This window comes from Scyliorhinus canicula, chromosome 1, assembly GCF_902713615.1.
Source record: "Scyliorhinus canicula chromosome 1, sScyCan1.1, whole genome shotgun sequence".
Lineage (NCBI taxonomy): Eukaryota > Metazoa > Chordata > Chondrichthyes > Carcharhiniformes > Scyliorhinidae > Scyliorhinus > Scyliorhinus canicula.
Window position 1 is genome coordinate 133,964,865 of NC_052146.1, and position 140,691 is coordinate 134,105,555.

Here is a 140,691-nt window from a genome sequence, read left to right on the forward strand (position 1 = left end):
GTGGACCCGCGGCCGGAAGTGCAGGGCCCCGTATCGGCAGCAGGAGCTGCGCATCGCATGCCGGGGCCCTGCTATCCCCCTTGAAGTCGAAGAATCACTCCGGACTTTTTGAAAATAGTCTGGAGTGATTCGCGCACGTTTTCCAGCAGGCGTGGAGACATAGCCCCATTTATGGAGAATCCTGACCATGGTGTCTACTTATCTAATATATGACAGAAGTACTATACAAGGGAAAATGTGAGACAATATTTGCCCATGGAACGCTATGTTGATATCATTCAACAAAATGTGTCGCTGAGAAATGGCTAAGAACAGACTTGGCTAGCATAAAAGAAATGTTAGAGTCAAGGGAGATCTTTAATATACGATAGGTTGACACAAGTCACCGATTTTCAGACCTTTTACAAAAAGAAATGCCTGCTCCAAGAAATTACTAAAGATATTGGAAGAGGGTATCTTATGTTTTAATTCCAAAATGGAAAACCATTTTTTTTTGCTTTGTAGTTATTGTAGGATCAATAATGTGTAAATACATTACTTTGTTTCCTTTAGTTTATTTTGAAAAAAATGTTGATTTTTTTTCAAAAGCTTTAATTTAAAAGAAAAAGAGGAGAATCTGTCAATACACCTGCAAATACATTGTTACGTCAATTGTGTTGTTAAAGACAAGTGAAAATCACAGGTGCACCTATAAATGGGAGACAGCTGTAACAATGGTGGGGGACGGGGGTGGAAGGTAGTGAGAGAGTCTCTCACTCTGTTGTGCTGCCTGAAGACTAAATCTGCTTAAGGGAAAGACTAGTTTTAGACTCATTCTTCCACCTTATACAATTATTGGAATTGACTTCTGTTGCTAATGGACCACTGTATGGAATGCACCAAACAAAAACTCTCTCAAGTCCAATATGTAAAATAACAAGAGATCTCTTACTAGAGAAAAGCTATTTTAGAATGTTTTTGATGATGTGATCAACTCAAGAAATTCAACATGCTGAAAGTAACTCCTACCCACTTACCTTTTTTTAAACCAAAATTAAATAATCCACTTGTATTTTGTGTTTTTTTATTCCCAGTTTAACCAGTTCTGGTCTTAGCCAATCAAAGCGAAACTGAGGGAATTTTGGAGGGTAACTTACACCAAATAATTTAACTGTTTCTTTTTTTAAAAAAATGTGCAAACTCCACAGGGACAGAGACCCAGGACCAGGATTCGAACCTGGGTCCTCAGCGCCACAGTCCCAGTGCTAATCACTGCACCACATACTGCTCCTATTTAACTGTTTCTTGATGTGCATGGCGATGCTCCTGGTTTGGAGTTTCTAAATAGGAAGAGCTACTGTATTTACATTTCTTGCTGCAAGTCATTAAAGGTTAATTTGATTCCATAAAATCGCATCTGCTCAGGGACTACGTTTCGAGGTAGCAAAGTCCTTATGATTCCAAGAATATGGAATGGAAAATATCTAAATAAAACATAATAAGAAGCAATGACATTTTCAGTAATGAAGGTCTGCTCACTCACAAGCGACACAGCTCGCAGTAAAGGCAGCATCTCAAATGATACATTAGAGCCCACCCAATTTATGATAGAAGCAAAAATTGAAACACAAAGGTGAGGATTAAATTTATTAAAAAGTTTAAGTTATGTTTTTTTCAATCAGTAGTGCTGTGTCAATCAAAGTAATACATGGAGACGTCAGTTGCATAAGAGAATGTACACTAGGAGGAAGAGTAGGGTGTGCCACTTCCACCACGAGTGGGTTGTACAGTCTTAGTCACCAGCAGGATAGTCAATGTCTCCGTTCTCCGTATTATCTATTTTGTTTATACGTGGGCAAAAAAATCATTGTAATCTGGTACTGTCACAAATATTAGTTAAAAGTTTTCTTGTCTTCAGTGTCGAAGTGCAAGTGCTTTGGTATACTTGGGTACATTATTTTGAACCATGAAAAATATATCTAAAGGCTGCAAAGATGACAATCTCTATTGTAAAAACTAAATCAAACTGTGATATATTAAATATTATCTCATTGGGCAACATATGGGAACCTGCAGTGCCTTGTTCACACCTTGGGTCATTTTTTCCGATGTTATTCTTCCAGCTGCATAAATGTCTTGAATATTTGACCAAGCACAGTTGCACCACACATGGATACATTTTATTGACAGCCACATGACTTTGCCACCATGTTCCGGTACTTTTTTAATATCACATTGTATTTCTCGTCAAAGTAGAGTACTGAAGTGGCACTGAGTTTGGTTGGTGCACAACATGGTTTTGGAACTGCTTCTGGCTTCAACAGATGAGCCTGTTGGGAAAATAAAATCTCTTAAATCGGTTTTCATCAGGTTTGTTTCCTCCCAATGCACAACTATCCAATTTTCTTCTCTCCTCCTGTTAGTTCTGTACATCAAAACTAACCTTCAGGTTCTGAACAGTGGGATGTTCATCAATGCTACTCTTTAGTCAGTACTTCAGAAAACTTGCTTGATCAATGCCTCAGATATTTCCCATTAATCCTATCATGCCTTGTCTGAAAGTGCCAAAATTCAATGCCCAGAAAAAAGTCAACTACGAAAATGCCTGAACTATACAGACAGAAAGTCACCCTTATCCCAGTCAATATTCAACAACTTCAGTATGAAAATTGGTTCCACAGAGTTGCTGCTCCTTTTTATGGTTGTTTCAGAAATCAAACTGAAGCAAATATGCTTCTTGTATCTGCTAGGTTTATCCAGTGCTCATCTCAGATCAGGAGGCATGGCTGGCAAGATTCAATCACCTACCAGAAGACCTCCCAGTTCCATGTCCTTTGCCTTCAATAGGAAAGCATGTCTGAATGATTCAGGGCTACACTGCTTGCAAGGTTGGCAGAAGGGTAGACCCACGTGACCATTTTGTGAATTGAATTTTATTGTAGGTTCCATGAACTTAAAATAACAATCCCAATTTTGTGATGGTATTGACAACAAAGCCATCAGCATTTGCTGCCATATCTGCACTCCAAGGGTTAAATTATATGGAGCGATTATACTAACCTAACAACAACGTTGGGAGTCTGTGCCAATGCTTTATCAATTACATTGTTATGATTTGTTAATGCTAATTACATTGTTAAGGGAAACAGGTGATGGGCATTTGAACATATATAAATTGGTGATCAATGGGACACTGGGTGGAGGTGGAAGGTTGATAATGAATAAAGTCAATAAACTTTCTCAGCACGGAAAGGTTCTGTGCCTCAGTTTTGACTTTACCAACGGGTGTAGGTCCTGTTAACAATTGCACATTGCACAGCAGAACACAGAAATCCAGAAGTTGTGTTCAGTGATTCTAAGGTTCTCTAGATTTCCAGGCTGCAATCAATGGGAAATTCATGAGTTAACAAGAACATCTAATCTTACACTGTTAGTCTCACTGTAAAGATCCTTGAAATATTCCAGCTTGGTGATTGGGATGTTTCTGGTTTTTTAAAAACAGCATTCTCAGTTCATAATTACTGCTAAACACCCTCACTTGCAATGTTCTTGATGCACGATCAATTACACAAAGATGAGAGTTGGATACAACTGAGACTTTATTGCTCTAAGATGTGTGGTCTCCCACAACAGCTGGCGAAATGGCTGCAGCATGGATGACACGCACATTTATACTCCGCCTACTGGGTGGAGCTAGCAGGCAGGGACTACCGATGTACCTGTAGTACAGGTCCCACCATACATCATCTAATATAGGTGCAACAGTGGTTTATCACAGTTCCCACTAGCAACCAGGAAGTTTCAACATAGCCCGAGCAAAAACTGACCCCTCTAAACGTCCCACACAAAAAAAAAGCAGAGATGATGCTTACAGGCCCTAAAAAGCGAAATTTATATTTGTGAAATGACATATTCCTCTTCATGATAAAATAATCTTTATTTCAGCTTCAACGTTAATCATTTTTTTAACCATCCGAAATGCAAAATTAGAAGTGAAGGATTCAGTTGTTTTTACTTCCTCTTTTGCTTCAATGTGATTGGCTATACTTTGCTGACATCATTGTTGCTGTAAGGCCGGAGATCCCCTTGGCCTGGTGCCAGATTTAAAGTGCCCTTGGGGAAAAGGAAAATCAGACTGCAGAGATCGCCAGATCTTTGTTGATATCTTTTCTCAAGGCCAGTGGTGAGCACTCCACGGACTGCAAAATCCAGGCCATTCATCCCACCCTACTGCCCCCATGACCGCAAACTGACAATCAAGGCAAAATGCATGGAAAAGCAGTGCAGTCTGATCCTGGTCAGGAAGACCCTTACCAATGTCTGAACAATTGCGTGGTTGGTTGCATTCATGTGGGAGTCGAGTGGAAATAAACATTCTCCGTCACAATAAAACGCTGCATAGCCCTCTGGTGCAATTATCCAGTCCTACAATGGTAAATAGAAAAAGTTAGTCCACACAGACCACCACAATGTCCCAACTCTTCAAACATGGCCAGATTATCTTCAATGAATAACATTTTGACAAAATCTTTATTCATTCCACAGCATCCAAATAAAATGGAATTCATACTCATCAGTGGAATGTAATCCAGGAGACCAGGATCTTGCCCAGCAGCGAGAAGCCAGAGAGCACCCGGTGTAAATTCCTTTTGGAAAGACTAGCCAGTCAGACAGGTAAATGGCCAGCAGATCAAGGCCCCCAGGGTGGAAATCCTGAGCCCCCCCCACCCCCACCACTCCCCGGCCTGCCAGCCAATCAAAGGACGGGAGCTCCTTAGTGCTGTCAGCATCACTGGGGAGCAGTGGTAGCTGCAGGCAATGCACCCACCAGAGGCCCAGGATAAATGAAAAGCCACATTTGAGTCAGGTAGGGATGGGGGTTGCGGGGTATGAGCTGCAGGAGAAGGGGAGAGGAAAATCGGAGGCAAAGTCCCAGGAGTGGCTTTCTGGGTGCTCCCCTTCCTGACACCAAGGACCTTGGTCAAGCACTGAGTGGCCTGACAACAAGGGATCTCCCCCAAGAGCCCGCAGGCAAACCCAATAGTGTTTCCTTTCAGGCTTCCCCTGTAGGGATTGCCCTGCTCACTAATGGTTGACTATCATTGGTGGTGGGATGAAGCTGTTAACTGGGCATTAATTGCCCACTTAAATGCCTTAATTGGTGTCATGGCGAGATGGTCATCCACAAGTCTTCCGGACCTAGGCCACCTTCTGGCCGGTTAAATGTCCCGCCACCTGCAAAATAGCCCAGGGGACATTAAATTCCACCCATTAGACTCTTGGAATTGACAGTGTCATTTCTGTATAACAGCTTAAACCCTAACAACATAAATAGAATTGACATTGAGGAGAAAGAGTTACCCTGATATACATCCCAACTCTTTATACACATTTGACCATTTGCTTTAGACTCTTGGCAGGTCCAAGAAAATGACTATTTGCCCTGGGCTGACCAGCTTTGAAACAAACATTGAAACAAACACTGGTCACATGTAACTCTATCATTGTAATATTAACTCTGAAATGCAAAATGTACGAACACACAAAAATGTAAGAATCAAGGTACAGGAAGTAATTTGAAAAGCAAATCAAATGTTGCTCTCTATTAAGGGAGATGGAGTATAAACGTTGGGATCTCTCTGTTGTATAGCTGGGCATTGGTGAGACCACACCTGGAATAGTGTACACAGATTTGGTCTCCTTACTTATACTTGCATTGGAAACAGTTCAGAGAAGGGTCAAGAGGCTGATTCTTGATTTGAAGGAGTTGTCTTGTGAGGAAATGTTGAGCAGGTTGAATCTGTATTGGGGATTAGAAGAATGAAAGGCTATCTTATTCAAACATAAAATTCGGAGTGGACTCGGCAGGGGAGATGCTGAGAGATTGTTTCTCTCGTGGAAGAATCTAGAACTAGGGGACACAGTTTACAAATAATGCATCTCCCATTTAAGATACCGATGAAGAGGAAATTCTTCTCTCAAAGGATCATTTGGAATTCTCTTCGCCAATGGAGGCTGGGTCACTGAATATATTCAAAGTCGGGTTGGACAGATTATTTGATTGACTAGGGTGTCATAGCTTCTGGGGGACAGGCAGGAAATTGAAGGCAAGGTCACAATTAGGTCAACATTAATCGTTTGGCAAAGCAGGCTTGATGGGCTGACTGGCTTATCCACGGAACCTGTACAGTATAGAAGGCCATTCGGCCCATTGTGTTTGTACTGGCTCTTCAAATGAGTAAATATCAAATCCCCTCTCAACCCTTTTTTCTTCAAGCAAAACAGTCCCAATTTTTCCAATCAATCTTCAAAACTGAAGCTCCTCATTCCAGGAAACAATCATTCACATGAATCATTTCTGCACTCTCTTGAATGCCTTCACATCTTTCATAAAGTGTCGTGCCCAGAACTGATTGCTGTACCCCATCTGAGACAAAATTGATTTCTTATATACTCTGAATTATCTCCTCTTTCACTGCAACCTGGGTAGTGCCTTCTTCCTTGGTAAAGACAGATGCAAAGTATTCGATTAAACCCTCAGCTACGCACTCTTCTCCCTTTTGGTCCTCGATCGGACACACTCCTTTTACTATATATATTCTTCAAGAAGACCTTGAGATTCCCTTTTATGTTAGCTGCCAGTCTCTTTTCATTTTCCCTTTTCTCTTATGCTTTTTCACCTCCCGATTTGGGGGAAGGGGCATGGTGGAACAGTGGTGAGCACTGCTGCCCCACAGCATCACGGACCCGGGTTCAATTCCAGTCTTGGATGACTACGTGGAGTTTGCACTTTCTCCCAGTGTCTGCATGGGTTTCCTCCAGGTGCTCAAGTTTCCTCCCACAGTCCAAAAATGTGAAGGTGAGGTGGATTGACCACCCTTAGTGTCCAGGGATGTACATGTTAGGTTATGGGGATAGGCCGAGGGACTGGACCTAGGTAGGGTGCTCTTTCAGAAGATCGGAGCTGACTGAATGGGCCAAATGATCTCCTTCTGCACTGCAGGAATTCTATGGTTCTCTGTACCTTCTATATTCAGACTGGTTCTCAATTCTCTCATCATCCAGGGAGCTCTAGATTGTTTGCCCATCTAGAAGGACAAGGGCAGCAGATACATGGGAACACCATGTTCCCATCCAAGCCATTCACCAGCCTGATTTGGAAATATATCGCCATTCCTTCACTGTCGCTGGGTCAAAATCCTGGGACTGGCTCCCTAACAGCACTGTGGGTGTACCTACACCACATGGACTGCAGCAGTTCAAGAAGGCAGCTCATCACCATCTTCTCAAGCACAATTAAGGATGAGTATATGGATGGTGGCTAAACCAATGATGCCCACCTCCCGTAAATGAATTAAAATAATTGGGTGCATTTTTCCAAATTTGTTAATGTTAGCAGTTTGGCAGTTTGAAAGAAAACCAGTGATATTTGGCAGATGCAAGATGGTTTAAGTTCATGTCAATAACAGGAATGCCAGGATTCAGAGGTTTTTGGAATAATCTGGTGATTCCAGCCGTTAGATAGTCGATGACTTTTTTAGCTAGTCTCTGCATTGAATTGTAGCAAAAATGTACTGATGCCCAATTCAAAACATATTTTTGGGGGTGCTCTAATAATAGTTGAAATGCTTGCATTGAACAATCTGGTTCAACTATATTTTCTTTTCAATAAAACCATAAAATGCAACAAAAAAACCTCGAAACACAGCTGTTAATGAAACAATCTGGATTCTCTGGTCGGCGATGCCAAAATCACGTTCGGCGATCGGCTGGAGAATCACAGTTCCCGACCAAATCTGGGGTGGCACCGCTTTCACGATGCTCTGCCCCCTCCAAAGCAGCGTACTCGTCGGGTACGCGCGTAACGTATCGACGGCCTCAGGAAATTTCCTGAGGCCCACCCCCCGATGCTCTGCTCCCGACCGGCCGAGTTCCTGATGGCGTGGGTCTTTCATGCTCTCATCCGTTGGGATCTCGCATGGCGGCTGTGGACTCAGTCCAGTGGCGCCAAAGTCGGGGTAGGGCTGATCTGCAAGCGGTGGCTCCGTGTCCCTTCACCCAAGCAAAATATATCTCCGGGCTATCAGGGAGGCAAAAGCCGGGACATCGGACTATCTCACCCCCTAGACTTCCAGATCTTCCGACAGCCCGAATATCGCCACCTCTGGACTCGGGTCCACCTCCCCCCACAGCAGCTCGGGCATTACATCCATGAACCCCTGCCAGAACCCCTTCAACCTTGGACAATTGCACGCACACTGCCCACATCTTTCCTCAACTTAGGGCAGCATGGTAGCATGGTGGTTAGCATAAATGCTTCACAGCTCCAGGGTCCCAGGTTCGATTCCCGGCTGGGTCACTGTCTGTGTGGAGTCTGCACGTCCTCCCCGTGTGCGCGTGGGTTTCCTCTGGGTGCTCCGGTTTCCTCCCACAGTCCAAAGATGTGCGGATTAGGTGGATTGGCCATGCTAAATTGCCCGTAGTGTCCTAAAAAAGTAAGGTTAAGGGGGGGGTTGTTGGGTTACGGGTATAGGGTGGATACGTGGGTTTGAGTAGGGTGATCATTGCTCGGCACAGCATTGAGGGCCGAAGGGCCCGCTCTGTGCTGTACTGTTCTATGTTCTCAAAGAACCTACTCATCCTTGCTACCGTCCTATACACCCTATGTATTACTTTAAACTGGATGAGGCTTAACCTCACATATGACAAGGATCTTTTGCAGGGCCTCTGCCCATGTCTCGGCCCCCTCCTCCCCTCCTAGTTTCTCTTCCCACTTGCGTTTTTTGTCCCCCACTACGGCCCCCTTCCAATCCATCAATTGCTTATAGACATCGGACACCTTCCCCTCCCCTATCTCGTCCCTCAACAGCACCTTGTCTTGCAACCCCAAGGGCGGCAGCCCAGGAAAGGACGGCACCTCTCTCCTTCCAAAATCCTGGACTATATGTATGTCCTTAATGTAAATTTAGAGTGTGATTCCCACCAGTTGATGGTTTGCGAGAGGCCTGAAGTCGTGGATTGCTGTTATTTCTGACTGTGCTTTCTGAATGACTGAAGTAGTGACGAATACTGATGTCCCTCATCAATGCCAGGAAACTCCACTCTTTTAAGTACTGTCACTTGGGTGTTCACGTTTTCTCAGGTGCAATTGAAATCTGTTTGACATGGTGTTGTGCAGTTGGGAAGAACGATGAGAGATTCTGGGATTTGCAGATATTGTGAGAAGCCATAGCCCATGCATTCTGATCGCCTCTGCAGACAGTCATGTTTATGGCATTTACTGAAGCAATATCAACCACTTGCAAAACATGAAAACTAAAATCAGTGGAGGGGCATAAACATTGTTGCCAAATATAAATTTGACAGAAGAGCACCCAGATATACATGATGGACAGATGCTATACACAAAAAGAAGTGGATGGATGGACTAATACTTATTTCTAAACCATGAAATATGCCCGATTGATATTAATGGAAGAAATGGCTGTTTAATTAAAAGTGATTGGTCATGTCAAAAATTTATGACCTACAGTATTTAATAAAAAGCAAATCGCTAAAGCAAATAAAAATAGCACCTTTTTGAAGTGACAGATCTACAGTAACCAATTCTCTCACAAGAATGGGGCAGCAGGGTAGCATGGTGGTTAGCATAAATGCTTCACAGCTCCAGGGTCCCAGGTTCGATTCCCGGCTGGGTCACTGTCTGTGTGGAGTCTGCACGTCCTCCCCCTGTCTGCGTGGGTTTCCTCCGGGTGCTCCGGTTTCCTCCCACAGTCCAAAGATGTGCGGGTTAGGTGGATTGGCCATGCTAAATTGCCCGTAGTGTCCTAATAAAAGTAAGGTTAAGGGGCGGGTTGTTGGGTTACGGGTATAGGGTGGATACGTGGGTTTGAGTAGGGTGATCATGGCTCGGCGCAACATTGAGGGCCGAAGGGCCTGTTCTGTGCTGTACTGTTCTATGTTCTATGTTCTAAGTGAGCATGTTAAAAACACCGACACGCACACACACACTCAAAACAAAAAGAGTCACCTTACCTGCCAACCAAGGTCTCGAAAGCTAACGTACAGATCATGCCTTTTGCATACTCGTCTGTGATCTCCAGAATTATGGGCTGCTTAATGTGCATAATTAAAAAGGAAAAGGTAAATCATATTGCGGTAAGTACCCTTCTTGCCTTTGAGATTAAATTAGCAATATGGAACAAGTGTCAGACCTTAGTGATGCCTCACAGGAAATTCTTTGCTTGGGTGGAGATGGAGTGCACTTTCATCCACGTAACGGGGGCATTGAGTAAGGACCCTGGGGTTGGTAATCCCACCCCCAAGTGCTGACGGTCAATTAGAGCCCGGCAGCTCTCCACTGCTGTCAAGAGTGCATCCATCAGGGGTTCAAGACCCATGAGGGTCCCCAAGTCAAAGGTGTTCGGGTGGGAAGGAAGGGGAAGGAAGCACGGACAGGGGCTTGGCTTTCTGGGCCCACCCCCTTCCCAATGCCAGATCTCTCAATCAGGCACTGAGTGAAAGCCTGCAAGAAAACATGATAGAGTTTGTTTTTTGGGCTCCTCTGCAGCGGGATGAGGCTGTTAAAAGATCAATTGCAACCGTTGCGAAGAGGTCTACTAACCTTCTAGTCCTGGACTTAAATCGGGCGGAGGTGAGATGTCAACGGGGCCCCCATCTAACACCCTCTCACCTGATTAAATGCCCCCACCTCCAGATCTGTCTCTGGGGGTGGGACAACACATTCTGTCCTATTTCTACCATTAAATTTCTCACAATGTGTTATTATTTAGAGTTGGCATTTAAAAATTTTTAATTTCCCTTTATAATTTATCCCTTCTCCAGGTATACTACTCTATCCTTACTCTGTCTCCCAGTATGCTGTGAAATCTTTAACCACCCCACATTACCTATCCACTTATCATTAATTCTAACCAAAATAAAGCCCTTTGAGGACTGTGACAACATCCCTGCATCAAAATCAAATTGTATTACAGCACATAAAATTTATTCTAACTCTATTTTCAAGGTACTGGGCAAATAATTATGTCTTTCATGACGTAAGGGGGAATTAAGACAATATATGTCACTGATTTCACTCAAATTTAGTCTGGACATAATCTTTACAATGTGTACATGTTCATTGTGTTACCTGACGTGCTAGGCAATCTGTCACAGGATTCCTGTAGTTGGTTATGCTTCTTACGACCCCTACGCGATTTTGTAGCTCGTGTTGTACGAATAGGTGCCTGACTTGCTCTGAAAAAGGTCACCATGAATGGCTGCTTTGATCGGGCCCCTCGCCGTCCAACTAGCCCAATGGAGTCAGGGTCTAGACTGCCTCCGGGAGCTTGACAGAAACAATTTGCAATCAGTAAATTAACCAGTTTTACATGAGTGCCGCATTAAATATAATTTGGATAGATTTTTATATAAAAGTAGTATTTCTTTATTACCTTATTTTATTTCTTTCACTCTCTATTAACGTAAGCTACACTCCAACGTGGCACATAGAATGAGCAAGCAGATTTCAAAGAACAAAGAAAAATACAGCACAGGAACAGGCCCTTCGGCCCTCCAAGCCCGTGGCAACCATGCTGCCCGTCTAAATTAAAATGTTCTACACTTCCTGGGTCCGTATCACTCTATTGCCATCCTTTTCTTATGTATTTGTCAAGATGCCCCTTAAATGACACTATTATCCCTGCTTCCACCATCTCCACCGGCAGAGAGTTCCGGGCACCCACTACCCTCTGTGTAAAACCTTGACTCGTACATCTCCTCTAACCCTTGTCCCTCGCACCTTAAACCTGTGCCCCCTAGTAATTGACCCCCCTACCCTGGGGAAAAGCCTGACTATCCACTCTGTCTATGCCCCTCATAATTTTGTAGACGTCTATCAGGTCGCCCCTCAACCTCCTTCGTTCGAGTGAGAACAAACCGAGTTTATTCAACCGCTCCTCATAGCTAATGCCCTCCATACCAGGCAACATCCTGGTAAATCTCTTCTGCACCCTCTCTAAAGCCTCCACATCCTTCTGGTAGTGTGGCGACCAGAATTAAACACTATACTCCAAGTGTGGCCTAACTAAGGTTCTATATAGCTGCAACATGACTTGCCAATTCTTATACTCAATGCCCCGGCCAATGAAAGCAAGAATGCCGTATGCCTTCTTGACTACCTTCTCCACCTGTGTTGCCCCTTTCAGTGACCTGTACACCAAGATCTCTCTGACTTTCAATACTCTTGAGGGTTCAATATTCACTGTATATTCCCTACCTGCATTAGACCTTCCAAAATGCATTACCTCACAGATTAAACTCCATCTGCCATCTCTCCGCCCAAGTCTCCAAACGTTCTAAATCCTGCTGTATCCTCTGACAGTCCTCATCGCTATCCGCAATTCCACCAACCTTTGTGTCGTCTGCAAACTTACTAATCAGACCAGTTACATTTTCTTCCAAATTATTTATACATACTACGAACAGCAAAGGTCCCAGCACTGATCCCTGTGGAACACCATTAGTCACAGCCCTCCAATTAGAAAAGCACCCTTCCATTGCTACTCTCTGCCTTTTATGACCTAGCCAGTTCTGTATCCACCTTGCCAGCTCACCCCTGATCCCGTGTGACTTCACCTTTTGTACCAGTCTACCATGAGGGACCTTGTCAAAGGCCTTACTGAAGTCCATATAGACAACATCCACTGCCCTACCTGCATCAATCATCTTTGTGGCCTCTTTGAAAAACTCTATTAAGTTAGTTAGACACGACCTCCCCTTCACAAAAGTGTGCTGCCTCTCGCTAATACGACCCCTTGCTTCCAAATGGGAGTAGATCCTGTCTCGAAGAATTCTCTCCAGTAATTTCCCTACCACTGATGTAAGACTCACCGGCCTGTAGTTCCCTGGATTATCCTTGCTACCCTTCTTAAACAAAGGATCAACATTGGCTATTCTCCAGTCCTCCGGGACATCACCTGAAGACAGTGAGGATCCAAAGATTTCTGTCAAGGCCTCAGCAATTTCCTCTCTTGCCTCCTTCAGTATTCTGGGGTAGATCCCATCCGGCCCTGGGGACTTATCTACCTTAATATTTTTCAAGACGCCCAACACCTTGTCTTTTTGGATCTCAATGTCACCCAGGCTATCTATACACCCTTCTCCAGACTCAACATCAACCAATTCCTTCTCTTTGGTGAATACTGATGCAAAGTATTCATTTAGTACCTCACCCATTTCCTCTGGCTCCACACATAGATTCCCTTGCTTTTCCTTCAGTGGGCCAACCCTTTCCCTGGCTACCCTCTTACTTTTTATGTATGTGTAAAAAGCCTTGGGATTTTAGCCAATGACTTTTCGTGACCCCTTTTAGCCCTCCTGACTCTTTGCTTACGTTCCTTCCTACTTTCCTTATATTCCACACAGGCTTCGTCTGTCCCCAGCCTTCTAGCCCTGACGAATGCCTCCTTTTTCTTTTTGACGAGGCCTACAATATCTCTTGTTATCCAAGATTCCCAAAATTTTCTGTGTTTATCCTTCTTCCACACAGGAACATGCCAGTCCTGAATTCCTTTCAACTGACATTTGAAAGCCTCCCACATGTCGATGTTGATTTACCCTCAAACATCCTTCCCCAATCTAAGTTCTTCAGTTCCCGCCTAATATTGTTATGATTAGCCTTTCCCCAATTTAGCACATTCACCCTAGTACCACTCTTATCCTTGTCCACCAGCACTTTAAAACTTACTGAATTGTGGTCACTGTTCCAAAAATGCTCCCCTACTGAAACTTCTACCACCTGGCCGGGCTCATTCCCCAATACCAGGTCCAGTACAGCCCCTTCCCTAGTTGGACTGTCAACATATTGTTTTAAGAAGCCCTCCTGGATGCTCCTTACAAACTCTGCCCCATCCAGGCCCCTAGCACTAAGTGAGTCCCAATCAATATTGGGGAAGTTGAAGTCTCCCATCACAACAACCCTGTTGCTTTTTCTCGTTTCCAAAATCTGTCTACTTATCTGCTCCTCTATCTCCCGCTGGCTGTTGAGAGGCCTGTAGTAAACCCCCAACATTGTGAATGCACCCTTCTTATTCCTGATCTCTACCCATATAGCCTCGCTGCCCTCTGAGGTGTCCTCCCGTAGTACAGCTGTGATATTCTCCCTAACCAGTAGCGCAACTCCGCCACCCCTTTTACATCCCCCTCTATCCCGCCTGAAACATCTAAATCCTGGAACGTTTAGCTGCCAATCCTGTCCTTCCCTCAACCAGGTCTCTGTAATGGCAACATCATAGTTCCAAGTACTATTCCAAGCTCTAAGTTCATCTGCCTTACCCATAATACTTCTTGCATTAAAACATATGCACTTCAGGCACCAGACCCGCTGTTTACAGCAACATCTCCCTGTCTGCTCTTCCTCAGAGCCATACTGGCCCTATTCCCTAGTTCTCCCTCAATGCTTTCACCTTCTGACCTATTGCTCCGGTACCCACCCCCCTGCCATACTAGTTTAAACCCTCCCGTGTGACACTAGCAAATTTCTTCCAGCTGTCTGTCTTAGTTAAGTAAGTAAAGTCACCATAGTCCCAGATGACCATTGGCTGCTTTCCCCTTTGAGGGGGAGAGCTGACTGGTGGCGATTTAACCTGAGGATCACCACAACTCAGGCGAGGGGCAACGTTGAGAAGGCAGGGCCTTCATGAATAACCTCAGCTGGTACAGGAATTGAACCCGCGCTATTGGCCTCGCTCTGCATCACAAACCAGCTGTCAAGCCAACTAAGCTAACCCAGCCACTCAAACCACAAGGAGGTGCACTGCTGTGGCTGTAAAATGGTTGGCGCAGTTTCCCTCCCTCACTGAACAGCATTTGCTCTCCACAATCTTCAATATTATAATTGATGCTCATGGCAGTTTCAGCATATAATTAGCTTCTGCAGAGTTAAGAATTTTCTGCTAACATATGGTCATAAAATATGTAAAATTGGGATTCATAGCACCAAAATAGGGCCATCTTCAAACTGTACCTTACAGCAGCAGGCTACGTTATTATGCTATTGGGTTGGAGTAGTTTCAGTAACTCCTGGTTAGCTGCGAATACTAACTGCACTGTAGCATATTTACAGTCGAGAACACTCCCTGCTTCTTTCCATCCTGTTATCTCCTAGAATCTCTCAGACCACATGAGTACATGTTGCTTCCTTCTATGACACCACAGACTGTTACAGTTAACCCTTTATGGGACTTAGTCGAGCAGACTCCGTTATATTGTGCAGGCTACAAAGTCCTGGTCTCAGCTGCACCTCCAGAAGAAACATCATCAATTCACTCAAATCTGGGAAGGAGGCCAAGAGGATCCATGTCACAGGACAACTGCAGTGTTCCTCCTTGTGGATAGTTTCAGAATTGCATTGACAACCACCAAACAGCAGTCTTCCTGCTCTTTCCATGGGCAAAATTTTCCCCTACCCGGCGGGGCAGAGTGGCGCCAACCACTCCAGTGTCGGGCCTCCCCAAAGGTGCGGAATCCTCCGCACCTTTAGGGGCTAGGCCCGCACCGGAGTTGCTCCCGCTCCGCCGAGCGGCGCCAACGGCCTTTGGCGCTATGCCGGCCGGCGTCGGGGGTGGCTGAAAGGCCATCGCCAGTCGGCGTGAGTCCGCGCATGCACCGGAGTGTCAGCGGCCGCTGACGTCACCACTGGCGCATGCGCGGTGGAGAGGGTCTCTTCCGCCTCCGCCATGGTGGAGGCCGTGGCGGTGGCGAAAGAAAAAGAGTGCCCCCACGGCACTGGCCTGCCTGCCGATCGGTGGGCCCCGATCGCCGGCCAGGCCTCCGTGGGGGCATCCCTCGGGGTCCGATCGCCCCCCCCCCCCCCCCCCCCCCGGACCCCGGGGGGCCCGCTCGCGCCGCCAATCCCACCGGCACAGAGGTGGTTTAAACTACGTCGGCAGGAGAGGTCTGACAGCGGCGGGACTTCGGCCCACCGCGGGCCGGAGAATCGCCGCGGGGGCCCCGCCGATCGGCACAGGGGGCACGCCGATTCCCGGGTGGCGGAGAATTCCGGCCACGGCGGGGGCGGGATTTACGCCGGCCTCGGGCGATTCCCCGACCCTGCGGGGGGTCGGAGAATTCCGCTCCATGTGTCAGATACTGAGTGACAAAGAGAGTGTGGAAAAACAAAGTCATGCCTTTTTAACAGTGACTTTGTAGCACTTATAAATTCAGCATCATTTCTTGGTGGTCCTTTTTGACTTCAAATGAATTAAATATAAAATCTTTGTCAGCGTAACAATGGCAAACTCATTGGCGGGGACTTTCTGGTGCCGTTCGAGTTGGGCGGGTTTGGTGACAGGAGGGGAAAATATTGCGAGAAGGCCAAAGTTGCATTTCTCATTGTCGCAATGATCCCCTCCCCCACCATCAGTGACAAGCTGCATTACCCAATGTTCAATGTCAGGAACCTCACTATAATAAATGGTCGTATAATTATCGGGCCCATATGGCAGCTTCATCTCCCACATCAAATAATCCATCCACGGCAGCATGATGCCAGAACGGTGCGAAGCATGATTGGTCTCCGAAGGCATGCAGCTGGCCAACAGTACTCCCAGGGGAGCTCATGGGAGTGCAGTGCTGAGGGGGGAAAAGAGGGTAGTTCCCGGGTGGTGCCAGAGGCGGTGCACCTGGGTGAGCTTGTTGCCTTGCTGTGCGCTGGGGCAGCCTTTAGAAATGGTGCCACAGGTCATCGAGTGTCTGAGTTGCTGGCGGGGCCGGCCAATCTGAGTCTTCTCCATCACAAATACATCGGGGAAGCCGTGACTTCAATTTGTTTTCCGGCAAAGTCCCACATTATACGGCAGAAAAAGCCACCATTGCAGTTGGCAGCTTCAACGCCACTTTCCCCGTGCGACATCGGCCTTTGCTGATATCGGAGAAAATCCCGGCCACATTGTTAAGTTCGTATCAGTGTACAGACTTAACCTTTGCTCCTCCCTCAAGCACTGGCCAAAACAAATAGGTCAGTGGCTCGGGATGAGTGGCTAAACCACAAAGCATAATCTTGTTTGGTTGTTTTGCTATTCATATATGCTGTAGTGATTTTAAAAATGGTGTGAAAGAAAGCTAAAACCTTTTTATTAAATTAGCACGGGGATATGCGGTTGACATCTCTGCTGATTTTTATTTGGCGTGCTTTTAGAACATACTTCGAAGAAGCCCAGTTGGAGATAATAACTGTTGAAAATAATCAAGACAAGGAGGCAGAACTGGGACTCACTGTTGCAGCCATGTTCCCACCCTTCAGTGCAGTGTGAATAGGCAGCTTTGGGAGTTAGTTCTCCCACATGCTCAGAGCTCTATTGCTAATGAGTCAAGAGAGATAATCTGGTGTAATTACATCTGCTAATACACCAGATGTATAGTTGGTTAAGGACTATGTGCATCCTGAAATTGCCTTACAAACCAGGACATTTTCATTTTGGAATAAATGAGGATTGAATCAATGACAGATTAAAACATTCACTTTAAATTAACATTTCCATTCTAGGAACGTTCTGGGATAAGAACCTATAATATAAAATTTAGAGGGGGAAGAGCTACCATGCCAGGGAAATTGTGTACGCCCGATACTCAATAATAACTATGCAATTGCAGAGCGTGTGTTATGAATAGGTGGCTTGGATCCTGCGTGTCACAGTTAAATACAATACCTTCCTCAGTCTCCACACAAAGGCGGAGGCCCAGATTATAACGAGGATTCATCAGCCAATCATTACTGGTTGCTGTGATATCAAACTCCAGCCACCCCTCTTCCGTGGGCCACACTTCTTGATTGTCCAATAGGAGGAGCTCTGGCTCTCTAGAAGTGAAAGAAAATGAAATAAAATCAATTTGGGCCAGCCATGTAGGATCTTAAATAATATCCTGATGTGACCTCATGAACAACACAACAGCTGGAATTCCCCGGTCGTTGCGATTCACTTTTCCTGTCGGAAGCACACCCCCGACCCACGGGATTTCCGGCTGTGTGGGGTGGTTACAATGGGAAATCCCATTGACAGGAAGACAGAATCCCACCGTCAGCAAAGGGGGCACGGGGAAAAGAAAAAGGGTGGCTGCTGGACCAGAGGATCCAGCCTAATCTTTACTTATACAACACCTTTAACATAATAAAACATCCTCAGGCACTTCACAGGAAACAGTATATAGAATGTGACACTGAGCCACACGAGACGATATAAAGTCAGAAAACCAGACATTCTGGGTAGGATTTTCCAGTCCCCTCGCGGTGAGTTTTCCGGCAGGGGAGGCAGCTCACCATCGGCTACCGGTGGGATCTTCCGGCCCTGACAACGTCTGTGGCATTTTGTCTGAATCACCTGTCCCATAGCCAGGGAAGGGTCACCCATCCCATCGCCAGGGAACCAACTGTGGGGGGGTCGCCTTTGGCAGGACTGGGAATCCCGCCTGCGGGTGGCTGGAAAATCCCGTCCTGTAGGTCACAACAAGTCCCTCAAAGGAGCAGAGTAAGGGGGGGGGGGGTTTCTAGAGCTCAGGTCCCAGGCATAACACATGATCTCTTCCATTTTTCTGAAAAAGCTTTCCTGAAAGCAAAGTGTATGTTGTTCTATCCAATTTCCTGTTGATTTAACAAACAGAGCACGTTAGAGAAAGGAAATTAAAATTTTCCACTTTGAAATTTTGAACTGTTGAATTTATTATTTTTCTTTCACACTTACACCATCTGTCCTTTTACTTAGGCTTACTTCAAAATTGAGAGCAAATAGTTATTCCGAATAGTGGAAATTTCAGTACAAATGCGCCATTACTAAAGTTTGGAAGGGGCTCCGAAATAAAATACATCATCTGTTAAGCTGGAGGTGGAAACCATTCAATGATTTCTCCACGGAGCATTGAAGGGTCAGTAGGGGGGGGGTATCCAGGACGCAACAACTTCCCCCCCCCCCCCCCCCATTCCTCTACAACTACCCAATCCTAGTAACCCTCTTGCATTAGCTCAGCCTCTGAGCAATCCATAAGGGACATTCTAGTTTTGTAAATCATTTAAATTACATCATCAATCAACACATTTCAAGTTAAAACAATATTTCATTTTACAATCCCCTGAGATATCTCTGCTCCTCTAATTCTGGCCTCTTGAGCATTTGAGATTTTACTTATTCCACTATAGGTGGCCACATTTTCAGTTGCCTACGGGAATTGAGAGAAATATAGAGGAGCTGGGCAGAGCAGGAGCATGGTTAACCAAACAAGTTAGGATAGAGAACAATAATGAATAAATTTGAAAGGGTAATTCACCAGGACAGTCCAAAACAGTAAATGTGAGGAGCTCATGGGCTTCTTTGCAACTAATATTGAAACCGTCTGTTTAGCTGCCTCTGCTGCTTCCTTCCCTTCCTGGAGCCCGCAGAGCCAAACTTCCCCAAAAGATCCCCCAACCTCCAGTCCTGAACTAGCTTCCTTCCTTCTTGGGCAGCAGGGTAGCATAGTGGTTAGCATAAATGCTTCACAGCTCCAGGGTCCCAGGTTCGATTCCCGGCTGGGTCACTGTCTGTGTGGAGTCTGCACGTCCTCCCCCTGTGTGCGTGGGTTTCCTCCGGGTGCTCCGGTTTCCTCCCACAGTCCAAAGATGTGCGGGTTAGGTGGATTGGCCATGCTAAATTGCCCGTAGTGTCCTAATAAAAGTAAGGTTAAGGGGGGGGGGGGTTGTTGGGTTATGGGTATAGGGTGGATACGTGGGTTTGAGTAGGGTGATCATGGCTCGGCACAACATTGAGGGCCGAAGGGCCTGTTCTGTGCTGTACTGTTCTATGTTCTATGTTCTAGTTTCTCGCCCATCACCCCTGATGACTGCTTCGAGCTCATCTTGTCCATGAGATCCAACTCCTGCTGCTTCAAATCTATTCCTGACAAACTCCTGAACAGCCAACTTCCCTTCCTGACCACCATGTTCTTATATTGTTAATAGTTCCTTCTCTTCACGTACTGTTCCCCACCCTTTCACATCTGCTCACTTCACTATCCTCCTTATAATATTCTCACTGACCCCACTGTTCATGCAAACAACTGCCCCATCTCCAACTATCTCTCCCTCTCCAAAGTCCTTCGACAAAGTCCTGGTCACATTCCAGATTTATATCCATCTTACCCACAACTCCATGTTCAAGCACCTCCAATCAGATTACCACTCCTACAACAGAACTGAAACAGCCCTTAATAAAGGTTAACTATCCCTCCTAAAGGTGATAAACTGTCCCCTTCCTAAAGGTGATAAACTGTCCCCTCCTAAAGGTGTTAGACTGTCCCCTCCTAAAGGTGATAAACTGTCCCTTCCTAAAGGTGATAGACTGTCCCCTCCTAAAGGTGATAGACTGTCCCCCTCCTAAAGGTGATAAACTGTCCCTTCCTAAAGGTGATAAACTGTCCCTTCCTAAAGGTGATAAACTGTCCCTTCCTAAAGGTGATAAACTGTCCCCTCCTAAAGATGATAAACTGTCCCTTCCTAAAGGTGATAAACTGTCCCTTCCTAAAGGTGATAGACTGTCCCCTCCTAAAGGTGATAAACTGTCCCCTCCTAAAGGTGATAAACTGTCCCTTCCTAAAGGTGATAGACTGTCCCCTCCTAAAGGTGATAAACTGTCCCCTCCTAAAGGTGATAAACTGTCCCTTCCTAAAGGTGATAAACTGTCCCCTCCTAAAGGTGATAAACTGTCCCCTCCTAAAGGTGATAAACTGTCCCCTCCTAAAGGTGATAGACTGTCCCTCCTAAAGGTGATAAACTGTCCCTTCTCAGCCTTATTGACCTGTCCGACACATTCCATGTGGTTGGTGACATAATTCAGCTCCAACATGCAGTTTGGTTGGGTTGATCTCATCCGGTTCCATTCTGACCTATCCATTCGAGCCAAGTGCCATTCTTATCTATCCATATGTATAATCTCCTACAATGTCTTCTGTTTCTGTCCTTAACTCCCAGGTCCACCAAGAATCTATCCACGACTTCCTCATCCCGTAACACCTTCAATACTTCAACATCTTCACTCGAAAACATAGGTTCCACATGTATGTTGACGACACCCAGCGCATTGTCAGCATCACCCCTCTTGACCTTTTCACTATCTCCCATCCCTGATATCCAATGAGAAGTAGTTTTCTCCAACTAAATATTGAGACAATTGGGATAATTTCTTTCAATCCCGACCACTAACTTACTTTCTAAGCCAGCTGATCCACCCTTTGCAGCTTTGACGTCTTTTTTAGAACTGCGGTGAGCTTCAGACTGCCTATTGATTCCATCACCAAGACTGCTTACTTGCATGTCACCTGTCTTCTATCCTTGCCTCAGATTACCTGCTGCTGAAACCATCAGCCATGCTTTTGTTACCTCTGGACTTGACCATTTCAATGGTCTCCCATTTTCTACCCTCCATAAACCTGCACTCATCCAAAACTATGTTGCCCATATCCTAACTCACACCAGATTCCTGCTGACTTGCATTGGCTCCCAGTCTGGCAACACTTGCATTTTACAGTCCTCATCCTTGTTTTCAAATGCCTCCATGGATTTCCCCCTCCCTATCTCCAATATTTCCTTCAGCATCCTCCAACCATCCAAAATCTTTGCATTCCTTCAATTCTGGCCTCTTGCGCAGCTCTAATTTTAATCTTTCCACCATTGGCAGCGGGGGCTTTAAGATCAGGAATCCTCTCTCTAAACTTCTCTGCCGTTCTAGGTCTCTTTCCTGTTTTAAGACCTTTCTTAAAATCTACCTCTTCATCTGTTCTCCTTTCCAGCCAAGTGCCAAACCTTCTTTGGTAGCACGTCTGTGAAGTGCCTTGCGATGTTCAAGCCATCACATGAATGCAGATAGCTGTTATTGGAGGGGTGGAGTCAGTTAGCTCAGTTGGCTGGACGGCACATTTCTGATACGGAGTGACGGCAACAGTGTGGGTTCAATTCCTGTACTGGCTGAAGTTATTCATGAAGGTCCCACCTTCTCAACCTTGCTCCTCGCCGGAGCCGTGGTGCCCCTCAAGTTAAATCCAATCAGCTCTCAAAGGGGAGAGCAGCCTATGGTCCTCTGGGACTGTGGCAACGTTCATTTGAGGAGCAAATGGAAGCTGAGCACCTAATAGGATGCATGTGGTCACCATTAAGAAAGTCAAATTGAAAAGGCAATCCACCGGCTCCTTGAAAATTAAAGAAATGTTTGGAGATTAGAGTCACAGGCATGCTTTTGTGAGAGTTTTCTTGAATATTCTATTATGCTTTCAAAGCAGTATTTAGTCCTGAACATTACTTTATCAAATTATTTTGAGAAGGAGCTCTGAACAACCATGCAAGTGGGCAGAATTAACTAATGGATTCTGATTGCTGTTATTTGCAGGGCTCCAGGTTCAAGTACTGAAGTGATGAAGTGACAGAAAGCGCTGAGTGTGGCGCCTCAGATTAAAGCATACTTTATCACACGGCATAGATTGGCAAATGAATGGAATCTCTCATGTAGTTAACACAAGCTGTCAACTGAAGACTGAGATGAATCCAGCGATATTCCAGAGACACATTCAGTTACTATCTCAAGCTGAAGCTTTTCTGACCTTTAGTACGTGCAATTATGCAGGTTCAGGGTCATCCTGTTAACATTGGAGAATGTGTTTCATAAACCATACTTAGCAGCTACCAATGCTTTGGGGGGGGGGGGGGGGTGCTGGAGGTGAAGGGAGTCTAGGTTTCTCCTGCCTACCTTGATGTTTGATAATATTATTCACAGTTGTGAGCTAAAAATATTTTGTTAAAAAGAACTGACTCCCCCATGCACTCTACAACACCCAAAGCGGCTGCTCAGACTCCAGTTGTCATAACCTTGCCAAGTTTCTCCCAAGTAACAATCTCAAGCTCTAGTACTCCTGACTATCTCCTTCATTTCAACCCTGCCTCTGTTTCATCCTCAAACCTCCACAAACGCCTGCTCAGCAACTGACAATTCTTGGCATAACTGCCAGCCGTTTCCTCACAGCTATTTTTTAAAGGCACTGCATTTTTACGTCCAGCATATTTCATTGTGATAAACCGCAACCATGTAGTTTTTAGTTGTCCTTTCTAGATTGACCCCTTGAGGAGTGTAGCAACATTTTGTTGTGAACTAAAAATCTAACAAGGTTGCTGTTTTCTTTTCTGTGACTAATTCAAAAATTGGAATACTTTAATATTCAAACCTTATTCAGCAATTGGGACATACGTGTTGTCATCTGAACGTTTATCATTTTAAACCACGGATTGTGGGAGAGGGGATCATGTGATGTGAGCACAGGAGTGGCTGCAGTTTTGTGACCTCTGGCACTATCTACCTTCAAAATGTTTTTTATCCTTATGCGCATCTCATAATTACTTGCTTTCACTGCATGTGTCTTGTACTATGTCCCTGGAAGATTCTGGCTAGATTTTGGCGATGCGGTGCTTGTTAGATTGAGGCAGTCAGAGGTGGCAGAGGTGAGGCCCAGCTTGCGGTGGTGGTTTAGCTGGGGAACGGGTCTATGCCTTGGGGTTGCTATCGGCATCAAGATGTTGGCTGCCATTGTGAATGATGTTTTGGATGATTTGCTCCATCGCGCAGGCTGCTGGTGTTCATTTAGATAAACTGAGAAATGGTGGAAGCAGAGAAGAGATTTCTATTGCTCGATGGAGAAATCTCCTTGTTGAGGGCTCGCCTTTGGTCTCTGCAAATCCAGTTGCATGGTAGGTTGTTTATCCTGACTGATCTGGGGAGTTGGATCTGTGATGTACTTGTAGGATGCCCTGATTTATCTGACAAGAACACTTGTAGCTAAAACTATAAATGATTTATTAACATTAACTGTGGGTCAAATATATACAAACAACTGATGAATGACAGTATGAACATGCACAAGCAACTCTCCCCCTGCTCCCTAGTCAGTCTGAGGTAATCTGAGTCTAAAATTTACTTATATACTAATGAGACTCCTAGTGGCCCGTCAGTGAATTACAGCACAACCATGATATCACTACAGGTCCGGACGGGGTGTCCATGCACCTGGTGCTTTGAGGGGAGCAGGGAACAAGTTCCTAGCCGAATTTGAGAATTAGCTGCCATGCTTTCGCAATCTCAACTTGAAGGCTGGGCATTTGAGTTTGTTGGAGCACATTTTATATGGTTTCGGAGGCCTGGGGTCGTTCGTACAATCCAACCACTCAACTTGCATTGTCTCATCATCGATGCTTGTCGAGGGGAGTTTGAGGCAGCTGGACACGTTGGTTGATCGCTTCCCACAGGGGCTGAGGTTCCTTGCCTTGTGGACGCTGGGATGATGATATGGTGGAGGTGAAGGTACTTCGTTCGATGGAGGTTTGGAGGGATCCTGAATGTTGCTTGATGGTCCTGTCATGGATTTGGCCTTTCCAGACTCCACAGATGGTGCTATAATCCTGCAGTTCATCAATACTCCTGAACTTTATTCCCTTGGACTATGCTGCTGGTTTCATGTTATTGTCTTTTTTACTGACACGGGTGTACGATATGTAAGTAAGCACAGAGGCTGTGGTCACCTGTTATCCTGTTGTGGCAAAAACCATACTGAGTCGATGGGGGTGCCATGAAGTTTGTGCATAGTCTTGACTTTTTTTTCCTCTTAGTAGACTTCAGTAAGGCCTTTGACAAGGTCCCTCATGGCAAACTGGTACAAAAGATGAACTCACACGGGATCAGAGGTGAGCTGGCAAGATGGATACAGAACTGGCAAGGTCATAGAAGGCAGAGACTAGCAATGGAAGGGTGCATTTCTTTTTTTTATCAACATTTTATTGAGGTATTTATGGTTTTATAACAACAGAAGAAACAATGTGCATGCAAATATAAACATAGTGCAAAAGCCGTCTTCCTCCCTCACAGGTCCCACCTTTACTAACACCCTACTCTAAACTAAACTAAACTCCGACCCCCCCTCCCCGACCTCTTCTGCTGACGGTTAATTTTCTCCAAAGAAGTCGACGAACGGTTGCCACCTCCGGACAATCCTAACGTTGACCCTCTCAAGACGAGCTTGATTTTCTCCAGACAGAGAAAGCTAGCCATGCCAGTTAGCCAAGTCTCTGACTTTGGGGGCTTTGACTCCCTCCAAGCTAATAGTATCTGTCTCCGGGCTACCAGGGAAGCAAAGACCAGAACATCTGCCTCTTTCTCCTCCTGGATTCCCGGGTCTTCCGACACTCCGATAATCGCCACCACTGATGGGTTTGAGCCGGGGGGGATGGATAGTGTATACAGGAGGTGGAGGGAAGTGTGGCTGGTCAAGGTGAGGGATTTGTATTTGGAGGAAGGGTTCGCCAGTCTGGAGGAGCTAAGGGAGAGGGTAGAGCTGCCGAGGGGTAGTGAGTTCAGGTATCTACAGGTTAGGGACTTTGCACAAAAGGTCTGGAAGGGGTTCCCTAGATTGCCGGGATACACCCTGCTGGAGCGACTGCTGCTTCCGGATGTGGAAGGGGAGGGAAGAATTGGGGATATATACAAGTTGCTGGAGGAGCAGATGGCGAGCGGGTGGTGAAGATCAAGGAGAAATGGGAAGCGGAGTTGGGAATGGAGATCAATTGGAGAGTATGGAGTGAGGCACTGTGTAGGGTAAACGGGACCTCCTCTTGTGCAAGGATGAGCCTGATACAGTTTAAGGTGGTGCGCAGGGTGCATATGACTCGGGTGAGAATGAGTGGGTTCTTTCAGGGGGTAGCAGATGAGCGAGAGAGGTGTGGGCGGGGGCCAACGAATCATGCGGACATGTTTTGGGGTTGTGAAAAATTGGGAAGATTCTGGGAGGGAGCGTTCGCGGTCTTAGCCAGGATAGTGAAGGAGGGAGTGGACCCGGACCCTTTGGTGCCGATATTTGGGGTTTCAGAGAAGCCGGAGCTCATGGGGAGGAGGAAGGTCGATGTCGTGGCCTTCTCATCTCTGATTGCATGCGAAGAATTTTGCTGGTGGCGGTCGGCATCACCACCAGGGGTAGCAGCATGATTTGGTGATCTGTACGACTTCCTGCGGTTAGAGAAGATAAAGTATGAGTTAAGGGGCTCAGCAAGGGGAGTTTGAGAAAAGGTGGGGGATGTTTGTGACCGTGTTTGAGGAGCTGTTCATCGCAGGGAGGTGGGGAGGTGGGGGGCTGGGTGATGGGGATGGGGGGGGGGGGGGGGGGGGGGGGGGTGAAAAAGGAGGAAAATCTGTACAAACTGTATTGTTGATTGTTGGGAAGAATGTTTCCCCGGGTGTTTATTTGCTGTAGCCTACTTTGATATGTGTTTGAATAAAATGCGTTTTTAGAAAAAGCAAATCGCCACCTCTGGACTCGGTGCCACCCTTGTTTCCAACACCTTGGACATGACATCCGCAAACCCCTGCCAGAATCCACTAAGCTTTGGACATGTCCAGAACATATGGACATCGCTGGCCCTCCCACACACCTTATCTTCTACAGCAAAGAACCTGTTCACCCAGGCCACTGTCATGTGGGCCTGGTGAACGACCTTAAACTGTATCAGGCTGAGCCTGGCACATGATGTGGACGCATTGACTCTACTCAACGCGTCCGCCCAGAGACCATAAGACCATAAGACCATAAGACATAGGAGTGGAAGTAAGGCCATTCGGCCCATCGAGTCCACTCCACCATTCAATCATGGTTGATTTCAACTCCATTTACCCGCTCTCTCACCATAGCCCTTAATTCCTCGAGAAATCAAGAATTTATCAATTTCTGTCTTAAAGACACTCAATGTCCCGGCCTCCACCGCCCTCTGTGGCAATGAATTCCACAGACCTACCACTCTCTGGCTGAAGAAATTTCTCCTCATCTCTGTTCTAAAGTGACTCCCTTTTATTCTAAGGCTGTGCCCCCGCGTCCTAGTCTCCCCTGCTAATGGAAACAACTTCCCTACGTCCATCCTATCCAAGCCATTCATTATCTTGCACGTTTCTATTAGATCTCCCCTCAACCTCCTAAACTCCAATGAATATAATCCCACGATCCTCAGACGTTCATCGTATGTTAGGCCTACCATTCCTGGGATCATCCGTGTGAATCTCCGCTGGACCCGCTCCAGTGCCAGTATGTCCTTCCTGAGGTATGGGGCCCAAAATTGCTCACAGTATTCTAAATGGGGCCTAACTAGTGCTTTATAAAGCCTCAGAAGTACATCCCTGCTTTTATATTCCAAGCCTCTTGAGATAAATGACAACATTACATTTGCTTTCTTAATTACGGACTCAACCTGCAAGTTTACCTTTAGAGAATCCTGGACTAGGACTCCCAAGTCCCTTTGCACTTTAGCATTATGAATTTTGTCACCGTTTAGAAAATAGTCCATGCCTCTATTCTTTTTTCCAAAGTGCAAGACCTCGCACTTGCCCACGTTGAATTTCATCAGCCACTTCTTGGACCATTCTCCTAAACTGTCTAAATCTTTCTGCAGCCTCCCCACCTCCTCAATACTACCTGCCCCTCCACCTATCTTTGTATCATCGGCAAACTTGGCCAGAATGCCCCCAGTCCCGTCATCTAGATCGTTAATATATAAAGAGAACAGCTGTGGCCCCAACACTGAACCCTGCGGGACACCACTTGTCACCGGTTGCCATTCCGAAAAAGAACCTTTTATCCCAACTCTCTGCCTTCTGTCTGACAGCCAATCGTCAATCCATGTTAGTACCTTGCCTCGAATACCATGGGCCCTTATTTTACTCAGCAGTCTCCCGTGAGGCACCTTGTCAAAGGCCTTTTGGAAGTCAAGATAGATAACATCCATTGGCTCTCCTTGGTCTAACCTATTTGTTATCTCTTCAAAGAACTCTAACAGGTTTGTCAGGCACGACCTCCCCTTACTAAATCCATGCTGACTTGTCCTAATCCGACCCTGCACTTCCAAGAATTTAGAAATCTCATCCTTAACGATGGATTCTAGAATTTTGCCAACAACCGAGGTTAGGCTAATTGGCCTATAATTTTCCATCTTTTTTCTTGTTCCCTTCTTGAACAGGGGGGTTACAACAGCGATTTTCCAATCCTCTGGGACTTTCCCTGATTCCAGTGACTTTTGAAAGATCATAACTAACGCCTCCACTATTTCTTCAGCTATCTCCTTTAGAACTCTAGGATGTATCCCATCTGGGCCCGGAGATTTATCAATTTTCAGACCTTTTAGTTTCTCTAGCATCTTCTCCTTTGTGATGGCAACCATATTCAACTCTGCCCCCTGACTTTCCTGAATTGTTGGGATATTACTCATGTCTTCTACTGTGAAGACTGATGCAAAGTACTTATTAAGTTCCTCAGCTATTTCCTTGTCTCCCATCACTAGATTACCAGCGTCATTTTGGAGCGGCCCAATGTCTACTTTTGCCTCCCGTTTGTTTTTAATGTATTTAAAGAAACTTTTACTATCATTCCTAATGTTACTGGCTAGCCTACCTTCATATTTGATCCTCTCCTTCCTTATTTCTCTCTTTGTTATCCTCTGTTTGTTTTTGTAGCCTTCCCAATCTTCTGACTTCCCACTACTCTTTGCCACATTATAGGCTCTCTCTTTTGCCTTGATGCATTCCCTGACTTCCTTTGTCAGCCATGGCTGCCTAATCCTCCCTCTGATAACCTTTCTTTTCTTTGGGATGAACCTCTGCACTGTGTCCTCAATTACTCCCAGAAACTCCTGCCATTGCTGTTCTACTGTCTTTCCCACTAGGCTCTGCTTCCAGTCGATTTTCGTCAGTTCCTCCCTCATGCGCCTGTAATTACCTTTATTTAACTGTAAAACCTTTACATCTGATTCTACCTTCTTTCTTTCAAATTGCAGACTGAATTCTACCATATTATGATCACTGCTTCCTAAGTGTTCCCTTACTTTAAGGCCTTTTATCAATTCTGGCTCATTACATAACACTAAGTCCAGAATAGCCTGTTCCCTCGTGGGCTCCATCACAAGCTGTTCCAAAAAGCCATCCTGTAAACATTCAATGAATTCCCTTTCTTTGGGTCCACTGGTAACATTATTTACCCAGTCCACCTGCATATTGAAGTCCCCCATGATCACTGTGACCTTGCCTTTCTGACATGCCCTTTCTATTTCGTGGTGCATTTTGTGCCCCTGGTCCTGACCACTGTCAGGAGGCCTGTACATAACTCCCATTATGGTTTTTTTGCCTTTGTGGTTCCTCAACTCTACCCACACAGACTCCACATCGTCTGACCCTATGTCGTTTAGTGCTATTGATTTAATTTCATTTCTAATTACCAAGGCAACCCCGCCCCCTCTACCCACCTCTCTGTCTTTTCGATAGGTTGTAAATCCCTGGATGTTTAACTGCCAGTCCTGCACCCCCTGCAACCACGTCTCTGTGATGCCTACCACATCATACCTGCCAGTCACAATCTGGGCCACAAGCTCATCTACCTTGTTCCGTACACTGCGGGCATTTAAATATAGCACCTTTAATTCCCTATTGACTGTCCCTTTTTGTTTTCTTAGTGTGGTGGACCTTGGTTTACTGAGCCTTTCCATACACTGTGTCATATTTTGTGAGATGGGGACTATCGTAACCTCTCCTGAGCTCTGTCTTTTCGTGATTTTTTGTAATCCTAAGCAGCTACGCTTCCCACTGATTCCTTCACCTCTTGGTTCCCTGACTTTCCCTTCCCCCCCAATCTCTAGTTTAAAGTCCTATTGACCACCCTATTTACTCTTTTCGCCAGAACACTGGTCCCAGCTCGGTTCAGGTGGAGACCATCCCAACGGTATAGGTCCCCCCGTCCCAAAACTGATGCCAGTGTCCCATGAAAAGGAACCCCTCTTTCCCACACCACTCTTTCAGCCACGTGTTAACTTCCCTTATTCTTGCCTCCCTATGCCAATTTGCACGTGGCTCGGGCAGTAATCCGGAGATTATGACCCTTGAGGACCTGTTTTTTAATTTGAATCCTAACTCTTTATAATCTCTAAACAGGTCCTCTTTCCTAGACTTGCCTAAGTTGTTGGTACCGACATGGACCACAACAACTGGATCCTCCCCCTCCCTCTCCAATATCCTTTCAAGCCGGTCAGAGATGTCCCGCACCCTAGCACCGGGCAGGCAACATACCATGCGGGACCCTCGATCCTGCTCACAAAGGATACTATCTATCCCTCTGATAATAGAATCCCCTACAACTACAACTTGCCTATTTACTTCCTCCCCTTGAATGGCCTGCTGAACCATGGTGCCTTGGTCAGCTGACTCATCCTTCCTGCAGCCCTGTTCGCCATCCACACAGGGAGCAAGTGCCTCGTACCTGTTGGACAGGGTCAAGGGCTGAGGCTCCTGAGTTCCTGACTGCTGGTTCCCTTTACCTGCCTGACTTGCAGTCACACCCTGCTGTCCCTGGCCACTGGCAGGATTTAAACTATTTACTCTGACAGGTGTGACTGCCTCCTGAAACAAAGTGTCCAGGTAAGCCTCCCCCTCCCGGATGTGCCTCAGTGTGTGAAGCTCAGACTCCAGCTCATCAACTCTGAGCCGGAGTTCTTCGAGCAGCCAACACTTACTGCAGATGTGGTCGCTGCAGCTCGCAATGGGATCTGCCAGCTCCCACATCAAGCAGCGTAAGCACATCACCTGACCAGCCATCTCTAATTAATTAATTTGTTTAATTTAAGTTTACGAGTTTTAAATTTGGGGCAGATTGGTTATCAACCAATCAGATCACAGCTTCCCTCTGACGTCACTTTTGAAAAAAAAAGTGGAAAACAGGAAGTTACCGTTAGGTCTGTATACTCACCCAGAGACTGCTCCTCCTCCTCTGAACGGCTCCCGAAACTAGGCCTCGATCCCCGGGTTAAAGTGAGTTTTTATACTCACCCAGAGACTGCTCCTCCTCCTCTGAACGGCTCCCGAAACTAGGCCTCGATCCCCGGGTTAAAGTGAGTTTTTAATACTCACCCAGAGATTGCTCCTCCTCCTCTGAACGGCTCCCGAAACTAGGCCTCGATCCCCGGGTTAAAGTGAGTTTTTATACTCACCCAGAGACTGCTCCTCCTCCTCTGAACGGCTGAAACTAGGCCAACGGACAGAACTTTTTTTTTGGTTAGAGGAGGAGGATGGGTGGGAGACACTACGTAAGTAGTGTTTCGGGTAAAGCTGTCACTCGAGAACAGCCCCTTCACAAACCACCTTCAACTTACGCTGACCGCACTGCACGTATGCAAATGTCCCCGGAACAGCCAATCAGAAGCTCTGCTCTGCTGCCCTCTGCTACCATCCTCTATCTCTTCTCCTAACTCCTCTTCCCATTTGTGTTTCAGCTCCTCGGTCTGCGTCTCCTCTGACCCCATGAGTTCCTTGTAAATGTCAGAAACCCTCCCTTCCCACCCACAATCTGGAAACTACCCTGTCCTGTATTCCCCTTGGTGGTAGGAGTAGGCAGGTTGGGAAGTCCCGCACCTGCAGGTACCTAAACTCATTCCCTCTCGTCAATTCAAATTTCTCCTCCAACTCCCTCAGGCTGGAAAAGCTCCCCTCTATAAACATATCTCCCATCCTCTCAATCCCTGCTCTCTGCCATCTCCGGAACCCTCCATCCAGCCTCCCCGGGGCAAGCCGGTTGTTATTGCAGATTAGAGACCAGACCGATAACCCCTCCGCTCCCACATGTCTCCTCCATTGCCCCCAGACTCTATGGGCTGCCACCACCACGGGGCTGGTGGAGTACCATGCCGGCGGGAACTGCAGAAGCGCCTGTCGTGTTAGGTACACTGGTCTAACACTGGCTGCAACTGGATGCAGCTTAGATCAGAAAGATACTCCAGACCTTGAAGTTAGTTCAATCAGGTTTATTGAACTAATAGCACAGTTAGCACAGTTCTCTGTGAGTTCGATTCTCTGCTAACTTAAGTGTGGTTACTCTGTCTGACTGAACCAGACTAGCTCTTAGCCACGTGGTGGAGGTGTGAGATTGCAACAACACCCTTGACTGACTCTCTAGATGTTCATCAGTGGAACGAGGCGGAGTGTGAGTGCCTCGTGTCTTTTATAGTCAGATCCCACCCCTGAGTGTCCTGCCTGCTTATTGGTCATTTCCTGTACTCTGTGTCCATTAGCTGCTTGTCTGCATATCAATGTGTGTGTCTGCATATGATTACATCTCCCCTTTTTTTAATGTTTGGATGACATATGTGAACGTATTTACAAGATAGGCCAATATTAACATTTATACATGCAGTGGATGTGAAAACAGCTGTCTAAGGTGAGAACACAGAACATAGCAAACAGAACAAATGTTCAGAAGTCCAGTCTCTGGCTTGCATCTGATCCTGGTCGACTGCCGGAGAGGTGGTGGTGGGGACGACAGCGCCTTGATGGGCGGGATTGAAGCCTGACTGGTGGCCTCATGAGTCGAGGTATCAGGAGGTGGCAAAACAACAGAAGGAAACGGAGAAGAATGTGGTTGCGGGCAGGCAACTTTGCGCAGTGCCCGTCTGTTTCGCCGCACAACAGAACCATCAGCCAGACGCACAACATATGGGCGGGGGGCAGCCTGTCGAACAATGATAGCTTGAGCAGACTAGCCACCATCAGGGATCTTGACCCGAACAGTGTCTGATGGGGATAACACGGGCAAATCGGTGGCATGAGCATCATAGCCCTGTTTTTGCCGGTCTCGGAGCTGCTGCCCCTTCTGCAGCACCGGGAGGTGATCAAGGTTGGGCAAGTGTATGGCTGGAAGTGTCGTCCGCAGGTCCCTGTTCATCAGGAGTTGAGCCGGCGACATGCCAGTGGACAGTGGGGTCGCTCTGTACGCAAGCAGCGCAAGGTGAATGTCAGACGCAGAACCGCCTTGCAGATGAGCTGCTTCACTATGTGCATCCCTTTCTCAACTTTTCCGTTTGACTGCGGATAGTGTGGGCTGGAAGTGACGTGTTTGAACTGATATGACTGGGCAAACAGAGACCATTCATGGCTGTTGAAGTACAGGCCATTGTCACTCATGACAGTGAGTGGGATACCCTGCAGAACGTCTCTTTACAGACCTTGATAACGGTCTGAGATGGGAGGTCTGAGATCTTGATTAACACGTAATCACGACTATTTGCATGAAAGAAGTCGATGCCAACCTTGGACCACAGAGAGGTTTTGATTTCATGCTGCTTAAGTGTCTCATTACTCTGCGCTGGCTGGAAGCGTTGACAGGTTTCACAGTTAAGGACCATGTTCGCAACGTCCTGGCTGATCCCAGGCCAGTAGACAGCCTGCCTGGCTCTGTGTTTGCACTTTTCCACACCCAGGTGGCCCTCATGGATTTGACAGAGCGCCAAACTCTGGAGACTGTGTGGAATTACAATCCGGTACAATTTGAGGAGGATACCATCAACCACCGTCAGGTCATCCTTTACATTGAAAAATTGAGGGCATTGCCCTTTTTGCCAGCCATTGGCTAGGTGTTGCATAACATGCTGCATGAGGGGGGTCTTTGGCTGTCTTCTCACGGATACGAATCACCTTCCAATCAGATGCCGGGAGGTGCTAGAACACAGCTGCACCTGTGACTCAACCTGTGATTCAATGTGCCGGATTATGTTCGGTGGTGCACTAGACATGGTGATGGAGCGGGACAGTGTATCGGCAATGATGAGTTCATTGCCAGGCGTGTAGACCAGGTCAAAGTCGTACATTCTGTGTTTGAGGAAGATGCGCTGCAACGGAGGTGTCATGTCATTAAGGTGCTTGTGGACAATGTGGACCAGGGGCCTGTGATCCGTCTCGACTGTGAATGTCGGCAGGTCGTAGACATAGTCGTGAAACTTGAGAATGCCAGTGAGAAGACCCAGGCATTCCTTCTCGATTTATGCATACCTTTGTTTGGCGGGCGTCGTTGCCCTTGATGCATAGGCAACCTGTGCCCAGGAGGAAGTGTCATCGCGTTGCAGCAGGGCTGCACCGATGCCATCCTGGCTCGCATCTGTCGAGATTTTTGTTTCCCTGTCTGGGTCGAAAAATGCCAATATGGCTGCAGTGGTGAGCTTGGCTTTCAGCTCCAACCACTCTGCCTGATTGGCCGCCTTCCACTCGAAGGCAGTGGACTTCTTCACGAGTTTTCCTAGGGCCGTGGTGTGTGAGGCAATGTTTGGGATGAACTTGCCCAGAAAATTGACCATGCCCAGGAAGCGTAATACCGCCTTCTTGTCTTCAGGGACCTTCATGGCTTCGATGGCCTTGACCTTGTCTGTGCCCGGGCGCACGCCCTGCTGAGAGATCTGGTCTCCTAGGAACTTGAGTGTCGACATGCCAAAGCAACATTTGGCCCTGTTCAGCTTCAGGCCATTGGCATGGACACGGCGGAATACCTGCTGGAGACGGGAAACGTGCTCTTTAGGGGTCGTGGACCATATGATGACGTCGCCCATGTACACACGAACCCCTCCATCATCTGCTTCATGATGCGATGAAATATCTCCGATGCCAAGACGATGCCGAATGGCATACAGTTATAGCAGTACCTGCCAAACAGTGTGTTGAAGGTGCAGAGCCTTCTGCTGGACTCATCCAGCTGGATTTGCCAGAATCCATGTGACACATCTAACTTCATGAAAATCCGTGCATGTGTCATCTGACTGCTAAGTTCCTCCCCCTTCGGGATGGGGGTAGTATTCATGCATTATACTCTGGCTGAGATCCTTGGGATCAATGCAGATGCGCAGCTCTCCAGAGGGTTTTTTTAACCACTACCATCGAGCTGACCCAGTCAGTCAGTTCGGTTACCCTGGAAATGATCCCCTGCTGCTGCAGCTCCTTGAGCTGTTCCTTCAGGCGCTCCTTCAGCGGAGCCAGGACCCGGCGTGGTGCATGGACCACTGGCTTGGCATCAGGTCGCAGTAGGATCTTGTACCGATATGGCAAAGTGCCCATCCCGTCAAATACATCTGGATCCTGAGTGGGGATGTCGTCAATGCCAGCTTGAAGATCCACGTTGGAGGATGTTGTTGAATAAACCCGCTGCACCAGGGTTTAGCTTTTTGCAGGCATGCGCACCCAGTAGGGATGCCCTGTGCAGCTTGACAATTTCAAACTTTAGCCGTGCATGGGTACTCCGGTTGGAGATGAGTAGATGGCAGGACCCCAGTGCCGTGATGGCATTACCCTTATAGTCCAGGAGCTGGCAGGCTGTTGGAAGGACCTTGGGGGGCTTCTTTATGCATTTGATATCTTCCTGTGAGAGGAGGTTGGCAGAAGCACCTGTGTCCAGCTTGAACTGGATGGAGCAGCGGTTGACCTGCATCACCGCAAACCATTCGTCCTCCGAATCCACAGTGAGGCTGGACTGAATGCGAGATGAGTTAAGTGTGGCATGTTCACATGTGGTAATTATGCCCACTCGGTAGGCGGACTCCAGGCACTCGTCCTTTGGATCTGTTGTACTGCCAGGATCAGAATCCTGTGATCGTCTTTGCACATTCTGGACGCGCCATCGTCGGAATTGGGAGGGCTGGCCTCTGACTGGTGGTGCAGACCTGCACAAGGCTGCGTAGTGTCCAGGCTTTCTGCACTTCAAACATCGCCTGCTTCTTGCAGGGCAGTGTCCCTTTAAGTGGGCGTTGCCACAGTTTGGGCACGCCATGACGCGGTGTACGTCGTCGCACATGCGCAGTGCGGTCGGCAGACATCTGCACCTGCGCAGTGTGGGTGTCGGCCGCTTCGTTATCCCATTCGCAACGCGCATGCGTGGGGCTCCGGGAAAAGCGCACAAGATGGCCGCTGTCTTCAATGCTGAGGCGCTGCATCCGGGAGATGGCCTGCACATTGTCTGCCTCGTGGGAGGCAAGTTTCTCATTTTCAGCCGATTTGTACTGGGCATAGCGATTTTTGGCGTGCTCATGCACTGTACATGTTTCAATCGCGACTGGCAGGGTCATATGCTTGATTTTTAAGAGCTGCTCTCTCAGAGGATCAGAGTAAACTCCAAACACGATTTGGTCTCTGATCATGGAGTCAGCAATATCACCAAAGTTGCAGGACAGCGCTAGCAGGTGGAGGCTAGTTAAGAAGGCATTGAAAGATTCATCTTTACCTTGAAGACGTTGTTTGAATATGTAGCGCCTGAAGATTTCATTGGTGTGCACTTCACAGTGACTGTCAAACTTGTCCAGGTTGGTCTGAAACTTTGTCTTGTCCTGGCCTTCGGTGAAGTTAAACGAGTTGAAGAGTTCGATGGCTTGATCACCCCCTGTTGAGAGGAGAAGCGCGATCTTTCTTGCATCAGGCGCACCCTCAAGGTCTGAGGCTTCGATGTACAGCAGAAACATTTGCTTGAATATCCGCCAGTTGGCACTGAGATTGACAGAGGTCCAGAGCTGGTGAGGAGCCTGAATCTTCTCCATGGTGCCGGGATACATTTGCTGGTCGTCACGGAATGGACTAAGGTAAGCCACCTTAAATTAGTAGTGTCCTGGTATCATGTCGTGTTAGGTACACTGGTTTAACACTGGCTGCAACTGGATGAGGCTTAGATCAGAAAGATGCTCTAGACCTTGAAGTTAGTTCAATCAGGTTTGTTGAACTAATAGCACAGTTAGCACAATTCTCTGTGAGTTCAACTCTCTGCTAACTGAAGTGTGGTTACTCTGTCTGACTGAACCAGACTGGCTCTTAGCCACGTGCTGGAGGTGTGAGATTGTAACAACACCCTTGACTGACCCTCTAGACGTTCATCAGCGGAACGAGGCGGAGTGTGAGTGCCTCGTGTCTTTTATAGTCAGATCCCACCCGAGTGTCCTGCCTGCTTATTGGTCATGTCCTGTTCTCTGTGTCCATTAGCTGCTTGTCTGTACATCATTATGTGTGTGTCTGCATATCATTACATCTCCGTTACCAATGCTTCCAAACTAGTGCCCTTGCATGATGCCGCCTCCACTCGCTCCCACACTGACCCTCCTCCAACCATGGCTGTATTCACCGCCCAATAATAATTACTAAAGTTTGGCAGCGCCAGCCTGCACCCCCCCCCCCCCCCCCCCCCCTCCACCCGGCTCTGCTCCAGCATCCCCTTTTTTTACTCGCGGGGTCTTACCCACCCATACAAAGCCAGTGATCACCTTATTGATACGTTTAAAGAAGGACCGCGGAATAAAGATGGGGAGACACTGAAACACAAACAGGAATCTCAGGAGGACTGTCATTTTCACTGTCTGCACCCTGCCAGCTAGTGACAATGGGAGTGCTTCCCACCTTCGGAAATTGTCCTTCATTTGGTCTACTAGTCGGGTCAGATTTAACTTGTGTAGCCGTCCCCATTCCCGCGCCACCTGGATGCCTAGGTACCCTACCATCCTAAATGGCAGCTCCCCCAATCGCCTCTCCTGCCCCCTTGCCTGGATCGCAAACATCTCACTTTTCCCCATATTCAGTTAGAACCCAAAAACTGGCCAAATTCCCCCAGAATTCTCATAATATCTTCCATCCCTTCAAGTGGGACCGAAACATATTGGAGCAGTCGTCTGCATAAAGCAAGACTCTGTGTTCCAATCCCCCCCTGGACCAGCCCCTTGAGGCTCTCAGCGCAATTGCCAGCGCCTCTATGGCCAGCGCAAACAGCAGTGGGGAGAGGGGGAATCCCTGTCTTGCCCCCCCGGTGCAGCCTGAAATAGTTCGATGTTGACCTGTTCGTCCACACACTTGCCACAGGAGCCTGATACAGCAACCTGACCCAGTCAATGAAGCCCCGCCCAAATCCAAACCGCCCCAGTACCTCGCACAGATATTCCCATTCCACCCGATCAAAAGCTTTCTCTGCGTACATTGCGACCACTACCTCCACATCACTACCTCCACGTCCCTACCTTCTGGGGGCATCATGATCACATTTAGCAACCTTCTTACGTTGGCCGCCAACTGCCTACCTTTAACGAATCTCGTCTGGTCCTCCCCAATCACGCTGGAACGCATTCTTCAATCCTAGAGGACAAGGTTTTGGCTTACAGTTTGGCGTCTACTTTTAGTAGGGAGATCAGCCTGTAGGATCCGCATAGCTCCGGGTCCTTGTCCTGCTTCAGGATCAATGAGATAGTGGCCTGTGACATCGTCGGGGGAAGCACCCCACGCTCCCTTGCCTCATTGAATGTCGTCATCAACAGCGGCCCCAATATCCCAGAGAACTTTTTTAAAAACTCCACTGGGTACCCATCCGGCCCCGGGGCTTTACTTGACTGCATGGCCTTTAGCCCCTCTGCTATTTCCTCCAACCCGATTGGGGCCCTCAGCCCTTCTACCAACCCCCCCGTTCACCTTCGGGAACTTCAGCCTTTCTAAAAATTGCCTCATCCCCTCTGCCCCAGCTGGGGGTTCCGACTCATACAACCTGCTGTAAAACTCCTTAAACGCCTTATTAACCCCAGCTGAATCACCGACCAGGTTCTCATCCCCGCCCTTTACTTTCCCTATCTCCCTGGCTGCCTCCCTCTTTCTGAGCTGCTGCGTGAGTATTCTGCTGGCCTTCTCTCCGTATTCATAAATCGACCCCCTCACCTTCCTCAGCTGCTCCATCGCCTTCCCTATAGATAACAAGCCAAACTCTGCCTGTAGCCTCTGTCGCTCCCTTAGAAGCCCTGCCTCTGGGATCTCTGCATACCTCCTGTTGACCAGCAGTATCTCCTTTATCAGTCGGTCCGTCTCTGCTCTGTCTACCTTCTCCCTGTGGGCCCGTATCGAGATCAGCTCCCCTCTAACCACCGCCTTCAATGCCTCCCAGACCACCGCTGCTGAAACTTCCCCCGTGTCGTTGACTTCCAGGTAGTTCTGAATACATTTCCTCAGCTGCCCGCATACCTCTTCGTTAGCTCGGAGACCCATGTCTAACCTCCAGTGCGGGCGCTGGTTACTGTCTTTACTAACCTGCAGGTCAACCCAGTGCGGAGCCTCGTCTGAGATTGTGATCGCCGAGTACCCCGTGTCCACCACCCCTGTCAGTAAGGCCCTGCTCAGAATAAAAAAGTTAATTCGGGAGTACATTTTATACACACGTGAGTAGAAGGAGAACTCCTTCACTCTCGGCCGCCCAAATCTCCATGGGACCCCCATCCATGGCATCAGACATTCTCCCACCTATTGTTCCCTCCCCCTTGCTCGGACACACCTATGTAAAAGAAAGACAATCCCAACACAATTGCCCGAAAAACCCCCCAAGAAAAACAAAGAAAAAATCAGCAGAAGATCCAGCACGTAACATTCATACCTTCATCCCCCATCAGTGAAAATGCAAACTTTAACTCAGACAGCTCTGCAACAGGCCCCAGATCAATACAGAAGGCATTACAAATAATGTCCGAAAACAAGAAACTTTTTTTTTTGTTGAGCGCTGCAGCAAAGTTCAAAGACCTCAGTCCGCCACCAGCCCTTTCCTCCTAGCGAAGTCCATCGCTTCCTCGGTAGCGTCAATGCGTCCTGAGTAGAGTCAACGCGTCCACAACATGTGCCAGGCTCAGCCTGATACAATTTAAGGTTGTTCACCGGGCTCACATGACAGTGGCCCGGCTGAGCAGATTCTTTGGGGTGGAGGACAGGTGTGCAAAATGTGCGGGAGGACCGGCGAACCATGTCCACATGTTTTGGACATGTCCAAAGCTGAGGGGATTTTGGCAGGGGTTTGCAGATGTCCTGTCAATGGTGTTTAAAACAAGGGTGGCGCGGAGTCCAGAGGTGGCGATTTTCGGGGTGTCAGAAGACCCGGGAATCCAGGAGGAGAAAGAGGCAGACGTTCTGGCCTTTGCTTCCCTGGTAGCCCGGAGACGGATACTATCAGCTTGGAAGGACCCAAAGCCCCTGAAGTCGGAGACCTGGCTATCGGATTTGGCTAGCTTTCTATGTTTGGAGAAAATCAAGTTCGCCTTGAGAGGGTCACTGTTAGTGTTCACCCGGAGGTGGCAACCGTTCGTCGATTTCTATGCGGGAAATTAATCGTCAGCAGACGGGGGGAGGGGAGTAGTTTAGATTAGAGTAGGGGGTCAACAAGGATGGGGCCTGTACGAGAGGTAAATGGCTTTTGCACTATGTTTATGGTTTCATGTATATTGTTTATTTTGTTGTTGTTACCATACCAAAAATTCCTCAATAAAATGTTTATTAAAATAAAAGATTTGGACTTGGACCGAGGGCCAGTTTAGCTCACTTGGCTGGACAGCTGGTTCGTGATGCAGAGCAAGGCCAGCAGTGTGAGTTCAATTCCTGTGCCGGCTGAGGTTATTCATGAAGGCCTCGCCTTCTCAACCTAGCCCCTCGCCTAATGACAAATTTAATTGGCTCACTGTCATAGGGTTGGGCGGGGGGGGAGGTGTTGTTTTGGGTAAGTGAGCAAATATTTGCTGACACAAAATCCCTCACCACACCAAGCTATTCAAATTCTGGCAGACGTGGTGCGGGAAGCAATTGAACAGAGAACAGCTGATTTCATCCATTGTCACAGCCTGCGGGAAGTGATATTGTGTGTGGGAGTCCAGCTTGAGAGTGGAAATTTAAAAAAAAATCAAATGAATGTTGATTTTCCAGTCTTAACTAATGCATTATCATCCATAGGTTTTCTACTCTTACAAATACTCCTCTGGCATGACCCCCATCAGTGCTATTGGCTTACGTTTATCCCTCCCTTTTGAGATAGACACCGCCATACTAAACAGTGAATTAGACAGCAACCTGAAAAAAAAAACAGCCTGAAAACTCATCCAGGCGTTAAAGGGCCCTGGGCCTTGAACTCTTCACTGTCTGCCTGTCAGACCAACTCTCAGCACGAATGACTAGACTGCCTCACTTAGAATCCTTTGATCCCATGATTTTATCTCTGCTGCTTACTCTACCCAGGAAATGTTATTTTCAATAAACGTTTTGTCGGGTCTCATGAGGGGAGGTAACGACTTACTGATTAACGGTTATACAAAGAAACAAAAATGCAAATAACAGCTCTGATGAAGAGTCCCACCCAAAATGTTAATCAAGCTTTTTCTTTCAGATGCTTGCCATGTACTTCTAGCTTTCGATGCCTTTATTTTTGAAAAATGAGCTATGCTCACATCACTTAAACATTAGCATGCTACTGACCAATTTTTCCTCCCAGTTGTTTTGCTAAATATATATTCAGTTTTGACTTTGTATCAGCTTTGTTGACCTCTGGAACCAACTGCTTAGACAAGCATAATACGAGATTAGATTGGCATCCTTCACTTGGACTCCTTGGCTATGATTATGTATCTCTTTCTTTGCTTACTATCTAGGCCCAATGCCTCATGTCCTGTCACTCTATTGCTCTGTATTCCCCCTGCACCAATCTAACCAATAGGCCATCAGCACAGCTATTGTCTTGGGAGCATTAGGGTTAAATCAATGATAAGGGTAAAATGTATTAGTAGAGTAATAGTTTTGGCGAAATTAATAGGATTGAAGGCGGATAAATCTCCAGGCCCTGATAATCTTCATCCCAGAGTAATTAAGGCAGTGGCCCTAGAAATAGTAGATCCATTGGTGATCATTTTCTTTGGACTCTGGAATGGTTCCTACAGATTGGAGGGTAGCTAATATAAGCCCGCTATTCAGAAAGGGAGGTAGAGAGAAAACGGAACTATAGACCTGTGAGCCGAACGTCATTGGTAGGGAGGTTGTTGGAGACCATTATCAAGGATTTCATGGCATAGTATTTAGTAAGCAGCGGTATAATCAGACAAAGCCATCATGGATTCATGAAAGGGAAATCATGATTGACAAATCTACTGGAATTCTTTGAAGAGGTAACTAGTAGAGTTAACCAGGGAGAACTGGTGGATGTGGTTTATTTAGACTTTCAGAAGGCTTTCAACAAGGTCTTATCTAGCAGATTACTATGTAAAAAGTTAAAGCGCATGGGATTGCGGGTAGTATCTTGAGATGAATAGAAAGTTGGTTAGCAGACAGGAAGCAAAGAGTTATAATAAATAGGTCTTTTTCTGATTGGCAGGCAGTGACTACAGTGCTAGGACCCACATTATATATTAATGATTTGGACAAAGGAACTAAATATTTTATCTCCAAATTTGCAGAGGATACAAAGTTGGGTGGGTGGGTGAGCTGTGAGGAGGATGCAAGGGTGCTTCAGTGTGATTTGGACAGGCTGAATGAGTGGGCACATGCATACTAGATGCAGTATAATGTGGATAAATGTGAGGTTATCCACTTCGGGTAGGAAAAATAGGAAGGGCGATTATTGTTTGAATGAGTGTACTTTGAGAGAGGTGGATACTCAGCGAGACCTTGGCTGTCCTCATACATCAGTCACTGAAAGTAAGTGCACAGGTACAGCAGGTAGTAAAGAAGGCAAATGGTATGTTGAGAGGATTTGAGTATGGAATGGATTGGAATGTTTTACTGCAATTGTATAGGGAATTGGTGAGGTCACACCTGGAGTATTGTGTGCAGTTTTGGTGTCCTGATCTGAGGAAGGATGTTCTTGCCATGGAGGAAGTGAAGCAAAGGTTTACGAGGCTGATGCCTGGGATGGCGGGGCTGTCATATCAGGAGAGACCAAATTGGTTAGGATTAAAGTAATTGGAGTTTAGAAGAGTGAGAGGGAATCTCATGGAAACGTATAAAATTCTAACAGGATTAGACACGGTAGATTCAGAAAAAATGTTCCCGATGGTGGGGGAGTCCAGAACTAGGGGTCATAGTTTGAGGATAAGGACTAAAGCTTTTAGGCCTGAAATGAGGAGAAATTTCTTCACTGAGTGGAGAATCTGTGGAATTCACTACTACAGAAAGTAGTTGAGGCCAAAGCGTTCTGAGATTTCAAGAAGGAATTAGATATAGCTCTTTGGGCTTAAGGGATCAAGAGATATGGGGGGGGAGGCCGGATCAGGGTACTGAATATGATGATCAGTCGTGATCATAATGAATGGTGGAGGGAGCAGGCTCAAAGGGCCGAATGGCCTCCTCCTGCTTCTATTTTGTATGTTTATTTCTATGTATGCGTGGGGCAGCACGGTAGCATGGTGGTTAGCATAAATGCTTCACAGCTCCAGGGTCCCAGGTTCGGTTCCCGGTTGGGTCACTGTCTGTGCAGAGTCTGCACGTCCTCCCCGTGTGTGCGTGGGTTTCCTCCGGGTGCTCCGGTTTCCTCCCACAGTCCAAAGATGTGCGGGTTAGGTGGATTGGCCATGCTAAATTGCCCGTAGTGTACTTTAAAAAAAAGTAAGGTTAAGGGGGGAGGGTTGTTGGGTTACGGGTATAGGGTGGATACGTGGGTTTGAGTAGGGTGATCATTGCTCGGCACAACATCGAGGGCCGAAGGGCCTGTTCTGTGCTGTACTGTTCTATGTTCTATGTTCTATGTATGTTACTTTGCAAAACTTATTCACTGAAATATGCTCTGAAATGGGAGAGCCCGGTGGCTTAGCTTGTCTGTGCAATGGGTTCTGCAGCAGAAAAGTCCCAGGTTCAATCCCCGGCATGTTTGGAGTTAGCTGATCTAAGATTGGGCCGATATCAGGTGTCATAGTCCACTTTGCAAACCCTGGGTTGGGAAGAGATATATTGGCTTCAGTTCCCATTCCTCATCGTGCTCTGGAGCAAGGGCAGCACGGTAGCATGGTGGTTAGCATAAATGCTTCACAGCTCCAGGGTCCCAGGTTCGGTTCCCGGCTGGGTCACTGTCTGTGCGGAGTCTGCACGTCCTCCCCGTGTGTGCGTGGGTTTCCTCCGGGTGCTCCGGTTTCCTCCCACAGTCCAAAGATGTGCAGGTTAGGTGGATTGGCCATGCTAAATTGCTCGTAGTGTCCTAAAAAGTAAGGTTAGGGGGGGGGGGGGGTTGTTAGGTTACAGGTATAGGGTGGATACGTGGGTTTGAGTAGGGTGATCATTGCTCGGCACAACATCGAGGGCCGAAGGGCCTGTTCTGTGCTGTACTGTTCTATGAATTTGTTATGTGCGCGGATGTCAGATGATTTCAAGATCAGACTCAACCGTGATGCTCACTGTGAAGAGCCCACTCACACCGAGGGTAATTTTGGGATTTGTGTGATGGTGTACCTCAGCTGGCGGTGAATCGGCAACCTGTTTTACATCTGTCTGGATTTTATTTCCATTTCCAGGAAAGGTATGAAATACGCTGGCAGTTCATAATCACTTGAGTTACACACGGTTACGCTTGCTCATTGTCTGGATGTACGCAGGAGTAGTGGGAGTAACTGTAGAATGTACTTCAGCAGTGGCCAATGCCCTCAGGATGGGGGCAAAACTCCTTGCTAAAGAATTTTGTGAACAAGTTATCACAGAATGTAACATTCACTAGCTGCGAGTTTGCGGGCACAATTAATCCCTTGGTTATAAACCACAGGTTATAGGACTGCATAAAGATCGTATAATAAGCACTAACCTGTCCTGGGACACCTGCAACACTTGGTAAATTGTGATGTGGAGGGTCATGTTTCCATGGAAATTGTAATTTGCTCCTTTGTAAATCCGAAACTCTGCTGCAGTGACGATTTCACCTTGAGGAATCTGTGTTAAATCAAACTTAAATTCTTTCCACTGTGCCTTATGGTGAAAAACATCTTCATTGTGCTCCACTGTCAAAACAACAACAAAAAGAGTCATTGTTTAAATGTGTACATTTCCCAATCCTTTACCAATGCTACTCTATAATTGGATACTATATGTAATGGGAGAGCCTTCAGCTGGGTTCCAACTCCTGCCTGAAATCGGAAACTCTCCAGTTTTTGTCCTGCACCAGTATGAAATACCAGTCTGGAGCTTCATCGTTTGATTTATTGCATATTCCTACAAGAGAGAGCGAGAGATTGCTGATCTTTGGTACAGAAATGCCTTTGCTATCCACACAGTGTTAACTTGCTGAATAAATTTGAACTCCATACAATTGACACAGCACAGCGATTAAAGTGTTTTTAAGTGTGAAATGAAGACTAGGTTTTAAAGGGAACAAGCCACTTGCTTGGCAAAATCTTTCCCTCTAAACACATTTTCCTATTAAGAGCTTTTTAATGTGGAATATAACGTTGGTGAATGCCGTTGATTTATTACTGTCATTCCTGGTACATTATTCAGTTTTTCAGTACCCTTTTGACTCTTGGCAGCAGGAATTCACTATAACTGGAGATTGTAGCATGGCAGGAGAAGTGAGAACTCTGTAACAAAAGATTAAAACTCTTTTTTGAAACCAAATGAATATTTAATGTATCTTTTTTCAAATACATATTTTTATTAACTTTTTCAATTTTTAAAAACATAATTTGCATTACACATATTTAACTACCATTTAACAAACCCTCCCTCAATCCGAAAACAATTCATCGACTAATTAACTACCCCTCCCTTTAGCTGCTGACTGAGGCTAATTCCTTAAAGTGAGATACGAATGGATGCCACCCCTTATGAAACCCCTCCTCGTTCCCTCTTAAACTAAATTTAGCCTTGTCTAGGCTCAGAAACTCCATTAAATCTCCCAGCCGTACGGAGGCACAGGATGGAGAAACTGACCTCCAACCCAATAGGATGTTCCTTCTCGCCCCCAGTGAGGCGAAGGCTAAGACATCTGCCTCTGCCCCTGTCTGGAGCATCGGCATGTCCGATACCCCCAAAATGGCTCCCAGGGGATTGGGTTCAAAGTTCAACTGTAACGCTGTTGACATGGTGCTAAATAAGTTGCCCCAGAACCTCCTCAGTTTTAGGCACAACCAAAACATGTGCATATGATTGGCTGGCCCCTTCCTGCACCTTTCACAAATGTCCTCCACCCCTTTGAACAGGCGACTCATTCTTAACCTCATTAAATGTGTCCTGTAAACTGTCTATATATATGTTTCTGGAACCCACCTCTTCATTCACCTGAGGAAGGAGCTGTGCTCCGAAAGCCAGTGATTCGAAACAAACCTGTTGGACTTTAACCTGGTGGTGTTAGACTTCTTACTGTATTCGTGCCAACCTCGTGCAGGAGGTCGATGCATTTACCCTTCGTAAAATTTCACACTACAGCCCTTCCTCTAACATCTCTCCCATTCCTCCTCCCATTAGATTCAAATTAATAGGCGCTTTGACCATCATTTTGCACAATATGAACAACAATATCCTCACCTTGCATTGATTTTATTTTTTTTCATATAAAGCTAAGGGAGGTTAGTGGTTTCACAAACCAGAACGAAATGCAGAGACATAATTATAGGAATGTTCAGCTTTCAAAAATAAACTCCTAAAGAGAAGGAATTAATTAGAGGGCAAAAAAAACAGGGCGTGTTTCAAAAATAAAAAAGTTACTGAAGATTTTGCGTTTTCCAAAACCACGTGTCCCATTCTGAAACAGTTGGGACATTTTAAACCTTGGTCTTACTCCAAAGCAAGATGATGCGAGAGGCAGAAGCAGGAATCCTCCATCCAGGATGATTTTCTGAACTTTCTTTGATGTGACTGTTTGTGCTTCTGCTTCCCAGTCATTGGAATGTAATAAAGCTTTCACCGAGTTCCATTGATAAAGCCAATTGAAAAAAAATCGAGGAATTTCAAGCGTAAATTACATCCAGTGCAAATTGAGTTGCCATGATCGTGTACGATGGCTTAAAACACACTGCGGGTGAAATCTCCCTGGCTCACAGAACTGGCCATACCCGACCAAATTGATCAGCAAGACACATTTCTGCCAAATGCACCTGTTTGCTTTGAAAACGTTCTTAACAAGTAAACTTTTCATTTGTAAGCACCTTATTAAAATCTACTCAACATTAACAAATTAATTTGAGAAAGTGACAAGTGTAGATTATTGAAATTGGCAATTAAAATTAAAGTAAGTTGTTTTAGGTATTTCAGATTAGGCTACAAGTAGTGAACTACCCAGTCTTATTAAAAATGTATGTTTTTATCTGATAAACTAATTTTTAGCTTTCTTAATAAAATAGCACCAGGTTAGGACTCAAATGTATCAAAGTGCGTGTTTTAACGCAATGGGAAAAATAAACAATGAGAGATTCTAAAATGCTGCCTGATTGTGCTGTTTCTGGTGAGAGTTCATGATTGTGACTACACAAATGAGTTTGAGTGGAAACTCAGTCACCTGAGTGAACACAACTAGAAGTTCAATGCTATCCAGAACAGAGTGGTTCGCTTGGACTCTGCCACTCTTTTGCAACAGGCACAATTTTGGCCTGCAATGGCACACAATCTATGGGATGCACTGCAACAACTCACCAAGGTCACTTATATAGCACCTCCTTCCCCTTAGATCTTTACCACAATGTCGAAAAATATGCAATAATGTTGTGGGACTACCATTGCGTTCCCCTCCATAACCCACACTTAACTGGAGTTGGATCTTTATGGCTGTACCTCTGATGTTGCTAGATCAATATCCTGCAATTTCCTATTTAACATCATTGTGAGGACACCATCAACACTGGGTTAAGGAGGAGGTCCTCAGGGAAAACAAGCACTGGTAGTAAATAATAATAATTTTTATAATCTTTATTAGTGTCCCAAGTAGACACTGCAATGAAGTTACTGTGAAAATCCCCTAGTTGCCACACTCCGGTGCCTGGTGGGTACAGGGGGAGAATTCAGAATGTCCAGTTCACCTAACAAGCACGCCTTTCGGGACTTGCGGGAGGAAACTGGAGCACCCGGAGGAAACTCACGCAGATACGGGGAGAATGTGCAGACTCCGCACAGATAGTGACCCAAGCTGGGAATCTAACCCGGGTCTCTGGAGCTGCGAAGCAACAGTGCTAACCACTGTGCTACCGTGCCGTCCTCTGTGACCTTGCCAGTCTCTTGCAATATCTTTTAAGCAGTTATTTTTCTGCTTGATGAAGACTGGCCATTCAGAGCACCTGTTTTCTTGCAGCGTGTGCCTGGCACAAGATGCACTGTAATAATTCACAGCAGCAGGTGCAGTGAGAGGGACAGCAAGGCAGCATTTAACCAATTATGACTTCAAGAAGTCCCAGCAAAACTGGAGTCAACGGGAATGAAGAGGGAAAACTCTCCACTGGTTGGAGTCATACCTGGCACAAAGGAAGATGGTTGTGGTGCTTGGAGCTCAATCACCTCAGCTCCAGGACATTACTGCAGCTGTTCCTCAGGGTAGTGTCCTCGGTCCAACCATCATTAGCTGCTTCATCAATGACCTTTCTTCCATCAAAAAGGCCGGTAGTGGTGATGTTCACCAACGATTGCACGAAGTTCAGCACCATTCACAACTCCTCAGATAATGAAGCAGTCCATGTGCAAATGCAGCAAGATCTGGACAATATCCAGGCTTGGGCCGACAAGTGGCAAGTAACATTCACAAGTGCCAGGCAATGACCATCTGTCCCGACTCCCCAAAGCCTGTCCACCATCTACAAAGAGCAAGTCAGGAGTATGAAGGAATACTCTCCACTTGCCTGGATGAATGCACCTTTAACAACACTCAAGGAACTTGACATCATCTAGGACAAAGCAGCCCACTCGATTGGCACCTCATCCACAAACCATTCACTCCCTCCAACACCAATGCACAGTGGCAGCACGATGCACTGCAGGAACTCACCAAGGCTACTTAGACAGCACCTTCTAAACCACAGCCGCTATCCTCTCGAAGGACCAGGGCAGCAGACACATGAGACATCTGGAAGTTCCCCTCCAAGTCACTCACTATCCTGACTTTGAAATATACCATGTTCCTTCACTGTCACTAGGCCAAGATCCTGAACTCCCTCCCTAAAAGCACTGTTCCTCCACCACATAGACTACAGTGGTTCAAGAGGGGAGCTCACCACCACCCTCTCATGGGTGGGCAATAAAAGCTGGCCTATATCCATATTCCATGAATGAATTAAAAACTTACCAGGCCTCCTTCAACAGTTCCTTTCACGCTCACGACCTCGTATCACCTAGAAAGTCACGGGCAGCAGCCCCGTAAGAACACCACCACCTGCCATTTTCCTTCCGAGTCTCTGACTTGGAATTACATCCTTCACTGTCACTCGGTCAAAAACCTGGAACTCCCTGCCCGACAGACTGTGGGTGTACCTACAACAGTTGGACTGCAGCAGTTCAAGAAGGCGGCTCACCAACACCTTCTTGAGAACAATTGAGGTGGCCAACAAATGTTGGTTTTGCCAGGGACGTTCACATCCCAGAGTAAATATCCACTCTGTAAAATGTGGCAGCCATAAACTGTATCTGTTGTGTCCCAGCAGAATGTATTTTTGGAATCCTCTTTATTCAGAGGCGCAATTTAACAAAAAAAAGAGTCTACTCTGGGAGGGAATTGAGCAATCGTTCCCAGACCCCGCTATTTAAGAGCACTGGGTTTTTTTTGGCCCCCCAGCGTGGCAAGCCCCGCTGAGGCCGCACTTAGCCGCATACCCTGTACGGGAGGAGCTCATTAGTGCATAGCGCAGGATGAGATTGGGGTGCCATTTTTAAATGGCTCCTCACCCTGATGTGGCCCCTAGTCCTCACCCCCCCCTCCAACTCCTGCACCCCACCACATATGGGCAGGGCACCCCGGGCCTGATCCCTGGTATGGGCAAAATGCCAGCCTGGCACCTTGCCACTGCCAGCCTGGCACCAGGTGAGCAATAGAAGGCTAAGAGGGGAGTTGAGGTGAAGCCTGTTTACTCAGTGGGTGGTGGGAGCCTGGAACTTACTACGTAAAAGGGTGGTAGAGTCAGAAACCTTCATAAGATTTCAGAAGTATTTGGATGTTCACTTGCGCTGCCGTAACCCCTATGGCGATGTGTCAAGTGCTGGAAAATGAGATTAGTGCAGTCAGATTTCTGTTGACTAGCATGGACATAATGGGCCAAATGGACTCCTGTGCTGTAAAAGTCCATGAATCTATGTATGTAACATATGGTGGATAACTGCATTGGGAACTTTATCATCTTTTCCCCAGAACAAAATTATTTAGATGTCTAAGTAAATCAAATAATCCAAATCTTTACACTCAGCTTGCTGAGACATTACAAGGGTAGCAGATAGCACTTTGAAACAATATTGAGTGGCTGCATTTGAAAACAAATGGATGACATATTTCTCAGAATTCTAGAATTGTCACAGCACAGGAGGCCGTTTGACACTAGCTCTCCAAATGAGCAATTCAGAAATGTCATTTCCCCTGCCCTTTCCTGGATGGTGTTCCTTGGCTGGGATTCTCTGAGCCTCTGTGCCGCAATCGCACTCAGCATGGGGGTGGAGAATGGGGCGTCTGACCCGCGATTGTGTCCGATGCCTTCCTGCGATTCTCCAGGGACCGGAGAATTGCCGGCAATCACGCAAGTGGTCGACGTGGCGCCAGTCGGGGCCCACTGAAAGAGGCCCCGCCGCGATTCTCCGCCGACAACTGGCCAAGTTCCTGCCGGAGTGGTTCACTTATGGTTCCACCGGCGGGCACTCGGAGCGGTGGCTGCGGGTTTCCATCACGGTGGGGGGGGGGCCTCCAGGACGGCCAGGATCGCGATCGCGGGCCATCGATCGCCGTGCGTGCACAATCTGGGGGGCGCCCATATTGTTGTGGCCGGCCCGCTGTGTGGGTCCGCCATGTTGCGTGGGGCAGGCGGGGACCGGCGGCCGGAAGTGCAGGGCCTCGTATCAGCAGCCGGAGCTGCGTGGACTATTCTGGGGCCCTGCTAGCCCCCTTCAAGATGGAGAATCACTCCAGACTTTCTTCAGGAAAGTCCGGAGTGATTCGCCCCCCTTTTCTCTCTGGCGTTTGGACATAGCCCCATTAGCAGACAAATCCACCCCTTGTTTTTGATTGATGTATTAGCTGTTCCTAGATCGCTAGATAAATCAGCACAATTAAGTAAACAGACCCTGATTATATTAGCGAATATTAAAATGTAACCCTCAGATTTCAAGTGCGATATGCTATATGTAAATATTTAACCAAAAAGAATGGCTTTGCATACTATCGCAGGCTATAACTAGGCATTGTGCTGCACATCTGTAAGGGCCCTTCCTGTTGATTCCCTTATTTCCCATTTCTTTAACTTTGTGACTATCAGGGCAGCATGGTGGTGCAGTGTGTTAGCCCTGCTGCCTCACAGCGCCGAGGTCCCAGGTTTCATCCCGGTTCTGCGTCACTGTCCATGTGGAGTTTGCACATTCTCCCCGTGTTTGTGTGGGTTTCTCCCCCACAACCCAAAGATGTGCAGGGTAGGTTGGATTGGCTACGCTAAATTGCCCCTTAATTGGAAAAAATGAATTGCGTATTCTAAATTTAAAAAAAGAAAAAAAAAACTTTGTGATTGTAATTTTGATCCATGGATATTTAATGGATATATATCTTTAAGTCGAGCAGAGGAAATGAGGAACTCAAAAGTCACAAAATGGTACTATACTATGGAGGTTTAGCTTCTGAACAGGAAAAAAATTAGACTTTTTTGACACTCAAGGGATCGGAGAGATTCAGTTTGATTACTTGGCTCTTGACCAATGAATTGGCAATAGGTCGTATTCTGCCTGACAACAGACTGTGATTGGGTCATAACCGAGTGGGATGGTTTACAGAGGACGCGTGAAGTGAGAGTTAGATCCTGGATGTTAAGAGGAGAGTGTCTGACTGTCTCTCTCCCTCTCTGTACAGAAATACTGCCTATCTGCTGTTTTGCTGAACCTGCAGAGATGTTTTTGAGATCAGGATGAATCGACAGTGAAAACCATTACAGACTGAAAGCAAAAACCTTAAACTGAAAGCCTGGACTGAAGAAGGGTGTACTGAAAGACATCCATCTGAAATAAAGACTGTTATCCTTTTACTTTCATCATTATTTTACACCCCTCTTTTCCCTCTGTGTTTGTTTGTCTTGTGTGTGTGTGTATGCGCGTGTGTGTGTGTGTGTGTGTGTGTGTACATATATATATATATATATATATGGGGTGAGCTAAGGGGGGGGATTAGAAATTAAATAGTTAATCAGTTGTATTTGCTGCATAGAACATAGAACAGTACAGCACAGAACAGGCCCTTCGGCCCTCAATGTTGTGCCGAGCCATGATCACCCTACTCAAACCTACGTATCCACCCTATACCCGTAACCCAACAACCCCCCCCCTTAACCTTACTTTTTATTAGGACACTACGGGCAATTTAGCATGGCCAATCCACCTAACCCGCACATCTTTGGACTGTGGGAGGAAACCGGAGCACCCGGAGGAAACCCACGCACACAGGGGGAGGACGTGCAGACTCCACACAGACAGTGACCCAGCCAGGAATCGAACCTGGGACCCTGGAGCTGTGAAGCATTTATGCTAACCACCATGCTACCCTGCTGCCCCCATGCTACCCTGCTGCCTATTGCTGTTGCCTGCAGCTATTGTTATTAATAAAAGTTGTGTTAAAATTTACTAACCTGGTAACTGTAGTTATTGGGCAGCCAAAGACCAAAGACTTTGGATATTTTCTAAGAATTATCTGTTCAGTTCAATTGTGTTGTGACTCAGGGTCAAATGGTGCTGGAATTGACCGCGCACTCGCCCAGGGGGTCGTAACAATTAATACTCAACACTGTAGGCCGAAATAATTAAAATAATGGAATGAATACATGATGAAATTAGATTGTGTATATATGCATTGTTCAAAACGCCTAACAAAATCCTCATACTTGTACCTGTGCATGACGATTGAAATCACAGCACAATGACAGTATTAAGATTTGTTTGTGGAGAGATTAGTATGTTCCTCAGATTTTAATTCTTTTTCTACATCCGGCAGTTTGCTCTAAAGGAGGGGGAGCCACTGTTTCTTTCCTGAAAGCCTTTCGAACGTGAGTGCAGCAGCTGAATTGGAGACGGAAATGGAAGTGAATATTTCTCAAGCCTCAGCCGCATGGTGAAAAGCTGAATCACAAAAGGGTGGCTTGGCAGAAACTGCAAGAGTCTATACATCACTGTTCGCTGATTGATTTTATCCAAACAGTATTATATTTTTAGAAACTTGTCAGAAGGTGAGAATAAATAGCAAGTTAAAACCGGCAGAGCCAGGAATGCTGGTTTACTGCACTTTGGACAGAGTTTACAGTCTCTCAGCCTCAGCGAGAGAAAAACACATAAACATTCCTAGCACAAAGGTATTTCCTGATTATGGAAATATTCTTGGAGAACAAAATGTTTTGGCACCCCAAGGACCCAGTGGATAAAAGCACAAGATACTTTATCTTGAAGTAAGCCATTTGGCTCATCTTAATTCACCTATCCAGAATTCTGCACAGAAACAGACCAATCAGCTCAATTGGACAATGCCCATGTTATGATGCTGCATGACCCTCTCCCAATCTATTGATCTCTCCCACCCTGTCATTTGTCCCTCAGTTAGCTGGAGGATATACTCATTAACACTATTTACTGTCCTGTGCTCTTCTCCCATTTGCATCATGAAATATTCGCATCTCTTCCCTGGCATTCTCTTATTATTGCTACCTCCCCCACCTGAAAGCGGGCAGAGATAATGGGCGGGATTCTCCGCTCCCGGGAAAAATCGGGAGGGCCGTCATGAACTCGGCCGTGTTTCACGACGGCCTTGGTGGCCGTTCCTCACCCCCTATTCTCCCCTCCCGGTGGGGCTAGGAGCAGCGCTCTGTAACTCTCGGCCGCGGGGGCGTCGCACCAAGAATGACGTGTCCGGTACGCCTAATGACGTCAGCCACGCATGCGCAGGTTGGCCGGCTCCAACCTGCGCATGTGCGGCTGACGTCATGACGCTGACGGCACGAACCTGCGCATGCGCGGTGGCCGTCTTTCCCCTCAGCCGCCCCACAAGATGTGGCGGCTTGATCTTGCGGGGCGGCGGAGGGGAAATAGTGCGTCCGATTTGGACGCCGGCCCGGCGATCGGTGGGCACCGATCGCGGGCCTGTCCCCTCCCGAGCACAGTTGTGGTGCTCTTTCCTTGCTAGGCCACCTACAAGCCCCAAACGGGCTTCTCTCTCCCGTTTCACGACGGCAGCGACCAGGTGTGTTTGCCGCTGTCGTGAAATAGCCGCGAACGACAGGCTGCTCAGCCCATCCGGGTTGGAGAATCGGCATTCGTCGTGAAAAATGGCGAGCGGTGATCCTTCCAAGTTTTGGGGGGGGGGGGGGGGAAGATTCGCGGGGTCGCCAGGGGTGGCATGAAATTTGTCGGGGGGCCCTCCTGCGATTCTCCCACCCGGCGTGGGGAGCAGAGAATCGCGCCCACAGTCTTCACCCATTTGTTTGTCTGTAAAATAATATATCTCAAAATTGAATGGACAGATTTCAACAAAACATGGTCCACAGGTAGGGTATGGCCCAAGGAAGAAATAAATTAATTATTGGTGAAGATGAGGATCTAGATCTGGATCTTGGAACTTTTTTATGGATCGTTAACACTGGGAGATGGGGCCAATTAAAAGAATGTTGCACATTGTTTGATTGTTTTTAAACAATATATCAAAACAATTAATGGATGGATTTCAACAAAATTTAATATACCGAAAGGAAATGGTCCAAGGAATTTTCTGGCCATTCCCACCAGCGGGATCTTCCACCTGCCATTGGCGAACCCCGGCACAGGTTTCCGGTGGTGGGGAGTGCAAACAATAGGAAACCAATGGCTGGCCACCTCCACCACCACCAAACATGTGGTGGAGGGTGCAGAAAATCCCACCCTTGCTCTCGTGTGGCTGGTGTCTAATTTTGCTTTATAACAGTTCTGTGAAGCATCAGGGGATGTTTTATTATGTTACAGGTACAAAGTAAGTACTATTTGCTGTTGCTTTTGATATATTTGGGTTCCATGCCATGCAAAAGCTCATAATTCTGTGATCTTTTACTTTGTACTCTATGTTCTGCGCATGTCGGGGTCAGTTACAAGTACCACCTGAAAATGAGCAACGTTTCTCATGCGTTACCCTCCACAATGATCACCCTTTCACACTGACCTCAATGGACAGGAGAATAAAGCAGGGAATATAGGAAGTGACCTTCCTATCATGGCATTACACCCCACTCGGGCTGAAAGTTTTGCCCGGTTTGTGCACAGGGTTTGCTTGCTGGCAGTCAATTCAACCACTTCAAGCCCACATTAGTTGGGGGGAGCATGCAGAAGTCTGTCGGCTATCTGCCATTGCACTATTGACACATTAATGCCACAATCCACAAAGGGAATGGGCCACTGGGTGAGGCACAGGATTAGAGTGCCTGACACCAGTGGAACTGAAACCTTGAAGAAATCTGTGTCTTCAGGAGCAGATCCGTGAAAACAGAACAAAAAAGTTTTACCAGAGAGAGAAAGAGAAAAATACTGAAATTTAAAACAGCAACGTTTCATAAAACACCCAGTGAACACCCATACATTTCAGTTGAACAAGCTAAAGAGCACAAAGAGGGCAGGGTGCTTGCAGTTATACCTCAAGATTGTTCCTGGCAAGTGAAATATCTCAGGCTCAGTCCATTCATAACTATCAAGACACACTGCTCGTGAGTGAATGGAACAATAATATTTGCCATCTGCGTGACAGCCTCTTCTCTCCAGGGACCGTGATAAAATGCTCACCACATTAAAAGAAACTAACTTACAATTACATTGCTTTTCATCCATATTTACTTAAAGTATCTTCTGGAATCATCTAATCAGAAGTGCATGACAATCACGCACAGGGATGGGTTGCTGCCCCAGTGGAAAAACCCTGGCGAAAAACAGCTTCAATCAAGTACTTCCTTTGCTCACACTAGGTTTTAAGCTGGAGACTAATTATAATCAAAAGCAGGAATAAACACAGACCAAATATAAATATGCAAGGATCATTATCTGCAAGTCTAGCAGTTGATTTGAAGGAGCTGTTTGCCATTGGATAGACCTTCTGCAATCAAGGCAGCTTTGGAGCAGGCAACCCAATGTTTGCTTTTGACCAATGTTGGAACTTAAAAACAGACATCAGGAGGAGAATTTCAGGTGGCGTATTCTCCCTGATGCTACCAGGTCTGCCTGCAGAGGGCAGAGCATATTATCATATTGCCAATGGGCACTGGGATATAGCTCAGCAGCTTCGAGCTAGGCCAATATTGGGCCATGTGACATAATATACACACACCGGCCCTGGGCTCCATAAATAGAGGCATAGAATACAAAAGCAAGGACAACACAATGAAACCTTTATTAAGCACTGTTTCGGCTTCTGCTGGAATATTGTGTTCAGCTCTGGGCACTGCTTTTTGGGAAAGACGATGAAAGCTTTAGAGAGGCATAAAAGATTTACAAGAATGGCTCCATGGATCAGTCCCTTCATTTGCAAGGATAGATTAGAGAAACGTGGGCTGTTCACCTTGGAGAAGGTTGATTATTAGCGATGTTCAGAATCATGCGGGGACCCATACAGAATAGATGGAGTGAAACTGTTCCCATTTTTGGAAGTAAGTGGCCAAAGGACCCATGGTGACATGAGGAAAAGGTGTTTTACGCAGTGGGTGGTTAGGGTCTGGAATGCACTGCCAGAAAACGGTGGAGACAGATTCAATCATGGCTTACAGAAGGAAACTGGATAAGCGCCTGAAGAGAACAATCATTACAGGTTAAGGAAGGTTGTGGGAGTGCTGTGGACTAGCAGTCGCTGAGTAACTCCTGCAGAAAGCTGGCACAAACACAATGGACCTTCTTCCCTACATGATTCTATGTCGAGGCTGATCTAACTGACAGGAGGGTGGGAGTGAGGTGGAGGGGCCTGGAATGGAAAGGACCCACAGATCTTTTGTATCCTGGCCTCACAAAAATAGTATTTTAAAAACCAACTGTTTTTAATGCCTCTTAATCCAAGCAGAATGTCAATGACACACTCTGCCTGCTGTGTTCAGTTGTTCGGTGTTTGATTGTGTGCATCTGTTGACTTGTTCTTTGTTCTACTAGCAGAGCCTGTGGGCATGGAAACTGGTGGTTGTTGACATTTCAAAAAGGCTTTCGTAATAAAGTTCTGATCACGTGGGCAGAATTCTCAGTCCTCAGTGGCTGTCTTGCTCTTGGGTTGGAAAGGCTACAAGACTCTGACTCTGAGGAAGAGGACCCGTTGTATCTTCTGCCCATCAGGCAGCTTAATGGACAGTGGTGAGCCTTCCTCCAGACCAAGGACACCAGAAGGCGACTTCCCAGCCTCCAAGAGCTGCTGGCCAATCGGAGGAGAGCAGCTCTTGCACCAGGCAATGCCATTGGGGGGGGGGGGGGGGGGGATGTGGCTGCTGTTGGAACAACACTTCCTGCAGACACAGAATCACAAAGTCAGCCAGGAGAAAGGAAAGTACTTTTGGGGGGGGCTGCTGTCTTGTGAGTTGGGGGCTTGTGAGACGAGGGAGCAGGCAGCTATCAGCTGCCAAGACACTGCCTAATGTCCACACTCCGTTCATGTGGGTCCTCAAGTCAGAGACTTGTTGCCTTTCCAATGAGTGCATATTGATGGACCGTGACCCACCCACCCCCACAGCTCCAGCTGACATGCAGCCTGCACAGTTTCACAAGGTGTGCAGGCAACATGTTGGCTGGCTCGCCTGGAGCTGGGAAGATTGCAGCAGAGGCACAAAGAGGCCCTTAAGTGGTCATTAGTTGACCACTTAAGGGATTCAAGTGAAGGTGGGGCAGAAAGGTCAACCATGGGCCTCCCCGCGAAGATATAACCAGTGGAGGCTGGGAAATGTTGGGTATCAGTCCTGATGTCAATCCGCCAAATTCTCAGGCCCACTCACTCCTCCGACAGGAGCAGAAAGTTCCGGATCAGAAACCGGTTGAAGGTCATCTCTGCACATCTCCAAGGCACTAAACACAATACTACCTAATTTTTCAATTTTCATGAATGCAGACCCCGCACAGTTAATGCCATTAACCTTGTGGACTGAATTGGTGTCAGGCTGGAAAGTGAGGGGGCTGGCAATATGGCAGGAGAAGGCGTCAGGAGGCAGCCTTCCTCCCACATTTTACCAGCGGTGGTAACCTCGGTGATGGAGCAGCCTGCAGACAATGACCAGAAGAGGTTCAATTAAGGATGGCACCCCCCCCCCCCAAACCATGCTCCCACCCCCACCCACGGACATCTGCCTCAAGTTCGCAGATTTACCAAATCCAAACTTGTTGGGGATGGAACAGGTGCAGGACTGAATTGGGATCGTAATTGGAGTTCTGCTGATGATGAAAGCCCAAAGACCATTAATTATTGATGCGACGCAACATATGAATTAAATCTAAAATGGATTTTAAAACGGATTGTTGTGTCTGGGTTTCACTTAAAATCATTCAGCAGCTCAAAAACTGTCTGACGGCAATGCATAAGGACTTGATATAGAGCTAGCTGTTTACAATTCCTATTGGTCAGGGAGTACAAAACATTTTCGAAAAGGAAGGAGGACAATCACTCAGAAAATAGAGTTCATGAATAGACTACCTTTTCTTTGACAGGAGAAAGTAAGGACATGAGGAAGTAATTTCAGTCTGAGTTAATTGACTTGTAGCAATCTGATAATTTTGTAAATCGGCCATCTCATAAAATAAACAACAATTTATATAGTGCATTTAATTAATAAAACATCTGGAGACACTTCACAGGAACATTACAAAACCAAATAAGACTCCGAGCCACAAAGTGATACATAGAACATACAGTGCAGAAGGAGGCCATTCGACCCATTGAGTCTGCAACGACCCACTTAAGCTCTCACTTCCACCCTATCTCCATAACCCAACAACCCCTCCTAACCTTTTTTTGTCACTAAGGGCAATTTAACATGGCCAATCCACCTAACCTGAACGTCTTTGGACTGTGGGAGGAAACCGGAGCACCTGGAGGAAACCCACGCACACACGGAGAGAACATGCAGACCCCGCACAGTCAGTGACCCAGCAGGGAATCAAACCTGGGACCCTGGCGCTGTGAAGCCACAGTGCTATCCACTTGTGCTACCGTGCTACCCTCACTTGTGCTACCGTGTTGCCCATATACGAGGTCAGATGGTGAACAGTTTGGTCAAGGATTTAGGTTTGAAGGAGTGTCTTAAAAGAGGTGAGGGAGGTAGAGATATGGAGAGGTGTAAGTAGGTATATTCCAGAGTTTAGGGCCTAGGCAACTGTAGACATGGCAACCAATGGCGGAGCAATTAAAATTGGGAATTCTCAAGAGTTCAGAACAAGAGGAGTGCAGATATCTCGGAAAGTTGTGGGCTGGAGGAGACTACAGATTTGATACAAACGAACACTATAAATTAATTGATTCCCGTCTTTAGGACTGGGAGGAAGCCAGATGGAAGGTTGGCAGCCTCATCATGTTAATGTTGGAAACACACCAGAGACTATACAGCCTGGTGAACCACAGAGTAAACTTGAATCAAGTTTATACAATCTCAAGCCCATCTAAATGCTCTTTTTAAAAATGTGCTCATAGGATATGAGTGTATCCATAATTGCTACCGAGAAGGTGGTGGTGAGCCGCCTCCTTGAACCATTGCAGTCCATGTGGTGTAGATACACCCACAGTTCTGTTAAGAAGGGAGTTCCAGGAATTTGACCCAGTGACAGTGAAGAAATTTCAAATATATTTCTAGGGCAGGATGGTGTGTGGCTCAGAGGGGAACTTGCATGTGTTTTGTCCCCATGCATCTGCTGCCTTTGGCCTCCTAGCTGGTTTGGAAGGTGCAGACGAAGGAGACTTGGTGAGTTGCTGCAGCGCATCTTGTAGTTGGCACATACTGCTGCCACTGTGTGCTGATGATGGAGAGTGAATACTTAAGGTGGTGGATGGGGTGTCGATCAAGCAGGATGTTTTGTCCTGGATGATGTTGAGCTTCTTGAGTGTTGTTGGAGCTGCACTCATCCAGGCAAGTGGAGAGTATTCTACTACACTCTGACTTGCTCTTTCTAAATGGCTTTGGGGGAGTCATTCAAAGTATACCTTGCTACACGTTTCACTGTTGCAAGATAAAGGAGTATAAAAATTTGTTTTGAGTGCTCGGGAGATTCAGGCTGTAACACCCACTGTATCCCAGCCCTGATATCCAGTTTCAGTGACCTGAGGAATTAATTGTCAAGTGTGGCATATAATGGGCAACCAAGGTACTTTGATGCTACTACCCAAGATGACTTTTACCTCAACATCGTTTTACTATCTATTTCTCTCTCCCCTCACAGACTACTTGTGAACAGATGCCTTCCTGTAACCATGTGGATTGGAAACATCCTCCATATTCATCATTACATAGGTTGGTTGAAGATTGAGGCATGTCACAGACCTGATGTAGTCCTAGAATGCCCAACTGTTGCTTTATTTATTGGGAATGCATTAATGCACGCCTCAGTGAGAGGTACCGATTCTGGAGAATGGAATCATAATTTTGTGCCCAAGAACCTTCAAAACGTCAACACTGCACAGGGTAAATGCAGTGTAAGGCCCAGATTTGAACTATGACATAGAGCCTCTCTGTGATGGCACAAATCCTGGAACTGCCCAGAAATCCTAAGTCCTGCCTCCGAAGATGGCATTTCCTATTTTCGTGGGGGCTGGACTGTGTTGGACAAAGGTTCGCACATGTGCATTTACAGAGGCAGTTGCCCATTTAAATCATCAGTTGCCTCCGCTGAAGTGGGATTTTGGTAGGTCAGGAGTGTGAAACCCAATTTGTGCACATCAGAGCAGGGAAGAGTTTATATGAACTTGGTGGATTCAATCATTAATCAAGGCACCCCTTTGGAAAGTTAAAGTACCCCTTTAGATATACCTCTGGGGCATCTTTGGGAAGATGTATGACACCTTTTTTGAAGGGTAAATCACCCTTTGTGATTGTTAAAAGTAAACATGATAATATATTAAAAGTGTATAAATTCATTGGAACATTTGAAGCTGTCTAGGATCTGTCAATGCAGTCAAGGAACATTCAAGTTATCAAAGACCTACCGAGTTGTCAAAGACCTGTCAAGCTGTCAAAAACTTGTCAAAGGATACTTGGTGAGTTGGTATGGAGGAACTAAGGGCAAAGGGCGGTGGGCAGTTGGCACTAATTTGCACCAAGTTGGCATGGGGGTATGAATGTCAACGGAAATGTAAGGAGTATGGGGGTATCAGGGGCTCTGGAGGGTACGTCGAGTGGCATGGTTTGGTATAGTGTGTCTGAGGGGCCATTTGGGTTGGGTGGGGGCATGATGTGGCATAGATTGGCATTGATGGGGCATAAGGAGTCTATGTTGGGGGGGGGGGGGGTAATGGCTGAAGGGCTCTTTTTTATTTTTATATTTTTTTAAGTAACTTGGTGCCGGAGCATAGAGGCAGGCCTTCCACCCAGGAGCCTCTGCACCCAGCAACCTCTGCAATGTTCTGAGAGAGGCTGGTCCAACTTCAAATCCAGCCTGCCACCCTGAAAGGAAAATCCCAATTGCAGATGGCCATTTTTAAAGGTCAGATTTGCAGATATCCCCAAACATTTTAACTGACACAACCGGCACCAATGAAACAGAAATATGAACAATGTTGCACCGCTATGTCTGGGTCAAGATATAATTTTCAAATCTGTCCCCTTCTGTAAATTGCCCCTTTTTCACTATTTGTCTGGGGAAGTATTTATTTTCTTACACTGTCCTGGCCACATTTTGGACAGGCCTGTGATTGCAGCCACTCAAACGCCTATTACTAAGATGATGTCTGTAATATGGTACTTCTGAATAGTTGGTCGCCCCACCCTATGCTGTATTCTGCACTCAGTAACAAGTAGCCTAATTTTATATCATACTCTGCCTGGCACATCATCAGAACTTGGGAATGAAGGGAAGAAAGTGACCATGACAGTGGAAAATTCAACTGAACCCTGACTCAAAGTATACGAACAGACAACATTAAATTAATTTCAAAGTAGTGGAGCTGATGAGCTAAATTTCTTGCAAAACACTTTTACTGATGTCACATTTTGCTGCGTTTCCTGGTTAGGATGTGATTAAAATGTTATTTTTGATAGTCTCCTAATGGAATGTATTGTGCTGCAATGAAACTTACACCTTTGTCACATGGATGATCTAATGCAATTATATAAAACCCCACTGTAATAAATTCAAGTTCCTGCCAAATAAAACAATATAGAAATGCATGCAGATAATTCAGCATCTGAAAAAGTGAAGTTAATATTTCAGGCATGACTGTTTAGCACCAAATACAAAAAGCTCTAGTCCTGACATTCCACAGGGTTTCTCCGAGCTTTCTGCCCCAACTTTGGCAGAAACCCCTCAAAACATCGAGGGAAACAATACAACCGGTTGAAAACAGCTGTGTTTCGCTGTACGATTCTGCTGGGTCCCCCACTGAATGTTACCGCAAAGCCAGGAGAGGAACTCCGCAGAATGTCAGGGCCCCTTGTCTTTACTTCATACAGCTAGAGTTAAAATGGAGGCTGTCCTTCCTCACTGGGATTCAAAATGGAGGGCCACAGGCAGTATGTCTTGGCAAAAGGAGTAAACACTAGCTTATTAAATATTGTGCTGATTTATTTTGGCTCATTAAGGCTGAAAATAAACTTGATTGGACAGTTTCATGCTTTGGTCTTGTAATGCACTATTTTCTACAATGACAGAAGAATGTGGTGTGGTCTTCCAGTCCTGAGTGATGGACTGCATCAAGGAACTCTATGTTGAACCCAAACATGTTATCTCATAAACCACAGTGAATAAGATACAAATTTCGATTTGCAGAGGAGCTCGCTCTGCTGAATTTGTAAAGGATGAAAATTGGGTGGCAGAGCGGGAACTTGATCAACTTCAAGAGGCTGTTGGCAACAGAGTGAGTCCAGGAAGTGGGGTATGTTCCGAGTGTCTCGCAGATGGGAAGGGGGTGGTTGGGGAGAGCCTAAGATCGCAGATGGACTTCACTTGCAGCTCCCAGAGGAGCAGCCATCTCCTCCTGGCCACAAAATAATTTTTACATTTTTTATTATACTTATGATTTTATCTTTGAGATCCTCAACTGGTTTCCCAGCAGCTTCACCTACTGAGGAAAACTGCAGCAGGTGCCTCATTCAGGAGCGGGTTAACATTTCATTGGGGTTTAAATGTGCTAAATGTCATCGGACCCCACTTTCCACTTATTAACGAGGGTCCTGCCTGATTTTAGCAGAAGCCTCAGCTGCCACCAAACCCAGCGCATTACAATCCCACATCAGCAGAGAGAGAGAGAGAATTCTATTTCAAAAGCCGCCCCACTCCTTCCCCGCGGATTTGGGAAGAGTTAAAGTCAATGCTTGTCAGGTTTGTAAATGTTCCATCCTTATCCTTTTGTCCCATTCTTTTATTTAATGTGGGATTGTGAACTACACAAACTAACATAATGGTTTACTGAACAGAAGGAAAAGCCAATGAAACGTTGTAAGTAAAGCTGGTACTGGTCCGCACTGGATTTGTACATCATAAAATGGGTAACTCTAATTCGGAGCAATACCGGTTAAGTTTTATTGGTTTTCCCTTCTGGGATGTTTAATGAACAATTGGGGTTGTGGGTGACTGCCTGTGTGGAGTTTGCACATGATTCTTAAAAGAGGAGTAGTTACCTGTACAGTGACGCACAAGGCAAATTTAATGCGTCAAATTATATGATCACAGCATAGGTGTGGTGAATGTAATTCACACTAATATATATGATACCATATTATTGTAAGCGCAGTTGCGTTGCCTGACCACGAGGGGGAGTAGCACTGGGAATGCAGAGGAGTTTGTACAGGGCTCCACCCTTGGCTCCGCCCACGGCTCCTCCCCCTGGACTGCTGTATAAAGATCGATGCCCAGAGCCAGCCGACCAGTTCATCCAGGGTTCATCGTGTTACAGGCTGGCTCTGTTGTAAGTAGATTAAAACCATTGTTCATATCTTAAAGCACGTGTCTCGTCAATTGATGGTCTCATCAATAGGTATCATTAGTGATCATTATAGTTACATACTACATATCGTTAAAGTTTCTTAAAATGGCAACTACAAGATAAAAACAAATAATTGAGAATTAGCCTCCTGGAATATGGTACTTGCTGCTGCTGCCCCATCAGGTGAATCTACTGGGATGCCAGAGAAGACCTTGAAAGACAATTTATATACAAAAAAATTTACAATGAGGCCAGAAGAAGACTGGTATATCAGTCCCAGCCCATACTTCAACTCACAGCTAATATACATGGCTTTCGCTGAGTTTTCAGGATGAGCGATGCAAAAGCTCTGTAAATGATTATTGTTTGGCTTTGGATTTTGGAAATGCAATCTTAGCTACGTGTACTGCCAGTACACTACCGGGCTTGCCATCATCATGTGACTCTGCCATGCGGAAAGCTGACGGTAGGCTGTCATTCTATTTAGTTCACTGAAACAAAACATAAATGAGAACTGCTGTCAAATTTATATAATCCCTACAGTGCAGGAGACCATACGGATAATCCAATCTGCACTGACTCTCTGAAAGAACCTCATCCTATTCCCATGACCCAGACACTCCACCTAACCTTTTGGATACTAAGGGGCAATTTAGGATGGCCAATCCACCTAGCATGCACATCCTTGGACTGTGGGAAGAAACCGGAGCACCCAGAGGAAACTCACGTAGACACAGGGAGAAAGTGCAAACTCCACACAGTCACCCAAAGCCGGAATTGAGCCCGGGTCCCTGGCACTGTGAGGCAGCAGTGCTAACCAATGTGCCACCGTGCTGCCCTAATAAGTTCCTATATGTGAAACAATCATTGTTACAAAGGTTCAGTTTGTTTCGGAGAGAAAGAGGGCAAAAACTATCATGAGGGTCTGTCGCATACAGGGTTAATGTGGAACTGAGTACACTACATCACACAGTGATGTAAGAAAGCACATTGCCCAGACCTAGAGCTCAGTGTGCTGTTGAGCAGAGACCGGGTTAAGTCATAGTCATAGTCAGGGAAAGCACTTCCTGAACCGCCCAGCAGAGTGATCTTGTCAGCACTGTGGCGCTAAAGACCCTGACAGGAGGGATTAGTGTTCTGTGACCACAACCCAGTGTTTCCACTGCAACAAACAGGGACACTTTGCACGTTGCTAAACTAAAAGTCAAAACCCAGCACCGCACAGAAACCCAAAGGTAATCCAGGAGGTCGAGATTGAAAACCCAGAAGAGCCATGCTTCTTCAGTGAGGTCAATGATTGTGTTCCTCATTCTGAAATGCAGATATTTTGTCAATGGCCATTTACCAAATTCTTAATTGGACTCGTGTGCCAGTGCGAATGTCCTGTCGGATGAGAAACCATGGCTCAAAGACCTCTGGCTTCAAAAGACGGACACTTCGCGGGACAGGAGGAATTTGGCTTCCAGTCATTGGCATGATCTTGGCACCAGTGGATTCTCTCCATCCTGACAAGGCATCCCCTCCAGAAGGCAGAGGATATGAAGCCAACATTAGCCAATCAGAGCTGCATGGGCCAAGCACTGGAACAATAAAGTGTATTCAGACTTAAATTTCAGTTTTGTTCTCTCTTCTTTCTTTATGGAACAGGTTAGTCACCACTCATTGTGGATCCCAGAAAACCCCCAGTGGTCAGACCAGCCTCCTGTCCATGACGTAACCATGGTGCCGGCAGGGGAAGTGGTACAAGAGAATGGTCAGCATTCTGAGAAGCCTCCACCTCCAACTGCAATAATGGTCGAGCTGGTCAACATAGAAAGTACTGAGCACACACTGCAGCTTCCAGCCAGTGTGCCAAGACCATAAGAGATCTTAGAACCTGGTAGCAGCCTCCCACCATCGACAGCAAAAAGCAGAGGTGAGCAGCGCTCTAACACTTTTTTCGCTACAGGATCGCTCTTCCTCAGCCAGAGGGAATTGATATGGCCTGCGCGCAGAAAGAAAAAAAAAAGAAATAAACAACACGGAGATGAGCTCAATGTTTGCTCCACCCCACAAGAAATAATTTAGTGTAGCAGCAACCGTTGATCCACGCAACAGCCAAACCAATGAAATGCATTCAGTGCGAAGGAATTTTTAAAAAGAATTAAAGCATATCCAGCAATGTCAGAGCCTACCACTCCTCCAAGATTAGAGCACAAGATATGGAATGGTTATAATCCTCCAGACTGCCTGAACCTGTAAATTAAATGACTCGAAGTGGGGAAGATCGGGTAGTGCTAATGTTGCAGCAGTAATAGCAACAATGAGGTAAAAACAATGTAAATGCATGAAGTAAATTAGTGTAACTCCATATATATTGGATAAAGACTTGTGGGGGACATGGTGAAGTGCAGTTTAAGGGTCTGCACATGCAGGGTTAATGTGGGATTGCAATCAGTATAACCCACACAGTGCTGTAAGTGGACACACACTCAGGTGAAGACCCAAGAATAGCTCCTAGCCTGTTCCCTTTACTGTAGATGTGTAAATAGTTCTACTTGTTAATAAACCCATTGAAGACTAAGAGACACTCTCCCAATAATATCTTCTGGACACACTTCCAAGATACGGCAAAATAATACAACCTTAGTAACATGCTCCTAGAGGCTTGTGTTCCTCGCCCATTGTAAATATTTTTAAGAGAAGCATAAACTTCAGTTTGATTGAAGAAAATCTTCAATAAGTAGAAAATGATATACATTAAAACTATAAATGATATTTGATGAACAGATTTAATCAACACAAGAGTGATGGAACACAGGAAGGTCAGCTAAACATGTGGAACGCTGGCACATGATGCTGTTGTGATTCGGCAAAGCACAGCACTGCGGAATTGTGAGACATGGTCTGATACCTATGACCCATTACTCACTCAGCAATCTCAGCATTGCATGGCAGGGGACTTTCAGTGCTGATCAAATCATTCCTCAAAACAAGGGATTAAAGCCAGAGAGAGAGAGAGAGAGAGAGAGACAGTTAGCCCAGATCTTGCTTCTCAGGAACTGGTTTCATTTAAAAAAATATATATTTTTATTCGCCATATTTTCAACATTTTCGCCATACAAAGAAAGAAAACAAATACAGAACAACTCCAACGATATAAAACCTAAAATATAGACTCATAGGGTGCGTTTATCCAGCCGCGTTGCGCTCAAGGGAGAGTACAGCGTGGCTGGGAAATGCTGGGTGAGGCCTGCAGCGAGATTCCCGACAGGCTTCGCGCCTCGTGAGATTCTACCGGAGTCCTGCGAGACGTCGGAGTCAGAACCCTCCCCCAAGTGGGCGGGACCGAATGACGCTCACGGAAGTAGATCGCAAACCTATTTACGACCTACCTGCACGGGATCCACCGGCCTCCCTCGATTCTCCGGCCTCCCCAGAGAGGCTGCAGCCAATCAGTGCTGATCCACACAAACGTAGACCAGGCGGAACAACACCCGGGTGGGTCTCCCGGGCCATCAGAGACCATTGTGTGGTCAGGGTAAGTGCAGGGTGGCTCTCTGGCCCTCCCCCTAGAACCCAGGCACCTTGCCACGGCCCAGCTGCCACTTTGGCACTGCCACCCTGCCAGTGCCAAGGTGCCTGAATGACATTGCCAAGGCAGAAGGAGCACTGCCTGGGTGCCTGGGTGGCAGTGCAAGGGTACCCGAGTGCCAAGGTGGCATTGCAAAGGGTCAGGGGTCAAGGGGGGCCATGCCCAAGAAATGAGGGTGGGGGGGGGTTTGAAGGGTGGGAGTGTGCATGGCAGGTAAGCAGGGGCTGCTGGGAGGTTGGAGTGTGATGAGTTGGGGCCCTGGAAGGGAGGGGGTTCTGTGAGGAGGCTTGGGGCCTGAAGTGGGAAATCCCAGGGACCCCATAGCGGGGTGTCCTCCTTGGGGGCTGTGTCCATGTGTGTGGGGGGTGACATTGCCCATGAGTGTGGGGGACCCACAAGCTCACTTAGAGATTGGTGCACCCTTTCAAAATGGCAGCCTGATCTCGGAGTTCAGCTCCCCAGTGCTAAGAAAGTGTGGTCTAAACCAGTGAGAAAATCCCCAGGGCCCAAAAAAGTGACGAAGTGGGGAACTCGCCAGTGGAGCCGATGGGAAAAACCCGCCACAAATTAAATCAGAAATTTTTGGGGGAGAATCGCGTCCATAGAACAAAAACAAAAACAAACCTCCCCTCAGCATTCAACGGCAACCAACTCCTGAAAGTGCATAATAAACAAACCCCAAGAATTGTAAAACCCCTCTTTTGCTGCTCCCCCCCCCCCCCCCCCACTTCAATTCAAACTTCACCTTCTCCAGGGTCAAAGATTCCAGCAGGTCCCCCTGCCATGCCGAGGCGCAGGGCGGAGAAGCTGACCTCCACCCCAACAGGACCCACCTACAAGTGATCAGCAAGGTGAAGGCTAAAACGTCTGCCCCGCATCCGCCTGCAACGCAGGCCGGTCCGACACCCCAAAAATGGCTTCCAGGGGACTAGGCTCCACATCCAGATGCACAACCCCTAAGTTGGTGCAAAATAGCTCCGGCCAAAACCTTTCCAGCTTCGGGCCGGACCAAAACATATGAACATGATTTGCGGAGCCCCTCCCACATCGCTCACAGACATCCTCCACCCCCTCAAACAGCCGGCTCGTCCTTGATTTTCTGAGGTGCACCCTATACACGATCTTTAATTATATCAGTCCCAACCTCGCGAATGAGGTTGAGGTGTTCGCCCCTCGTAGCACCTCACATTACAGACCCTGTTCCTTTGCCTCCGCCAGCTCTTTCTCCCATTTCACCTTAACCCCCTCTATGGACACACTATCCTCCTCCAGGATCCTCCCGTTAATCGCCGATACAACCCCCTTCTCCAGCCCACCCACCGACAGTACCGCCTCCAACAGCGAGGAGGCCTTGCTGTCGGGAAGGTAGGGGGAACCTTCCTTGCAAAATCTCAAACCTGCAGGTATCTAAACCCTTTCCCCTGTGCCAAACTGTACTTTTCTCCCAATTCCTCCAAGCTCGCAAACCATTCCCCAAGAAACAGATCCTTCATTTCCTTAATCCCCCTCTCTGAAACCTCACATCCATCCATCCCGGTTTGAGCCCATGATACCCCTTAATCGGCATCCCTCCCGACCCAGCCCCCAGTTTAAAATGTTGCCTAAACTGCCTCCAGATCTTTAAAGTGGCCACCACCACCGGACTCACCAAGTACTTACCCGGTGCCATTGGGAGCTGCGCCGTAGCCAGCGCTCACAACCCCCACTCAAACCCTCCACCATCTTAACCCATGGGACTCCCCCCCACCCACCCAACATCCCTCAACCCAATCCCGCAACTTATCCACATTCGCCGGCCAGTAATAGTACAGTAAGTTTGGAAGGTCTAGCCTCCCTGTCTGTCGTCCTCTTTGCAAGGCCACCTTCCTAATGCTGGGACCCCCCCCCCCCCCTCGGCAAATAAACGAGGAAATCAATTTGTCCACCCCTCTGAAGAAGGATTTTGGTAGAAAGACCACAGGCACTGAAATAGGAACACAAATCAGGGTGGCACATTCAATTTAACTGCCTACACTCGGGCCCGCCAATGATAGAGGAGGTTGTCTCACCTTGCCAAATTGGCCTTCACCCTCCCCACCAAACTGGTAAAATTATACCTACAGAGCCCACCCCAATCCCTCACCACCTGACTCCCAAGTACCTAAAGTACCCAGACAAAATGGCAGCACCCCCCCCCCCCCCCCCCCACTCCCAGCCGGGAGACCATAACAAAACTGGGGGCTTGTGGGATAAAAGTCTATCTTTCGTGATTGGGTTGGCTTCGTGAACTTATAGACAGTGAGGGATGAGCAATTTGTGTTTGCTTTTCAGGTGTGGCATTCAAGTTTAAAGAGGGTGTGTGTTGTAGACAATGGCTCTTTCAGGGGCTCAGAAGTTTCTGGGGGTGGAGAAGGTCACATGCAGTACCTTACATATGGAGTCTAAAAACAGGCTTTTAGAATTGGCAAAAACATTGCAGTTAACATTGCCTGACAAAGTACGGTAAGGCAAGGTCATTGTGGTGGCAGATGAGCATTTACAATTGCCTGAGATACAGTTAGAATCATTGGAAATGACAAAAATTCAATTACTGATAAAGCAGCTTGAACATGAAAAAGGATTAAAGCAACTTGATTTCAAACTGAGAGAAAAGGAGAGAGGAAAGGGAAAAAAGAAAGAATAGCCCTAGCAGAATAAAAAGCAAGAGAAAGGGAGGAACAAAAAGCACAAGAAATGAAAGCACAAGAAAACACAAGTACAGATCAGGGAAAAAGACAAAGAGAGAGCCTTTGAACTTCGGAAACTGGCCATAAAAAGTGAATGTCAGATAAAATTGTCGGCGGTAAAGGGAAAAGTATAGTCTGAGGATAGTGATGAGGACAGTGAGAAAGAGCAAGACCTTTGCAGTCAAAGGCTTGATGGGGATCTATTTAAATATGTCCAAGCATTGCCAAGGTTTGTTGAGAAGGATTCGGAAGCCTTTTTCATTTCATTTGAGAAGGTGGCTCAACAAATGAAATGGCCACAGGACATGTGGGTATTATTGATTCAAACAAAGTTGGTAGGTAGAGCTTGTGAAGTGTTTGCATCACTATCAGAGGAGGTGTCTGGGACGTATGAGGAGGTGAAAAAATCTATCATAGGTGCATATGAACTAGTGCCTGAAGCCTACAGTCAAAGGTTTAAAAATTTAAGGAAAGAACTTGGTCAAACATACATACAGTTTGAAAGGATCAAACAGAGTAATTTTGATAGGTGAATAAGGGCTTTGAAAATAGACCAAATGTATGAAGCTCTTAGAGAAATGATAATTTTGGAGGAGTTTAAAAATTCAATTCCTGATGTCGTGAGAACTCATGTGGAAGAGCAGAGGGTTAAAACTGCGAGATTAGCAGCAGAAATGATTATGAATTAGTTCATAAATCAAAGTTTGGTTTCCGATATCAGTTTCAGCCTTTGAGAAAACTGGAGAAGAGAGAAATACTCAGGTGGTAAAGGTAAAGGAGATCTAATGGGAGACAATAAGGAGAGTGTACCTCAGGTTAAAAAAGAAATCCAGGAGGGTGGAAGAGACATTAAAAGTTTCTTATCCTAACCGTGGGATAGAATAAGACACTGATTTGTATGCACAGGTTGGTTGGGTATGGTCTGTACCTTGCCCATTACGAACAGTGGTTGGGGCATGCTGTTCAATATGATCTGCCACCCTTTGAAACATAATGGTCTCCATACCTAGCATCACACAGGCACTGAGATCCATAAATCACATTACTCATTTGTGTGAAAGGCAGAACGTCTTTTTGGCTTGAAGGCATCAATCCAGTTAGTGGTGAATACCACTCATGTTCTTGCTGCATAGTAACGGCTAGCCTCACCTGTTGGTCAAATGTTTGAGACGTTAGACTTCCAGGTAATCGGAAGTAGATTGAGCACCTTTCAGGGCCAGAGGTTTAGCTGTCTGGAGGCAGTTCCACCCCCACCCCTAGCAGCAGACCTACTATCTAGCTCCCCACACAGACTTAGAGCATCCACCTGCCTGCCTAAGTGCAACAGGAGCAGCAGGTTGCCTGACCCCCCCCCCCCCCCCCCCCCCGGGCCTGGCTGCAAAGACAATTTTTCAAAGTTTAAAAAGGCAGAAGGGAGGGTGCCTCCATTTTGAAGCATCCTCTCTTCTATTTATCTGGTGTTGCAGCCTGCAGCTCCTTTCAAGTGGAGAACTGATTGACCCTCCAGCTTTGAGAGCCCACCCACTGTCCTTTATTGACCAAGCGCCTGATCTCTGGTCAGTAATTGGGGAAAATCTCAAAAGGTAAGAATTTTCCAGCTCCATCTGCCAGCGGGATGACCCGGCACCACTGATGCCAATGGACATTTGGCTGACACGCCACATCTGCCATGGGGGAACCCACCATGCCAACGCCAGAGAATGTCCACCTAAGTGACTGCTTCCCACACAGGGCAGACCTCAGAGTCCCATTTGGGCCTGATGCCAGGGTTCAGAAAGCCGCAAGGAGAATCCTACTCAATGTTGAAATCATGGTCAAATGATGCAGTGATGTGATTTTCATGCCAATTAGACCTTCAGCCATTCTTTCCTTAACCTGCTTACAATGGACATTGAGGGGCGGCCACTTGCTCCCCCACAACAAACTGAATATCAATTTTCTCACAAGGAGGACATCATTTCATGCTGCATGCATCACTCCCCATCATTGTGTCATCATGCCTGCCTGTACCTTTCTTGCCAGATTGTAAGACTGTAATTGGGTTTGATGCTGTGTAGCTTTTGTAACATTTGCCTTTACTACATAACTGGAAATATTTTTGCATATGAAACAGTAGCACTTGTTCAATTCGAGTTACTCAGCTGTATGTAGATTAGAACCCATGTTACAATAATTGCCAGTATTATCCCGTCATGGCAGGTGGCATGATGGCACGCTTTGAGAATTGTCTTTTCTGCATCTTAATGAACTGCTTTTGTTCTGTTTTTCCCCAGCCCTCCAGCTGCACTAACAGGAGGGACGTTCACACCTTCCCCGAGTAATACAACTGAGAAATGCTCATCGATCATTTGTAAAACGCCAGAGAAGCAGAAAACAGGCTGTGCCCATGTCACACCACAGCAGGCTCCCCAGTCTCAGCCTTTAGGCAATGTGCTGTGCAAAGGAAAAATATCCCCACAGGAAAAGACGACAAATCAGGAAGGATGTCTACTACATAATGCCACTTTCAAGCTGCACGACTTTAAGCAGCAACTTGAAAGATCCCGTGCAGGCTGGTCGAAACCAACCCCCTTTAGCCACTTCACTCAAAATGGGCAGCACGGTAGCATTGTGGATAGCACAATTGCTTCACAGCTCCAGGGTCCCAGGTTCGATTCCGGCTTGGGTCACTGTGCGGAGTCTGCATGTTCTCTCCGTGTGAGCGTGGGTTTCCTCCGGGTGCTCCGGTTTCCTCCCACAGTCCAAAGATGTGCAGGTTAGGTGGATTGGCCATGATAAATTGCCCTTAATGTCCAAAATTGCCCTTGGTGTTGAGTGGGGTTACTGGGTTATGGGGTTCGGGTGGAGGTGTTGACCTTGGATAGGGTGCTCTTTCCAGGAGGCGGTGCAGACTCGATGGGCCGAATGGCCTCCTTCTGCACTGTAAATTCTATGATAATGAAAATTTAAAGGACTGCACGCTTAAACGAATGAACCATGCATTATACCAAAAAAGAACAGAGGGCATGTTGTTCCTGTGCTTCTGAAAAAAACAATACAGGATTTTGTCAGAGGTCTGACTCCTTGTGCCACAAATTCTCATGGCACAGGGAAATCAAAAAAGAGCAGTATGACTTATAAAATTGCAAAAAGAACATGTATACTTCAAAACAAAATATGTTGCAACATTTGCTCCAAATGTGCAACGAACAGCAAGCAGAAAAGGGAATAAGAAAAGTGATATGCAGAGAAACCAGGGGCCAGATTCAAACAGGACCAGCAAGCGATAGTGGGAACGGGGCATGTCAAGAAGACAAGCCTCAAGGCTTTGAGCCTTAATGGGCGGAGCTTTTGCTATAAAGTAGATGAATTAATCACGCAAATAGATGTAACTGGTATGATGTATCTGGGATTACAGAAACATGGCTGCAAGGTGACCAGGGATGGGAATAGAACATTCAGGAGTATTCTGTATTTCAAAACGACAGACAAAAAGGAAAAGGCAGTGGAGTTACATTTCTGGTTAAAGAGGGGATTAATGCAATAGAGGGAACAGCTATTAGCTCCGACAATGTGGAATTGATATGGATAGAGTTGAGAAGCACTTGTTTAAGGTGTATTGAGTAATTAGCAGAGGTGGCAGGGTTGTTTTTTTTGTATGGGCGGGGTGCAAAACTGGAAAAGGGGGGGCAGGTGCCGAGGTGGCAGAGGGGTGAGTAAGAGGTGCTTGTTGGGGGAGCGCGCAGGGAGAGGTTTGTTTCCTGTTGCTGCAGTTGGCTTGTTTGTTTCTTGGTTATGTTTATATTGAAAATGCCTTCAATAAAATGTTTTTTTTTAAAAGAAAAGAGTTGAGAAACACCAAGGGACAATAAACCTTAGTGGATGTTGCATATAGACCCCCAAACTATCATGGTGATGTTGGGAATTGCATTAAACAGGACATTAGAGATGCATGTAATAAAGGAATATCTGTAATTATGGGTGACTTTAATCTAGATATAGATTGGACAAATCAAATTAGTCACAATACTGTAGAGGAGGAATTCTTGGAGTGTATGCGGGATGGTTTTCTGGATCAATATGCTGAGGAGCCAACTAGAGAATAGGCCATCTTAGACTGGGTACTGTGTAATGGGAAAGTATTCATTGGCAATCTAGTTGTGCGAGACCCCTTGGGGATGAGGACCATGTGTTGTTCCTCGTGTCTTAATAAAGCTCGTAGTCTCAAAGTTGGAGAAGATGCTTTATTGTGAATTCGTTCTCTCTTCAGAGCTTAACTTACGGCTACCTCAAATGCTGCCTGCTTGTGTGTCTGTGTCCTGCTACCAGTTCTGCCTTCCGTGAAGTGTGTCCTCACTTCCTGTCCCTGTGTATTTATAGCTCTCCCGTGCTCCCTCTAGTGCTTGCTCAGTTGTATTGCATCTACTCAGATCTACAGTCACCACAGACCATAATATATTAGAATTTTTCATCAAGATGGAGAGTGAAGTAGTTGATTCTGAGACTAGGGCCCTGCTTCTAAATAAAGGAAACTATGATGGTATCAGGCACAAGTTGGCTATGATGGATTGGGAAACATTACTTAAAAAGGATGACAGTGGATAGGCAATGGCAAACATTCAAGGAGCGTATGGAGGAACTGCAACAATCGTTTATTCCTGTCTGGCACAAAAGTAAAATGGGAAAGGTGGTCAAAAGATGGCTACAAGGGAAATTAGAGATAGTATTCAATCCGAGGAAGAAGCATAAAAATTGGCCAAGAAAAACAACGGAGGATTGGGAGCTGTTTAGAAATCAGCAAAGGAGGACTATGGGATGGATTAAGAAGGGGAAAATAGAGTACAAGAGTAAGCTGGCAGGGAACATAAAAACTGACTAGAGGTTTCTATAGGTACGTGAAGATAGAAAGATTGGTGAAGACAATAGGTCCCTTGCAATCAGAAACAGGGCAATTTATAATGGGGAACAAAGAAATGACTGACCTATGAAGTAGGTGCCTTTGTCTTCACAAAAAAGGATACAAACAACATACCAGAAATATTGGGGAACATAGGGTTTAGAGAGAGGGAGAAACTGAAGAACAGTATTAGTAGAGAAATGGTATTGGGGCAATTGATGGGATTGAAGGCCAATAAATCCCCAGGGCCTGATACTCTGCATCCCAGAGTGCTTAAGGAAGTGGCTCTAGAAATAGTGGAAGCATAATAATAATCTTTATTAGTATCACAAGTAGGCATATATTAACACTGTAATGAAGTTACTGTGAAAATCCCCTAGTTGCCACACTCCGGCGCCTGTTCAGGTATGCAGAGGGAGAATTCAGAATGTCCAATCCACCTGACAGCACGTCATTTTGGGAATTGTGGGACGAAACCAGGGCACCAGGAGGAAACCCACGCAGACATGGGGAGAACGTGCAGACTCTGCACGGACAGTGACTCAAGGTGGGAATCAAACTTTGGCCCCTGGTGCTGTGGTCATCTTCCAAGATTCTATAGAATCTGGAACAGTTCCTACAGATTGGAGGATAGCTAATGTAACTCTACTACTTAAAAAGGGAGGCAGAGAGAAAACAGGGAATTATAGAGCAGTAAGCTCAACGTCAGTCGTGGGGAAAATTCTAAAATCCACTATCAAGGATTTTATAGCAGCGCACTTGGAAAACAATGGCAGCATCGGACAGAGTCAGCATGGATTTATGAAAGGGAAATCATACTTGACAAACCTACTGGAATTCTTCAAGGATGTAACTGGTAGAGTTGATTTTTAAAAAAACTATTTTTATTCAGGATATTTTTATTACATCCATCCTTATACATTTCTCACTATAAACACCCCCTCCACCACACCACCTCACATGCCCCACTTTATAATTATTGTACAAAAATTATTGCTGATGTCTGCCAACTGAGAAAGAGATGAACAGCTTCCACCTCAAGTAGAACCCCCTCCTCCGCCCCACTAAAGGCAAACGTCATCTTCTCCAGATGTAAGAGTTCTGCCAGGTCATTCACCCACCCCACTGCCCATGGCGGCTCTGGATCCCACCACCCGGACAGGATCCTCCTCCAGCTATCAGAGAGGCAAAGACCAAGACGTCAGCCTCTCTCCCCTCGTGCATCCCAGATCTTCCGAATTCCCAATTATTTCCACCCATGGGCTTCAGGTCACCTTCACCCCTTAAAATCTCTGACATTGTTCCCGAAGAGTGCTCTCGGAACCACACCAATTTCAGGCAGGACTAAAACATGTGTGTGGTTCGCTAGCCCTCATAAACATCGCTCGCATCTGTCCTCCACCTCCAGAATAAAACCCACTCGTTCGCGTGTTTGTCATATGCACCACTTTGAACTGAATTAAACTCAATCTTGCACATGAGGAGGTCAGTTTATCCTACACAAGGACTCACTCCAGATCACCCCTCAAATGCACCACCCAGTTCCACTTCCTCTTTATCTCCATCGATGCCTTCTCCCTCTCTAGTAACTGCCCATGGATATTGAAGACCATGCCCTCTCCTATCTCAGCCTCAGACACAATCTTTTCTAAGGGGGTGGTAACCCAGAAATATGGCCAACTCCTTCCTCACAAAATTCCTAATTTGCAAGTTTAATTCCTAATTTCCTTGGCAACTGAAACTTCTCTACCAGTTCCCCAACTCTGCAAATTACCGTCCACGAACAAGTCCTTAAGCTTATCTATTCCCTTCCATTCCCAAACCTTGCATGTTGAATCCAACCCTGCCGTAATAAATCTATGATTTCCACAAATGTGACGCCCAAAACGACATACCCTTTAGCTTAAAATGTTGCCTAAACGGATTCCAAACTCTTAACGAAGCAACCACCATTAGGCCCGTAGAGTATTTCGCCGTGAAAACAGAAGCAGAGCCATCACCAGTGCCCTCAAACTTGTCCCCGTACACAAAGCCTCCTGCATCCGCCCCAAATCGATCCTTCCTCCATGACCCATTTTCGAAGCTTCTCCATATTTGTCGCCCAATAATAAATCAAATTCGTCAACGCCACCCCCCGATCGCCTTCCCTCTGCAAAAATGCTCACCGAATCCAAGGCACGTTTCCCACCCATATAAATGCCGAAATTATCCTATTTACCGTCCCCAAAAAAGACAGGAAAATTGGGAGATTCTGAAAAATAAATAAAACTTCAAGAGGGTCGTTATTTTCACGGGTTGGATCCGCCCTGCCAGCAATAGTGGGAAAGAACATTGCAATTCTTTCAATCCTCCTTCACCCCCTCTACCAAATTAGCCACATTCAACTTACATAACTGAGCCGAATTTGTATTCCCAGATCCCGGAATCTCATCCTAACCAGCTGAAATGGCAATCTCTCCAGGCTTGGACCTCGGAACTTACTAGAAACACCTTGCTTTTCCCAACATTTAACTTATACCCCACAAATAAGCCAAATTTAGACAGTATCTTCATAATCCTATTCATACTAGAAATTGGGTCCGTAACATATATCAGCAAGTCGTCCGCATACTCGATGCTTCACCGCCCCCCCCCCCCCCCCCCCCCGTTTCTATTCCCCTCCACTCCATCGATGCCCTAAGCGCCATCGCAAAAAGCAAGGGCTGAAGGCAAAGCGTGGCACATCAGGACTGGGAGACTGAGATCAGTGCTTGAAGCAGCCAGAACGGCTGGGCAGGGCCCAGAACACGAGGCAGGCAAAGGCAGCATGTAGAAGGGTTATCATATGTTGGTGGCTCCTGCTTGAGGCGGATATATATATTTTTCATTTTGGAAAATTTTAATGCCCGGCCCTGGGGGCAATTCATGAAGGCCTAAGAACCGGCAATGAAATGAAAGGTGTCCAAAAATCAGAGGAAGACAGCAGTAAGGAGGGGAGAGAATGAGAGCTCGCCGTCAAGCATGAGGACCAGCCCAGGGGCTGACATAGGGGCGGAGGCCGGGCCGCTGGGTGGAGCCGCACTGCTTACAGCAGAGAAGATGGCTGAGGTGGTATCTCTAGAGTGCGAAAAGCAGTTTGCAAAGCAGATGGAGGTGATGAGAAAGGAGATGGTGGTGGCACTGAAGGCGTTGGTAGAGGAGACAATTGCCCCGGTGAAAGTAGCTGTTGCAAAGGCACGGCTGAGGTGAGGGAACAGAGTGAGAAAATGAAGGGAGTGGAGCCATGTCGCGGCACAGAGATTAGTTCATCTCGATGGGAGATGAGCTGCAGAGGGTGGTTGAGGCCAATAAGGGGCTGCGAGCAAAGCTGGAGAATATGCAGAACCGCTCAAGACTGCAAAATTTAAGGATTGCGGGCCTGCCCAGGGGCCGACTGTAGCCACCTAAGATGGACACTGGGCTACAAAAATGGAGAACTGCTAAGGCTACAGGGAGAAAACAGTCTTAGCAAGGACAAGCAGTTTGCAGAAGGCTAATTAGCATTCTGCACGTACAGAAACCAGGTTATGGCCAGGTGCAGAATCTCGGCTAAAGGTGTAAATGGCAACAACGATTTGCATAGTAATGAGGTGATCTAGATCCAGGCCCACACAATAGAAACATTTAGGTTTGAATGGATACTTTGAGTAGACGCCCAGACGAAACGGCACCATAAGTATCCATCACAAAGCACCATAGAGACCGCCCCACCCATCGAGAAGCGACCCTCAGATTGGGGGGTTTGGAAAATATCGATTGGGAGAAGGCCCAATCGATATACAGCAGGTAGAGACCGCCCCGAAGAGGCACGGACTTTGGGGGGGACCTATAAAAGTAGACCCCGCACATGGTCCGGTCTGTTGTCTTGGCTCCGGCTCTCTGCTGTCTTCATCACTTTGCTGATACATCGCATCCTGACTCCAGTTCCATCACCAGCCGTTGAGCCACCAGCCATCGAACTGTAAGTGTCACCACGACGATCGCTACGTGAGCCAGACTTGCTAGACCCTGACGACCTTTAACACTCAGAGTTGCAGACCAAGAACGGGACGAAGGCCTCGCTCCCTGACCTTGCCTGTTCCTGTTTAGATAAGTATTTTAGTCGTTTAGTTTAGAAGTAACTTAGTCTCTTTAGCGTATGCATGTGTATTTATTATATTTGTTATAATAAATATCAATCGTTTGAACTTACTAATCGGTGTACAGATTTATTACTTTGAACCTGACCTTGATATACTTGTGAGGTGTCTAAATACGGCACCTGGCGACTCCGAGCATAATTACATACACAGAGCTGTAGTATTGTTAAGCACACGGCCTTTAAACGGAGGCGTGTTAATACACTCCAATAAAACGCGTAATACACTCAAGTAAAACGTGCAACAGGGCCGACAAAGTACTTTGCCAAGATGTTGGCAGAACTGTTGGGGGAAGGAGAAGAACCCTCTTGGTGTGAATTGGACCGAGCTCATCGGTCGCTGAGGCCGAAGCCTATGTTAAACGAGCCACCAAGGGCAATGATTATCTGTTTTCACAGATATCACATGAAGGAGAAGGTATTGAACTGGGCAAAGAAGGAGGGGGAGGTGCAATGGGCTGGTGCCAAGGTTCATATCTATCAGGACTTGATGGTGGAACTGGCAAAGCGGCGAGCGGCTTTCGGCCGGGTGAAGACGGCATTGTACAGCAGTGGAGTGCGGTTTGGGGTGGTGTATCCAGCAAAGCTAAGGGTGACTATAACTCCAGAGACTTGTATTTTGAGATGTTGGAGGCGGCAGAGGTATTTATGAAGGTAAAAGGATTGGGACGGAATTAAAGAGCAGGAGAATATATATATGTAACTTTGAATAATGTTCCTACTTCATGCTGTTATAAAGGTTAAATGTTTTTTGTTGTTGTTCTTTGTAACTTTGAATAACATTCCTACTTTATTCTGTTACAGAGTGATGCGACCATCAATTCACTCAGAGACACGAGTTGGAGTAAACTGTGGCTTTAATCTGCTTACAACTGAGCCTGCCTGCGACTATGCTGTACTGAAGGTGGACTCGCAGGACCGCAGCACTTTATACTTCCTGCTGGGGTGGAGCCAAGGGCGGAGCCCTGTACATGCTCCTCATCTCCCCCTGTGGGCAGAGCCGTGCAACGGCTCACAGATGGAGCCCACATGGACACAGTAATGTACAGTGTGAATTATAGTGGTTACACATTCACCATATAGAGGTTAAAGATATTTTGCTGCTGTTCTTTGTAGCGACGTTTTTTATGAAAAGTATATATTTGATTGTTTTTTTCTCCTGGGCGGGAGGGGAGGAAAGGCCTGAGCAGAAGCTCTCGCACTCGCTAAGTTAAGTCGGCTAGTGAGCTGAGGTGTTGAGGGGGGAGGGGCTGCAGACATTGAAACCTGATGAGCAGGTTTCGATGGGCCTAGGAGGTGAGAAAAGGGAGGGGAGGGGATCAACACAGGGTGGGGTCTCTTCGAGAGGGAGTGTAGGGGGCATGCTGGGGAGGGGATGGGGTTCGATGACAACAATGGTTAGGGACGGGTCAGGCTCAGTGGGTAGGGTCCAAAATTATGATGATGGTGAATAAGCAGGGACGGGGGTGGGTTTGGGGGGGGGGGGGGAGAAAGAGACCCCTGTCAGGATAGTTATGTGGACGTGTGGGGGTTGGGAGACCCAGTGAAGAGGTCAAGGGTGGCTTGTGCATTTGAAAAGTTTGAAAGCAGATGTGGCGATGTTCACTTGAGGGTGAAGGATCAGGGGAGGCTTAGAAAGGGCTGGGTTAGCCACGTGTTTCACTCGGGTTTTGATAGTAGGGCGCGGGGGGTTTGCGGTTCTGGAGATTAAAAGAGTGAGGTGCCAAATGGAGAAAGTTGTGGCAGATCAGGGAGGTAGATACGTAATAGTGACAGGGGCATTGGAAGGGAGGTCGGTGGCATTGGTAAGCGTGTATGGTCCCAACTGGGCTGATGCAGGGTTTGTAAAGAAGGTGTGTGGGACCATCCCCGACTTGGATTCACATGAATTGATAGTGGGTGGAGACTGGAATATGGAGCAGGAGCCAAATTTGGACAGGTCACGACCGCGATTGCTTACCCAGTCAGGGGAAGCGAAGGCATTGGCTGGGCTAATGGTGAAAATGGGAGGATTGGACCCTTGGATGTTCTTGCACCTGGGGGAGCGGGACTATTCTTCCTTCTCTTCAGTTCATAAGGCCTATTCGCGGATAGATTTGTTTTGTCGTGTTGGCCGGGGTCAAGGGGTCGGAATATTCGGCAATTGCGATATTGGACCATGCGCCACACTGGGTTGATATGGTGTTGGAGAAGGGAATAGTGCAGAGGCAGGGATGGAGATTGGATGTGGGGCTGTTGGGGGACCGAGTGTTTTGTGATAAGATTGGGAACGTGATTGAGGAATAGGTGCGGTTTAATTGTACGGGTGAAGTCTGCAGGCGGTGGTATGGGAAGCTTTGGAGGCAGTGGTGAGGGGGGAGGTGATATCGTTTAAGGCAAAGGTAGATAAGGAGGAGAGGGTGGAACGGCAAAGATTAATAGATGAGATGTTGGAAGTGGATAGGAGGTATGCAGAGGATGTGGGTCCAACACTGTTGGAAAAGAGGAAGGAGTTGCAGGCGAGTTTTGACCGACTGTCTACAAGGAAGGAGGTGCGCCAATTGAGGCGGGAGAGGGAAGCGGACTACGAGTATGGAGAGAAGGTGGGACGCATTCTGTCAGGTCAACTTCAGAGGAAGGCAGCGGTGAGGGAAATTGTTCAGGTGCGGGATAGGGCAGGGAGGTCGGTGGTGGCTCCAGGTCAGATTAATAAGGTGTTTGAGGAGTTTTACTAGAGATTGTATCGGTCGGAGCCACCTGGGGAGGGATCGGGGGGGGGGGGGTTCAGGAATTCCTGGATGGTTTGGAATACCCGAGGTTGGGGAGGGGGATAGAGCCATATTAGAGGGGGCGATAGCGGAGCAAGAGATAAAAGATGCGATTGGGAGGATGCAGTCGGGGAAGGTAGCAGGGCCAGATGGGTTTCTGGTGGAGTATTACAAGAAATTTAAACATAAGTTGTCGCCGCTGATTGTGGGGATGTTTGAGGAGGCGATAAGGAAGGGGGTGTTGCCATAGATTTTGGGGCAGGCATTGATCTCCCTGTTGCTCAAGAAGGATATGGATCCGACAGAATGTGGGTAGTGTAGGCCCATATCACTTTTGAATGTGAAAGCAAAGGTGTTAGCGAAGGTATTGGCGGATAGGTTGGAGGAGTGCCTCCTGAAGGTGATAGGGGAAATGTTTGTGGCATTGGACGTATGGAAGGCGTTTGATCGAGAAGAGTGGGGGTATTTGATGGCGATTCTGGAGCGGTTTCGGATTGGTCCACGATTTGTAGATTGGTTAATGGAGCCGAGGGCGAGTGCCCGCATGAATAACATTAATTTGGCTTATTTTGCTCTGCACCGTGGGACCTGGCAGGGATGCCCTATGTCCCCCCTGTTCGCGCTTGCGATTATGCCATTGGCCATCGCACTGAGGAGTTTGGGGTTGTGGAAAGGGATAGGGCATCCTTAGGGTATCTTTGTACAACTTGCTATTGTATGTATTGGAACCGAGTGTGTCGATGGGGGGCATATTGGAGTTGCTTCGAGTGTTTGGGTCTTTTTCGGGACATGAAATAAATTTCGATAAAAGGGAATATTTTGTGGTGTCTCGGCCAGGGTTGGGGGCAGGGGTGAGGGGGGGTGCGGCTATCATTCAGTAGGGCACGACTCACTTTAGATAGCTGAGGGTGCAGGTGGCACTGGTTTGGGGGGGGTGGGGTGCTCTGTAGGTACAACATGACTAGTTTGGTGGGGAGGGTGAAAGGTGGGATGGTCTCCCTCTGTCACTGGCAGGTCGGGTACAGGCAATTAAAATGAACGTATTGCCGCGATTCTTGTTTATTTTTCAGTGTCTGTCGATCTTCCTGTCAAAGGCATTTTTCAATGAGGTTGGAAAGAAGATTACCTCGTTGATATGGGGAGTAGGGGTGAAGGTGGCTCGGATTAGGAAGGTGTTGTTGCAGAGAGGACGTCAGTCAGGAACGTCGGGTCTTCCGAATTTACTATATTATTACAGGGCGGTGAACGCGGAGAAGGTGAGTAGCTGGGTTAGAGGGGGGGGACTCCCAATGGGTCAGGCTGGAGGACAGAGTGTTCAGGGGGTCAGGGCGGAGGGCATTGGCAACAGCACCGCTCCCGATGCCCCCGGGGAAATACTCAGGGAGTCCAGTAGTTGTCGCGACATTGAAAATCTGGAGGCAGTTGCGCCAACACTTTATGCTGGGGGCGGGGTCAAGGGAAATGCCAATTCGGGGGAATCACAGATTTGAGCCAAGGAAGTGGGATGGGAGTTTTCGGAGATGGAAGGAGAAGGGAGTCAGGACATTAAGGGATTTGTTTCCAGGGGGCCGGTTTGCAGTGTTGAAGGAGCTGGGGGTTAAATATGGGTTGTGGCAGGGGGAAATGTTTAGGTACATGCAGGCCCGTGATTTCGCCAAGAAGGAGATACAGAGCTTTCCGGTGGGGCCGGCCTCCACACGAGTGGAGGAGGTGCCGACGACAGGGTGAATGGAGAAGGGGGTGGTGTTGGCGTTTTATGGGGCGCTTCTGGGAGAAGAGAAGGCACCGCTGGAGGGGATTAAGACAAAGTGGGAGGAAGAGTTGGGAGAGAGCATGGAGGCGGGGTTGCATTGTGAGGTGCTCCGGAGGGTGAATGCCTCAACATCGTGCGCGAGGTTGGGCTGATACAGCTGAAGGTGATGTATAGGGTGCGCCTCACAAAGGGGTAGAGGATATTTGTGAACTTTGCCCCGGGGGGGGGGGGGGGGGGGGGGGGGGGGGGGCAGCAAACCACATTCATATGGCTTGCTCCTGTCCAAAGCTGCAAGGGTATTGGAGGGAGGTGTTCAGGGTAATTTCGAAGGTGGTACATCTGAGGCTTGAGCCGGGTCCTCTGGCGGTCATATTTGAGGTATCGGATCGGCTGGGGTTGGATGCGGGTGTGGAAGCAGATGTTTTAACCTTCGCCTCGCTGATCGCCCAAAGGTGGATGCTGTTGGGGTGGAGCTCAGTCTCTCCATTCTGTGCCCTGGGGTGGGGGAATCTGTTGGAGTTTTTAAACACTCGAGAAGGTGAAGTTTGAGTTGAGGGGAAGGATGGAAGGGTTCTACACTTCATGGGCTTTGTTTATTATGCACTTTCAAGAATTGGATTGCATCGAACATGGGAGGGGGGGGCAGGGGGCGGGAGGAAGTGTTGGGATGGGTGGGGCGGGTTAGACTGTGTATGTTGTTGGTGACTATTTATGGATGGATGGCGGATTCCTGACTCCTTTTCTTTGATGTTTATACTTAAAATGTTGAGGGTTGTTTGGGGATTGGTGGGAGGGAGGGATTGTTGGCCAGGGGATTGGCATTGTATTTGTTACCGTTGATTGTTCATTAGTGGTGTAAATTTTGGATGAAAATGTGAAAAAGGAGGAGAATAAAAATATAAAACAAATGCTTATTCACTAACTAGTAGAGTTCATGAAGGGTAGCCAGTAGATATAGTTTATTTGGACTTCAGTCCCACATAAGAGATTAGCGTGTAAAATTAAAGCACATGCGTTAGTGTATTGAGATGGATAGAAAACCGGCTGGCAGACTGGAAACAAAGAATAAGAATAAAATTGCCAATGGGTCTTAGGGGGTCGGCAGAGTGGCGGGGATTATGAGGGGACAGAGGGAGCATTAGGTTTTGCTCTATGCCGATGACACCTTGTTGTATATTTCGGATCTGTTGGAGAGGATGGGAAGGATTATGCGCCTGCTGAGGAGGGTTCTCGGAGTACAAACTGAATGTAAGGAAAAGCAAGGTTTTCCCGGTGAATGAGCTGGCACAGCGGGCTAATAAGGGGGATGCCATTTACAGTAGCGAGGGATAGGTTTAGGTATCTGGGGATTCAGGTAGCGAGAGAATGGACGGGGGCTCCATAAGTGGGACCTAACGAAGCTGGTGGAGGAGGCCAGGAAGGATCTTAAAAGATGGGATACACTGCATTTAACATTGGCTGGAAGGGTCCAAGTGGTGAAAATGAATATTCTGCAGAGGTTCTTGTTTATTTTTCAGGCTCTCATGATCTTTATACTAAAGACCTGTTTTCGGATAGTGGACATGATCATTTTGGATTTTGTATGGGTGGGGAAGGTGCCGAGGGTGGTGGGGACCCTGCTACAGAGGCAGAGGCAGCAGGGGGGCGGGGGTTGGTATTGCCGAACTTGCTTCATTATTATTGGGTGGCAAATGTGGACAAGATATGGCAGTGGTGGGAAAGAGAAGGGGTAGAGTGGGTTAGGATGGAGGCGGAATCTTGTAAATCTAGTTTGAGGGCTATGGTGATGGCATCGTTGCCCATGGCTCCGAGTAGGTATTCAGGGAGCCCAGTGGTGCAGTCCACAGTGAAGATATTAAATCAGTTGAGGAGGTATTTTAGGGTGGAAGGGATGTCAGTGTTGACTCCACTGTGCGAGAATCATGGGTTTGAGCCGGGGGGGAATGGATAGTGTATCCGGGAGGTGGAGGATAGTGGGGCTTGCCAAGGTGAGGGATCTATATTTGGAGGAAGGATTCGCCAGTCTGGAGGAGCTAAGGGAGAGGGTAGAGCTGCTGAGGGGTAGTGAGTTCAGTTATCTGCAGGTTAGGGACTCTGCGCAAAAGGACTGGAGGGGGTCCCTCGGTTGCCGGGATACACCCTACTGGAGCGACTGCTGCTTCCAGATGTGGAAGGGGAGGGAAGAATTGTGGATATATACAAGTAGCTATGGTAGCAGGGAGGCAAGCGGGTGGTGAAGATCAAGGAAAAATAGGAAGCGGAGTTGGGAGGGGAGATTAATTGGAGAGTATGGAGTGAGTCACTGCGTAGGGTAAACAAGACCTCCTCTAGTGCAAGGATGAGCCTGATACACTTTAAGGTGGTGCACAGGGTGCATATGACTCGGGCGAGAATGAGTGGGTTCTTTCAGGGGGTAGCAGATGAGTGTGAGAGGTGTGGGCGGGGGCCAGCGAATCACACGCACATGTTTTGGGGTTATGAAAAATCGGGAAGATTCTGGGCAGGAGTGTTCGCGGTCTTAGCCAGGATAGTGGAGCAGGAGGTGGACCCGGACCCTTTGGTGGTGATATTGGGGTTTCAGAGAAGCCGGAGCTCATGGAGAGGAGGGAGGCCGATGTCTTGGCCTTCGCCTCTCTGATTGCACGGCGGCGAATTCTGCTGGAGTGGCGGCTGGCATCGCTTCTCTGCAACTTCCTGCGGTTAGAGAAGATAAAGTCTGAGTAAAGGGGCTCAGCAGGGGAGCTTGAGAAAAGGTGGGGAATGTTTGAGACTGTGTTTGAGGAGCTGTTCGTCGCGGGGATGAAATAGGGAAAAAATCTGTACAGACTGTATAGTTGATTGCTGGGAAGAATGTTACCCGGGGTTTTTATTTGTTGTAACCAGTTTTGATACATGTTTGTAATAAAATACATTAAAAAAAAGAATAAGAATAAACGGGTCTTTTTCCAAATGGCAGGCAGTGACTGGTGGGGTATTGCAGGGATTGACACTGGACCCTAGCTATTCACAATATATATTAATGATTTAGATGAGGGAACTGAATGTAATATCTCCAAATTTGCAGATGACACAAAGTTGGGTTGGATGAGCTTTGAGGAGGATGCAGAGATTTGGGCCGGTTGAGCGAGTGGGCAAATGAATGACAGATGCAGTATAATGTGGATAAATGTGAGGTTATCCACTTTGGTAGCAAAAACGGGAAAGCAGATTATCTGAATGACCATAAATTAGGAGAGGGGAATGTGCAACAAGACCTGGGTGTCCTTGCACACTAGTCACAAGTGAAGGTAAGCATGCAGATCAGCAGGCGGTAAAGGTGGCAAATGTTAGTTTGGCCTTCAGAGCAAGAGGATTAGAATACAAGAGCAGGGTTGTCTTGCTCAAATTATACAGAACCTTGGTGAGGCCATACCGAGAATTTTATGTGCAATTTTGGTCTCCGTTTCTGAGGAAAGATATTCTTGCTGTGGAGGGAGTGCAGAGAAGGATTACTGGACTTATTCCTGGGACGGCAGGACTGACGTATGAGGAGAGATTGAACCGGTTAGGATTGCATTCGCTGGAGCTGGAGCTGGGATCTCATGGAAACCTATAAAATTCCAACAGGACTAGATAGGGTAGATGCAGGAAGGATGTTCCCGATGGCGGGGATGCCCTGAACCAGGATACAGAGGCTGAGGTTACAAGGTAGACCATTTAGGACTGAGATAAGGAGGATTTTTTTCACCCAGAGTGGTGTGAACCTGTGGAATTTGCTATCACAGGAAGTGGTTGAGGCCACAACATTGTATGTTTTCAAGAAGCAGTTAGATAGAGCACTAGGGGCGAAGAGGATCTACGGATATTGGGTGGGGGGGGGGAGAGATGGGTTTAGGCTATTGAGTTGGATGATTAGAGCAGGCTCGAAGGGCCCTTCCTGGTCCTATGTTGCTATGTTTCTATACTTGTGTCAGGTACATTCTTAGAGGCCTCCCAATCTGTCGGATTTCAGCCTTTTTTCTCTACCTCCAGTATTTTTAATACCTGATTATGAAAGCATTCAAAGAAAATTAAGAAGAAAATCATTTGAAATGCCCCCATCATTTATCTCCAGTGTTGCTTGTAGCAGTTCCCAATGGATTAACTTTGAATTTCTGGCTATTCTAGGACTATCCTGAAGTGTTGGCAGTCTTACATCACTGCTTTGGGAAAAGGCATTGGGGCAACTTGTGTAGGGGCTACAAGGATGTAGAATACAGTTTTGTTAAAATTTAAAGTTTTAAAGAAGTTTTTAAAGACTTTTCAAGAAATAATTTTTGACATCATAGAATTTACAATGCAGAAGGAGAGCATTCACCTCATCGAGTCTGCACTGGACCCTGGAAAAAGCATCCTATTTAAGCCCATGCCCCCACCCCATCCCAGTAACCCCACCTAACCTTTTGGACTGAAGGGGCAATTTAGCATGGTCAATCCACCTAACCCATACATCTTCCGACTGTGGGAGGAAACCGGAGCACCCGGAGGAAACCCACACAGATACGGGGAGAAAGTTCAAACTCCACACAGTCATCTGAGGCCGAAATTGAACCCGGGTCCCTGGTGCTGTGAGGCAGCAGTGCTAACCAGTGTGCTACCGTGCCACCCCACTTTTAAGCTTCTTTAAATATTGTTGAAAAATTTTGAAGTGTTTTGAATATTATTACCATATTTTAAAGTTGAGAGTTCCGCCATTGGAACTAATTGAGTCGCCTTTGTTTCCCTGCTTTGACTAGGAAGGAGGAGGATCAGTACGGAATTCAGGCTGAAAAGACACCATATGCTGCCTCCACTAAACAAAAGTTGAGTTATGCCAGCTGCCAGACAGCTGGAGGCGTATCTCACAGAGAGACCTTGAGCTGACAAAGAGCCAAGGCCACTTCAAAATGAACTCTCCTATAACAGTCCCTTTATTGACAATAAGTTCAGCTCAGTTCTTGGCTTATTCTAATCTTTTGCGGCTGCCGCTTGGAGATCATTCTGCTATTCCATTATACAGGCATTCTTCACCTTGCCCCAAATCATTCAACTCATATCTGTCAGTGACAGAAATATCTTACTGACAACAAACAGGAGACCCTTCCTACTTTGCTCGTACTCTTGTGCGCAGTTCTCAGGAGGCTGGCTGATGATGATTTGCTGAAACAGTTTTGGAAGATTGAGGTACTATAGCCCAGGTGGTCTTGTGTCATTGGGAATCTTCTCTTTAGCATGAATACACGCTGTGCATCAATATTATGAGAATTTCATGAATATTTTGAGGGAATATTGTGTTATTCTGTGAAGAAGGCTGTGTGTGTGTGTATGTGTGAGAGTGAGTGTCATTAATCCAATTATGCTGGGAAAAGTTATTCGAGACATGCTGTCTGGGAGGTTAAGGCATGAAAGGATAGCAGTGTTAGGTTTGTGCATTTGTAATGGATATTATAGTGGGTTTGAGGCGCGGGAATACAACATTTGCATTTTTAGATAAGCTGAGAGTTAGTTTGAATATCAAAGGGAAGCTGGAGGTGACTAGAAACATTTTTCATCTTACATAAGTTCCATGTGTAAACAGAAGAGGGTATATTGACCCAAAATAGAAACATGAAAAGTTTTATATTTGGAAGCATTTGAGTTTCAAAGTGGTGCAAGAACAATGGCACCAGAGATGAAAGGGCGGGGTGCATGGGGGTGGGAATGGTGGTATTTTAAGAGTTACTGTGGAGAACTTAGTGGTTGGCTGTGTGATGAAAACCTGCTGGGAAAAGCCCAGGGCCGGAAAATGATAGTTTGAATCAGCCATCCAGTAAAGCCACAAAGCTATTGGGCTGCAAAAAGCAATATTGTTTCTGAAGGTTTCGTGGATTTACACAGCAGAGTGAAGAGTTTTTTGCAGTAACTTCATTGTCGTGTTAATGTAAGCCTACATGCGACAATAAAGATTCTTCTTCTTCTTCAGGTCATGCGCTATGCCTCTATTAAAGCGACAGCAGTTTTGCCTTGGGCAATATTCCTGGATTTTTATAGTTAAACATTCAACAGGGAGTGTTACCTGGAAGATGCTGACTTGTCGATCTGATCAAGTTAGGAGTTTTTTTTTGGCAGGGGACGAATGTTTTGGAAGATTAGTTTTAACTGTATAACTGCATCTTGTGTGCTTAAGGTTTCTTTCCTTCTTGTTAATAAATCTTATTACTTTAATTTTTAAAATCCCAAAAGTATTACTCGATTCCTTGCTGCAAGATTTGTACATTTTCTTCTAATTTTCATAATACAAACAAAAGGTAGGTCAAGTTTACCCCTGGGTTTGGTTTTCTCAGCAATTAACATGTGCTGTGGTCATAACAATATATCAGAAAGGTTTCTGCCAAGAGGATCTTCTTCCATGTGCCCCTGTATTAAAGGTAACGTTGCCATAGTCCCAGATGACCATCGGCAGCTTTCCCCTTTTGAGGGGGAGAACTGACTGGATCACCACACCTCACGTGAGGAACAAGGTTGAGAAGATGGGCCTATTTCCAACTCACCTGAAGACTCAACAAAAACTGTGGGCCTACACCTTGAAGAAGCACGAGCCTCAGTCATTGCATTGAGCCAAATTGTATGGTCACATACACTGGGTGGAATCTTCCCATCTTTGAAAATATCCTTCCATTGGGAACAAATACGAGTCCCAGCCCCGTCCACCTGCACTACCCCTATGAAGCAGCCAACAAAGACCATGCCCCAAGGGCAGCAGGCATGCTTGGTGGGCGGGAGAGCCAATCAAGGAGCCCGAAGCACTGAGCAGTGGTCAGTAACTACACCGGGAGAGGTGGGTGCTGCCATTGTAGCTGGGAGGCTGCAAGGGCAGGAGGGGAAGCTCCTCCACAGGTTGGCCAGTGGACTCAACTGTGTCCCTCTAGAATCTGCGGCTCTTGGAGTTGAAGCGGAGGGGGTGGGTAGGAATTAAAGGCAGCTTCAAGTTACTTGCCTTTGGCCTCAGAGGGTGACTCGTCCACATCCACTAAGTTCTTGATGGTATCTCCAATTTTCCCTGAAGTGGACACTTAATTGCTAATTAGCCACCCACCAGTGCCTGGTGGGCAACCTCTGCTGGTCTCACCACACCTTCAGGAACAGCGCACAGAGGCAGGAATGCATTGGGGGAATCAATCCATTGTGGACCCATTCAGTTTCCCTCCTGGTTCCACCTTCAACCCTACATCCACCAATCTCATAGGATTCCTCCCTATCTACCTGCCTTGACCCTTTCAGCTGCTGTAGCGTCAATGGATTTTCCTCTACCAGGGATACTCTGCAAATAGAGGCACACATAGTACTTAAGGCCCAGAATGAATCAGTAAAGAAGTTGCAGTGAGGAAAATTAAGCAGGGTCATGTCCCTCTGAGACTGATGGGTTTAAAAGACTTCATTCATATAGTAGCTCTCATGACCTCAGGACATCCTAAAATATTTTACAGCCAATGAAATATTTCTGAAGTGCAGACATAGTTACAATGTATTCAGCAGTTAATTTTGCAAACAGCAAGCTACCCATAAACAGCAATGCAATACTGACTAGATATCTGCTTTTGCAATATTGGGTGAGGAATAAATATTGGCCAGGACCCTGGGGAGAACACCCCGACCTTTCTTAGAAATCGTGCCAGGGGATTTATCAAGAAAGGGTAGACAGGGTTGCAGTTTGATTTCTCATCCAAAAGTCACACCTCTGGCATTGCCGAACATAGTCAGTAGTGCACTGGGGTACAACATTACAGGGAATCACAGGCTGGCCGTAAAATTGAGGTTGACTTCTGACCCATAGCCTTAATTGGCCTTTTAATGACATTGACAGGCAAGTGTTTTGCCCTCAACTTTGCCTCCCCAAAATGGCTCATAGGTGGGATGGTGCTGGTAAAATACATACCCACTCACCTCAGTTCCTGCCCCCATTTCCAAGTGTAAATCCTGCCCCAAAACTCCAGTGAGACAATTCTAATGAGCCTTTGACAGTAAACCAGCCAAATGAGACAATCCCAGCCCACATGAACACAAAACAAATTCAAATGGGGAGACCATTTAACCCATCACATCTCATCCATATCATCCAATTGAATCAATGGGCTTCATTGCCAGCTGTCGATCAGGAAGCGGATTCCAAATGTGAGTTTTCCCTGACATTTTCCCAGCATTGTATTATTACTAGTTTAGCTCTATGCTCCTTTCCACTGATGTCTTAGCTTCCCTACTCTTTATGGTTATTCTATGGTTGTCCAGAGAGAGAATGCAATTTGCCAATATTGTGATTTTTCATAGATTACAACCTTATCATTAAAAGATAAATAACCAAAATAATATTTTACTCGATTTGATCGGTTTTTAAAACCCAAGTTCTTTATCTTCAAAGTTCTCATTTTGTTTACAAGGAGGACAATTACAAAAGTATAAAAGGAAAATTAACAAATACAAGAACATTTTTGAATGATTCAGTTAAAGGCAATTCATTTCAGCTCCATTTTCCCTCTGTGAGGACATTTAGATACAATATTATTCACAAGTAATATTTTTTAAATAGGCTTTCTATTAGCACTGGAAGACCACATTTTCCCTTTTGAAACTGCATGCCACAGTGCTGCCTAATATCAGCTCGTGTGTCCATTGGAACCCCTGGCACTTCTCAAAATGAAGCGGAGGCTATTTGAGGCTATTTAACTAAATTGAGAGAATGGATGAACTTGCGATACTTTTAAAATTTATTGTACTGAAATGGTCATAAAAAATGTACAGTACTGAAACAGTCATACACTCATGTAACTGCACAGCTACCTGTGTTGGAAAGATTAATCTGGTTTCTCGCCCATGAGGCCCATCTTGTAACCTCTCAACCTGTTGGTCACTTAAATGTTGAACACCCAATTCCCCTTTCCAGCTGAGGTTGTAAATGATTTCCACCCGTCTGCTACAGTTGTGTTTCCTCTTAAAGCTACCATCACACTCCTCTTCAAATAGTCATCTGTCATTGCAAACTCCCAGCCCATCTCCAACCTACCTTTTCCTTCCATAGACACCAAACTTGCCATTTCCACCAAAGTTTGCGTCCTCCTTTCCTCTAAATCCAACACTTCAAAATTTCCATCAATGATGATTGGAGGATTTTTGGAATATTGGCTTCTAAATTGGGACAAGTTAAGAGTTAAAAGCCTGGGGGTGTGATGTGTTTAAAAAGGATCTTGTTTTGCCTCACGTAAAGAGAACATAGAACTGTACAGCACAGTACAGGCCATTTGGCCCACAATGTTGTGTCGAACTAGTCTGAAACTAAGGTCAAATCAACCTACTCCCAATCATTCTAGTGCACTCCATATGCCTTTCCAATAATCGCTTGAAAGTTCCTAAAGTGTCCAACTCCACTACAATAGCTGGGAGTGCGTTCCACACCCTAACCACTCTATGAGTAAAGAACCTACCTCTGATATCCCTCCTATATCTTCCACCATGAACCTTATAGCTATGTTCCCTTGTAACAGCGACATCCACCCGAGGAAAAAGTCTCTGAACGTCCACTCTATCCCTGTCATCATCCTATACACCTCAATTAAGTCACCTCTCATCCTCCTTCGCTCCAATGAGAAAAGACCTAGCTCCCTCAACCTTTCCTCATAAGACCCATCCACCAATCCAGGCAGCATCCTGGTAAATTTCCTTTGAACCCTTTCCAATGCTTCCACATCCTTCCTATAATGAGGTGACCAGAACTGCACACAATACTCCAAATGTGGTCTAACTAAGGTCTTGTACAGTTGCAGCATAACCTCACGGCTCTTAAACTCAATCCCCCTGTTAATAAATGCTAACTCACTATAGGCTTTCTTCACTGATCTATCCACTTCGGTGGCAACTTTCCGAGATCTATGGACATGAACTCCAAGATCTCTCTGCTCCTCCACATTCTTCAGAACCCTACTGTTAACCATGTAATCCGTATTCAAATTTGTCCTATCAAAATGAATCACCTCGCACTTATCAGGGTTAAACTCCATCTGCCATTTTTCGGCGCATCGCTGCATCCTATCAATGTCTCTTTGCAACCTACAACAGCCCTCCACCTCATCCACTACTCCACCAATCTTGGTGTCATCAGCAAATTACTAACCAAACCTTCAACCCATCATCCAAGTCATTGATAAAAATCACAAATAGCAGAGGACCCAGCACTGATCCCTGTGGTACACCGCTGGTAACTGGTCTCCAGTCTGAAAATTTACTATCTACCACCACCCTCTGTCTTCTATGTGATAGCCAGTTACTGATCCAATCGGCTAAATTTCCCTCTATCCCACGCCTCCTTACTTTCTGACATCAACTGATCTACCTTCATCTATGTACTTAGTTACCTCCTCAATGAATACAATCAAACTTGTGAGGCAAGACTTACCCCTCACAAATCCGTGCTGACTATCCTGGATTAAACTGTATCTTTCCAAATGATCATAAATCCTATCCCTCAGGACCCTTTCCAATAATTTACCGAAGTGAGACTAACCGGCCTATAATTCCCAGGGTTATACCTATTCCCTTTCTTGAACAAGGGGACAACATTCGCCTCTCTCCAGTCTTCTGGCACTATTCCTGAAGACAGTGAGAACATAAAGATCAAAGCCAAAGGCTCTGCAATCTCATACCTCACCTAGGATATATCCCATCAGGCCCAGGGGACTTATCTATTATCTGAAAAGAAACAAATACAGGACTAAGAGAAAAGGGCAGGGGTGTTAGACAAACCAAGCTGTTCATGCTTTGAGTCAGCAAAGACATGATGGGCTGAATGGTCCACTTCTGTGACTATTCTATGAAAGGGACAAATGAAATGAGGGGACAAATGAAATGAGTGGAAGTAGTCAGCAATCTGTAAAGGGTGGCAGAGAGCGTTGGGAGTGGCAGAGGAGAGGATGAGGGAAATTGACAGGGAATGTGTGCTTCAGTCTAGGCTGTGGTTTGACTGGAGATGCCCCTGTGGAGTTAATGTACTTTTGTGGCCTGCCCAGAGAACTTGTTTTTTAGTTTGGGGAGTTGAGATCATTTCTGGGTGGACCCCAAAAGGCAGAAGGGCAGTGATTTTGGAGAAGCTTTGAGAGCGAGAAAGGAGTGGAGCTTTAATCTACCTGACTCTGAGTATTATTCTATGCCCTGATAATTTTAAGCTGGATTAAGAGCTGCATGTTTGTTTTCTTGTTGTTTAATGGGAAATTGTATAATTGTGTTAGTGCTCTAATATGCACGCCCACCATCTACCCAAGGTGTTGGGATCTACCCCTTTCGCCTCGGAGATCCCGGGTAAGTGCCATTCACTGCTGGTATCCACAAACAGGACCCAAATGGAACAGCACTCAAGAGGGTATCCCTAGGCATTGGAGACCCCCAGATACCTGCCCTCTGGGCAGGGTGGCACCCTGCACTGCTGGTACTACCCAGGTACCCTGGCACTGCCAGGCTGGCAGGGGCATTGCCAGGGTGCCAGGCGAGCACTGCCAAGTTCCAAACTGGCAATTTTCCCGTGCTGTGGGGGTACCAATGGGGGGGGGGGGGTGGATTCTGGGGGTGTGAGGCTTGGGGATACCATGCGGAGGGGGGTGGGGTGCCCTGAGGACCCCCTTATAGGTGAGTTGGGGCTTTGGGGGGGTTGGAGAACCACGTCAAGAGATTGGGATGCCATTTAAAAATGGTGTCCTGATCTTCTTCTGACCGAAAAGTTTTGGCGAGTGGAGATCATCAGTGTAGTAAATGGGACTAAGTGCAGCCTTGTCGGGGTGTTTGCCGCTAAGGTCCCGTATCTATCCGAATGGATGTTCAATTGCGTAGTGTTTCTCGGCGCTCCAAGAACTAGGAAACACCCAGCTAATCTCGCACGCTACAGGACTTTATTCTCATTTGACGCCCAAAGTTTTCTTTTAGAAATACCAAAGCCCACCCCTGGCAAGGGGCAACAACACGCTGACCGGGGGGGGGGGGGGGGGGGGGGGGGTCCCCCATGTGAGCGCACCCTGAACAAAAAGCAAACCACTACCTGATGGACCGCTTCAGGTGGGAGACCAGGGCCCAGCACGAAAGAACGAGAGTAGTGGAGAAGGGAGAGCAAGCAAGAGGAGTGCAGGGTAGGAGGGAGAAGCGAGCCAGTAACCCCCGAGAGGGGGGCCACCGCACTTGCAGGAAAGCTAGCGCCGGAGGCATGCAACAAGGCACAGCCGTGGCGCGTCCCCAACAGGGGGGATGGCACATGGTAGGAGAGACAAACAAGGCTAGAAAGAGAATAGCAACAGGGCTACAAAGTGCCACAACCAAGGGCTCGGAACAAGGAATCGCTGCAAGCACCCAGTACGGTCTCTGGGCGAAGTAGACTCCAGAATGCAGGGGACGCACGGTCGGGTGCCCCCTGGTCAAAGGGAAACCCCGGAGCGCAGGGACCGGACCGCATGGAGAGAGCAGCGACAGCGGCCATCCTGGACGGCCCCCTAACAAAGGGAAGCCCCAGGGTGCAGGGGTGCATCCACCAGGTAAGTATGGTTAATCCCACAGGAGTGAGAGGACAGAAGCCCCCCACCAGGATAGTCACCTGGAACGTAAGGGGACTCAACAGCCCAGTGAAAAGATCCAGAGTCCTCACCCACCGAAGAAACATGAGGGCCGACATAGTCTTCCTCCAAGAGTGAGCAGGACCGACTGTAAGAAAGGGCTGGGTGGGGCAGACCTACCATCCCTGCTATGGGACAAGGGCCAGGGGAGTGGCAATACTGATCAGCAAGAGGACGATGTTTAGGGCGACAAAGACAGTTACAGACCCAGGAGGATGGTACGTCATGATCAGCGGGGCCCTGGATGGTGCACCAGTAGTACTAGTTAATGTGTACGCGCCCAACTGGGACGACACGATCTTCATCAAAAAGACCATGGCAGAAATCCCCGACATAGCGATGCACCAACTAATCATGGTGGGGGGGGGAGGGGGACACAGATCAAGCTCCAAAACGGGGAAAACCTCAGGAATGGCAAGGGAACTTGGTCGCTTTATGGAACAGATGGGAGCGGTGAACTCCTGGAGGTTCATCCACCCAGGGGAGAAGCAGTTCTCCTTCTCCCCAGTACACAATGTATACAACAGAATTGACTGCTTTGTGGTGGGGAAAACGGTGCTTCCGGAGCTAGACAAAGTGGAATACTCCGCAATCGTGATATCCGACCATGCTCCACACTATATGGACATGAAGCTGGAGACGGACAGGGCCCAACCACCCCACATGGAGGTTGGACATTGCCCTACTAGCTGACAAGGCCTTCAGCGAAAGGATAGCGCGGGCCATAGCAGAGTACACGGAGAACAACCAGAACGGGGAGGTCTCACCCTCCATGTTCTGGGAAGCGCTAAAGGCCATAGTAAGAGGGGAAATTATGGCTTTCAAAGCGCAAAGAGATAGGGAGGAAAGGGCAGCTAGGCAGCAGCTGGTCGACTCCATACTGGAGGTAGACGGTAAATACTCCGAGGCCTCGACCATAGAGCCTGGTGAAGAGGAAAGAACTACAAAGGAACTTTGACCTGCTCTCCACCAGGAAAGCAGTGCACCAGTTCCGCCTGTGGGACCTATACGAACACAGAGACAAAGCCAGCCGCCTGTTGGCACACCAGCTGAGAAAGCAGGCAGCAGCCAGAGAAATTGCGCAAATCAGGGGTACCAGAGGCACATCAGAAACAGAACCAGAAAAGATCAACAAAACCTTCAAGGCCTTCTACCAAGGGCTGTACACCTCAGAGCCCCCAATGGGGAAGTCCGGGATGAAATGGTTCCTTAATGGACTGGACGTGCCAGTCGTGGGGGGGGGGGGGGGGGGGGGGGGGGGGGCAGAAAACGGGATCTGGAAGCACCACTAGCACTGGGAGAGATTATGGACAGTATCAGCTCCATGCAGACGGGGAAGGCACTGGGACCAGAGGGGTTCCCGGTGGACTTCTACAAAACATTTGCGACAGCGCTGGCCCCGCACCTGGGGAGATGTTCACAGACTCGCTGGCTAGGGGCACACTGCCACCCACGTTAGCACAGGCCTCAATCTCGCTGATACCTAAGAAAGATAAAAGACCCAATGGAATGTGGGTCTGCTGAACGCAGACGCCAAAATCATAGCGAAAGGCTAGAAGACTGTGTACCTGAGGTGGTCACAGAGGACCAGATGGGCTTTGTCAAAGGTAGACAGCTGACCGCGAACATCAGGCGCCTGCTGAACGTGATAATGACCCCCTCCGGGGAGAGAACACAAGAGGTGATCGTCTCCCTGGACGCAGAAAAGGCCTTCGACAGAGTCGAATGGAAACACCTCAGAGGTACTGGAGCGGCTCGCGCTTGGAACAGGGTTCACCTCCTGGGTAAAGCTCCTATACAACGCTCCCATGGCGAGCGTACGGACCAACAATACCAACTCCCAATACTTCCAAATGCACAGGTGCACCAGACAAGGATGCCCACTGTCCCCACTGCTATTCACCCTAGCGATCAAACCATTAGCAATTGTGCTCAGAGCAGCAAAAAGCTGGAGGGGTATTCGAAGGGGCAGCAGAGAGCAGAGTCTCACTCTATGCAGATGACCTGCTCCTCTACATTTCGTTCCCACAAAGCAGCATGGATGGAATCATTGCGCTCCTGAAAGAGTTTGGAGCCTTCTTGGGATACAAACTCAACATGAGCAAAAGTGAGATCTTCCCAGTACACCCACAAGTAGGGGGGCAGCACTAAAGGGGCTGCCGTTCAAACAAGCCCGACACAAATTCCACTACCTGGGGAACCAAATAGCCCATGACTGGAAAGGGATCCACAAATGGAACCTCACCAGTCTGACAGAGGAAGTAGAAATGGACCTGCAAAGATGGAACACACTCCCGCTCTCCCTCGCGGGGAGAATCCAGACGATCAAAATGAACGTACTGCCCAGGTACCTCTTTCTACTTAGATCTATCCCGATCTACATCCCCAAGGCCTTTTTCAAAGCACTGGACAAACTAATCGTATGGGGGGGGAGAATGCTAGGATCCCCAAAGAAGGGGGGGCTTACCCTCCCAAACCTGAAATTCAACCACTGGGCGGCGACGGCCGAGCGAATAAGGGGATGGATCAAGGAGCCAGAAGCCGAATGGGTGCACGCGGAAGAGGCCTCCTGCATGGGGACCTCCCTCCGGGCCCTCGCCACGGCAGCACTCCCATCCCCACCCAAAAAACACTCCAGCAGCTGACTGATGCCACCTTCAAAAAGTGGGGACAGGACGGAAGGACACTGACTGTTAGGGACCTATAGGCAGATGGCAGGATCGCAACACTGGACGAACTGACGGAGAAATTCCAGCTAGCCGGGGGAACGAGCTAAGGTACCTACAACTCAAAAGCTTCCTACAAAAGGAGACAAGGAGGTATCCACAACTGCCATGACAGATATTACTGGAAGAGTTACTGGATGCAAGCATACTAGATAAAGGGAACTGTAGCAATATGTATGACCGACTGGTAGAGAGGGCCGACACCGTACTGAACAAGAAAGAAATGGGAGGAGAGCCTGGGGATTGAAATAGCGTGGGGACTCTGGAGCGAAGCACTGCATAGGCTCAACTCCACCGCCACGTGCACAAGTCTCAACCTAACGTAGCTAAAAGTGGTACATAGAGCCCACTTAACCAGAACCCGAATGAGTAGGTTCTTCACGGAGATGGAGGGTAGATGTGAACGGTGCTAAGGAGGCCCGGCCAACCACGCCTACATGTTCTGGTCTTGCCCCAGACTTGTGGGTACTGGACAGCATTCTTCAACGCAATGTCCAAAGTGGTGGGGATGAGGGTGGAGCCATGCCCGAAAGTGGCGGTCTTCGGGGTATCAGACCTGCCAGATCTATTCCTGGGGAGAAGGGCAGACGCCCTTGCCTTTGCCACCCTGATCGCCCGCCATAGAATCCTGTTTGGCTGGCAGTCAGCAGCACCGCCCAGAGCTGCAGACTGGCTGTCCAACCCGGAAGGAGATATATCAGCCATGATCGATAGGCAGAGCAGACTCAATGGGGTGAATGGCCTAATTCTGCTCCTATATTTTATGGTTTTATGATCTTATCATAGAAACATTACAGCACAAAAGGAGGGCATTCGGCCCATCTAGTCCATGCTAGCTCTAGGACATCCAGATGCCCTTGCTAATCACACCTTACTTAACCCGGTCCATAGCCCTGCAGCTTAGAGAACTTAAGATGCAGATCCAGGTACCTTTTAAAAGTGTTTAGGGTCTCTGCCTCCACCAGCAACTTGGGCAGCAAATTCCAGATTCCCACTACCCTCTGCGTAAAAAGGTTTCCTCTCTACATCTTCTGCCACTTATTTTGAATCTATGTCCCCTGGTTCTAGATTCTCCACAAAGGGAAGCAATTTTATCCTGCCCACCCGATCTGTTCCCCTCATAATTTTATACACCTCAATCAAGTCACCTCTCAGCCTTCTTTTTTCCGAAGAAAATAACCCCAACCTATCCAATCTCTCCTCTTGGTCACACTTTTCTTGCCCTGACAACATTCTGTAAACCTCCTCTGCACACTATCGAGAGCAAAATCATTCTTCCTATAATGTGGCAACCAGAACTGCACACTATATTCCTGTTGTGGCCTCACCGGTGTTTTATACAATTCTAACATTATATCCTTACTTTTATATTCTATATCTGTGCCTAGTGAAGGAGAACATTCCATATGCTTTCTTAACAACCTTGTCTACTTGAACTACTGCCGTTAGGGGCCTGTGTACCTGTACGCCAAGATCTCTCACTTTATCCATCCCTCAGAGTATATTGCCATTTATTGTGTACTGCCTACAACTGTTCAATCTCCCTAAATGCATGAACTCACACTTCTCCATGTTAAATTCCATCTGCCACTTTATCGCCCATTCCACCAATCCATCTATATCGTTTTGAAGGTTATACCTATCCTCTGCACTGTCCACCACTTGGCCAATCTTTGTGTCATCTGCAAATTTCCCAATCATGCTCCCCATGTTCACATTCAAATCGTTAATATACAACACAAACAGTAAGGGTCCCAACACTGAGCCCTGTGGAACACCACTTGAAACAACTTACCAATTGCAGAGGTAGCCATCGATCTTTGTTCCCTGTTACAAGGCCAACTTTTTATCCAGTTTGCCACATTGCCCTGTATCACATGGGCTTTCACTTTCTTGACTAATCTGCCACTTGGGACTTTGTCAAATGCCTTGCTAAAATCCATGTACACCACATCCACGGCACTACCTTCATCAGCCCTCCTTGTCACTTTTTTAAAATAGAAATTTAGAGTACCCAATTCTTTTTTTATTTCAAATTAAGGGACAATTTAGCATGGCCAACTCACCTACCCTGCACATCATTGGAACGTGGGGGTGAGACCCATGCAAACACAGGGAGAATATGCAAACTCCACATTGAAGTGACCCAGTGCCGGGATTGAACCCGGGTCCTCAGCGTCGTGAGGCAGAAGTGATAACCACTGTGCTACCAGACCACCCTCTCCCTTCTTGTCACGTCCTCAAAGAATTTGATCAAATTTTTGAGGCAAGACCTGCCTTTAACAAATCCATGCTGCCTATCCCTGACTAGTCCATGCCTTTCTATTTGACAGTTAATCCTATCTCTCAGGATTGATTCTACTAATTTGCCCACCACTGACATAAGACTAACTGACCTATAATTGTTCGACATTTCCTTTGATCCCTTTTTAAACAATAGAACCACGTTTGCATTTCCCCAGTCCTCCGGAGCTTCCCCTGTGTCTAGTGTGGATTGGAAAATCATCCTCAGAGCATCTGCTATCTCCTCTCTGACCTTCTTCAGCAGCACCGGAAACAATCCATCTGGTCTTGGTGACTTATAACTTTCAAGGATTTCAATCCTTCCAGTCCTTCCTCTCTCTTTATGATTATCCCATCCAGTATCTCACAGTGTTCCCCCTGTACTACAATATCTGCATCATCCATTTCCTTTGTAAACAGGGAGACAAAATATTCATTTAAAACCCTTCCCACAGCCTCTGTATCTACAAACAAGTTCCCCTCTTCATCTTTGAGAGGTCCCACTTTTTCCTTAGCTAACCATTAATATTTTGATAAACATCTTTGGGTTTTCTATAACTGCACCTAAAACTTGTTTATGTTCAGACCATAGTCAAAAGGGTTTCAGAGAACTGTGTGGGACGTAGAATCACAGAATTATTGCAGCGAAGAGGCCTTTGTCCATGCTGGTACAAATCATCTAGTCGCACTCTGCTGCCTTTAGTTATCATGAGGTGGCATGGTTTAATGTGTTGCAATTGGAGTAGTCAGACAAGTACAAGATAGCGATGAGAATGTGAGATAGTCACAGAAATAAATAAGAATGAAACATTCTCATTTGTATTGAATAGTTTCCTGCAACTCTCAGTTTGAATCTCTCCAAACGGGCTTCCTTCCCAGTACACTTCTGAGACAGTCCTTAAAGTCACAAGTAACATCTTCTATAACGGTGCAACCATGGTACACTATTAGTCCTCGTCCATCTCAGCCGCTCTGGAGCTTTTCAGGAGGTCAATCATACAATGAATGTCCAAAGCCTCTCCTCCATCTTCCAGCCAAGGCACACATTCCTTCCCTTGGTTCCTCTTTCCACTATATAATCACAGCAAGTACATCTTCAGCAATGCCTTCTCTTCATGTTTCCCCCACCGTGACTGCTGGAGTTCTCAAGGCCCCCTGCACTTAGTAATTGACATGCTGCTTCCTGGCAACATCAGTCATAGACACAGGGTCTATTTGCCATTGATGGACATAGCGAATCAGTTCTAATTCTCAACACTTCAACTCCCTTTGCTTGTTTGACTGTTTGTTTGAAACCACCCTGCATGTGCTGCAATTTCTGTCAATTAGATACTGGAAGGCTCAAAGTTATTGGCATTTAACCCCCCCCCCCCCCCCCCCCCACAAATTCGGTATCCTCGCCAGTAAGTCTACCCCCTCCCTGATCACTGTCTAATTCTAAAACAGGCAGTTCAGATCATAGAATTTACAGTGCAGAAGGAGGCCATTTGGCCCATCGAGTCTGCACCGGCTCTTGGCAAGAGCACCCTACCCAAGGTTAACACCTCTCCCCTATCCCCATAACCCAGTAACCCCACCCAACACTAAGGGCAATTTTGGACACTAAGGGCAATTTATCATGGCCAATCCACCTAACCTGCACATCTTTGGACTGTGGGAGGAAACCGGAGCACCCGGAGGAAACCCACGCACACACGGGGAGGATGTGCAGACTCCGCACAGACAGTGACCCAAGCCGGAATCGAACCTGGGACCCTGGAGCTGTGAAGCAATTGTGCTAACCACAATGCTACCGTGCTGCCCCTTAGCGAACTAAGCATCCAAATTCATCCTGATCCGAGGTTGCAAACCCATGTACCCTCCAGCACAAAGACCGCCTAATTTCACCGTCAACATTGCCCGCTTGCTGACAACTTTCATAACTTCTCTGTACGAGGGAGCCTAAAAATAAATCAAGGGAAGGAACTTAATATAAATAAAATAATAATGATGGGACGGCATGGTAGCACAGTGGTTAGCACTGTTGCTTCACAGCTCCAGGGTCCCAGTTCGATTCGCAGCTTGGGTCACTGTGCGGAGTCTGTATGTTCTCCCCGTGTCTGGGTGGGTTTCCTCCGGGTGCTCTGGTTTCCTCCCACAGTCCAAAGACGTGCGGGTTAGGTGGATTGACCATGCTAAATTGCCCTTAGTGTCCAAAAAGGTTAGGCGGGGTTACTGGGTTTTGGGAAAGGGTGGAGGCGTGGGCTTAGGTAGGGTGCTCTTTCCAAGGGCCGGTGCAGACTCGATGGGCTGAATCCCCTCCTTCTGCTCTGTAAATTCTATGATTCTATGAAATAAACAGGACATAAGAGACAAATCTCCAAGACCTGATTATTTCCAATTTTCCAAAGCTTTCCATTTGGAATTGCACCTTCAGATTGGAAAATTGCAAATATCATTTTATTATTTAACAAGAGTGGGTGAGAGAATCAAGGTAAGTACAGAACGTCGGTTTAACAACAGTTGTGGGGAGGTTATTGAAATCTATCAGCAAATAAGTAAATTATTAAATTGCAGCAGATCAAATAAAATCAGAAGAATTTGTCATGTGTAGGTAATTTCTGATCGAACTGGATTTTCTGAGCAGGTCACTAGGATTTGTACAGATAATAATAATAATAATACTACTACAAGTAGGCTTCAATGAAGTTACTGTGAAAAGCCCCTAGTCACCACATTCTGGCACCTGTTCGGGGAGGCCGGTACGGGGAGTGTCTATGGATATCATCCATATGGGCTTCCAGCAGATATTTGACAAGGTTTCATACAAGGAGTGAAATCAGGAATCTCTTTTTCACATGAAGGGTAGAGGAAATCTGGGAATCTGTTCTCTCAAAAAGTGGTGGATTCTGGGCCAATCAAAATTTCCAAGATTCAGTTGAGCAAGATCCTGTCATGGATAGAAGATTGGCTGACTGGCAAAAAAGCAGAGAGTGGGGATAAAGGGGTCTTTTTCAGGATGACAGCCGGTGACTAGTGGTGTGCCTCAGGGGTCGGTGCTGGGACCACAACTTTTCACAATATACAATTAATGATCCGGAAGAAGGAACTGAAGGCAATGTTGCTAAGTTTGCAGATGATACAAAGATCTGTAGAGGGGCAGGTCCTATTGAGGAAGCAGGTGGGCTGCAGAAGGACTTGGACAAGCTAGGAGAGTGAGCAATGAAGCGGCAGATGGAATACAATGTGGAAAAGTGTGAGGTTATGCACTTTGGAAGGACAGATGGAGGCATAGACTATTTTCTAAATGGGAAGATGCTTTGGAAATCAGAAGCACAAAGGGACTTGGGAGTCCTTGTACATGATTCTCTTAAGGTTAACGTGCAGGTTCAGTCGGCAGTTAGGAAGGCAAATGCAATGTTAGCCTTCATGTCGAGAGGGATGACACAAGAGCAGGGATGTACTTCTGAGGCTGTACAGGGCTCTGGTCAAACCCCATGTGAAGTATTGTGAGCAGTTTTGGGCCCCGTATCCAAGGAAGGATGTGCTGGCCTTGGAAAGGGTCCAGAGGAGGTTCACAAGAATGATCCCTGGAATGAAGAGCTTGTCATATGAGGAACGGTTGGGGACTCTGGGTCTGTACTCGTTGGAGTTTCGAAGGATGAGGGGGGATCTTATTGAAACTTACAAGATACTTCAAGCCTGGATAGAGTGTATGTGAAGAGAATGTTTCCACTTGAAGGAAAAACTAGAAGCAGAGGACACAATCTCAGACTAAATGGACGATCCTTTAAAGCAGAGATGAGGAGGAATTTCTTCAGCCAGAGGGTGGTGAATCTGTGGAACTCTTTGCCTCAGATGGCTGTGGAGGTCAAATCACTGAGTGTCTTCAAAACAGAGATAGATAGGCTTTTGATCAATATGGAGATCAGGAGTTATGGGTAGAAGGCAAGAGAATAGGGATGAGAAAAATATCAGACATGATTGAATGGCGGAGCAGACTCGATGGGCCAAGTGGTCTAATTCTGCTCCTATGTCTTATGGTCTTATTAAAGGCACTATATAAATGCAGGTTGTAGGTTCAGAATGTGTCAAAATAATGATGAGGCCAGTGAGACGTGCCATTATTTGTATGTAAATAGTAGAGCAACCTCAAGCAAAGGGGCAGATATAGGGGGGGCAAGTCTCCCAACGGGAGTCTAAGTGCCGACACCGGAGTGAAAACCGAGTGTTTCACCCCGGGGTCGGAGCCCGCTCCCAGCCCCCTATTCTCCCGCCCCCAGGGGGCTAGGAGCGGTGTTGCGTTATTTACGCGCGCTGGGTCGTGGCTCCGTGTAAAAAGCGCGCCGCGTAAATGACTCGGCCGGCGCCACGTACATGACGTCACCCGCGCATGCGCGGTTGCTGTCCTCCCCGAGTGCGCCCCGCAAGAAGATGGCGGATGGATATTGCGGGGCGCCGGAGGAAAGGAGCACCGATCGCGGGCCAGGCCCCATCGGAGGCCCCCCCCCAGTGCAGTAACCACCCTCCCCCTCCCCACAGGCCGCCCCCCCCCCCAGCGTTCCCGCGCAGTTCCCGCTGGCAGCGACCAGGTGTGGACGGCGTCGGCTGGAACCTGTCGTGTTGGGGCGGCCATTCGGGCCGGAGAATCGGCACTCGCCTTTTGCAAATGGCGAGCAGCGATTCTCCGAGCAGCCAGCTGTGATTCTCGCCGCGCTGGTTTGGGGGTGTGGGGGGGGGGGGGGGGGTGTGGTGGGAGAATCGCGTGCAGGTCAGGTGCCGGGGTGGCGCCCTGGCGATTCTCCCACCCGGCGTGGGGCGGGGGGGGAGAATTCCGCCCTGAGTATATAGGGAATTTGGGCGGCACGGTAGCACAGTGTTAGCACTGTTGCTTCACAGCACTAGGGACCGGGGTTCGAATCCCTGCTTGGGTCACTGTCTGTGCGGAGTCTGTATGTTCTCCCCGAGTCTGCGTGGGTTTCCTCCGGGTTCCTCCCACAAATCCCAAAAGATATGCTTGTTAGGTAATTTGGGCATTCTGAATTCTCCCTCTGTGTACTCGAACAGGCGCCGGAGTGTGGTGACTGAGGGATTTTCACAGTAATTTCATTGCAATGTTAATGGAAGCCTACTTGTGACACTAATACAGATTATTAAACTCAAAAATCCAAAAGGTACCGTCTGAGTTGTGTCATTCTCCCATTCGTTTCACAAAAATCTCATCTCACTGTCCGCCTCACTATTAAAATGCATTGAAGGGCATGAAGTTGCCTTATTTTAAATGGTAGATCTGAACTAAACTCAGAATAATTCAAATAATTTACTTGTGTACTGCCAGTTAAACTGAGTAGCAATGAAAATTAACTATTACAAGCGAAAACACCCAGAGCTTCAGGGTTTAATTGTTGGGGGTATATTCTACTCTCTCTATTTTCTCTTCTTGTACCTGACATGGCAAGAAATTCACCCATTCTAATTTACACTTCCTTCTTTCTGCTCAGTTAATTTCACAATCCTTTAATCTAAATAGCTCAGGAAAAGCAGTTACTTTCTGTAATCGCTCAGGTGCCAGATGTCCTTTTCTCCTCACTGAAAACCGATTAGCTCGCACTTGCATCAAGTTGTCACACAAAAAAAGTTAGAAAATGAAACATCAGGGCAGCACGATGGCGCAGTGCTTAGCACTGCTGCCTCACGGCGCCGAGGATCCGGGTTCAATCCCGGCCCTGGGTCACTGTCCGTGTGGAGTTTGCACATTCTCCCCTCGTCTCCGTGTGTCTCACCCCCACAACCCAAAGATGTGCAGGGTAGGTGGATTGGCCACTCTAAGTTGCCTCTTAATTAGAAATGTTTTTAAAAAAGAAAATGAAACATTCAAGGACAAATTGAACTAATTTCAGATGCCATTAGATGGCAACAGCAAATTATGGCTCATTGTTGTGATGTGCCTTTAACATTCTGCCTGGTATCATGTCATAAAGATGGAAAAGTGCCATAAATAAAAACTTTCTTTGGGATGAGCCGTTATTTAGGACAACACTCCATGCTTTAGAATCTCAATATTTTCTGAAACTTTTAAGAAGAATATCGCAATACCTAAATTTATAAATCAGGCATTTTCCAGTGATTTATATGGCACCATAAATTCCTAACATATTCCCCCACAAAGAATTGCATCAAAAATACAGACCAGAAACAGGCCATTTGTCATCCTTCACAGTTAGGATGGTGTTAAAATTGTGCCTGGATTTTGTCCATTGTTGACAAAACCACAATCATTCAGCTTTCCTGGCCGAAGTTAATTATCCTGCAACTCCTACAAAGGTTCTTCATTTGGTGATGAGCTGCATTCAGTACCGGAGCAAATGACAAATATAAATCTTATATTAATCCAATACTTCTAAACTGATTTTACATCTCAGTTTTTAATATATATGTAATCTTTGGAAAGAGCCTATTGTTGGACCGAACTAACCATTTGATTCCCATATGATACAGTTATGTCATCTGGAAATCTATTCCATAAGGAATATATGAAATGCCCGGGATCAAAACCGTGATAATAAACATTTTTTTTCAATCTAATAAAATTGGAATCACAAACTCTAATAACCCAATTTTTAAAGAACAATGTAAAGACCTGCTGCCCAGTTACTGTTATTTGCCGTACTTAGAAAGGGACACATTGTGAAAAGGAAATTAACACAAGGCATGCAGGACCACTGTTGGCCTTTAATTTTAAAATATTTTATCATGCTCAAACCCATATATGAGAATTCACCACAGATCACCATAAAGTTGGCTATTACATGTGGGCTTACAGAGGTCCTTGTACTGTGGGAAGCATCACATATACAGTGTCAGCTGTACTTTATTGTCTACCTAAACTTACAACTTTTCTTCATTGACTAAATTCAGCAAATCTTTGTCAGGACCACAAATCTGCGCCACATTTCATTCCTGTTAAGTTTGCAGTTATGCTGTAGCTGCTATGAAGCCAGAGTACTGCGAGATTACTTCAACCAGCTGTTCTCACATTGTTTGCTGAAATGTACAGCACCATTGACAAACTGACTTCATGCCCAGGTTATACTACAAGCTGCTCACCAATTAGAAACCAAACTCTGTCGTGCAACTGGCCTATAACAAGTGCTGGCAGAGGATCATGTCCGCACTCAATCCATTAAAATTATGTAGACTGTAATGCACAAGACATTTTCTGTTCAAACTTACCTACATTAACAAAGCTCATAATGGTGTCTGCTTGAGTTAGAAAAGTCTCTTCCAGGGGTCTTTGAGTGCTCTGGAACACATGAAAAGGCAGCGAAGCCCCTGGCCACCTGTCTGACTCTTCATTGGCCACAGTGCGATAAAGATCCATCATGAAGACTGGGGCAGATGATGAGCGTTTGAAAGACAACAAAGGCTTGGGACGCCGAGGTAAGCCCAGAATAGACAAGATCTCTTTCTGCATTTCTCGCCTCTCCCTGCTGTTCAGCCTCCGATGAATAAAGCTTGAATGAGGCCGTTGCTTCATCAGGCTCCCATTAACTAAATCCAGAAACAGTCCCAATAAGCAGATCAGAAGAAAAACCTTCTTGTCACACCGCCGCATTCCAGCCATAACCAATAATTTCTGTTCTTTCGAATGATTATATCGATATGGATAGAAAAATTCAACACTTAAAGTATCAAAAATTCCTCCAAAATTCTTCAACATGCAACTAGATATTAAGGTTCCGAAGATTTAAAAAATCTGCTGCAATTAAAATATAAATTTAGTGAGGCTTTTAAAATGCTGCAAGTTTAGTGCAGTTTTTTGATAATCATGGTTACCAGTCACAGTTTAAATGATTCCATGAGTTTTAAATCCCTTCATAAAATATGACAGTTGAATTCAGTTGCAGACTTACACTTTCAGGCCCTGAGCCTCCAGAGTCTGTATTTATCGAGTCTCGAGCTGTTTAAATGACTCAGGCCAATTCCCTAGGGTTTGTTACTATCTGACTGGTTTGGCTGTTGTTGGATGATAGGTACAACCCCAGGCCATTCAAACACCACAGTATCCGCATACTCCAGACTTGAGCCATACCATCTATATATAGACTAATCACAGCATATTCACAGAATCCTGAGGTTATCCAGTGCCCAAATTCATGCGCCCAATGCAGCCTGTCATTTAAAATAAGCTTAACCCTTTCATTTGTTTTATTTTGTTTGTGCTTGTGTTTCATTTTAAGGTAGTTAATTTCCGAGTGTTTTTAAGCCGTGTTTTGGCTCGTTTGTAATTTGACAGTTTATTTTGCTTATGAGTTCTATAAAATTCAAACTAAACTTCATCTGTTTCACAGCAGCTCCAACTCAGAGAACCTGCAGATGAAAACATTAATCAACTGTGCAAAATTACAAGGTACTGGGAGAACTGTAAACATCAGTTACTGCTGCTCCAGAAACAGCTTCTTTCGACCTAAATATCTATTTGCACCAGTAAATAAGTTGGGACTTTTATACTCGTCTGCCTCTATCTTCTGGGATGTTTTTGCATATACGTGTGTTACTGTCCTTCAAGAGGACAAAAAGTTAACAGTGTCCAAGGGTTTGGGAAATGGAAAACATTAAAAGAAGAGAATGGTAACTCACGCATGGCACAGGTGGAAGACTAGGGGAGACCAGCACTTACGACACAGGTTGGAAATAATTGCCTGAATCTTTTCCCTGCCATGATTAACAACAGCAAAGAGAAAACCCTGCACGTCACTGACAACACAAACTCCCAGACACTGCAGAGATTGGAACTGAGATTGTTGATCAGACAGGATGGGTGAGGCAGGCATCAGAAATCCACTGGGTAGTCGTCCCCTGTCTCAGCTGCTTGCTCTGCTACAGATCTTCAATCATCCGTCTCATGTCAGCTCCATCCACTTCAGGATCAAACTAAGGAAAACAATAAAAGAACTTTGTGAAATAATGGGTTACAGTAGCTGCTAAAAAAAAGACAACATGCTAATAACTAATCCCTTAAGAGGAGGTAATCTGCAGAGCATAGCATAAATAAACTCGCTGCACTGATTTTGCTAAACATTATTGCAAGGTTTGTGTCTCAATTTAATAATGATGCAGATTATTTTCACTAAGATCATGCTGTGCCCCTCTACCTCTCTTTTATCCTTTAAGAAGCTCTCCTCTTTGACCAAACTTTGCTCATCTGTCCTAATAAATCGTCACGTAGTTTGTGTCAAAACTTTCTTGTAAAGCAACTTGGGGTATATTACTGCATTAAAAGGTGCAATTTAAATGCAAGTTGTTGTTGCGATATTGACCACCACAAGATGAAGATTATTTTCAATGTCCTTTGTTGTTGAAATGGAGGTTGTGTGTTATACTTAGCTTCCCCATTCCCACTCTTGCCACCCAATTTGCATCAAGGGCAGTAAATGCTGCAGCTTAAATATCCACTTTGGCACCAGAACCAAGTCTAGTTCGAGCTTCTCAAAAATGCCATTGGTAAAAATAGAAAGAACAGTTGCTTTGAACGGAGGCTTCATTATTGAGACAAAGGCATAAAACAGCAGTTGATGGAAATCTGAATTAAAAACAGAACGTGCTGTCGATATTCATTAGGTCTGACGGCATCTGTTGAAAGAGAATTAAAGTTCTGTCCGTACGGTTACAATTTTAACGAACGGTCATTGACCTGAAATGCTAACCCTTCATAAACGCAGCCAGTCCGACTGAATATTTCCAGCATTTTTTGTTTTTACTTCAATATTAAAATTTTAGTATAGATAGTCTCAGAAACTGGAATCACTAAATATATTGCTGCAGACTCCAGAGCTTGCAGCCAAATTAGCAGCTCGTTTACATCATGGATTTCTGTTGTTCAGTTTAATCTATTCCCCGGTGTATTGTACCCGTTTCAAAGCTCAGAATGGGAAGAAATGTTGACTTTGATGAAGCTGCCATAAATTGTATTTTTAAGATTCTCCAGGTTATACCAGTGCTTAAGTCACTTTCTTAATTGAGAGATGGCGGTGTAGCGGCAATGTTACTCGACTAGCAATTCCGGGACCGAGGCTTGTTCTTTGGGGACATGAAGTCCATCACTGCAGCTGGTGGAATTTAAATTAAATTAATAAAAAAATGAAATATAAAAAGCTAGGGTGACCATGAAACTATCAATGACAGTCATTAAAAACCCATCTGGCTCATTATTGTCCTTCAGGGAAGGAAATGTTTCATCCTTACACAATCTGCGACTCCAGCTCCACAGCAATGTGGTTGACTCGTAACCGCCCTCTGAAATGGCTCAGCAATTCCCTCAGTTCAAAGGGCAATTAGGGATGGCCAACAGATTCAGTCCTTGCCAGTGACACCCACATCCCATTAAAGAACAAAAACTAAGTGTGCACAGTGGCACATTGGTTAGCACTGCCGCATCGCAGTGCCAGGGACCGAGGTTTCATTCTGGCCTTGGGTGACTGTGTGGAGTTTGCATGTTCTCCCCGTGTCTGCGTGGATTTCCTCTGAGTGCTTCGGTTTCCTCCCACTGTCCAAAGATGTGCAGATTAGATGGATTGGCCATGATCAATTGCCCCTTAGTGTCCAAACGGTAGGTGATGTTACAGGGTTAAGGGGATTGGACAGGGGAATAGGCCGAGATGGGGTGCACTTTCGGTGGGTCGATGCAGATCCAATGGGCCAAATGGCCTCCTTCTGCACCTTAAATGCGGGAAAAAAATGGGAATGGTTAGGGATATTGGAACTAATTTTATAAAGATTGTGGCACTGTGTGCACCCATCAGTTGTCTTCTACTTCACCAGTCAAGACTTTGGAGGAAAAATTAGGTATGGCCACAATGGTTTAATTTTCCAGAACTTTGAGCATCTGAAATACACCAAACGCCTCATGGGTCTTGGAAGATATCTCAGGCTATCAACATTAATAAGTTAATAAGGTGGGTCGGAGCATCGCCGCTGACATGGCAAATTCCTGCCACACTGCTCCAACGCCGGGACGCAATTCTCCGGCGACAGGAGATTTGGCGGCAATCGCGCCTGCACATTCGACGCAGCGCCGGTCAGGGTCCGCTGAAAGAGGCCCTGCGGCGATTCTCTGCGGTCGATCGGTGGGAGCTCGGACCCGTGGTGCCATCCTAGGGGGGGGGGATCTGACTCTGGGGGAGCCTCCACACCCGCGATCGGGGGCAACCGATCGGCGGGTGCCCGTAATCTGGAGGGGGCCTACCTCCTTCCGCGTGGGCCCGCTGTAGGTCTCCGCCATGTCGCACGATGCTGGCGCGAAGAGGGCCACCACACGCATGCGCCGGCATGGAGATGGCTGCCGCGTGCATGCGCGGACCAATGCCGGCAGTGCAGGGCTGCCTTTTGGCGCCGGTGTAGCGTGCAGCACTCCGGTGCCGTGCTGGCCCCCTGAAGACCGCTGAATCGCTGGTCCAGGAGGCCCGTTGACGCCAATGTACACCACTCTGGTGTTTACCCTGGCATCAACACCTGGCTGGGATTTCAGAGAATCCCAGCCATTGGGGGCGATTCTCCAAAAGGGAGACTACGTTTGCGCTGTCGTAAACGCTGTCGTGTTTCACGATGGCGTGAAACGGGCATGGGGACAACCGGGCCAGCACGGCGCTGGAGCGGTTCACGCCGCTCCAGCCTCCCATCCCAGTGCCAAATGGGCGCCCCGCCAACCCGCGTCTGCGCGGGGGGACTTGTTCAGCGCACTGGCCCCTATGCAACATGGCGTGTGGGTTCAGGGGCCGGCCGCGCAACAAAGTAGGCCGGGGGTGGGGGTGGAAAGAGGCCAGCCCGCCAATCGGTGGGCTCCGGTTGCGGGCCAGACCGCATCGGAGGCCCCGCCCGGTGAAGGAGCACTTTTCCCCGCCCTACAGGCCGCCCACCGACCCTTCACGCAGAGTTCCCGCTGGCAGCGACCAGGGGTGAACGGCGCGGGCTGGACTCTGCCTCTTCCGCGAGAATCGGTGGCCCTGCCGATTCCACCGGCCAGCGGCTGATGCCGTGTCAAACACGCCGGCGCAAATGGCGCCGATTCTCCGCACCTCGGAGAATTCGCGCACCGGTGTTGGGGCGTCGCGGCGCAGTTGCAGCTTGGGGCTCGGAGAATCGCGCCCAATATGTTTGTGAAGTTAATTAAGATGTTGCTGAAATACACAAGTGTACTAAATACACAAGTGTCCCTGTTTCTTTTTGATTCTGTAACTCTTTTTGCACAACTAGATTGTGCCAAACAATTCTAATAAATCAATCATATTGGAGTGAAATAATATCTGTAGTTCTGGTTCCTAATCTTCTATTCTCAAGACTGGAACCTATCTTAGATAATCTTGGAGGAGAAAGAAGGGAAATGAGACAGAGAGAGAGACACACAGAGAAAGAGTGGCAAAGCAATGCTAGGATGGTCAAAATAGCAGTGAAATTTGATCCACCAGGAATCAATACAGGTGAGAAGCAAACCACTTCAGAAAAAAATTCCAGATGGAAATAGATGGTAATGTACAAAATAGTGGGCAAAAGAATGAATCAGGAGTGAGAAGAGTTTTACTCTCACTGTTGACAGCCTTTCAGTATCAGAACTTAGCTTTTCTCCTTTCTTATTGCAATTATTTAATTATCTGGCATTGAGAGACTGAACGTAATGGACTGAGATGGTGGACTATAGTTTGGGATGTTAGAATGAGGTGGCTACAGAAATCCAAAAACAAATACGATTTTATGTTCAATGCATTGGGAGCCAAGTGGCTGGTGATGAAAGGGTGATGGACAAGCATGATTTAGTGAGTGTGTGAACTAGAGGAATTTTAGATGAGTTGAATATAAATACATAGATACATAGAACATACAGTGCAGAAGGAGGCCATTCGGCCCATCGAGTCTGCACCAACCCACTTAAGCCCTCACTTCCACCCTATCCCCGTAACCTAATAACCCCACAACTCCACCTAGCCTTTTTTTTTGGACACTAAGGGCAATTTATCATGGCCTATCCACCTAACCTGCACGTCTTTGGACTGTGGGAGGAAACCGGAGCACCCGGAGAACGTGCAGACTCCAAACAGACAGTGACCCAGTGGGGAATCGAACCTGGGACCCTGGCGCTGTGAAGCCACAGTGCTATCCACTTGTGCTACCGTGCTGCCCTGGGCTTCTGCAAAAAAGAATGTTACAGAAGCTGATCCTCACAGTAACAAAGTAAGGGTTTCAATGGTGGTTGGGGTGAGGTAAACATTTAGACAATGTTGCAAAAACGGAAATAAAGCAGAGTCAATAACAGGGTTGGTCCATGAAAAACGTGGTTTAGGCCTAATAACCTAAATAATTCTGTTCCTAAAGATGCCTTATTCCTTCTTATAATTTATAATATGTAATTATATATATTTATAATTATATATAATAGGATATTAAATACTCAAGTTTGTTCTATTTTTGGATACAAAAGTTTGCAAAGTTTCTTGGATTTTGATGGTGACCATTTTAAAATGATTTCCCATCTGTGTATATGCGTGGGGAGTGGTAGATGCTTCCCCATCAGCTGAAAAGTGCTTTTAGATATCAAATTCATAAAAAATGGTATCTAATCTGCTGATTATAGGATACCATATGACCACTAAAAGAAGCCATGATCTTGACTCCTGATGACATCAAGGTTACTGAACAGATTTAATTCAACTACTTTAGTTCCATGTGGTCTTCATTCAAATATCCCAACATATGTTTTTGAAAATTGTTGACTGAACATTGAAGATAATTACAGATTCACGATGTCTGAGACTTTGAGTTTAAACTCTCTCTGAAGGTTCTGCATCACTTAAAGGGTCGATTGCTTGAAATTCTGGAACGCTTATTTCTTACATCATCTCCAGATTACTAACACAAAACCACAGGTACATTTATAAAATTCAACAAGCAGCCAGCCTTCTCATTCAGGGCACCAAATGCAAACTGATATGAGGGGGTTTCCCCTTACAACATGTTATCGGAATTCCAAGAGGGAATAACAGCATTAGTGGATGAGTTGTTGATTGGATACGATCTCTCTCACAGGAGAGAGCGGCTAGAACGAAAGCTAAAAGTATTGGTCAAGTTGAATTTGCAAATGAGGTTATTAATTATTCAGCTAACTGGGTATGGAAGGTGATTATCACAACTAGGATTTGAATTTACATAGTGCTTTTAATTCATGCATATGTCCAAAGGGGCTGGTTTAGCACAGTGGGCTAAATAGCTGGCTTGTAAAGCAGACCAAGGCAGGCCAGCAGCACGGTTTCAATTCCTGTACCATCTCCCCGAACAGGTGCTGGAATGTGGTGACTAGGGGCTTTTCGTAGTAACTTCATTTGAAGCCTACTTGTGACAATAAGCGATTTTAATTTCATTCATTTTCAAAGGAATGTAAACAGCTAAAGGAGGGGGTACTTGGCGTGGGGTGATGAAAAGTGTGATTTTAAGGAGGGTCATAAAGAAGAGAGGGATGGAGGGGCATCCTCATGGGTAGTTGCAAGTTATTTGGTATCGGTCAAACAATCAGGCCTCACCTCAGTGGTAATTCTGATTGGCTAAGTAAAATTTATTTGCTTTCAGTGCAGTTGAGGTGTATCCATGTTTCATAGCAAAAACACATTTTGTTTTTCAAGCGTTCCGCAGGACTTTTGCAGGATTGGTTTTGTGGCACTTTTACTACAGTTTGTTTACTGCTCCTCTCCGGAAGATAAAGAAATTTTACCTTTCTGCTTCCTAATTTTCCAGGTACTTTCGTCAAAGTTTATGGCACAAGAAACAGGAGCAGAAGGCACTACATCAACTCCATTTTCCGATCCTATTCCCAGATTCCTGGATTCTCTCAGCATGCAAAAATCTATCAGTCTCTCTGAGCCTCCACAACACTCTGGAGTATAGAATTTCAAAGGCTCACAACACTCTTGTGTGAAGACATTTCTCCTCACCACCATCCTAAATGGCCAATCTCATGATCCCTCATGATCCCGAGTTCTAGACTCTCCAACAAGGGGAATAGCCATCAGCAGGTACTCTGTTAAGTCTCTAAGAGTTTTCATGTTTCAAAATGAGAGAATGTGTGCTCATTCTGCTCAATTTCTCCTCAAAGGACAACCCTCCCATCCCAGGAAACAATCTTGTGAACTTTTGTTGCACCCTTCTGAGGCAAGTTTATCTTTCCTTAGGTAAGGAGATTAAAACTATACACAGTATGGCAGGTGTAAGATCTACTAATTAGACAGAAAAAGTATAACAGCTGGCATGGTGCGTTGATCTCAGTCGAAGTACGAGGAAAATCTTCTCTTGACCATTCTCCTCCTCCTCTAGGTCCATTTTCCTTCTGAGGAAGGCAGCTGCCCAATGAGCACAGTCATCGCACCAGTAACATCGCATCCCTCACAAGATATCCCCATATATACCCTTTATGGGGGGCTTGTAGTTTACCCATTGACAAGTACCTATTGAAACTATTCTGACCAATAGACACCAGACAGGTACTCATCACACCAGAATGTTCATCACCATGTCCAAGGTCAGATTTTTAGTTCACATCTTGCTAAGAGTCATACTTTGGTCTTTTCTGAACACTTGCATAGATAAGAGGCTCACAAGACACCAACCTGACACCTTAAGAATGCCAACACGTCAGCCTGAACGAAGACAGTTTAGAAAATCCTATAAAGGTTTTATATTGTGCAAAACATACCTGTCCATCCAAGAGCCCAATTGCTTACATTGTCATCTAATTTTTAAAAATATTTTTTTCCAATTAAGGAGACCTTTTAGCACGGTCAATCCATCTACCCTGTACATCTTTGGTTTGTTGGGGTGAGAAAATAGACACAGGGAAAATGTGCACAGGTCGAGATCAAACCTGGGACCTCGGCGGCGAGAGGCAGCAGTGCTAACCACTGTGTCACTGTGCGCCCCCACCCCCCCTTCCAGCTACCGATCCCAGTGCGAACTGTGCGCTGCGGGGTCCGCGCATGCTCATGGCGCCACCATGGACATGCGCAGTGGCGCCGGCGCGCGCATACGCAGTGGCCTCCTTCAACACGCCGGCCCCAACGCAACATGGCGCAGGGCTACAGGGGCCAGCGCATAGGAAAGGAGGCCCCCAGCCAGAGAGGCCGGGCAGCCAATCGGTGGGCCCCGATCACGAGCCAGGCCACATCGGAGGCCCCCCCTCCCCCCCCCCAGGGTCGGACACCCCCTCCCCCCCCACAGGCCTCCACCCGACCCTTCAACGCCGAGGTCCCGCCGGCCCTGAGCAGGTTAGAATGGCGCCAGCGGGACTTGTTTTTTCTTACGGCCGCTCGGCCCATCCAGGCTGGATAATCGTGGGGGGGGGGGCCGCGTAGAGCGGCCCACGACCAGCACCACGCCAACCACGGCGCGCGAATGGCGCTGATTCTCCGCTCTGCAGAGAATCGCGTGCCGCCGTCGGGCCGGCGTGGCCCGGTCGCGGGCAGCGCCGGCCCTAGGGTTGCTGGCGCCCCGGGCAAGCTGAACTTCGGCGCCCTTCGGGGGGGGGGGGCGGGGGGGGGTGCGGGGGGGTAGGGGGGGCGGGGCAGGGGGGGTGGGGGGGCGGGGCCGGGGGGCGAGGGGGGGCGTGGCCGAGGGGGGGCGGGGCCGGGGGGGGGGGGGTAGGGGGGCGGGGCCGGGGGGCGAGGGGGGGCGTGGCCGAGGGGGGGGCGGGGCCGCGGGGGGCCGAGCCTGAGGCGGGGGGGGAGGGGCCGGGGCCGAGCCCGAGGCGGGGGGGGGGGGGGCGGCGGGCCCGAGGTGGGGGGGGGCCGAGGCGGAGGCGGGGTGGGCAGGCCCGAGGCGAGGGGGGTGGGCGGGCCCGAGGCGAGGGGGGCGGGCCCGAGGCGCGGGGGCGAGGCCGAGGGTGGAGGGGGCCGCCCTGGGGGAGGGCGGCCACCGCGCATGCGCATTTGGCACCGACCCAACTGCGCATGCGCGGGACCCGAGTCTGGCGCCCCCTAGCACATGGCGCCCCGGGCGACTGCCCGAGTTGCCGGTGCCTTGGGCCGGCCCTGGTCGCGGGGAGTCTCCGGCCCGGCCCAGGACTAGGAGAATCCCGCCCCATTTACCTTCCTAATCGCTTGTTTTGTTTGTATGCAAACTTTGTGATTTGCTGACAAGAATCTACAAAACTTTATAAATGCTAATCTTGGATAACTGTCTGTTTGGAGTTTGGACATTCTCCCAGTGTATGTGTAGTTTCCTCTGGGTGCGGTGTGGGCCTAGGTAGGGTCCTCTTTCAGAGGGTTGGTACAGACTGAAGGGCCTCCTTCTGTACTGTTATGATTCTATTACTTCTATTACATGACCAATATTTACTGTGAGTTTTTCGAACAAAATTTAGATTTTACATTCTTCCTATGAAAGTCGATAATTTCACATTTCTACACTTTATATTCAATCTACAACCATCCCATTGACTTTAGCTGTCTGCACCCCTCTGTAGCCTCTTTCTGTCCTCACAGCTTACCTTCCCTCCTAGCTTTGACGCGTCAAAAAGTTAGGTACAAGTATATTACACTCACTGCCTTCATCCAAGTCATTGGTATAGATTACAAATAGCTAAGGTCCAAGCACTGATCCGTTTGGTACCTCCTGCCATCCTGAAAATGATTAATTTATTCCTACTCCCTATCTTATGTCTATCAACCAGTCATCAATCCATATCGATAGCCCAAGGCAAAGAGCCCAAATCTTAAATAGCAACCTCTTTTATGGCATTTTAGAAAATGCCTTCTGAAGATACAACTATTTCACACCGATTCTGCTAGTCACTCACTCAAATAATTTCGGCAGATTTGTCAAGCATGATTTTGCTTTCTTAAAACGAAGTTGACTATCGAATCAAGTGCTCTCTTTATCACATCCTTACTAATAGATCCTAGCATTTTCTCTCCTATTAATGTCAGGCTATCAGGCCAACAGTTCACTGTTTTCTCTTTCCTTTCTTGAACAGCAGGGTAACATTTCTACTTTTCAAAGCACGAGAACCATGCATCAAATTCTAATTGAATCCAAGTTGACCCGAAAATTCAAGGAGTCTAAAAGATCAAAACCAATCCATCCACCATCTCCAAAGCCACCACTTTCAGACCCCTGTGGATGTAGACCTCAAGGCTCAGGGGATCGCTTGCTTTTAGTCTCATTAAGTTCTCCAGCCCTAGGAGGTAAGAAAAGGGAGGGGAGGGGAGGGGATCGACACGGGGTGGGATTTCTTCGAGAGGGAGTGTGGGGGTAGATTCTGGGAGGAGGGGAATGGGGTTCGATGTCAACAATGGATAGGGACAGGTCAGGCTCAGTGGGTCAGGCCCAAAATTATGATGATGGATAAGCAGGGAGGGGTTGGGGGGGGGGGGGGGGGGGGGGGGAAGAGAAGAGACCCCCTGTTAGGATAGTTACGTGGAACCTGAGGGGGTTGGGAGGCCCAGTGAAGAGGTCGAGGATGCTTGCACATTTGAAAAGTTTGAAAGCAGATGTGGCAATGCTGCAGGAGACTCACTTGAGGGTGAAGGATCAGGGGAGGCTTAGGAAGGGCTGGGTTAGCCAGGTGTTTCACTCGAGTTTTGATAGTAGGGTGCGGGGGGTTGCCGTTCTGGTGAATAAAAGAGTGAGGTGCCAAATGGAGAAAGTTGTGGCAGATCAGGGAGGTAGATACGTAATAGTGACAGGGGCATTGGAAGGGAGGTCGGTGCCGTCGGTAAGCGTGTATGGTCCCAACTGGGCTGATGCAGGGTTTGCAAAGAAGGTGCGTGGGGCCATCCCCGACTTGGATTCACAGGAATTGATAGTGGGTGGAGACTGGAATATGGAGCATGAGCCAAATTTGGACAGGTCACGACCGCGATTGCTTACCCAGTCAGGGGGAGCAAAGGCATTGGCTGGGCTAATGGTGAAAATGGGAGAATTGGACCCTTGGAGGTTCTTGCACCTGGGGGAGCGGGACTATTCTTCCTTCTCTTCCGTTCATAAGGCCTATTCGCGGATAGATATTATTGTGATGGGGAAGTCATGTTAGCCGGGGTCAAGAGGTCGGAGTATTTGGCAATTGCGATATCGGACCATGCGCCACACTGGGTTGATATGGTGTTGGTGAAGGGAATAGTGCAGAGTCGGGGGTGGAGATTGGATGTGGGGCTGTTGGGGGTCCGAGGGTTTTGTGATAAGATTGGGAAAGTGATTGAGGAATAGGTGCGGTTTAATTGTACGGGTGAAGTCTGCAGGCGGTGGTATGGGAAGCTTTGGAGGCAGTGGTGAGGGGGGAGGTGATATCGTTTAAGGCAAAGGTTGATAAGGAGGAGAGGGTGGAACGGCAAAGATTAATAGATGAGATGTTGGAAGTGGATAGGAGGTATGCAGAGGATGTGGGTCCAACACTGTTGGAAAAGAGGAAGGAGTTGCAGGCGAGTTTTGACCGGCTGCCCACAAGGAAGGTGGTGCGCCAATTGAGGCGGACGAGGGGAGCGGTCTACGAGTATGGAGAGAAGGTGGGGTGCATACTAGCAAGGTCAACTTCAGAGGGAGGCAGCGGCGAGGAAAATTGTTCAGAATTTAATATTCCTTGCTATGAGATATTCAGCAAAGATAGAGAAGGAAGAATGGAGTTGGGTGTCAGTATTGATCAAAGGAACTGTTCTCGCACTGAAAAGGTATGATGAAGTTGACACGCCAAAGAGGGTCTATAGAGTCAGAATTAAAGGAACACGAGACGAGGTATTACACTGCTGAGTACGAACCAGATTCTACCAAATAGTGAGGGGGAGATAGGGGAGCAAATTTACAGACAAATTTCAGAATCATGCAAGAAATTATATAGTAGTGATAATTATCTAAATATAGAGTGGGTTAGTAACAATGTAAAAATGCAAAAAGGGCGAGGAATTCCTGAAATGTGTACAAGAGAACATAGAACATAGAACAGTACAGCACAGATCAGGCCCTTCGGTCCTCGATGTTGTGCCGAGCCATGATCACCCTACTCAAACCCACGTATCCACCCTATACCCGTAACCCAACAACCCCCCCCTTAACCTTACTTTTTTTTAAGGACACTACGGGCAATTTAGCATGGCCAATCCACCTAACAACTTTCTTGATCAATTGTTCCCAACTCAATAAGGAAGCAAACAGTGCTGCGATTTATTACTAGGGAATGAAATGGGTCAAGTGGAGAATCTTTCAGCAAAAAGCGGATTTGGAGAATAGTGACAGTGATATTGTCAGCTTTAGAGTACGAGTAGAGTCCCATCTTCATATTGAGGATACCATCCATTGCATTGTGTGGCACTACCACCGTGCTAATGGGATAGATTTCAAACAGATCTAACAACTCAAACTGGACATCTATGAAGCACTTTGGGCAACAGCAGCAATCTGTAACCTCATGACCCAGTACTCCCCCACTCTATCATGACCATCAAGGCAGTGGATCAACCCTGGCTCGATGAAGACTGCAGGAAGGCATGCCAGGAGCAGCATCAGGCATATCTGAAAATGAGGTGTCATTCTGGTGAAGCTACAATACACTTTGCATTTCAAACAGTTAAAGCAGCAAGTAATAGACCGAGCCAATGGGTCAGATCCAAGCTCTGCAGCCCTGCCACTTATATTCACGAATGGTGGTGGACAATTAAACAACTAATGCAAGGATAAGGCTCCACAGATATCCTCATCCTCAATGATGGGAGAGCCCAGCACATCAGTGCAAAAGAAAAGGCTGAAGAATTGGAACCATCTTCAGCCAGAAATGCCAGGTGGATATCCAACTTGGCCTTCTCCAGAAGTCCTCAGCATCACAGACATCAGCCTTCAGCCAATTCGATTAATTCCACGTAACATGAAGAAACAGCTGAAGACAATGGGTATTGCAAAGGCTTATGGGCCCTGACAACATTCTGACAATACAACGACTTGTGCTCCAGACTTCCTGCGCCCCTAGCCAAGCTGTTCCAGTACTGCTACAACACTGACATCTATCAGGCAATGTGGAAAATTACCCAGGTGTGTCTTGTACACAAGAAAGAGGGGAAACCCAACCCAGCCAGTTACTGCAACATCAGTCTACTCTCAATCATCAAAATGATGGAAAGTGTCGTTGACAGTGCTATCAAGTGGCACTTACTTGGCAACAGCCTGCTCATTGTCACTTAGCTTGGGTTCCGCCATGGTCGCTCAGCTTCTGCCCTCATTACAGCTCCATCCAAACATGGACAAAAGAGCTGAACACCAGACGTGAAGTGAGATGACTGCCCTTGACATCAGGAGCATTTGACCAGGTGTGGCATCAAGACGCCTGAGCAAAACTGGAGTCAGTGGCATTCGGAGGAAATCTCTCCATTGATTGGAGTCACACCTAGCACAACAGAAGATGGCTGTGGTCGTTGGAGGTCCATCATCGCAATCCCAGGACATCGCAGCATGCATTCCTCAGGATATCAGCTGTTTACTCAGTGACCTTACCTCCATCATAAGGTCAGAAGTGAAAATGTTTAGGGCAGCACGGTGGTGCAGTGGGTTAGCCCTGTTGCCTCACGGCACTGAGGTCCCAGGTTCGATCCCAGCTCTGGGTCACTGTCCGTGTGGAGTTTGCACATTCTGGGGGTTTTGCCCCCACAATGATGTGCAGGGTAGGTGGATTGAACATGCTAAATTGCCCCTTAATTGGAAAAAAATGAATTGAACACTAAAATTAAAAGAACAAAAAAAGAAGTGAAGATGTTTGCTGACGATTACACAATGTTCAGCACTATTTACGACTCCTCAGATATGATACAGTAAGACCGGGTTAACATTCAGGCTTGGGCTGATAAGTGGCAAGTAACATTTATGTTACACATGTGCCAGGCAATGACCACCTACAACAAGTGAGAATCCAACCATCTCCCCTTGACATTCAATGGCATTACCATCATTGAGTACCCTACCTTAAATATCTTGGGGGTTACCATTGACCAGATACTGAACTGGAATAACCATATAAATATTGTGCCAACCACAGCAGGTCACAGGTTGGGAATTTGCAGCAAGTAACTCGTGTCTTGACTCCCTAAAGCCTGTCCCCACTTTCTACAAGACATAAGTCAGAACGGTAATGGAATACTCTCCACTTGCCTGGATGAGCACAGTTACTACACCACTCAAGATGCTCGACACCATCCATGATGAAGCAGTCCTCTTAATTGGTACCGCATCCACCGACATTCACTCCCTCCATCACTGACCACAATGGCAGCAATGTGTACCATCTACAAGATGCACTGCAGCAACTCACCAAGGCTCCTCTTGGAAGGAACGATCACAATATGGTGGAATTTAAAATACAGATGGAAGGTGAGAAGGTCAAATCAAACACTAGTGTTTTGTGCTTAAACAAAGGAGACTACAATGGGATGAGAGAAGAGCTGGCTAAGGTAGACTGGGAGCAAAGACTTTATGGTGAAACAGTTGTGGAACATGAAGAACCTTCCAAGCGATTTTTCACAGTGCTCAGCAAAAGTTTATACCAACAAAGAGGAAGGACGGTCGAAAGAGGGAAAATCGACTGGATATCGAAGGAAATAAGGGAGAGTATCAAATTGAAGGAAAAAGCATACAAAGTGGTAAAGATTAGTGGGAGACTAGAGGATTGGGAAATCTTTAGGGGGCTACAGGAAGCTACTAAACAAAGCTATAAAGAAGAGTAAGATAGATTATGAGAGTAAACTTGCTCAGAATATAAAAACAGATAGTAAAAGTTTCGACAAATATATAAAAAAAAAAAAGAGTGGCTAAGGTAAATATTGGTCCTTTAGGGGATGAGAGGGAGATTTAATAATGGGAAATGAGGAAATGGCTGAGGAACTTTACAGGTTTTTTGGGTCGGTCTTCACAGTGGAAGACACAAATAACATGCCAGTGACTGATGAAAATGATGCTATGAGAGGTGAGGACCTTGACATGATTGTTTTCACTAAGGAGGTAGTGATGGGCAAGCTAATGGGGCTAAAGGTAGACAAGTCTCCTGGCCCTGATGGAATGCATCCCAGGGTACTAAAAGAGATGGCTCGGGAAATTGGAAATGCACTTGTGATAATTCACCAAAATTAACCAGACTCTGGGCTGGTCTCGGCGGATTGGAAATTAGCATATGTGACACCACCGTTTTTTAAAAAAGAGGTAGGCAGAAAGCGGGTAATTATAGGCCAGTGAGCTTAACTTCGGTAGGAGGGAAGATGCTGGAATCTATCATAAAGGAAGAAATAGCGAGACATCTGGATGGAAATTGTCCCATTAGACAGTTCCAGCATGGGTTCATAAAGGGCAGGTCGTGTCTAACTAATTTAGTGTAATTTTTTGAGGACATTACCAGTGCGGTAAACAACGGGAGCCAATGGATGTGGTATATCTGAATTTCCAGAAAGCTTTTGACAAGGTGCCAGACAAAAGGTTGCTGCATAAGATAATGATGTATGGCGTTAAGGGTAAAGTAGTAGTATCGATAGAGGATTGGTTAATTAATAGAAAGCAAAGAGCAGGGATTAATGGGTGTTTCTCTAGTTGGCGATCAGTGGCTAGTGGCTCAGGGATCAATGCTAGGCCCACAATTGTTAACAATTTACATAAATGATTTGGAGTTGGAGACCAAGTACAATGTGTCCAAGTTTGCAGACAACACTAAGATGAGTGGTAAAGCAAAAAGTGCAGAGACATTGGAAGTCTGCAGAGGGATTTGGATAGTTTAAGTGAATGGGCTAGGATCTGGCAGATGGAATACAGTGTTGACAAATGTAAGGTTATCCATTTTGGTAGGAATAACAGCAAAAGGGATTATTATTTAAATGATAAAATATTAAAACATGCTGCTGTGAAGAGAGACCTGGGTGTCCTAGTGCATGTGTCGCAAAAAAGTAGGTTTACAGGTGCAACAGGTGATTAAGAAGGCAAATGGAGTTTTGTCCTTCATTGCGAGAGGGATGGCGTTTAAGACTAGGGAGGTTATGCTGCAATTGTACAAGGTGTTAGTGAGGCCACACCTGGAGTATTGTGTTCAGTTTTGGTCTTCTTACCTGAGAACGTACGTACTAACACTGGAGGGTGTGCAGAGGAGATTCACAAGGTTAATCCCAGAGCTGAAGGAGTTGGATTATGAGGAGAGGTTGAGTAGACTGGGACTGTACTCGTTGGAATTTAGAAGGATGAGGGGGGATCTTGTAGAAACATATAAAATTATGAAGGGAATAGATAGGATAGATGCGGGCAGGTTGTTTCCACTGGTGGGTGAAAGCAGAACTAGGGAGCATAGCCTCAAAATAAGGGGAAGTAGATTTAGGACTGAGCTGAAGAGGAACTTCTTCACCCGAAGGATTGTGAATCTATGGAATTCCTTGCCCATTGAAGCAGTCGAGGCTCCTTCATTAAATGTTTTCAAGATAAAGATAGATAGTTTTTTGAAGAATAAAGAAATAAAGGGTTATGGTGTTCGGGCCGGAAAGCGGAGCTGAGTCCACAAAAGTTCAGCCATGATCTAATTGAATGGCGGAGCAGGCTCGAAGGGCCAAATGGCCTACTCCTGCTCCTAGTTCCTGTGTTCCTTCAACAGCACCTTGCAAATCCACAGCCTCGATCACCTGGGAAGACAAGGGCAGCAGATGCACGGAAACACCCCTATGTAACAAGCCACACACCATCCTGACTCGGAAATATAACGCCGTTCCTTCCCTGTTGCTGTGTGAAAATCCTAGAACTCCCTCCCTAACAATACTGTGGGTGTTCCTATGCCACAGGGACTGCAGCAGTTCAATAAGCAGCTCACTACCACTTTCAATGTGCAATAAGTGCTGTCGTTGCCAGCGATATACACATCCAGTAAAATAATGAAAAATATAGTAATGGAAAAAGACAATGGGCAGACTTTCACCTTATTTTGCTGAGTGTGGCAACAGGCAGGAAAAGTGGCGTTGAGGCCACTTGCACCAACGGCTGCTTTCTCCACTGTATTGCCAAGAACATAATGCCTAAAGGTTGAAGTGATGGGTTCCACAATGCCATGCTGGTGGGGCAGGCTTCGATTAGTTATTTTAAAGATGGAGGCGCCATTTCTAAAGGTGTGCTTAGTAATAGCTACTGTATAGGATCAATGCTGGTAGCTAGGTGAGGTAGATTTTGGTGCCTGCCTCTTCTACTTGTCCCATTGTGATGTCACGGCAATGTTAAGCCATGGTCAGCTTTGGACAATGTGAAAAGAATGATAAACTTGTAAAGGAATAGTGGAGATGAGGAACAAAAACGTTTTCTTGTGGAGGCAGTTGGCACAGCTTAAATTAATATTTTGAGTTTGTCTTTATTAGAGAATCATAGAATATTTTACAGTGCAGAAGGAGGCCATTTGGCCCATCGAGTCTGCACCGGCCCTTGGAAAGAGCACCCTACCCAAGCCCATACCCTCCACCCTATCCCCACATCTCCACCCTATCCCCATAACCCCACCTAACTTTTTTTGGACACTAAGGGGCAATTTAGCATGGCACATCCACCTAAGCTGCACATCTTTGGACTGTGGGAGGAAACCGGAGCACCCAGAAGAAACCCACGCAGACACAGGGAGAACGTGCAGACTCTGCACAGACAGTGACCCAAGCCAGGAATTGAACCTGGGACCCTGGACCCTGGAGCTGTGAAGCAACTGTGCTAACCAGAAGTGGATACTGCTTGTATAACAGTAAAAGAAGAACTAGTGAGATTGGATCGAATAAAAATAGATAAAGAGGATGCACTTAAAAGGTTAGCAGCCCTCAAAAGTGAAAAATCATCTGTCATAAATGGAACTCATCTGGGGTTACTGAAGGAAGCAATAACTGAAATTGTGGAGGTTTTGGCCACAATCTTGTAATCTTCCTCGGATATGGGCTGCTGCCATGGGGATGGAGGATTGCAAATATTACACCTCTGTTTAAATAAGGGGAGGGGTATACAGTGGGCAACCACAAGGTATTCGGCCCAATCTAGGTGGTGAGAAACTTAGAAAGACTATTGGAAAAGCATGGGCTTAAAAACTGAAAGCCGGCAAATATTTTGTTCAAGGCAAATTGTATTTAACTAACTTAATTGGGTTATTTGATGAAGTTATGGAGATGGTTGATGTGTGTGTGGAAGGGTATTGACAAAAAGGCATACAGTAGACTTGCTTGCAAAATTAAAGCTTGTGGGATTTAAGAGAGTGGCAACATGGATGTAGAATTGGCTCAGAGACAGATAGTAGGGTAGGAATGATGGTTGTTTTTCAAATTGAAGAGAAGTATGCAGTGATGTTCTCCAGGGGTCAGTATTGGACAACTGCTAATTTGATATAAATTAACGATCTAGATTTAGGCATATACGGCAAGGCATAATGTAAACGTTTGCAAAGGATACACAACTTTAAAATGTGGCAAACAATGAGGAAGATATTAACAAACCTCAGGAGAATATGGGCAGACTGATAGATTGGACAGATAGATGACAGAGCGAGCATAATGCAGAGAAATATGAAGTTGCATATTTTGGTAGGAAGAATGGCAAGAGGCATTATAAATTATGTAATTTTAAAAGGAATGCAGGAACAGAGAAACTGAGCGTACATACACAAATCTTTGAAGGTGGCAGAACAAGTTGTGAAGGCTGTTTAAAAAGCATATAGTGCCTCGGCATTATTCATCAAGGAATAGAGTACAAAGCAATTGTACAAAACAAACATTTAAAAAACACTGGTTCAGTCTCAGCTGCATTCACTTCTGAGCATTGTTTTAGAAAGGATATCATGGCCTTGGAGGGGATGTAGAGGAGATTTATTCGAGCGACACCAGGGATGAGGAATTTCAGATATGTGGCAAACTTGGATGTTCTCCTTCGAGGAGAAAAGTTTAAGAGGTGACTTGTTGGAGGTGATTTAAATCATGAATGGATTGATAGGAGTAATTAAAAATAAACTATTTCCACTCGCTGGAGAGTCAGGGAGACAGATTTCAGGTGATTGCCAAAAGAATCTGAGGAAACTATTTGTTAAACAGGGCAGCTTTATAATCGAGAATAGACTGCTGGAAAAGGTGATGGAACCAAATACATCTGTAACATTCAAAACAGATTGGATAAACACTTGGGAGAAACATTTACAGGGCTATGGGGAGAGAGCAGGAGTGTGGGGTTAATTAGATAGCTCAAGAGCAGGCACTGGCATGATGAGCAGAATGGCCTCTTCTGTTTATCATTCTATAATTTTTTATTTGAAATATCCATAAAATGACAAAGCAAAACAAAACCTATTTTAAAATATATTTTATTCCAGATATTATGAAATTTTTACATTCAAAGGCTTTACTATATCATACAAACAGTTGGTCATTTTTATTTTAGCAAAGTCACAGCAACAACCCTAAATCCCCCCCCCCCCCCCCCCCCCCCCCCACTATCCTCCTGCCCTTATCCCCTCCCCTCCTAACCATGGCTGGCCGTGAGCAGGTCTTTAAAGAAAGTGATGAATGGCATCCACCTGGAATAGAACCTTTCTTCCGACCCTCTCAGGGTATATTTAATCACAATCACAAGGATCCTGCCAGGTCACTCAACCATGCCGAGGCCGTGCCTGGCATTGCCAATCTCCACCAAAGCAGGACCCGCCTCCTAGCCACCAAAGAGGCAAAGGCCAAGACGTCCTCCCCACCCCCCACCCCATCCCCATAAGGAGTTCTGGGGAATCCGACACCCTAAAGATTGCCACCAGCGGACATGGCTCTTGTTTGACCCTAATGACCTCCGACATGATCCAGAACGCAACTAACTTGGGGCAGGACTAGAACATGTGTGAGTGATTCACAGGCCCCCCTGAACAACGCTCAGATCTGTCCTCCACCCTAGGGAAGAACCCACGTCTTAGTTAAGTGCACTCAATGTACCACTTATAATTGTATCAGGGTCAACCTAGCACAGGAAGAGGTAAAGTTCACTCTCTGCACGATCTCACTCCACAGTCCTCCCTCTAGCCCCAAGCCCAGCTCTAATTCCCTCTCCCCCCTCACCTCTTCTAGTGATGGTTTCCCCATCTGCAGCAAATACTCATACGTATCGGAGATCTTCCTTGCCCCTTTGCATCCCGTGATAACTGGCGGAGCGAGGACAACTCTTTACAAATAAATTTCCTCACTGGCAAATACCCGAATACACTTGCCCTCAGGAGTTGAAATTTCTCCTCCATCGCCTCTAGACTCGCAAACCTACCGTCCACAAATAAACCCCTGAACCTCTCAACCTTTCTTCTCTGCCATCTCAGTTGGTGAGACAATAATCGACTGGCTTTATCCCTGTGCTCATAAAATGTCCCTCGCAACCGGCGAAGCTGGCTTACTGCGTTTCCCATCGATTCAAGCTCAAACATCATTTGTAGCCTCTTTTTCTCTGCCAACAACTCTGTCGTAGGGGCTGTGGAGTACAAAGAACAAGAACAAAAGAAAAGTACAGCACAGGAACAGGTCCTTGGGCCCTCCAAGCCTGCGCCGAACATGCTGCCTGTCTAAACAAAAATCTTCGACACTTCCGGGGTCCGTATCCCTCTATTCCCACCCGATTGATTGATTTGTCAAGACACCGCTTAAATGTCACTTTCATACCTGCTTCCACCACCTCCTCCGGCAGCGAGTTCCAGGCACCCACTACCCTCTGTGTAAAAAAATTTACCTTGCACATCTCCTCTAAACTTTGCCCCTCGCACCTTAAACTTACGTCCCCTAGTAATCGACCCCTCCACCCTGGGAAAAAGCTTCTGACGATCCACTCTGCCCATGCCCCTCATAATATTATAGACTTCTATCAGGTCGCCCCTCAACCTCCCTTGCTCCAGTGAGAACAAACCGAGTTTATCCAACCTCTCCTCATAGCTAATGCCCTCCATACCAACATCCTGGTAAATCTCTTCTGCACCCTCTCTAAAGCCTCCACAACCTTCTGGTAGTGTGGTGACCAGAATTGAACACTGTACACCAAATGTGGCCTAACTAAGGTTCTATACAGCTGCAACGTGACTTGCCAACTTTTATATTCAATGCTCCGGCCAATGAACGCAAGCATGCCGTATGCCTTTTTGACTACCTTCTCCACCCGTGTTGCCCCTTTCAGTGACCTGTGGAGCTGTACACCTAGATCTCTCTGACTTTCAATACTCTTAAGGGTGCTACCATTCACTGTATATTTCCCACTTGTATTAGACCTTCCAAAATGCATCACCTCACACTTGTACAGATTAAACTCCTTCTGCCATATCTCCACCCAAGTCTTCAACCGATCTATAACCTGCTGTACCTTCTGACAGAGCTCATCACTATCCGCAATTCCACCAACCTTTGCGTCATCCGCAGACTTACTAATCATACCAGTCACATTTTCCTCCAAATCATTTATATATACTACGAACAGCAAAGGTCCTAGCACTGATCCCTGCAGAACACCACTAGTCACAGCCCTTCAATCAGAAAAGCACCCTTCCATTGCTATTCTCTGCCTTCTATGACCTAGCCAGATCTGTATCCATCTTGCCAGCTCACCTCTGATCCCATGTAACTTCACCTTTTGTACCAGCCTGCCATGAGGGACCTTGTCAAAGGCCTTACTAAAGTCTATGTAGACAACATCCACTGCCCTACCTCCATCAAACATCTTAGTAATTTCCTCGAAAAACTCAATCAGGTTAGTGAGACGCAACCTCCCCTTTACAAAACCATGCTGCCTCTCGCTAATATGGTCACTCGCTTCCAAATGGGAGTAGATCCTGTCTCGAAGAATTCTCTTCAATAATTTCCCTACCACTGACATAAGGCTCACAGGCCTGTAATTTCCTAGATTATCATTGCTACACTTCTTAAACAAAGGAACAGCATTGGCTACTCTCTAGTCCTCTGGGATATAATCTGTAGCCAGTGAGGATCCAAAGATTTCTGTCAAAGCCCCAGCAATTTCCTCTCTTGCCTCCCTCAGTATTCTGGGGTAGATCCCATCAGACCCTGTGGACCTAACTGCCGTAATGTTCTTCAAGACGCCCAACACCTCTTTTTGGACCTCAACGTGACCCAGATGCTCTACACACCCTTCCCCAGACTCAACATCCACCAAGTCTTCCGTTTGGTGAATACAGATGCAAAGTACTCATTTCGTATCTCGCCCATTTCCTCTGGCTCCATGCATAGATTCCCTCCCCTGTCTTTCATTGGGACAACCCTTGCCCTGGCTACCTGCTTGCTTTTTATATATGTATAAAAAGCCTTTGGATTTTCCTTAATCCTGTTTGGCAGTGACTTTTTGTGACCCCTTTTAGCCCTCCTGACTCCTTGCTTAAGTTCCTTCCTACTATCCTTACATTCCTCACGGGCTTTGTCTGTTCCCCACCTTCTAGCCCTTACAAATGCATCCTTTTTTCTTTTTGACGAGGTTCACAATATCTCTTGTTATCCAAGGTTCCCGAAACTTGCATATTTATCCTTCATCCTCACAGGAACATTCCAGTCCAACTCCAAGATTGGGTTTACCAACCACTGCCTTTTAGCCCTGCCAGTTTTAACCTTGTGGGCCCTGTACAATCTTATTTCTCCTCTGATCACTGCCTTAATGCTTCCCAGAACGTGGAAGGAGAGCGCTTCCCATTTTAGTTGGAATCTACAGAATTCCCTATGGCTGAATTCACCCTTTCACAAAACGCCTGGGCTCGACCCGTCTCTAATCGTATCTCCACACAGTGTGGAGCATGGTCCCCCCCCATATTGAGGCCTCAGGGGCCACCGGGCTCCCCGAGGGAGGAGGTGGTTCCAGGGCCCGTCCCGGTGACTCCTGCAAGGGAGTTCCCGGAACACTCGGACTCCCCCCGTTCCATCCCTGGTGCATCTGGTGGGCATCGGGCAGAACAGGGTGGCACCATGCCATCCAGGACGCCAGAGGAGCAGCCTGGCCCATCCATGCCGGGCCGCCCCAAGAAACGCACGCCGACAGGGAGCCAAGTCGCAGGGCAGGAGTCTCAGCAGTCCGCCTCCTCTCCTGCTGTACCGTCTGGGGAAACACCAAGGCGTAGTGGTAGGGCCAGTAAGGCAAAAACGTTCGACGCCTAGTAAGTTGCCACGGGTGCAGGGCACAGCTGTTATAGGGGCTAAAGCACTTGTATGTGAATGCCACGATTAAAGTCACTGTTGCACCAAACCTAGATGTCTCTGCTGTGTCCGGTGCCCGAGGGGTCGTGAAGGGGACCGAGTGGTGCTGGGGTCAAAGGTCGGTACAATGGTGAGGCCAGTTGTGTGTTTCCCCCCTCAACCCCCCGTCGCCCTCAGCATACCAACGCCAGCTGCCCCACATGGCCATGTGGTGGGTTGTCCGTGACGCATACAGGGACCACCAGGTGAAGGGTGTAGCTATGGCCATGAGTCAGACATTGTGTAACAATCCGGAGCTCACAGTTCATCGCAGAGCGGGTTGTCATCATTCAACATGACACTGATCACACCCGCTTACACAAGCAATTGCGTGATACCATCCCGTTTTGTCGCAGGTGTAAGGTGCTGTGAAACTGGTGGTGTGGGAGCTGGGGTTGTCGGATGGTGCGGGGGGTGCGTTTGGGTGGAATGGTGGTGCAAGTGCCTTGCTCAGCGATGCCGTCCCCCTAGTTGGTGAAATGTGCGGCGATCAACGTCTCGCGTGCTCGCTAGCCAAGCCGGTGGCGTCGTGCAGCCTCCCGGCCATATCCAGCCTCCATGATGCGTCTGTGTCCCCATCCCCTCCCATCCATCTCCTCCTCCTCCCTTACACATGCGTCACCCTCATCAGGCTCCCCCTGTGCCTCCTCCTCCAGGACATCCCCCCTCTGCTGGGCTATGTTGTGCAGGACGCAGCAGCCAACAACTATGCAGCCGACCCTCTCTGAATGGTACTGGAGTGCCCCTCCAGAGCGGTCCAGGCACCTGAAGCGCATCTTCAAGAGGCCAAAGCAACTCTCAACAACATCCCTGGGTCCTGCATGGGCCTCATTGTAGCGGGTCTCCGTGTTGGTCTGTGGCCTCCGTTTTGGAGCCATCAGCCACGACCGCAACGGGTAACCCCTGTCGCCCAGTAACCAGCCCCTCAGCCTGAGGGGGGTGTCCCTCCAACATGGCGGGTTGAAAGATTGCTCCAGTATAAAGGCATCATGAACACTGCCTGGGTACTGTGCGCAGACGTGCATGGTCTTCATGCGGTGGTCATAGACCACTTGAATGTTCATGGAGTAGGACCCCTTCCTGTTCATGGACACGTCCCTGTTCTCCGATGGTGGACGCATGGCGACATCCACCCCATCAATCACACCCTTGACTATTGGTATCCTGGCCACGGAGGCGACTCCCGCTGCCCTCTGGAAACTGCATGTACCGGTCAGCGGATGCATACAAGGCGTCGGTGACTGCTCGGATGCACCGGTGCACCGATGCCTGGGTATTACCTGACTTGTCCCCGCTCGGCGCCTGGAACGACCCCGTCACGTATAAGCTAAGGGCATCCGTCACCTTGACGGCCACTGGGATAGCAAATCCTCCCCCCGCTCCACATGGTGCCAGGTGTGAAATGAGGTGGCATATATGTGCGAAGGTCTCCCTACTCATCCGGAGTCTCTTCTTGCATGCCCTGTCTGGCAGGTCCTCGATGACATGCGGTGATGGTACACTCGAGGCCTCATGGAGCACCTCCGGTGCCTTGGCACCACTACCTGCTCCTCCTCCCCCTGCGCCCCATCAAGATCGGTATCCTCACCCTATGCATTCCCCATTGATGTGGTGGTCGTCGTCCCCCTCCGCCTCCTCCTGCACCTGCCGGGTGTGCAGGCCTGCAGCCTGAGCAGGTGGCATGGGGCCCTCTGCAGCCTGTCCCTCTGCTGCAGCTGCTCTGAGCCACCCACGTCGACGCTGCCAAAGGGCCACCTGCAGGGCAGCGGCTCCCGCCACGGCGGCAAACATCGCTGGCTGGTGCCCAAACATTACGATCTGCGGGGGGGGGGGGGGGTCTGGTGTCGCTACAGACATGCAGGAACCCTGACCCCTGCCCACAGTATCCGTCCACCGCACAGTTTTGCCCATCACTCCTCATTGCGCCACCGTGGGCTTGCCATGCCCTCACAGGGGCTGGCATGTGTGTCGCATTGATCCTTCCCAGAGTTGGTCTCCGTCAGCTGGGTGTTGCGGCACCTGTGGGGGGGGGGGGGGGGGGGGGGGGCTGGGTACACCCAAGGTCAAGGCGTGTGGCCGCACATGATGGTGGCACCAGTGCCCTTTGCCCATCAGCATGACCTCAACTTGCAGGCGTGGCTTTGCACCGCCCTGCCATGGCAGGCCAGCTGGCATGTCTTTCCCGCGGAAACCCACCCCCCCTCCCCGGAACATGGAGGCCCCCCCTCCCCGGAACATGGAGGCCCCCCCTCCCCGGAACATGGAGGCCCCCCCTCCCCGGAACATGGAGGCCCCCTGCTCCAAACACCCCCTCCCCCCCGCACATGGCCGCACTCTTCCCCCCCCCTCCCCCGAGCATGGCGGCACCCTTCCCCAAAACCCCTCCCCCCTGCCAGCACCGGCCGTGGACGCCACAACATGCTGCCTCCAAAAACGCCGGCCGCTCACCTCCTCATCCCGTATCGTCAGTCAGCACAACTGGCTGACAAATTCATTTTGCAGGTGTGAACCACGACGGCATGACCCGGGACTTTGGCTCATCCGGGCTGCTGAATAGCGGGGGGCCCGGAGAATCGCCAAACTTAGCACCTCGGGCGATTCTCCGGATAGCGCGGCGCCGGCCTCGCTGACGGCGTTCTCGCCGGTTGGGAAAATGGCGGAACGGTGCCGCGCGAAAATCCGGCGCGAACGCCGATTTTCCCAAACGGCGCAGCACGGGAGAATTCCGCCCAAAGATTTTACAAACTATTACTAGTATAAATACTCACCGTCTGTACTCACCCAAACAGCAGCTTCCAATTTCCCCATATCACTTTTGAATATTGACATTACCTCAGGGGCTCTGCCTCTAGATTGAGCAAAGGAACACTGGGCTTCTCCTTTTAAAGGTTTCCCGCTGCTGCCCACCAGATTTGCTCTCACTCTGACCTCCGGTGCTCTACACAGTAAGAGTTACTTAAAATTCCTCTTTCTCCTTAAAATCCAAATTCCCCAGGACCTTATTTTTATTTTACAGAACGGAGGTACTCACCAATCCTGCTCACCAATCAAAGAAAAGAAGGGACTGATCACATCTTCCCTCTTTCACCTAACTCCCTGTTTCACCAAACTCCAGTTGCACTCTAGCAACAAGACAACAGCGAAGGAACCCTTCTTTTTTGGCCCTAATTAAAGGCTTCTGAAACTGTATTAAACCAGTTGTCTAATTAACTAGCTTCATCGAAAAGCCTGTAAACTCCTGTTGAAGCTGCAATTAAACTTCACCCAGTCAAAAGAGAAACTTTCAGTTAATTGCCAAATTAAAGAACAAATTAGACTTTAGATTGAAATGTTGATTGAAATTAGCCCTTAAACTAAATTATTCCTAAAAACTAAACCCTTGAGACTCCTTGTTTCACCAAACTCCAGTTGCACCGTAATGCAACAAGGCAACATTCAGTGCAGAGGTAGAATGGCTTCAGTTTCCCAGTATTTAATTGGAAAAAAAGTTATGTTTTGCAAGCTGCGAGCCGATAATGAAGCCACAAGCTAAACAATTACCAGAATTGAAACAAGTTAAGGCTTTGCCATGGATAGACCTGCCTAACAGTGAAACTAAAACGAAGGACAAAGGTCTGCTGCAGATGGCGAAAGAAAAGACAGAAATATGATTGGAAAATATAAATCTGAAGCTGAAGATCATGGAACCAGAAGGGAAAAAACAGTGGATGGCTCAAACTTACTTAGAAGCCTCAAGTTGTTGAAAGATGAAATGTGTGAAACTAAAATCAAGAACCTGGAATGTCAAGAAAAAGTTGGACAGTTGCACAACATAGTAGAATTGCTCACAAAGGAGCGAAGAATCTCAGAAACAATTAATAGACGTAAAATTACAGAACGTCAAGGTAAAGGAGTTGCTAATGAATACAAACAGTTGGTTAAGTGTGGAACTAACTGATGGAACCATCAATTCAGCGAACACGTGTAGTTGGATCTGAACAGAGGCTTTAATACACTTACAACAGAGGCAGCCTATTCGTCGTTGAACTTCAGATGAACTGGCAGGCTGGCTCTAAGGCATTGATCTTTATACATCGGTCCCAGGGGGAGGAGTCCTGGGCGGAGCCAAGGGAGGAGCCCAGTACAAACTCTCGCGTACTCCCAGAGCGACTCCCCCTGGTGGTCGGATAGTACAACTGCACTTACAATGGTGGATAGTGAACATATATTCACGGAGTTATATTGGCAACTATATACAGCATTGATCTTACAACGGGTAGATAACGAACATATATACATGGAGTGATATTGGCAACTATATATAGTGTGAATCACATTCACCACACTAACAACCAAAACTGATTGCATTTTTGATCTTCGATCCAATCTGATTAACATGAAAGATGAAATACGTAATATGGAAGAAAAATCTAGATAGGAAGATTCTAAGGAACAAATCGAGGATCTAACGGGTGAATTAAAAGTGTCTAAGAAGCAGTCAGTGACCATGGAAGAAAGATTCTGAAAGGAACGAAATGCCCGGGTAAAGTTGTGAAGCTAGTATAAGGGTTCAGCAGAGAATTCTGAAATGACAATAACCCAACTCACCGGGCAGCACGGTGGCTCAGTGGTAGCACTGCAGTCTCACGGCGCCGAGGTCCCAGGTTCGATCCCGGCTCTGGGTCACTGTCCATGTGGAGTTTGCACATTCTCCCCGTGTTTGCGTGGGTTTCACCCCCACAACCCAAAGATGTGCAAGATAGGTGGATTGAACACGTTAAATTGCCCCTTAATTGGAAAAAATGAATTGGGTACTCTAAATTTATAAAATAAATAAATAACCCAACTCACCATTGTGGTGGTGGAGTCGAATGAAAAAAGGTCAATAATTTTTTTTAAAGAGCGGTGATGGCGTGTTTTCATGGCTGTCGGTCGAAGGAGCGGGTCATAAAGTGGGCCAAGGAGAATCAGGAGGTGAGGTGGGATGGTAGCAGTATCCACATATATCAGGACATTGCTGTGGAATTGGCAAGGTGGGCAACCTTTAACAGGGCGAAGTTGGCACTCTACAAGAGTGGTGTTCGGTTTGGTGCGGTGTAGCCGGCAAGGCTGATGGTTAGGCACAAACCTAAAGACCATTTCTTCGAGATGGCGGAGGAACTGGAGGCATTTATCAAAGCTGAAGGATAAGGATGGGTTGGTAGTTGGCACAGATATGTATCAAGATGTTGCAGTAACAAGTGTGTATGTACTTATATACTTTTTTCCTTGTTCCCTCTCTCTTTTTATCTTGTTTGTCCAGTATTGGCAATAATTGAAATTGTTGCAGTTTATTTTGGGGGGTTCTTTCCTCTTTTTTCTATTTTTTCGTATTATGGGGTGCTTGAGGTTTGGAGGGAGCGTTTGGTTGGGGGGTGTGTGGAGTGTGTTGACCTGTTTTGGAGAGTGGAAGGCGGGGGTGCGGAGCTTTGGGTTTGGTTTGGGGTCTGATTTTTGTCTTTGGTTGTTTATTTGGGTATTGTGGGCTCTGGTGGTGGGACTACCTTGCTGGCTCAGTGAGATTGGCGAGCGAATGGTAGCAAAGTGGGGGGAAGGGCTGCGTCCTGCAGGACCCGCTTAGGAAGATTTCATTGAGCCTAGAAGGTGCGAATGATGGGGGGTGGAAGGGGATGGAGGAGAGATGTAGCAGTTCGAGAGGAGGTGGCAGGGTATTTCTGGGATGAGGAGGTGGGGGTAGAGTGCTGACAATAATCAGGGGTAGGACTTTATCCCATTCATTGGGCAGGGTAGGCGACCATCTTGGGTGGAGTCTGATTTCAGGAGTATGGTGGACGGGGGGGGGGATAAGCCCTCACGTAAATGGCTGACTTGAAGGGGAGAGGAGGGTGAAAGACCCCGATTCGATTGGTCACGTGGAATGTGCGCACAGCAGACAGAGGCCACGTTGACAGGATACAACTGTCTTTATTCTCACACGAGATACAGCAATCACTCCTCTCCACTCACCAAAGAGTCACCTTCCCCGAACTGCTTCCAGGTCAGGGTTTATATCCTATGAGGAGTTCCTCTGATTGGGAGGAAGCTGTGCAGTCTAGTCACCTGGGTAGCTCATACTGAGGTGCGGGGGAGGGGGAATTGGATGCAGTACAAGTTCTGTCCCTGAAGGGGGTCATAACAGTGCGGGATCTGGGGGGCCCAGTGAAATGTGTGATGGAACCATCAATTCACTAGACACGTGCTTTAAGATATGAACAGTGGTTTTAATCTACTTACAACAGAGCTAGCCTGTTCCGCGTTGAACTCTCGATGAACTGAACGACTGGCTCTGAGCATTGGTACTTATACAGCAGTCCAGGGGGAGGAGTCGTGGGCGGAGCCCTGTACAAACTCCTAAGCATTCCCAGCGCTACTCCCCCTAGTGGTCGGGCAACACAACTGCGCTTACGAATGCATGGACTCATGTATATACAATACAGTGTCAATTACGGAGTTACATTCATCACAATGTGCAAGAATATTCTTGCATTTAAAAAGTTTGAAAGCCGATGAGGTGCTTTTGCAGGAGACCCGCCTGTCGGTAAGGAAGCAGATCAGGCTCTGTGTTGGGTTTTTATTTCAGTGCTTGCTGGGGTTTTTTGCTCAAATCTTTTGTATGGGGAGTGGAGAGATTGATTTTGACATTCATTTGGGCAGGAAAAGTAGCCAGGATTCAGAGGACGTACTTCAGAGGGAACGACAGTCAAGGGGCTTGCCGTGGCCAAGTCTGATATTATTATTATTGGGCGGCGAACACTGAGAAGGTGCAGGGATGGTGTGGGGATCCTGAGGCTGTATGGCTGCAGAGTCGGGTTCATGTAAGGGGTCGAGAATAAGGGCTTTGGTGGCGGCATTACTACCCTTTTCTCTGGGAAAGTACTCAGGAAAACTGGTGCCGGTGTCCACACCGAAGACTTCGAGGCAATTTCTGCAGCACTTCAGAATGGGGGAGGTATCGAAATTGGTACCAGCCTGTGTGATCACATGTTTGGGCCGGTGAGGCTGGACGTTAAGTTACGGGGATGGGAGGAGGAGGAGGTTGTGGTGATGAAAGATTTGGTTTTGGAGGGCCGGATTGCAAGCTTTGACGAGTTGGTGGAGAAATTTGTACTTTCAAGGGTATTTACATATTTAGATATAAACAGATGCGCGACATCACAAAGACCTTTCCAACGTTCTGGTGGTGTCGCCTTCCTCATGGCTGGAGAGGGTTTTGTCATTGGCAGGGATGAGGAGGGGTGTACCTCAGGGATTTATGGGTGGCTAATAGTGGAGGAGGTAGTATCCTTGGAGGCCAAGTGGGAGGAGGAGTTGGGGTTTGAGCTGGAGGAGGGGGTGTGGTGTGAGATTCTGCACAGGATGAATGCAACATCTTCATGTGCGAGGCTTGTGCTGATAGAGTTGAAGGTAGTGGATAGGGCCCGTTTGATCAAATCCAGGATGAGCAGTTTATTTGCGGGAGTGAAGGTTGAGTGTGAGCGCTGTGGGAGGGGCCCGGCTAACAATGTACATATATGTCTGGTCATGTTCTAAGCTCGTGGGGTTCTGGGTCTCCTTCTTTGGCACCATGTTGCCGATCCTACAAATTGAACCGTAGCCTTGTCCTCTTGGGGCCATATTTGGGGTAGCGGACATTCCGGAGCTGCAGACTGGGGTGGGGCTAATGTTTTAGCCTTCGCCTGGTTGATTGCTCGAAGGCAGATGCTAATGGGTTGGAGGTCAACTTCTCCATGCAATTCCTTGGTATGGCTGGGGGATTTTATGAAGTTTTTGCACCTTGAGAAAGTTAAGTACACTGAGGGAAGCAACTGAAGGGTTCTACTGAAGATGGCAGCCATTTATTTTGTAAGAGCTGGTCACCATTAGCTTTTATTTTGGGGGGGGGGGGGGGGTGGAAGGGAATTGGTGGGATTCCTGTTCAAGAAGGGGGGAGGGAGTCTGTTATTACCTGATATTGTGTTTGTTATATATAAAATTGAAAAAGTTGAATTGAAATATTGTTTGGAAAAAAATCCATCTAGGAAGAACATGGCAGACACCACAGAAAAAGGAAATACGAGTTCACTCTGTGAATGAACAGAGTGAACATTCCCTTCAGAAGGAAGGGGTTAAGCAAATGATATCTGACCATAGAAGGTGGATGGCTGATAGAGAAATTCAACGTGAAGGAACGCAAAAGGGGAATCAGATGGAAATGACCAAG

The 140,691-nt window shown here is 47.0% G+C and overlaps 1 protein-coding gene across 3 annotated transcripts; it reads right to left on the minus strand.

The window, feature by feature from the left end:
- Positions 1–1,611: 1,611 nt before the first annotated feature.
- LOC119967672 (bone morphogenetic protein 7-like) lies at positions 1,612–109,342 on the minus strand. Of its 3 annotated transcripts, XM_038800509.1 has the most exons (8): positions 109,164–109,342; positions 108,484–108,801; positions 44,407–44,599; positions 17,691–17,839; positions 11,132–11,329; positions 10,015–10,094; positions 4,294–4,404; positions 1,612–2,309 (listed from the first exon to the last, which is right to left on the minus strand). In XM_038800509.1, the coding sequence occupies exons 2-8, from the start codon at positions 108,785–108,787 to the stop codon at positions 2,160–2,162; spliced, it is 1,185 nt and encodes a 394-aa protein (XP_038656437.1). In that variant the 5' UTR covers positions 108,788–108,801; positions 109,164–109,342; the 3' UTR covers positions 1,612–2,159. The 3 variants fall into 3 exon arrangements, with proteins under 3 accessions (XP_038656437.1, XP_038656427.1, XP_038656418.1); XM_038800499.1 differs by lacking the exon at positions 109,164–109,342 and having other exon boundaries at positions 10,015–10,091; positions 108,484–109,139; XM_038800490.1 differs by lacking the exon at positions 109,164–109,342 and having other exon boundaries at positions 108,484–109,139.
- Between the last annotated feature and the right edge of the window lie 31,349 nt (positions 109,343–140,691).

Excerpts from the sequence above, each read along its gene's own strand:
- LOC119967672 (XM_038800490.1), bottom strand. The coding sequence starts at position 108,970 with ATGTTGAAGAATTTTGGAGGAATTTTTGATACTTTAAGTGTTGAATTT. Across the intron at positions 11,330-17,690 it reads TTGTGTGGAGACTGAGGAAG|CTCCCGGAGGCAGTCTAGAC; the intron begins GTATTGTATTTA and ends GTTTCTGTCAAG. Across the intron at positions 10,095-11,131 it reads CAGATTGCCTAGCACGTCAG|CAGCCCATAATTCTGGAGAT; the intron begins GTAACACAATGA and ends ATGCACATTAAG.